At 40.8% G+C, this 144,179-nt stretch overlaps 1 protein-coding gene across 1 annotated transcript; it reads right to left on the bottom strand.

Moving 5' to 3' along the window:
• Window positions 1–50,875: 50,875 nt before the first annotated feature.
• Window positions 50,876–138,334, bottom strand: napab (N-ethylmaleimide-sensitive factor attachment protein, alpha b). The gene is made up of 11 exons (XM_060923996.1): window positions 138,129–138,334; window positions 109,964–110,043; window positions 96,770–96,886; window positions 90,134–90,180; window positions 89,586–89,663; window positions 74,688–74,743; window positions 72,321–72,405; window positions 60,570–60,674; window positions 60,390–60,458; window positions 59,846–59,896; window positions 50,876–51,500 (listed from the first exon to the last, which is right to left on the bottom strand). Exons 1-11 carry the CDS (start codon window positions 138,224–138,226, stop codon window positions 51,399–51,401), a joined length of 888 nt encoding a protein of 295 aa, XP_060779979.1. The 5' UTR covers window positions 138,227–138,334; the 3' UTR covers window positions 50,876–51,398.
• Window positions 138,335–144,179: the final 5,845 nt, after the last annotated feature.

The raw sequence follows: 144,179 nt of genomic DNA, 5'->3' as shown, positions 1-144,179 counted from the left end.
TTCCTGCAAAATGAAGTCCAAAGCAGAGAGAGAGCACTACAGCTTACAAGACCAGGTATCACACAAAGGGACATTCAGACCAATAACAGATCGCTTGGCAAAGCAGCTCCTTTCTGTGAGAACAAACCAAAGAAGTGGAGTGTACCTTCAGCAACGGCACTGCACACAGCTAGTAATGCCCCTCAGACCTGTGTGTATTGTGACAGTGAGAACCACAAACCAGAACATTGTCCAGATAAGTCTGTGTCTGCTCGCAAGGAGAAACTGAGGAAGATGGGAAGATGTTATGTTTGCCTTGGCCCAAAACACATAGCCAAATTTTGCAGAGCTAAAGGTGTTATATGTGCTCTGTGTGGTCGCAGACATCATCAGTCAGTTTGTGAGCTAAATGAAGCTAAGACAGACACTAGCAATAACAATACAGAGACTGTTGTATCATCGGTGTCCAGTACAGTAAAACTGAAAGCTGACATCCGGAACACAGTGTTGCTCCAAACTGTGAAGGCATGGGCAGGTGGTCCAGCAGGGAGAAAGATCGTGCGCTGCCTGTTAGACGGAGGGAGTCAGAGAAGCTTCATTCGTGAGGATGTGGCAAAGGCACTAAGATTACCAGTGGTAAGACAGGAGACACTAAATCTACATACCTTTGGATCCACCACACCTGCAACAGTACAGCGCAACGTCGTGAAGGTGTGGATGGAAAATGTGTGGGATTCACAGCAAAGAATCGAGATTGAAGCTGTGGAAACCCCCCAAGTGTGCAGTGCTGTGATAAAGGTCCCTGGCAAACCCTTACAAGAAGAGATGGAGAGAAAGGGTCTACAACTAGCTGATTTCTCACTAGATGGCTGTGATGATCCAGAACTCTCAGTGTTAATAGGCGGAGACTTCTACTGGAAAGTTGTGTCAGGCAAGGTCCAGAGATTGACTAATTCATTAGTGGCCATAGAGAGCAGCTTTGGGTGGGCTTTGCAAGGACCAGTATCAACATCCAGTGTAACTGATGCGACCTGTATGCACATCAGTCTAGAAGAGGACACTCAGATTGTGAAACAGTTGCATGCCTTTTGGGAGGTGGAGTCTCTGGGCATTGTCCACGAGAAAGCTAGGAGCCCAGAAGAAGCAGAGGCACTCCAGAACTTTGAACAGACAGTAACACATAACAATGGCCGCTACCAAGTGGAGTTACCATGGCGACCTGATAAACCAGATCTCCCAGACAACTTCAGGGTCGCAAAGGGAAGGTTTGAAGGCCTCAAGAGGAGACTAAAGACGGACACAACCCTGTACACAAGGTACAGCGATGTCATTAAAGATTACCTGCAGCAAGGCATCTGTGAGGATGTACCAGCTAACACTTTAAAACAAGAAAATCCAGAGTCTGTAAAATATTACATGCCACATCATGCTGTTCTTCGAGAAGATAAGATAACTATTAAACTGAGGGTGGTTTTTGATGCATCATCACATGAAGATGGTAGCCCCTCACTCAATGACTGTTTACTGACTGGGCCAAATCTCAACCCTAATCTACTAGATGTGCTGATCAAGTTCAGACTTCACCAGATAGCCTTTACTGCTGATATTACCAAGGCCTTCTTGCAGATAGCTTTAGCAGAGAAAGATAAAGATGCTGTGAGGTTCCTGTGGCTGCAGGGGCCCCCAACCAAAGACAGTGAAAATGATCTGCGCATCTTGAGAATGAGCAGAGTAGTATTTGGAGTGTCACCCAGCCCTTTCTTGTTAGCTGCAACAATCAGAAAACATATCAAGCAGTATGAAACAGAGCAGCCCAAGACAGTGGAGGCGCTGAGGGAGTGCCTTTATGTAGATGATTTCATTGCCAGCGCAAGTAATGTGGATGAAGCACTTTCAGTCACTACAAAGGCAAAAGAGATTCTGTCCCATGCTGGCATGAACCTATGCAAATGGATAACTAATTCACCAGAACTGAGAGCTAAGTGGACAGAAAGTGGAATGGAGCACACAACAGAAACAGCCACTTGTGGAAATGTACTGAAGGTGTTGGGACTAGTATGGAGATCAGAGAAGGATGACTTTGTGTTTGACCTAAAGGGACTCTGTCATTATGAAAGGCAAGGAAAACACAAAGAGAAATGTACTACAGACATCAGCTCATGTCTTTGACCCAATCGGGTTTCTCACCCCCTTCACCATCAGAGCCAAGTGCCTGTTCCAGGAACTGTGGGAGAGGGGAGTTGGTTGGGATGATCAGCTGCCTTCAGACCTGGCTGAAAAATGGGACCGGTGGTGTGCAGAGTTGCCACAGCTCCACCAGCTGGACATACCAAGATGGTACCAAATAGACATTAACCCAGACTCACAGACTGTCAAGCTACACGTTTTCTGTGATGCCAGCGAAAGGGCGTACAGTGCTGTTGCCTATTTGCAAGGAGAGAACAAAGAAAAGGAGATTGTGACAAGTTTTGTGGCATCCAAGTCAAAGGTAGCCCCCTTAAAGAAAATGACATTACCACGCTTGGAACTTATGGGAGCACTGATTGGAGCAAGGCTAGGTAATAATCTTCTCAAGCCACTCAACATGAAAATAAATCAGTTAAACATGTGGACAGACTCAATGATTGTTCTTCACTGGATACGCAGCACAACACAAAGGTGGAAGCCGTTTGTGGCCAACAGAGTGGCTGAGATACAAGGTCTCACAAATCCTGAACTGTGGTCTCACTGCAATGGCAAAAACAATCCTGCTGACTTGCCCACCAGAGGGCAGAGTGTAGAGAACCTCCTGCAAAGCCAGTTATGGTGGAGTGGACCCATCTCACTGTCATCTGCAGAAGAAGTAGAAAGCATTGAGGACTGCATTGCAGATGAGGTAAGCAGGGAGCTTATGTCTAAGTTTCAGACAGTAGTACAGCTTAGCACCGTTGAGCAGGCTGAGCCATTGTTAGACCTAGGAAAATACAGCAGGTTGAAAACAGTACTGAGAATAACTGCATGGGTGCAAAGGTTCATAACTAATGCCCGCTCCTCTCCAAGAACTCAAGGAGAGTTAACTACTGAGGAGCTCACTGCAGCAGAAGTGTACTGGGTAAAAGTGACACAAAACCAGAGTTTCAGTCAAGAAATCTGTCAGCTGAAGTCTGGAAGAGATATCAAGAAAGACTCAAAAATCAGAGACTTGAAGCCGTTTTTTGATGAAAATGGCCTTGTTAGTGTGGGAGGCAGGCTACAGCACACTGATTTCAGCTTCAGGGAGCAGCACCCATGGGTGCTGCCTGCAAATCACAAATTCTCTGAGTTGCTAGCTCAGGACTGTCATGAGAGAGTGATGCACTCTGGGATTAAAGACACTCTGGTGCAAATGAGGGAAAGATACTGGGTTTTGAGGGGGAGACAGCTGGTCAAGCAAGTGGTAGCACATTGTCACATCTGCAGGAGACTTAAGCTTAAGCCAGTGCAGCAAGTTACAGCTCCATTACCAAGAGACAGAGTCACAGAGTCCCCACCCTTTGAAGTAACTGGGGTAGATTTTGCAGGGCCGCTCTATGTTAAATGTAGTGGTCAGCCTAAGAAGGCATACATTGCACTATTTACTTGTGCTGTTACCAGAGCAGTGCATTTAGAGCTAGTTTCAGATCAGACTACTGAAAACTTTCTGTTAGCCTTAAGAAGATTTATTGCAAGGCGAGGGCTGTGTAAAGTTATTTACTCAGACAATGCTAAAATGTTCAAAAGAGCAGACCAAGACCTGAAGGAGCTGTGGAGGTCATTCAGAAAATCAGAGCTCACTGACTTTTTCACGGACAAGGGGATCACCTGGAAGTTTATTGTGGAGAGAGCTGCTTGGTGGGGCGGCTTCTGGGAAAGACTTGTGAGATCTGTAAAAACATGTTTGAAGAGGGTCCTAGGGAAAGCTTCACTCACCTTTGAGGAGCTGACAACCATGCTTGCAGAGGTAGAGGCTGTGCTGAATTCCCGGCCTCTCTCCTATGTCCATAATGACGCATCAGAGCCCCAGCCGCTTTCACCCTCACATTTCCTGGTTGGGAAAAGACTCACCTCTCTGCCACCACAGACTATGATATCTTCATCTAAGGCAACTAATGTAAGCAGAGAGGACATGGGCAAGAGATGGAGGTACCGGCAGAGGCTGTTAACCAGCCTTTGGAACAGCTGGCGGAAGGACTACTTGATGGACTTAAAATCAGCTCACCAGTGTGACACACCCACACCCACCACGCTGAAGGTGGGAGATGTCATACTGATTGGAGAGGACAATATGCCCAGGCAAACCTGGAAAATGGGCAGGATTGTTGAGTTGTTTTCAGGCAGAGATGGACTTGTTCATTCCTGCACTGTTCGTACATCTACAGGCAGTCTGTTGCGGAGACCTATTCAGTTGATATATCCATTAGAGATAAGTTAAGTAATAAGTGAATCGATATGAACACCTGTTCATCGGGCGGGAGGATGTTCTAAATTATTGAGGCTAATATTAGACAAGCAGTCATTATATTTTGTTGTAGAAATTATGTAAATGAATGTTAGTTAAATTTTGATTGATTTGTTTTATTTACGTGAACAGGAAGTGCTTTTATTTTGAAGCCCGATTTAAGGAAATGCTTGTGTGCATTGACGTTTTTTTTTTTAAGAAATGAATCTCCGAAGAAAAAGATGCCGATGTGGGTTTGTTTGTATTGCCCAATTATATTTTTCCTCTTTGTAATGCTGCAGCATTGTGTTCAGTAAAAGTTCACAAAGACAATTACGTCGTGTTCATTAATTGAAGCTTCCGTGACACTACAGTTAGTAGCCTACGATAGTAGCAGCGGAATAAAAAAAAAAAAACGTTTCCGATAGCTTGATTCCGGTATAGGCCTGCTGCATGTTGAGGAAATTTAGGTCACACCTCCCACGGAATATTGATGGGTATTTCGCACACTATTTATAACCTTCACATTAAAAGTTATATATTTTGTTTTGATGCCTGTTTGTTTCCCAAATATATATGTGTGTGTGTGTGTGTGTGTGTGTGTGTGTCTTAATGGGTGAATAAAAGGCATCGAGTTAAATATTATTGTAGAAAGGGGCTTTATGAAGTTCAGTCCACTTACTTGCATTGGTTTACGGGGAAGATTTGCCACATCAAATATGGCGGACACTCTGACGTATCCCAGCAACAGGGCCACCAGCTCAATGCGGTGTTTGTTTATATGTCTATGTGGTAGATATTTGTGTGATGATTTGGGTTCTTAGTTTATTGACTTTAAGTTGGACCTACTCGGCATTGCTGGTATGGTAGCTTATGGTCACGCATTAAGGGGGTGTGGAGTTGGTGGACAGAAAAGATGTAGGCAGTGAGTGTAATTTTAACCCTTGTAATGTAATATCTATGTTGGATATGAAAATACTGCATTTTGTTTTCATAAGGGAAGTCATGCTAGGAGTAACAAAGACAGTTTTTTTCAGTTGAGATTTTTTTTTTTGTGGAAAGTTGATGGTTTGATGGACTACTGGCTGTGTGAACAACTGACTATATGTACCTGTGTGTGTGTGTGAGTGACTGTGTAACTGACTCAGTGTGTCAGTAACTGAGTAACTGTGTGACTTGAGTTACTATGTGCATTTTAGTTCCAGTCAATGGTGTCAGGGTGTTGGTAAATGCACTGTATTCATTTTGTACATTAATAAACTACAAATTACACTCAAAATGACATCTTCTGTGTGCTTAATACATAGCTACTTAAACATGATTGTAAATTGAAAGTATTGTTTATAAGTTTATTTATTTAAGAAGGATCAATGTGTATTAATTAACATGTAAATGCACTAGAAATAATCACTGACTAGTTTTCTTTCATCTGTAGTCCCTGGAATTTTAATGTTGAAAGAAAGAAAGGTGTGTATGTATATATAACAAAAAGACAAAAATAATTAGAAGTCATGACATGGCCAAGAACACAAGACAAGAACAGGTGCAACACCATGTAAGAATAAATAATAATAATAACAATAATGCATAATTTAAACACATAAGATAAAAAACAGATATACAGCACACAATCGCTAACATTAATCGTGAGTGCTCGTGCATATTTGTGTGTGTAGTAGTAGGAACCATTGACCCCCCTGAAATAGTCCTGGCCACCCCCTTGCCCCCCCAAGGAAAAAAGTCTAGTTCCGCCACTGCTCCCTTTATACTCCATCCCTGCAACAAACACGCACAAATTGACATCAGGTGTAATGACCTAGCCACTTACCTTCCCCAACCCCGCCCTCCATTCAGACTGCTGCTTGGCCACGCCCCCGCTGACACAACCACATCCGCAAATTTAGGCATCTTAAAATGTTTGTATTAATGCCAAATAAAATATTCAGCACAAATTATATATGAGGGACATAAATTTATAATTTATAAATTTTATTTTAAACACGTTTTTAGTTAGCGGGACTGCAGCTTATCACCGCCCGCACCCGCATTGTGCACTCCCCCTCCCACCCGCGCCCGCAATGAGCTTTCAAAATTTGTCCCGCGCCGCACTGCTTTGCGGCGGGTCCCGTGGGTCCTTCAACTCCCGCGGGAGTGCAGGGCTCTACTCCCAACCACTACAATTCTAAGATTCCATCTTCTTTTGGAGGCATCAAATGTCATATTTTTTTAAGAAGAGAGTTGTTTTCCTTCTTGCAATTTGCAACAGAGAGAATTCACGTCTTCTATTACAGTTTCTACCTGACTGCTTTAAAAATATAGCTTCAAAAGCATCTACAAATGTTTACTGGAGGTTTGCTGTTATTTACAGTGTCTTCCACTAACTGTAGTCTCAGTCATGTTTCCTCTTGCATTTTCTATATTCACTTCAGTGGTGCGAGCAGGGCGGCACGGTGGTGTAGTGGTTAGCGCTGTCGCCTCACAGCAAGAAGGTCCTGGGTTCAAGCCCAGCAGCTGATGGGGGCCTTTCTGTGTGGAGTTTGCATGTTCTCCCCGTGTCCGCATGGATTTCCTCTGGGTGCTCCAGTTTCCCCCACAGTCCAAAGACATGCAGGTTAGGTTAATTGGTGGCTCTAAATTGACCGTAGGTGTGAGTGTGAATGGTTGTTTGTCTCTGTGTTAGCCCTGCAATGACCTGGCAACTTGTCCAGGGTGTATCCCGCCTCTCGCCCATAGTCAGCTGAGATAAGCTCCAGCTTGCCTGTCACCCTGTACAGGATAAGCGGCTACAGATAATGGATGGATGGATGGATGGATGGTGCGAGCAGAGCAAACATCTGCTGAACATAGGAGTCTTCTTTGGTTTTTATACTTTTTTGTCAGACGTGGTTCTGAAGTTACAGGTCTTCCTCAAACTGCCTTTCCAAAGACCTTCTGATATACATGTAGTTGTGTATGACAGCATGAATAATTTCTTTGCTCTCCATTGTCATGTCAGTGGACTTTCTGTAACCTTATGTATATTTAGGCAGAACAAACTAGATGCTAAAAGCAAGGGCCACTTAGCACAAATGTTAGCTGAACTAAGTTTTCCACTAACACACGAAAGAAACAAAGACTAAGGTTATGGGCAATTCCATGTAAATGTCAACCTCACCATGCAAAAATAAAGCAACATGTAATACATCAAAACCACTTCCAGAGATATCACCTAGTCCTGTATTTTACAGATGTGAATAAGTTGAACCAATTTGTAACCAACCTAATGTGTCACTGTCAGTCTTTCTTCCTTATAATGTAAAACCCAAGCTAAAATCAACTATGATCATGTACAATTCTATATTATTGCCACAAGCCACAGAAATGTATGCTAAAATCCACAAAACAGCAAAACAATAGAAATCCTAAATATTATTTAAGAACTTTGATAGTTTTAGCTGATATTTAGAGAGTTTTTCAAAGGGTTATGGTGGTTAAATTGCTGATTTTCTAAACATATGCCATGTCCATTTCAGACGCGTCACATCCATAACGGAATTTCGTCACATCCATAACGATGACTTTTCCTTCCGAAACTCTGCATGAAATACAAAATATTTTAAACAAAGATTTTTTTAATATTCACCTTGGACCCCTCTATCAAATGGATATCTCCATTTCGACATTAGGTTTACAATTTCACAGAGTTTGATAAAAATGTACAGTCACCCAAGAAAAGTGATACTTTTTCTGTCACGTCCATAACGCATCTTTTATTGGCGTTTTCTGGCATGCCCTAGATGTACTATGGGAATTGTTCTTGTTCTATCACTTCTCCAGTATGGTACAGCCTTAAAATATGCAACACCTGTTTAAATACTGGGAGACAATAAAACATGCACTGGGTCATTTGTTGCCATTTTGAGTTCAAGTGTCACGTCCATAATGCTGGAATTGCTCTTTTATATACTGCAGACAAAACTCAACATCCACTTTTGTCAATTGATATCAACCTCATGCACAAAATAGAAGTTTATCCCAAGATTTCTGTGGAGCAAAATCATGTTACTTACATGCATCTTGGTCCACCCTGCAAGAAAACAAAAAAGCATAAATATCACTTCAGGAAATAGATTTTGATGTGACTAGGTAAGTTAGTACTCATCACTTCTCTTTACACCCAAAACTACAGATTGGTAAAGAAACCTCACACAGGTTTCTGTTGTGTCAAAATGACTCATAACAGGTTATTTAAAATGGTATTGGGTTACTGAAGAGAAAATAAAATGTATAAAGTGATAAATTAAAAAAAAAATCTTCTGGTACTCCTGTAAACATACACACAGGTGGCACTTCAATACAACACTACTCCAGAACTCTAGTTTTAAAAAATGATTGAAATATAATCTCAAAACATTTCTTGAAATTAATTCTGAGACAGTGTCTTCACCCCAAATAGTTTGGGGAAACAACGAAATGCTTTATAAGGGGGGAATCCATGTCATTCACATCCCATTTAAAGGTACCTAGATAATATAGAATCATACAACTAGAAGGGGAGATACAGACGCTAGAATCTGACCAAAAACATAAATTCTCTGACTAGACCCACTCAACTCTTTTGGCTCTAAAATTTGAATTAAACAATCTGCTTAAGTCTAAAGCTGAATTTGTAATCCACCAAACCAGAGTAACATACTATAGTCAGACTGAAAGCTCAAATAGAATATTAGCAGCCAAATTAAAGCAAAATGAATCATTTTCTACTATTAATACAATTCAGACCCCATCAGGAACTGTTACTTATTACCCAGATGTAGCAAAATATACTTTTAGATCATTTTATTCTCATCTCTACACAGCTGAATCCAGTCCCAGTTTGACTGCCCTCAAATCATATCTGTCAGAGCTCAATGTACCTTCACTGACCAATGCTGATGCAGAATAATTGAACTACCAATTACTCTCTTACAATTTAAAGAAGCCCCTAATTCAATGCAAAAAGCGAAATCTGCAGGTCTTGATGGCCTGCCCCTGGAGCTGTTCTTTGAACTGTGGGATATTATTGGGCCACTCATTTTAGACTTGATAAATTTTGCTTGAGACACAGGGTCTTTTTGTTGTGACCAAAATACATTGCTTACAACCCCGATTCCAAAAAAGTTGGGACAAAGTACAAATTGTAAATAAAAACGGAATGAAATGATGTGGAAGTTTCAAAATTCCATATTTTATTCAGAATAGAACATGGATTACATATCAAATGTTTAAACTGAGAAAATGTATCATTTAAAGAGAAAAATTAGGTGATTTTAAATTTCATGACAACACATCTCAAAAAAGTTGGGACAAGGCCATGTTTATCACTGTGAGACATTCCCTTTTCTCTTTACAACAGTCTGTAAACGTCTGGAGACTGAGGAGACAAGTTGCTCAAGTTTAGGGATAGGAATGTTAACCCATTCTTGTCTAATGTAGGATTCTAGTTGCTCAACTGTCTTGGGTCTTTTTTGTCGTATCTTCCGTTTTATGATGCACCAAATGTTTTCTATGGGTGAAAGATCTGGACTGCAGGCTGGCCAGTTCAGTACCCGGACCTTTCTTCTACGCAGCCATGATGCTGTAATTGATGCAGTATGTGGTTTGGCATTGTCATGTTGGAAAATGCAAGGTCTTCCCTGAAAGAAACGTCGTCTGGATGGGAGCATATGTTGCTCTAGAACCTGGATATACCTTTCAGCATTGATGGTGTCTTTCCAGATGTGTAAGCTACTCATGTCACACGCACTAATGCAACCCCATACCATCAGAGATGCAGGCTTCTGAACTGAGCACTGATAACAACTTTGGTCGTCCTTCTCCTCTTTAGTCCAAATGACACGGCGTCCCTGATTTCCATAAAGAACTTCAAATTTTGATTCGTCTGACCACAGAACAGTTTTCCACTTTGCCACAGTCCATTTTAAATGAGCCTTGGCCCAGAGAAGACGTCTGCGCTTCTGGATCATGTTTAGATACGTCTTCTTCTTTGAACTATAGAGTTTTAGCTGGCAACAGCAGATGGCACGGTGAATTGTGTTCACAGATAATGTTCTCTGGAAATATTCCTGAGCCCATTTTGTGATTTCCAATACGGAAGCATGCCTGTATGTGATGCAGTGCCATCTAAGGGCCCGAAGATCACGGGCAGCCAGTATGGTTTTCCGGTCTTGACCCTTACGCATAGAGATTCTTCCAGATTCTCTGAATCTTTTGATGATATTATGCACTGTAGATGATGATATGTTCAAACTCTTTGCAATTTTACACTGTCAAACTACTTTCTGATATTGCTCCACTATTTGTCGGCACAGAATTAGGGGATTGGTGATCCTCTTCCCATCTTTACTTCTGAGAGCCGCTGCCACTCCAAGATGCTCTTTTTATGCCCAGTCATGTTAATGACCTATTGCCAATTGACCTAATGAGTTGCAATTTGGTCCTCCAGCTGTTCCTTTTTTGTACTTTTAACTTTTCCAGCCTCTTATTGCCCCGTCCCAACTTTTTTGAGATGTGTTGCTGTCATGAAATTTCAAATGAGCCAATATTTGGCATGAAATTTCAAAATGTCTCACTTTCGACATTTAATATGTTGTCTATGTTCTACTGTGAATACAATATCAGTTTTTGAGATTTGTAAATTATTGCATTCCATTTTTATTTACAATTTGTAGTTTGTCCCAACTTTTTTGGAATCGGGGTTGTATATTGGTACTGTTTAAGAAAGATAAACCTCCTCCAAGATGTGGCAGCAAAGGCCAATATCTCTTATTACAACAGAACTAAAGCTTTTTGCTAAAGTTTTAGTTAGAAGACTAGAGCAGCATGTTGGCAAGCTAATTCATCACAACCAAACAGGTTTTTTTTAAAGGGGAGACTGGCGTCGGACAATATCAGACAGCTTTTCCATATTATGCATGCATCTGAATCAGCTGAGCACTCAGTGGCTGTGTTCAGTTTGGATGTGCAAAAAGCCTTCGATAGGGTGGTTTGGGAATACCTCTCAGTGGTTCTGGAGGAATTTGAATTTGGAAGAAATTTAGTATAAATGGTTACAGGGTTTACCCTAGAAAAACTGGAAAGACTAGTAGTCCCTGGAGTGCAGCAAGGTGCAAAGAGCATGCTGGTGAAGGCAGCATGTAAGCTAGAGGGGTCAGGGGAAAAAAGATTTTGCAGCACAAGGTCTCATGTCTGATCCACTTTCTGTTGGTGACCCTCGGCCACAGCTGAGGAAGCATACTTTGCATTTTCTCTGCAGAAATGCAGTCTAGTTCCAGCTTGTGCTTTCTTTTCACATTATTGTGGCACTTACAGTGCTCAGCGTAAATGAGTACACCCCCTTTGAAAAGTAACATTTTAAACAATATCTCATTGAACACAAACAATTTTCCAAACTGTTGACAAGACAAAGTTTAATATAACATCTGTTTAACATAATGTGAAAGTAAGGTTAATAATATAACTTAGATTACACATTTTTTTTTCAGTTTTACTCAAATTAGGGTGGTGCAAAAATGAGTACACCTCACAACAAAAACTACTACATCTAGTACTTTGTATGGCCTCCATGATTTTTAATGACAGCACCACATCTTCTAAGCATGGAATGAACAAGTTGGCGACATTTTGCAACATCAGTCTTTTTCCATTCTTCAACAATGACCTCTTGTAGTGACTGGATGCTGGATGGAGAGTGATGCTCAACTTGTCTCTTCAGAATTCCCCAAAGAAAATAATTTCTTTACACCACAAAGGTGAAGGCTACAAGATGATCAGCAAAGCTTTACTTATCAGTCAGAATACTGTAGCAAAAGTGGTACAAAAATTTAAGGAAGATGGAACTGCAACCATCTCACAGAGACGTCCAGGTCATCCATGAAAGTTAACACCTCGACAGGAGCGTCTTCTGATGAGAAGGGTTGAAGAAAATCGGCATGCAAGTTCACTGCAGTTATCTAAAGAAGTAGAAAGCCAAACTGGGGTGACTATTTCCCGTGACACAATACGGCGTACACTGCAGAGGAATGGCATGCATGGACGCCGTCCACGAAAGAAGCCTCTCCTAAAGCCCAGGCACAAAAAAGCCCGCCTAGAGTTTGCCAGGGCCCATGCTGACAAAGATAAAGACTACTGGGACTCTATACTCTGGAGTGATGAAACCAAGATAAATGTTTTTGGAACTGATGGTTTCAAAACTGTATGGCATCGCAAAGGTGAGGAATACAAAGAAAAATGCCTGGTGCCTACAGTGAAACATGGTGGTGGCAGTGTCCTTATGTGAGGCTGCAGGAGTGCTGCTGGTGTCGGGGAGCTGCATTTCATTGATGGCATCATGAATTCACAGATATATTGCTCTATACTGAAAGAGAAGATGCTACCATCACTCCGTGCCCTTGGTCTTCGCGCACTTTTCCAACATGACTAAATACACATCTAAGGCCACTGTTGGATTTCTGAAGAACAACAGGGTGAAAGTGATTCAGTGGCCAAGTATATGTCTCCTGATCTGAACCCAATCGAACACCTATGGGGAATTCTGAAGAGACAAGTTGAGCATCACTCTCCATCCAGCATCAAATCACTAAAAGAGGTCATTGCTGAAGAATGGAAAAAGATTGATGTTGCAAAATGTCGCCAACTTGTTCATTCCATGCCTAGAAGACTTGGTGCTGTCATTAAAAATCATGGAGGCTATACAAAGTACTAGATGTAGTAGTTTTTGTTGTGGGGTGTACTCATTTTTGCACCACCCTAATTTGAGTAAAACTGAAAAATGTGTAATCTAAGTTATATTATTAACCTTACTTTTTCCCGTTATAAGTTAAACAGATGTTATATTAAATTTTGTCTTATCAACATTTTGGAAATTGTTTGTGTTCATTGAGATATTGTTTAAAATGTTACTTTTCAAAGGGGTTGTACTCATTTACGCTGAGCACTGTATATGCTACACAATGAGGCTTATTTAAAAACTGATAAATTTGGTAAAATACTTGTAAAACTAGCAAAACTATGATGTAAACAGAGAATATAAACAGCTGAGTTGCTCCAAGTGACCACTACTTGACGTCATTGCATATGTCAAGACCATCTGGCATTTTAAAGAAAATTTGTTTTTCTCAAACATTATTTGGTCTCTGAAAATGAAAGTTTGATTTCTGAAACCTGCGACTACTTTTACTTAAAATAAGTTTGAGAATAAATCCGCTGAAGGATCCCTTTAAACTTTGTAATCATTCCCCAGTCTGGTTTAACTATAATTTACGACAGGACACTGGCCCACATTTCAATGATACGATAAGTGGTCCTCTGGAGGAATCCATAGTCTTCAAAATATCTCATCTCATCATCTCTAGCCACTTTATCCTGTTCTACAGGGTCGCAGGCAAGCTGGAGCCTATCCCAGCTGACTACGGGCGAAAGGCGGGGTACACCCTGGACAAGTCGCCAGGTCATCACAGGGCTGACACATAGACACAGACAACCATTCACACTCACATTCACACCTACGGTCACTTTAGAGTCGCCAGTTAACCTAACCTGCATGTCTTTGGACTGTGGGGGAAACTGGAGCACCTGGAGGAAACCCATGTGGACACGGGGAGAACATGCAAACTCCACACAGAAAGGCCCTCGCTGGCCACGGGGCTCGAACCCGGACCTTCTTGCCGTGAGGCGACAGTGCTAACCACTACACCACCGTGCTGCCATCTTCAAAATATGTATGACAGAAATAGACTAGTTCCATTTCAAAAGCTTAATGAGATATATTCTCTTACTGTATTCTCTTGGTTCCTCTACCTTCAACTGAAATCAGCAATTCGTGCCCATGGAATCCCCTGGGACTTGCCTCTAATCTCTCATCCATTAAGCACTTGGATTGAGCTGAGAACATCCTCTGCTGGTCTAGTATCCAACACTTAGAATCATCGGGCCACAAAAAATGGCAAAACTCTTGGGGTGATTGAGTCCTGGAATTGTAACTTAGAGGGACAGGACATTGAACTTGACTGGGACAATATTTGGGCCAATATATTTATTTTGTCAAAAAAAAAAAACAGCACATCAACTCATACACTATAAGTTTGTGCACAAATACAAGCACTTTAAAATGAAGATTACAAACAGCCCAAACTGTACTAAATGTCCCCAGAATACTTTCAGCACATACCTTCACGTGTTTTGGGAATGCACTCCAGTTTCTGATTTCTGGAGTAAAGTGGCCAAGTACAGTGTCCTCTTGCAAAAGTATTCATCTCCCTTGGTGTTTCTCCTGTTTTGTCGCAGTACAAGCTGGAATTAAAACTGATTTTTTGGGGGGTTAGCACCATATGATTTACACAACATGCATACCACTTTAAAGGTGAAAATTGTTTTATTGTGACACAAACAATAATGAAGATGAACCCCCCCCCCCCCCCCCCCCCCCCCGAAATCTGGAGTATGCATAGATATTCACCCCCAAAGTCAATTCTTTGTAGAACCACCTTTTGCTGCAATTACAGCTACAAGTCTCTTGGGTTATGTCTCGATTAGCCTAAAATCCATTTAAATTCCAGCTTGTAATGCAACAAAACAGGACAAATGCCAAGAGGGATGAATACTTTTGCAAGACTCTGTAGCTGGAAGAAATTCTGAAATTTCCAATTCCTAAACACCCTACTTTGTTACTGTTTAATGACAATTCTGTCCTGAGGGATAACACCAGGTTAATCCTTAGGAAGATCATATTTGCAGGTTTAACTGCTGCCAAGAAGACGTTAATACACTTAAGGTTTTCTCCTGAGCCTCCATGAATTAGAGAATGGCTGAATTGTTTCAAGGATATTGCCCTTAAAGAAAGATCATTGACTGTAATTCATACAGTGGTGCTTGAAAGTTTGTGAACCCTTTAGAATTTTCTATATTTCTGCATAAAGATGACCTAAAACATCTTCAGATTTTCACACAAGGCCTGAAAGTAGATAAAGAGAACCCAATTAAACAAATGAGACAAAATATTATACTTGGTCATTTATTTATTGTGGAAAATGATCCAATATTACATATCTGTGAGTGGCTAAAGTATGTGAACCTCTAGGATTAGCAGTTAATTTGAAGGTGAAATTAGAGTCAGGTGTTTTCAATCAATGGGATGACAATCAGGTGTGAGTGGGCACCCTGTTTTATTTAAAGAACAGGGATCTATCAAAGTCTGATCTTCACAACACGTTTGTGGAAGTGTATCATGGCACGGAAAGGAGATTTCTGAGGACTTCAGAAAAAGCGTTGTTGATGCTCATCAGGCTGGAAAAGGTTACAAAACCATCTCTAAAGAGTTTGGACTCCACCAAACCACAGTCAGACAGATTGTGTACAAATGGAGGGAATTCAAGACCATTGTTACCCTCCCCAGGAGTGGTCGACCAACAAAGATCACTCCAAGAGCAAGGCGTGTAATAGTCGGCAAGGTCACAAAGGACCCCAGGGTAACTTCTAAGCAACTGAAGGCCTCTCTCACATTGGCTAATGTTAATGTTCACGAGTCCACCATCAGGAGAACACTGAACAACAATGGTGTGCATGGCAGGGTTGCAAGGAGAAAGTCACTGCTCTCCAAAAAGAACATTGCTGCTCATCTGCAGTTTGCTAAAGATCACGTGGACAAGCCAGAAGGCTATTGGAAAAATGTTTTGTGGATGGATGAGACCAAAATAGAACTTTTTGGTTTAAATGAGAAGCGTTATGTTTGGAGAAAGGAAAACACTGCATTCCAGCATAAGAACCTTTTCCTATCTGTGAAACATGGTGGTGGTAGTATCATGGTTTGGGCCTGTTTTGCTGCATCTGGGCCAGGACGGCTTGCCATCATTGATGGAACAATGGATTCTGAATTATACCAGTGAATTCTAAAGGAAAATGTCAGGACATCTGTCCATGAACTGAATCTCAAATGAAGGTGGGTCATGCAGCAAGAAAACGACCTTAAGCACACAAGTCGTTCTACCAAAGAATGGTTAAAGAAGAATAAAGTTAATGTTTTGGAATGGCCAAGTCAAAGTCCTGACCTTAATCCAATCGAAATGTTGTGGAAGGACTTGAAGTGAGCAGTTCATGTGAGGAAACCCTCCAACATCCCAGAGTTGAAGCTGTTCTGTATGGGGGAATGGGCTAAAATTCCTCCAAGCCGGTGTGCAGGACTGATCAACAGTTACCGAAAACGTTTAATTGCAGTTATTGCTGCACAAGGGGGTCACACCAGATACTGAAAGCAAAGGTTCACATACTTTTGCCACTCACAGATATGTAATATTGGATCATTTTCCTCATTAAATAAATGACCAAGTATAATATTTTTGTCTCATTTGTTTAACTGGGTTCTCTTAATCTACTTTTAGGACTTGTGTGAAAATCTGATGATGTTTTAGGTCATCTTTATGCAGAAATATAGAAAATTCTAAAGGGTTCACAAACTTTCAAGCACCACTGTAAAGCCCAGGCATCCTCTGTAGAGGCTGGGATAGCCTCATTGGTTCTCTATCAGACCCACAGCTTCTTGCATAACTATATCTTTGATAAAGGAGACTGATCCTGTAAGAAAATCTACACACTGCCCATTTTTCTTACATGCTAAGCTTATCTTAGGTAAGGTATAGTTGTTGTTTTGCTTCCACTTTTTTGGGTATGCGTACTTAGTGTTATTTTTACTAATTGTACTTTTATTTCTATGTTCTGTCCACTTTTCATTTTGCAAGGCAATGGTAATATGTATGTAATTTCTGTGACAAAAGATAATAAAAAGGGTGAACACACACACACACACACACACACACACACACACACACCCCTTCTGGTAACCTTTGGTAAACTGTGACAGTTAAAGTGCCAGCCTAACAAAAATTACATCATAAAATCCTGGGTTTTGTGTGTGTGATATGCTCAAAAAGGTTGTAAAGTTCACTGATAAATAAATAGTTTTGCGTTCGGGTTTCTGTCGGTGGGGGGTTTATAGCATCAATGTAGCTGACTTTATGTTAGGACTGTTAATGTTATAGTCATGTTGTCTGTTGTTGCCCAAATGAGGATGGGTTCCCTTTTGAGTCTGGTTCCTCTCGAGGTTTCTTCCTCATGTCGTCTGAGGGAGTTTTTCCTTGCCACCATCACCACAGGCTTGCTCATTGGGGATAGATTAGGGATAAAATTAACTCATATTTTAAGTCGTTCAAATTCTGTAAAGCTGCTTTGCGACAATGTTTATTGTTAAAAGCGCTATACAAATAAACTTGACTTGACTGATAAATAAAAAATTGGTTCAAAAAAATATAGAGATTTTTAACATCTAAATTCTGTTCCAAAAATCACTAAAAGCTTGTCCACCATTATTAGATCGCAGCGATTCACAGGTAAGTGGTGCTGCATGTGTGATGTCATATGCGCCACTGCCTTCTTTTGTGTCCACACTGACTCTATACTATTCTCTGCAATGGCGTGCGTTCTTGATACTGATTCTTTTGAAAAAGACATGAAAGCTCGTCAAATTCATCCTCAATCTTTGGTTGGTTGTCTGAGGACGATTTAGAACCTATAGTCATGGAGAAAGAGGCGGACAAATACGCAAGCTAAGTCACTCAGGAAGAAGAAGAGCAACAACTGCTTGAGCCGTTTTCTGGAACCCAGGAAGTTAATACATAGTACAAATTATAGTTTGCTTTTTATTTTTATTACTGATTTGGTGTTCAACATTCACAGTTATGATAAAGCAGTGTCTCTATGTAATTGTCATCTTTGTAACCTCACTTGGCAGGCACAAGGCTAAATAATGTCAGTAATTAGGCACTTTCACTTTCAGTACTGGAGATAGCAGGAGCGGATGGCACATTGTGCCATATGCATTGTATGCTTCAAGCACGCAGCAGCCAGGAATGTGTTAGGATTCACCTCTAAAGCCAAGTTGCTCATAAAACTACAACCTTTTCTGGTTCTAACAGTATCAACTAGGACCATGTAGACCCTTTCTATTTTGTGCTACAAAATTAAGTAATGGTGTGTGTGTGTGTGGGGGGGGGGGTGTCAGCACGCAGTTGTCGTTATTAATTTTTACTAAAATCACTGTATCTCTGCAACCATAAAGGATTTAATGAAGATGAAGGCGCAATCAGGATGAAGGCGCAAGATGAAGGCGCAATCAGGGCACCTATATAAAAACTCTGAAAACACACAATCACTGTGAAGTATTGCGCTACTTTACGTACACATTATCAAGCCTTATCTCCTGTTTTCCTGATTTTTTTTTTTGTGCGCACGCTTCCGTCTTTGCTTGTTGCTAATCTGTTTATGTCTTTTGCTTGTTTACTGTTTTTGAACTCTTTTCGCCGATTTGGATTGTTTGCTTGTTGTCACCTTTATAAATAAAACTCTCTTCTGCACATACATCCATCTCCAACCCTTCCCTGACACTTACGGTGTCCCTTTACATATGTACTCTAGTCGAACACACAAAAATTTAAAACAATTTTTACTTGAATAACACCCCACGGTGTTCAACTTATGCCCCCAGAAATTGATTAATCAACAACATTAATTCTGTGTGTCATTGTTGTTTAGATATTGTACATTTTTCAAACATTACACTACATTACAGTTATTTAGCAGATTTTTTTTATTCAAAGTGACTAACAATAAGTGCATGTAGCCGTGAGAATCCAAGAGCAACCAGTGCTGAAGTACTAGTGTAAACAAATAGCCTACAAATACCATCCAATATCTGGAATGATTGGGGTAGTTAAGTTGTTGAAGAAGCTTGGACAAATACATAGACAAGGAATTATTGAAGTATGGTATGTTTATTGTTTCCAAAGTTTGACAGCATTTGCATCTGCACCTAGCTTTTGCTTCTGGAACTTATACAAGAGACATTACGGTACAGTAGGCTGGTAGAGTTCTATTAGACCAGAGCTAGGTGCTGATGGTTAATATGGTTATAGTTATGGTATTTGACAGACGCTTTTGTCCAAAGCAACCTACAATATATAAACACATCATTATTAGTAAACCAATGCAATCGCTTTACTCTGGCAGCCTGTTTTCCAGATGATAGCTGCTGCATGACTGCAGGATTTCCCTTTTTTTTTTCCTCTGGCTGATTCAATCTCAGCCTTTAAGCAAACAAACTCACCCTCTCTTTTACACATCATTTTGCCTGTTTTATTCCTGTCGATAATTGTATGCTTCTGTACTTTTGTAATTCTGGAGCTCCTCGCCATCAACATCCTCACTAAGAATAAAATAACTAACAATGTCAACATCGCTGACGTCGAGCCACAACTTCATGTCATCTATGCAGTCCGTAAGGGTAGACAGATGGGGCACGTCAGAAAATCGGACCCGTATAACCATATTTTAGTCATCTTTGATCTTAGCTACCTAGCAGTTAGCGTTAGCTACAAATGTTAACGCAGTGACATGGAAGAACGATCCCAGCTTCTGCTATGACGCAGCAATGAATCACGGGAAAGGTCAGAGTTTGGGAAAGTTGTGTGCTGTGTCCTAAATCACTCACTCATTCACTACTCCCTACTCACTATCTAGCCCCCTATCTATATAGGGGGCTGCAAAAGCAGGTATACAGTAATGAAAAACAAAACTTTGGCACAAAATGTTATTTTATTGATTTTACAAACGTATCAATAATAAACTTTAATCCTTCAAATATTCGAACTGTTTGCCCCCGGCATTCACACACTCCACTAGTCGAGTATGGACACCCATGCACACACTGGCACAAAGGTCTTTATCAGCATCAATTTCCTGGCAAGCCTCCCATATGAACTGAATCATGGTATCAACAGAACATGGATTGCATGCGAAAACCCTATCTTTTACACATCCCCAGAAAAAGAAGTCCATAGGGATGAGATCCGGCGAATGTGGTGGCCAGTCAACGGCTCCCTGATGTCCAATCCACCTGTTGGGAAATTCATTGTCAAGTAGCACATGCACATTGAGTGCGAAGTGTGGTGGTGCCCTATCCTGCTGAAAGTAGAAGTCATCCTGCTGCTACTGTTTGCATATCATCCTTACTGGATATCTACTTTTGCAGCCCCCTGTATAGTGAACTTATTGGTAAAATGAAGGAAAAAAAAAACACTTTCGGATGCTATGCCACTGCACTGTTATTTACATCATTACTGTTGCACAATTAAAATGTGCCAGATCAGTTGGCTGGTAGGTTTTCAAAATAATAAATACATGCATGTATTTTTGTGATAAACATTATATTGAGCATATTTCCCCACATTAATAAATACGAAGTAGAGCGGCAGCTACAATTATCGACACCTGAACCATCTTTTGGCCATTGCAAAAGTAGAAAAGACTTTCAATATGTAAATTGTGCATGAATAATTGCTCAAACTTCCACTGGGAAAAAAAAAAAAAGAGTTGATTCCTGATTACTTCAGCCTGGCACACACGGACGACTTCTCATCGCAAGCGTATTGCGATTTTTGGATGCAAGTTTCCCCTCTCGGTTAGCTGTGTGCGCGCGTTATCTGTGACCAGTGGGTGATTTAGGGAGGTGGGTGCAGGTCACATGGAAATCACATGACTACTTCGCAGGCGGGGATTGGCTTAGCCTTTGGAGGCGATCGCTTCGTTATCGCAAAGACACACACGGCGATATCTCTGCAACAAGTTAGTGACTGGTGATTTGTCACAGAATATCAAGAATGGTTGATACTTGTGATCTGTCGCAAGCGAAAAAAAATAAAAATAGCCGTTGCAAATATCCGCACACAAAGCAATTTTTTGCTTGCATTAAAAAGTTGCACAACCAAGCGATGGAAAATTGCTTACCATAACAAACCAGACGCTCACGGATTATGAATGAACTCAAGGTTTTAATGAGTACAAATGAAAAAGACAATGTACAACAGCCAGGCCAGGTCAATACCGAGAGATCCAAAACAGCAACGAGGGCTAGACAAATCGTGGTCGGAAAACAGGCAAGGATCAAGAAACCGGGAAGCAAGAGAAACAAGCAAACAAACAAGGGCTAGGCAAAATGGGAGAAAACCGGAAGGCAAAAAGGGTCATACACAGGAATACAATCAGAATAGTAACACTCAGTAGGCTCACGAAATGTGGAGGCAATACTGTGCAAGGACCAAAACAAAGGGGTATAAATACAAACAGAAACAAAAAGGTACAGGTGATGGTAATTAGAACTCAGGGGAGCCACTCCTAGGAAGTGGCTCCGGGTTGGGTGATGGAGTACACATGGTAGTGACTGGTGTGTGAGTGGGATTGTGGGAAGTGGAGTCCTGAGTGTTCGGTGAGCCCAGGAGCATGACTGTACTACCCCCCCCCCCCCCCCCCCCCCCGCAAGGAGTCCAAGGAGGCCAAGGGACCACAACGACCACCACCCACGCTGCCGGGAACACTCCTGAGCGAGCCATCAGAACTGCCGCGGTGCTGAACAGAGGGCTGTTGCCACGGATGACCTCTGGGACTACTGCTGTGCAGACTGCTGGGAGGGCTGTACCCATGGTGCCTGGGACAGCCCCTAGGCCAAGGTGCGGGCTTCTCTGGATGATGCTGATGGAACTCCTTCACCAACCCTGGATCCAGGATATCTCATGCGGGAACCCAGCTACACTCCTCAGACCCATAACCCTCCCAGTCCACAAGGTACTGCAGAGTCCCTCCTCTCCTTTTGGAGTCCAGCAACTGCCAGACAGCATACACCAGGCTACCTTTTACATACACTGGAGGTGGGGGCGTGACATTGGGTGTGGCCTCGTCCAATGGACCTGAGACAACAGGTTTCAAGAGAGATACATGAAAGGAGTTAGAAACACTGTAATACACAGGCAGATCTAATTTGTAAGTAACTTCATTAATTCACTGGAGAATTTTAAACAGACCTATGTATTTGGGTAATAATTTTCTACCTCCCTCAGGAAGCCTGAAGTCCCAGGGTGACAGCCACACTCGGTCCCCAGGGAGGTAGGTAGGTGTGTCACCTCTATGATGATCTACCAGCCTCTTGTGTCAGTGGAGGATGTTCTTGATCCGCTGGTGGGTCGGTTCTCAGACCTGCTCGCTCCGTTGCATCCAACTGTCAACAGCTGGGTTGTCAGAGGGCGTGGCAGACCATGGCATTAAAGGGGGTTGGTAACCCAGCATACATTGAAAGGGTGTGAGACCTATTGCAGAGCTAATTAACAAGTTTTGGGCCATTTTGGCCCAGGGCAAGTAGTTGGACCAGTCAGCTTGATTTTCATGACAGTACAGTCTCAAAAACTTTCCCAGTTTTTGGTTTACCCTTTCACATTGACCATTAGACTGGGAATGGTAACCGGAGTTGAGACTGATGTTAACTCCCAGTCTCTCAAAGAAAGCTGACCATGCATGTGAGGTGAATTGAAGCCCTCGATCAGACACTATATCTTCTGGAATACCAAATATACGGAACACATAGTTAAAAAGGGTTTCAGCTGTCTGAAAGGCGGTAGGTAGGCTAACAAAGGGAATAGATCCAACTCCTCGTGAGAACCTATCAACAATGGTCAGAATGACCATGTAGTTCTGTGAGGGGAGCAAGTCAGTAACAAAGTTTACCGCTAAATGTGACCATGGACAAGAAGGGACAGGCAAGGGCATGAGTTTACCAGCAGGGAGAGTTTTGGGTGTTTTGCATTTTGAACAGGTAGTGCATGAGGAGACAAACCTATGGATATCAGATAGCATATTTTCCCACCAACATCTGCCAGACAATAACTGGTGTATATGTGTCTCTCCCGGGTGGCCAGAAGACAAAGAGGAGTGGGCCCATGTAATTAACTTGTCCCTGCATTGAGTGGGTACATATTTACTTCTTACAGGGCAAGATTCAGGGGCAAGAGTGACATAGTTCTTGGTCGATCTCTTCATCTATTTCCCATCTAATGGGGGCGACCACAGCTGACAGCGGTAGTACATTAACTACCTCAGGGGAGGATTTGGGACTGGGATATATATGAGACAGGGCATCTGCTTGATAAGAGATGGAAAAATCAAATCAGGAAAAGAATAGAGACCACCGAGCCTGATGGGGATTGAGCCGTTTAGCTGACTATAAATATTCAAGGTTTTTATTATCTGTTAACACGAGGAAGGGATGCATAGCTCCCTCTAGCCAATGGTGCCATTCTTCAAAAGCTAGTTTCATGGCCAGCAGTTCTCTATCTCTGATACTGTAATTACGTTCGGCAGGGGTCAGTTTATGGGAGTAGAAGGCTATCGGATGTAATTTGCAGGGGTCACCTACATGCTGGGACAGCACAGCTCCAGTGCCTACCTCAGAGGCATCCACCTCCACCATGAAAGGCTGAGTGGGATCAGGATGCTTCAGAATGGGGGAAGAGGTAAAGGCTACCTTGAAGGATTCAAATGCATCCTGCACCCGGGGATTCCATGAGAGTTTTTGGCATTTCCTTTCACTAAGGTGGTAAGAGGAACTGCTAGACTACTGAAATTGCGAATGAAATGACGGTAGAAATTAGCAAACTGAAGAAATCACTGGAGCTCCTTTATGGAAGTAGGGACGAGCCAATTCGTTACAACTTCTATTTTCTTATTGTCCATAATGACACCCTCCAGACTGATGATGTAGCCTAGGAAAGAAGTAGAAGGGTGATGAAATTCACACTTCTCCCCTTTAACATACAGCTGGTTCTCAAGCAGACGCGTAAGGACAGAACGGACATGACGAATATGGGTTTCGAGATTAGGGGAGTAAATCAAAATGTCATTGATGTTGGCAATAACATTTGCCAAGCATATCCCTGAGGACTTCATTTGCAAATGCTTGAAATATGGACGGGGCATTACGCAACCCGAAGGGCATTAGTAAATACTCATAGTGGCCCCTAGTGATAAGAAATGCTGTTTTCCATTCGTCACCTTCCTTTAGACAGACTAAATTGTATGCACTTCTTAAGTTGAATTTTGTAAATATAAACATTCCACAAAGTTGTTCTAGTGCTACAGGGACTAAAGGCAGCGGGTAAGAATAGGGTTTAGTGATCGGATTTAACCCACGATAGTCAATGCAGGGCCAAAGTCTTCCATCTTTCTTGTTGACGAAAAAGAACCCTGCAGCTGCAGGAGAAGTAGAAGGATGGATGAAACCATGTTATAAAGCCTCCTGAATATACTCCCCCATAGCTCTCTCCTCCACCTGAGTGAGTGGATAAATCCTAGACTTAGGTGGAATAGCATCATCTATTAACTCAATGGAAGTGTCATATTCTCTGTGAGGGGGAAGTTTGGTAGCACTTTTCTTACTAAATACTTCTAACAAGTCACTGTATTCGTGGGGCATGGAAACTATGACATTGGCACTGGGGCTTTCTATAGTCATTGATGATACCAAAACTGTGGGAAGCGCTAGACAATGGTCACAGCAGTAACTGGACCTCGAGAGTATTTCTTTATCGGACCAGGATATGACAGGGTTATGTAGTGGAAATTCATTATGTCTGACTATTTAAGTATTTTTAAGTTCGTTTCTTAGACAAGGATTTTAAGATCGTTACCTTGTTAACAGTTTCAGCGTGAATCTTCTGCCTTCCTCAGAACTGTCACCAGATGTCAGGTGGTGACGTGCCTTATCAGCTGATTTTACAGGAGGCGTGAACTACCTGTCAAATTGGGCGGGATGTTCACGCCTCCATAACGTAAAATCAGCTGATAAGGCACGTCACCACCTGACATCTGGTGACAGTTCTGAGGAAGGCGGAAGATTCACGCTGAAACTATTAACAAGGTAACGATCTTAAAATCCTTGTCTAAGAAATGAACTTAAAAATACTATGACAGGGTTATGTTTTCTAAGCCAGGGCAAACCTAAAATAATAGCATACTCAAGAATTCAATAAAAAAACCAAATCTCTTCAGAATGTAAAGCACTGACAGTCATATAAGTGGGTTTCATGACCTAATTAACAAGTCCTTCTCCCACAGGATCCCCATCAACAGTAGTCAATCTCAGCAGCTCTTCCAGTGGCTCCACAGGAATCTGGAGTTGCTCTCCCAGCTCAGCGTGGATAAAGTCCCCTTCAGCTCCAGAATCAGTTAATGCTGAGAACACAAAGACAGACTGAGGGCAGTTAACTGTCACTGGTAGGAGGAAGGACTTGGAGACCAACCCCTTAGTGGGTGCACTCACCACATTAGTGAGTGGAGCAGGCTCCACATGCTTTCCCAGGGTTGGTGCTGAAGTACTGTGTCAGCGGATTTGACAGTTACGTAGAATGTGACCCGCAGTTCCGCAATAGAGACACAGTCAATCATGGAGGTGTCGTTGCTTCTCCTCCGCAGACAAATGGAATGAGTCACACTGCATGGGTTCTAGGGATTCTGGAACCTCATGAGTCCGGGTCAGAGGTAGATATGGGCGGCGAGGAGTCAGTGCAGCAGCTGGAACCGTAGGGGATTTACAAAGACCTCTCCCATGCTTCAGTTGGTCTGGGCGAATGGCTAATGAAATCAGCTTCTCTAGTGAAAGACCGTCATCCTTACACACCATTTCCGCTAGTATGTCAGAGTTCAATCTGTTGCAAAATGTCACTAGTAAAGCCGGCTCATTCCAACCACTCCCAGCAGCAAAAGTGCAAAATTCCAAAGCATAGTCAGAAACTGAGCAATTATCCTGATATAAACGGGTGAGTAATTCCCCTTGAGAGTGGCCCTCATTGATGTGATTGAAAACTGCTTTAAATTCTTTAACGACATTGTTGTAAGTGTTGGACTGGACTATGGGCCAAACTGCAGTAGCCTAATCTAAGGCCTTGTCTGTAAGGCGAGAAATAATAAAAGAAATACGAGGCTTGTCAGAGCTCGGAGGGGAATTTGCAAAAAATATCGAACATTGTAACAAAAACCCTTTACGTTGATTAGGTGAGCCATCAAATTTATCCAATTTACTGACAACAAACGAACTGATATCAGCTGTGGAGGGAGCAGCTTGGTTAGTAATCATAGGAGCGCTGGAGAAGCTGAGTCGTTGGAGTTGAGTGGTGATTTCTTTCATGCTTTCAACTATCTGCATCAACTGTTTTTGCTGCTCACCTTGCTGCTGCACAAGATTCTGGATGGACTGAGTCACAGTGTTGAAATGCTGGTGATGTTGTTCAAGCATCTGTCCTTGGCTGCTAAGCGCCACCTGTAGCTCCGTGTAATCCGCTGTCTGCATGATGGCACAGTATTCTGTAACACGGCTGTAACAAACCAGACACTCGCAGATTATGAATGAACTCAAGGTTTTAATGAGCACAAATGAAAAAGACAATGTACAACAGCCAGGCCAGGTCAATACCGAGAGATCCAAAACAGTAACGAGGGCTAGATAAATCGTGGTCGGAAAACAGGCGAGGATCGAGAAACCGGGAAGCAAGAGAAACGAGCAAACAAACACAAGGGCTAGGCAAAATGGGAGAAAACTGGAAGGCAAAAAGGGTCATACACAGAAATACAATCAGAATAGTAATGCTCAGTAGGCTCACGAAATGTGGAGGCAATACTGTGCGAGGAACAAAACAAACAAAGGGGTATAAATACAAACAGAAACAAAAAGGTACAGGTGATGGTAATTAGAACTCAGGGGAGCCACTCCTAGGAAGTTGCTCCGGGTTGGCTGATGGAGTACACATGGTAGTGACTGGCGTGTGAGGGGGATTGTGGGAAGTGGAGTCCTGAGTGTTAGGTGAGCCTGGGAGTGTGACAGTTTACCAATAAATGTCAACAGGTAATTGACATTGTAACTGAAAATCCAGGTCAAAGGTTGCATGTCATGGGGCGTCGTGGCTCCGGTGGATAAGGTGCCATACCATAAATCCAGGGACCTGGGTTCGATTCTGACCCGAGGTCATTTCCCAATCCCTCTCCTGCTCATTTCCTGTCTCTACACTGTCCTATCCAATAATGGTGGAAAAAGCCCAAAAAAATCTTAAAAAAAAAGGTTGCATGCCATTCCTCGAACCAAAATGTCAACTAATATTGTAATATATGGTAGATATTTACAACAAACTAAAAGAAAAAATTTCTGAATGGAATAGAAAAATCTGAATATTTCAAGCATTCAATTTTATATGCTAGGAATTTAATTCTGGTCTACTTCTATTTATTGCAATTGGATTCCAAATACTCTATAAACATTCCATTCTGTTATGAATCAGAAAAAAATTATTATAAATCACAGCACTTTTATTTTTTTAAAGTACTTCATCTACTTCAACAGTGTTACACAAAGATCGATACATAACAGTTGTAAATGTCACTTAATTCCACAGGGTGTTGATAATAGTGGACACCGGTGAAAGTGATCACTATTATCGACACCTCACGTGACTTCTCAAATGCACATTTAGATACAAAATGGCGACTGTCAAATGAAAGAGTAAGAAACAAAGTAGGTTTCGACATGGATATCATGAAATATTGGTGAATTTAACAAGTAAAAACATGTCCATTATCTTTCCACCATGCTTACCTGCGATGATAACGTCTGGGTTTTTCTCAAATTGCTGGTCGTGATAAAAAAAATCCTCACCTTTTGTAAAATTGTTTTTATTGGTAAATCTGGAAAGGTGTCAATAATTATGGACTGTCAATAATTGTAGCCGCTGCTCTACTTTGTGTCTGCTGCATCTTTCAGTTCTCTTAAATCAAGGCTGAATACTTTCTTCTTTGCCGCTGCCTTTTATGAAATCAAATTTAAGGCTTTTGATTAATTCAGTCGCTCTGCACTATAACTTTTATGCTTGTATTTTATCTGGCTTATTCTATTTTAGCTTATTTTCTATTCTCTTCCTATTTTAATTGTACTTGAATGTCTGTTTATAATGTGTTCCTTGCTCCATCCATTTACCTCCAACACACTACAATATTATTGCTATTTTTGTGCCACAACTTATAAATTTGCCTCGTACCTGCTGTCATAAGGAAAAACAAACTACTGCTCTACTCAATGTAAAATATTTAACGGTCCTTATGAAACAGCTTTCACAGCTCTGTGAAAATGTGTGACTGCAATGTATGATGGTATCTATTGCATGGTTAGTGACCATCGGTTGTACACTACTTTTCACGATGCATTGTGGGATACTATGAGTCCACTATATAGGGTGTAATAATTCTCACTGTACATTTGGACAGCACTACAAAATGGCAAACTCACTATATAGTCCACTATATAGTGAGTAGTGAATGATTTTGGGCACAGCAGTGGATATTGTGGAGTGATCTGAAAACTCACGAATGGCTTTTGAATTTTGCACTTTAGAACAAAACTTTTACTAGAATTCACGAACTTAGAGTTCAGGAAAGGAAAGCAAAGAAAGGTACTCCAAGGAAGGAACATTTTATTTAATTTTTATTGGTTTTTTTTTTCCATACTTCTCAAATCATAGTTGCCCTTTGGGTGACCAAACCTCAACTTTTAGTGGCCCTGGTCAGTTTTTAGCCACCACTGGTGACCGTGCGACCACCAAGTTTCAACCATGCTATTATGTATAAATAAAGGCCATGTCAGTTTTTCCATTATGAGAATTTGCAGTGGTACATTTGATAAATGAAATGGGAGCCCTGTCATTACTTTAGAGACTTGGGGGGGAAAACTCATTATTTTCAATTGGAGACTAACTTTGGACCATGGCAGTTGCCATTTTTTGAGTGGGGGTCAATGCAACTCATTAATTTACTCTGATTTAAATGAAGGACAATGCAATGATATTTCTCAAACTGGTTTACTTTATATGTTTTATTTATAAAAGGTCAAAATGAGTAAAATAAACCAAGTAAACTATTACACCAATATGAGTATGTCAGGTGTGGCAAGCTGAGGTGAAGTGAGGACCCAAGAGCAGACTCAGGAAACAGGCAGTGTAAAGAGAAGATGTCTTTAATTAAGTAGATGGCAGAAAGGCAAAGGTACAGTAGGGCTCAGGCAAAATTCGGTAGTCAAAAAACAGGCCAGGAGGTCAAAAACACAGGAGCAGGTAGACACGATCAGGGACAAAAAACAGGACAGAAAAGTCTTCACAAAAACTGATGAACACAAGGACAAGGGAAATCCAGGCAGAGGGAATCAAGATGATACAATACCAATGAGCTGTAGCGAGGTGAGGAAAGTCTACAAGAGACAGTCTGGCAAATGGAATAGCTCCAAACAGTTCTTAAAAAGCCCTGGTTGATGGGAGAGGAATGGTAGCAGGTGTGGGATTGCTGCTTCAGGAAATGGCCTTCAGCAAGGCAGGACTGAATTCCTGTGCTGGATCCGGCCTGGAGCCGGCGTGGAAGTCCCACAATCTAAGGCAGCATGGATGGACTGGACTGGACTGTGACAGTACCCCCCCTTCAACAGGTGCCTCCAGGCACCTTAGAAAGTGCCTCAGGGTATTGTTGGTGGAAGTCCGTGATGAGGGTTGGATCCATGATGAAACTGGCAGGAACCCAGCTCCTCTCCTCAGGACCATACCCCTCCCAAATCAACCAGGTACTGGAGTCCTCTGCTTTGGCATCATACCTTCAGCAACTTCCTGACAGTGAAGACCTCACCACCATCTATGAACCTGAGAGGAGGAGGGGGTTTGGAGGGTGGGGACAAGGAACTACAGACAAGGGATTTGACTTGGGAGACATGGAAAGTTGGGTGAATACGACGCATGGTTATGGGCAGAGACAGTCTTACAGAGCAGGGATTAATTACCTTGGAGACAGGGAAAGGTCCTATAAACCTGGTAGCCAATTTGTGGGAGACCGTCTTGAGGGGCAAGTGGCGAGTGGAGAGCATTACCGCTGCCCCACCCGATGGATGGGCGAGCAGTGTTTGTCGGCTTGCTATTTAAACATTGACAGAACGTAGGAGCTTTTTCCTGGTCAATGCCCATGTTCTCCTGCAGCAGCACACAAACATCTGGGCAGAGGGCATGGCAACTTCTTCTTCTTGGATGGGGAAGAGTGGTGGCTGGTAACCCAGAGAGCACTGGAAGGGGGAAAGATCTGTAGCAGAGGTGGGTAAGGAGTTGTGAGCATACTCTATCCAAGGAAGGGTCTTGCTCCAGGAGGCAGCATCCTTGGACACCATGCACCTGAGAGCCACTTCCAGCTCCTGGTTGGCCTGGTCCATCTGTCCATTGATCTGAGGGTGAAAACCTGAAGACAGACTGCGAGAAGCACCAATGAGTTTACAGAAAGCCTTCCAGAATTGGGCAGAGAACTGGGGTCCACGGTCTGATACGATGTCTGAGGGGAGTCCGTGTAGATGGAAAACATGGAGTATCAGCAATTCGGTGGTCTCCTTGGTGGTGGGAAGCTTGGGCAGAGGGATAAAATGAACAGCCTTAGAAAAACAGTGAACAACAGTCAGGATACAAGTATTGCCACCTGAATTGGGGAGTCATGTGACGAAATCCAGGGCTATGTGTGACCAGGGCCGGTGGGGAACAGGAAGGGGTCTCAGCAAGCCGGCAGGGGGTCTGTTGCCAGTCTTGTTCCTGGTGCAGATGTCACAAGCTGCCACAAACCTCTGGATGTCCTCCTTGATGGATGGCCACCAAAAACATTGTCAGATGGGTGCCAAAGTCTGGGCTGCTCCTGGGTGGCATGCCATTCTGGAACTATGACCCCACTGCAATGCCTGTGCCCACACAGGAACAGGAACAAAAAGATGGTTAGGAGGTGCATTACTGGGCCCTGGGTCCTGCTCATGGGCCTTCTGGACCACGGTTTCCACCTCTAACAAAGTGGCCCTCACCAGACACCGTGGAGGAAGGATGGTCTCAGGGGAGGTTGAGTCCTCCTGGAGGGGAGAAAACATTCAGGACAAGGCATCAGGCTTACCATTCTTACAGCCTGGGCGGAAGGAAAGTGTGAACTTGAAGCGAGAAAAGAAGAGCCTATCAGGCCTGACGAGAATTGAGGCGCTTGGCAGTCCTGGGGTATTCGAGGTTCTTGTGATCTGTCCATACGATGAAGGGAAGGTCTGACCCCTCCAACCAATGTCTCCATTCTTCCAAGGCCAGTTTAACAGCCAACAGTTCCCTATTGCCAATGTCATAGTTTCTCTCAGAGGGGGAAAGCCGACAAGAGAAGAAGGAGCAAGGATGAAGCTTGTTGTCACTAGCCGATCTTTGGGACAATATGGCCCCCACCCCTGACTCTGAAGCATCGACCTCAACCACAAACTGCCTGGACGAATCTGGAATGATGAGTATCAGTGCTGACATGAACCTTCATTTGAGTTCAGAGAATGCCTTCTCAGCCCCTTCCTCCCAGCTGAAAGGGACCTTGGTGGAAGTTAGAACCATGAGGGGCCCAACCACCATATTAAAGTTCCTGATGAACTTTTAAAAAATTCACAAACCCAAGAAACCGCTGGAGTTCTCGCTAAGAGGACGGGGTGGGCCAGTCAGCAACTGCCTTGAGTTTCAGGGGGTCCATCTGAATCTGTGCGGGGGAGATAATGAAACCCAGAAAGGAGACAGAACTTCTATGGAACTCGCATTTCTTGGCCTTAACAAAGAGTTTATTTTCCAGGAATCGCTGAAGGATTTGCCTGATGTGGATGCGGTGTTCATCAAGGGAGCGGGAAAAAAAAAAAAAATCAATATATCGTCCAGATAAACAAAAACATTAAGGTAGTCCCTCAGGACATTGTTAACGAGGGCCTGGAAAACCGTGGGAGTGTTAGTCAGGCCGAATGGAATCATGAGATATTCGTAGTGGCCCGTGGGGGTGTTAAACGCCGTCTTCCATTCGTCCCCTTCCCTGATCCTCACGAGGTGGTAAGCATTATGGCAGGTCTAGCTTGGTGAAAATCTGGGCTCCCTGGAGTGACTTAAATGCCATAGACATGAGAGGTAGGAGGTAATGGTTCTTGATGGTGATGTCATTTAGCCCACAGTAATCAATGCAAGGACACAAGGATTTGTCCTTCTCCACAAAAAATAATCCTGCCCCTGCAGGAGAAGAGGAGGGACAAAATTTCAGCTGCTAAGGACTCGGTGATGTATTTATCCATGGCTTGCCTTTCAGAAGGGGAGAGAGAGTAAAGTCGCCCCTTAGGTGGTGCAATCCCAGGGAGAAGGTCAGGATATTCACCAATGGTGGGCTGGAGCAGCTTGGTGTGAGGGAGGGCAGATCTCAGGCATGATGATAAACAGAACTGACTCCATCCTAAAATGGTGTTGTTAGTCCAGTTGACATGGGGGTTATGTAGAGTTAGCTAGGGCAGACCAAGAACTATGGGCACATGGGGATTACTCATGACAAAAAACTGGATGGATTCAGAGTGGTTGCCAGAAATTCTTAAGGTAACCAGGGCTGTTCTATGGGTGATGGTGGTTCAGACCAGTACCGTTAAGGGTCAGGACAGTGAGGGACAGGTTCAGGGCCAGTAGTGGAATCCCCAGGCAGTTGGCGGTGGTCGAGCAGATCAGGTTTCTGTCAGCCCTTGAATCAATGAGTGCCTGGAGGTCATGGGGCTGATTGCCATGGATGATGACCACTGGGAGTAGCGGTCAATCGGTAGGGGGCTGATTCTGGACATTGCCCACCAGGGCCCCTAAACTCACTGGTGGGCTCTTCCTTTTAAAGGGCAAGATTGGCAGAAATGTCCCAGCTGTCCGCAATAAAAACATGCCCTCATATTCTGACAGTGCTGTCATTCCTCAGGTGAGATGTGGACTCAGTCTACCTGCATTGGCTCAGCGGAAAGAATGGGAGGCTGAGGGGGATCAAGACTAGTCCGAGTTCTCTCTTTCACCCACTGTCTGATCTGAGAGTCAATACGACTGGCGAGGTCCATGAGACTGGGGAGATCAGGTGACAGTTCTTGTGAGACCAGCTCATCCTTGACGGAGTCTGACAGCCTGTTCAAAAATGTGTCAAACAAGGCACTCTCATTCCAGCCACAAGATGCCGCCAAAGTGCGAAACTCAATCACATAGTCAAAAGCAGACCGGGCACCCTGCCACAGCCCCATGATTTCTCTTGCTGCCTCTCTGCCAGACAGAGAGCGATCAAAGGTTCGCCTCATCTCCTCTGTGAAATCCTTAAAGCTGGTGCAGTATGGTGCATTGGCATCCCACATAACTGTTCCCCATTCCTTAGCTTTGCCAGTGAGGAGAGTGATGGTGTAGGCCACTCGGGAATGCTCTGTAGGGAAGGCCAGTGGTTGAAGCTCAAAGGTTAGCAAGCATTGAGATAAAAATGATCTGCAGGTACCTGGTTCTCCGTCGTATGGCTGTGGGGCAGGAAGTCTCGGCTCTCTGAAGAGGGCTGGAGCAGGGGCTGGTGGAGCAGTAGGTGGAGGGGGTTGTGTAGGAGCAGACATTGCCTGAAGCTGTTGTAGCTGAGTGGCAAGAAGATTGAGAGTGTCAGAGATGGTGACAAAGTTTTGATTCACCTGTTGGATGTCCTGTTGGTGGGTCCCAAGGAGAGCTCCCGGTTTCTGCACCGCTGCTCTTCGCTGGGCAAAATCTGCTGGGTCCATGTTGGCCAGACTGTGCTGTCAGGTGTGGTGAGCTGAGGTGAAGTGAGGACCCAAGAACAGACTCAGAAAACAGGCAGTGTAAAGAGAAGACTTCTTTAATGAAGTAGATGGCAGAAAGACAAAGGTACAGTAGGGCTCAGGCAAAAATTGGTAGTCAAAAAACAGGCCAGGAGGTCAAAAACAGAGGAGCAGGTAGACACAATCAGGGACAAAAAACAGGACAGAAATTTTTCACAAAAACTGATGAACACAGGGACAAGGGAAATCCAGGCAGAGGGAATCAAGAAGATACAATACCAATGAGCTGTAGCAAGGCAAGGAAAGTCTACAAGAGACAGTCTGGCAAATGGAGTAGCTCCAAACAGTTCTTAAAAAGCCCTGGCTGATGGGAGAGAAGTGGTAGCAGGTGTGGGAGTGCTGCTTCAGGAAATGGCCTTCAGCAAGGCAGGACTGAATTCCTGTCCTGGATTCAGCCTGGAGCCGGCATGGAAGTCCCATAATCTAAGGCATGGATGGACTGGACCGGACTGTGACAGAGTAACATGGGTAAAAACATTTATAGTTGCTTATCATAATCTTTCAAATGGTCCAGGATTGCTGTGTGATCTTTTAATACCTGATGCATCTCGCTAATTGCGTTGAACGAAAGTCAGACCATATGTCTTAGGAAGTTTAATAATTTTTAAAAGGGACTGCTGAACAGCCTTAATTACATAGAACTTATATTTGTATTCTGGGATCTGGTATTTTTCTTGATGTCAAACACCTGTTTATTAATCATGGTGACTGTGCCGCCTAACTTGACCACAGGCCAAAGTTTGATTTATTATCAGTCAGGCAAAAGATGTTGGTGTGAGGGTGGTTCAATTTGGAATTCCATCTTCCAACACTGCCAACCAATATCAATGTAGGGCCAGCGTACACTTGCTGTCTGGGACTGCTTTGTTGATGAGCCCAAATCCTTTAAGACATTATAAATACCAAACACCACTCACTCAAATGAGCACAATATGTATATTCACAACATACATCCACATTCCCTTTTTTTGTAGTTTTATTTTGAATCATGACATTGATGTCTATATTGTCTAAAGATACACATGAACATTAAACAGTACAAACAGTAATATTTGTTTGCCAATACCTCAGAAAGTGGGCTGGGTATTTTTTTTGTGGATTTGGTAGGAAATATTCAGAAAATGTACAAAATTTAGCCACCTTTATAAGGAAGTGAATATCAGGGAGTTGAACCCCATTCCAAATAAAGGTCACAGCCATGTTTGTGTGTTTAGAACATGTTTATCATGTTGTTAAGCCACTATCTATTATAGAAGGCTATCATATTCCTTAGAAGCACATAAAATTTTGTGACATTTTGTCCAGAGAGGGTGCTATAAATGAAACCACTTCAGCTAAAAATTTGAAATTGTGTCTGGTTGTACTTGGCCACTTTGCTGGTGAACCACTTCAAATTCCACCATTGTATGCAACTTTTACAGTGCTACTTGGATTATTGCCACTCACAGAGAGAGGGAAAACACAGGTTGTTAGGTATGCCCGTTGTCACCTAATGGGTAAAAACTGTATACATTTTGCACTGAGTGCAAGTGGGGACTTCGGCAAGACTAACTATGACAGCATAACTAAAACGGAGAGCCAGAAGGTAACACAGACATGAGGGAGCCCTGGGACATAAAGCAACCAGCCACTACACCATCAACAAACCTAAGTGAACGTGCGAGGGGGGGCATCCATACATCCCAGTTTACCAGAACACTATGCCTGAGGACCAGATCTACTCCTTTACCTTGGAAAGCTGTTCCATAACTGTGGGGCTTTGTAAGAAAAGGCTCTGTCCCTGATGTAGCCTTCACTATATGAGGTACCAACAGATAGCCTGCACCTTTTGATCTAAGTAGGCGTAACGGATCATGAAGGGCCAGAAGTTTGCTCAGGCACTGTAGCGGGAGACCATTCAGTGCTTTATGGGTCAATATTAGTATTTTATAATCAATGCAAAATTTGATTGTGAGCCAGTGCAGTGTGGATAAGACAGGGGTGATGTGGTCATATCTTCTAGCTCTAGTAAAGACTCTTGCTGCTGTATTTTGAACTAACTGGAGATTGTTTATGCACTTATTGGAACATCCAGACAGTAAGGCATTACAATAATCCAACCTGGAGGTAACAAAAGCATGAACCATTTTTTCTGCATCATGTAGTGACATATTTCTTATCTTAGCAAGATTTCTGAGATGAAAGAAGGCTATCCTTGCAATTTTATTGATATGCGTTTCAAACAAAAGACTGGAGTCAATCATAACCCCAAGGTCTTTTACTGCTGCATGTGAAGAAACAGAAAAGCCATCCAAAGTTACTGTGTAATCAGAAAACTTACTTCTAGCTGCACGTGGTCCAAGTACAAGTACTTTTGTCAGAGTTAAGTAGAAGAAGGTTAATAATCATCCAATGTCTAATGTCCTTTACACATTCCTCAATTTTATTAAGCTGGTGTCTCTCATCTGGCTTTGCTGAAACATACAACTGTGTGTCAGCAGCATAACAGCAGAAGCTAATGCCATGTTTACAAATATATGAGGCCAGTAGTAGGTCATTTACTACTTTAAATCCTCTGGGGTCTGAGGTTATTTTCTGGCATGCTAATGATTTTGGCATGCTCTGAGGTTGTCGATTTCAACAAATCTAAGCAATATTTTCAAAGTCATATGACTTTTTTGTATTCAGCACAATTTCAGATATGATAATATCTATGTAGCAGGGCCTTCTCCAAAGCGTGGATACGTCGCGCTCCACCACGCTGTGCGACATCAGCGCCATGCTGTCACTTGCACACCAAAAAAAAAAAATCAATACCATAAATTGAACAATGCAGAGTACTTTCTGAACCTAAATATCTCCTATTCCCCTCTAAAAGTGAATAATAACTATAGAAATAGGAAGGTATTGTAATATATAGGTCTAGACTGTCCTGGTACTCAACCCAGAAGTGAAAATAAAGGGTTTTGCTGTGTGCACTGACTGCCATTTGCAACCATACATAAAACCATGTTCTTGGCACTGGTCGCTAGTCTGTTCCTGGCATCCTCTCATTCTCATTATCTCTAGACGCTTTATCCTGTTCTACAGGGTCGCAGGCAAGCTGGAGCCTATCCCAGCTGACTACGAGTGAAAGGCGGGGTACACTCTGGACAAATCGCCAGGTCATCACAGGACTGATACATAGACACAGACAACCATTCACACTCACACCTACGGTCAATTTAGAGTCACCAGTTAACCTAACCTGCATGTCTTTGGACTGTGGGGGAAACCAGAGTACCCAGAGGAAACCCACACGGACATGGGGAGAATATGCAAACTCCACACAGAAAGGCCCTTGCCGGCCACGGGGCTTGGACCCAGACCTTCTTGCTGTGAGGCGACAGCGCTAACCACTACACCACTGTGCCGCATCCTGGAATCAGAAAATGAAGAGGCATGCTATATTGTTCAATATTGTGCATTTTTTGTTGTGCAATAAAATTAAATATTTCTCTGAATCGACCGTTTCCAGTGTTTTCATTTCAAATCTAATTTAATAATGTTGAATTGTGCCTAAATCAGCCCTAGATGCCACCAGAATGTACTATTTGAAGTCTCTAATTTCATAATTTTCCAGGGGAGCATACCTCCGACCCCTCTAGCAGCTGGCCCTCCAGGCCAGGCCAGCCCTTACAAGCTGGGCTCCACATCAGCAGCACCGCTCTGATATTTTTTTCTGTGGAAAGCCCTGTGTAGTTTGTATGTGATGATTGTACTTAAAAAAAAAAACAGATAAATAAAGATATTGTAAAAAACAGTTTTAGATCTGTGTTGGAATGTGTGAAAAGCATTACCTTACCCATTGTGATGAACCATTTTGGTCACTTGAGGTGATTCTGTTAAGTCTTAGGAATGTATCAAGCACAAAAACTTACATCAGCTCCATTGATTTGGGCAATTAAATGGCCATAAAAAAATGTATGTCCAATTATTTTGGTATAAAGAGTTGGCAGTGGGAGGGGTAATCACTCTTCTTATTGAACCTGCAAAAGGGGCTTTTCACAGGTCAGTACAGGTAAATACCCCTCACCCGGACCCCCTGCCCATGCACACACTAATGCCTTTTACAAAGAGACAATAGCCGGGGGAAAAAAAAACTTATCTTGTGGCATTTATTTGAATATCTAAACAGTATTTTTGAACATGTGCAGAAATGTCTTTTGTACCACTTTTCAAAACAGTTTCTGGTCCAATACTATAACACACACCAATTATGTACTTTAATTCTCTAATACTATAACACATACATATACTATGTATTCTAATACTTGTACGAGAATACATAGAGGATATTATATGGTGACATGAAGATATGAAGTTTATCTTTGAGTGGTGAATGGATATATCACAGCAGCATATTCAGTAAAAAAACAAAGAAAAGAGAGCAAACAACTGAAGGCCTCTGCATGCTCTTGCAACAAGGCTTTCGCAGATAGCTTTTCGCAGACAGTTGTAATTTATTGTTGAGCGGGGAGTATAGGCGTGCGCGATGTTATTCACCGGCACAACGCAAGGGGGCGCGAAGTCGCTAGGAGTAGTTGGTGGGTGTGGTTAGTGGAGTGTTTATCCTCCGGTTACTTATAATGACTAGAACTTTTTTTTTATAATGACTAGAACTGGAGTCGTATAGATGTACGTACTTCCTCAATCAACCGCTCTTCATGCTGCTCCATCTTCGCTCGTGTTTTTAAAAATGCCGGTTGTGAAAACAAACCAAACCGGGAAAGTAGGGAAGCGGAAGTGTGTGTACAGTGGATGTAGAGTGGACCAATCAGAGCCCTTTTGTCTGCTGCGCTGTCTGCGAGGCTTCTGCGGTGGTCACAATTTTTGGGAGGTGCGCGCAGAGCATCTGCGAAGGTGGGGGGGGCTACGCAGACACTGTCTGCGACGCTATCTGTGAGGACTGGGTTGTCAGCATAAATTGGCCTTGACGGTGCACGTTTTATTTACTCAAGAAGTATGCAAAGATTATGCACTGCACCACATGCATATCAACCGATATGCTCATAAGAAATATTTACACTGACTCAAGTTGATCTTCGGCTGGATCGAGTCGAAGTTCAAAATGACACTGCTCATTATCAGTGTTGCCGTCCTCAAGATCCAATGAACTGCTGAAATTGTCATTGCTGTCCTGAATCATCCGAAGTGCCTCCTGAGTATCAAATCGGTGTGCCATCTTACAACAAGTTTTACCTCCAAACAGGTAGCCTAAACTGTGGTTGACACATTTTATCTTGTTCATGGTGGGTGTTCCCACCGCGAAAGAGAAACCAATCAATACCAAAAGAGTGAAAGTAATTATCATGTCATTATCATGTGAATAATCTTTTGTGAATCCCTAAGTGGGCACTCAGCACTCTGACTCCGGTGTGACTGAGTAAGGTGACAAACGTTTTATGTTTCATCTAATTTAGGTAATTTAAAAAATATGATATTATTTGTAAGTGGGCACATAGGAAAGTGGAAAGTATAAAGTCAAGTCAGGTCAAGTTTATATGTATAGCGCTTTTAACAATAAACATTGTCGCAAAGCAGCTTTACACAATTTGAACAACTTAAAACATGAGCTCATTTTATCCCTAATCTATCCCCAATGAGCAAGCCTGTGGCGACGGTGGCAAGGAAAAACTCCCTCAGATGACATGAGGAAGAAACCTTGAGAGGAACCAGACTCAAAAGGGAACTCATCCTCATTTGGGCAACAACAGACAGCATGACTATAACATTAACAGTTTTAACATGAAGTCAGTTTCGTTGATGTTATAAACTCTTCGTTGATGGAAACTTGAGTGCAAAACTGTTCATGACAACTGCAGTCCTAAAGTTACCAAGTCAACTGTAGTCCTCAGCCATAAAAGCATTACTGTAAGAGTCCAGAGCATCCTCCAAGTGTGACTTTCAACTGTCCTCATGGGGCCGTCCTCCACAGGAGCAATGTGATGAGACTCCAGCCAGACACAGGGCACCAGGATGGATCAGGCAGGTCCGAGGAGCAGAAGAGGTCAGCATCTCGATCCCAGGACCAACATGTAACTCAGAGGGACAAATTTGGGGGGAGGGGGGAAAGAGAGAGGGAGAGAAAACACAGGTTGTTAGGTATGCCCGATGTCACCTGAATAAGTAGGAACAGTATACATATTGCACTGAGTACAAGCAGGGACTCTGGCAACTAACTATGACAGCATAACTAAAAGGGGAGAGCCAGAAGGTAACAAAAGCATGAGGGAGCCCCAGGACATAAAGCAGCCAGCCACTACACCGTCAACAAACTCGAGTGAGTGAGCGAGTGGGGACTGACAGCATCCATACATCCCAGTTTACCAAAACACTCCATGTCTGAGGACCCTTCAGATCTACACCTTTACCTCATAAACACCATTAACAAAAGGCTTTACTAAACAGATATGTTTTCAGCCTAGACTTAAACACTGAGACTGTGTCTGATTAAAGTGTCTGTCAATATGTTTATCATGCTTGTATGATAAAAACTTGAAGATATTAATCTAAATACATGACCTACTCATTTTAATCCTGCCGAGCTTTACTGGTGAAGCTCTTGACCCCAGAGGGTAACTAGTGCTGTCTCATTACTATGATGAGGTCTAAATCCTGACTGATACATTTCATGGATGTTATTCCTATGTAGATATGAGCATGACTGTGGTATCACAGCTTTTTCTAAGATCTGGGAGATAAAGGGGAGGTTTGAAATTGGCCTATAATTGGACAGCTGACAGGGGTTGAGGTCAGGTTTTTTAATCAGGGGTTTGATAACTACTAGTTTAAAGGATTTTGGCACATAACCAATTCTAAGGGAAGAACTGATTATTTTTTAGAAGAGATTTGATTACTTCTGGTCTTCTCTGTTTGAAGAGCCATGTTGGTAAGGGAGCTAGTCCACAAGTTGAAGATTTTGATGTGGAAATTAGTGAAGTTAGTTCAATTTCTCTAAGGGGAGTAAAACATTCTAATTATTGACCTGATACAGTTATATTGTTGACTCAATTAAATTCTCTGACCTTAAAGGGATAGTTCGGGATTTTTGACATGAATCTGTATGGCATCCCCATCAATAGTGTCGTGCAAACACACTGACTTACCCCTGACAGCATCCTGTGAGTCCAGTTCTTGTCCAGTTTTGGTCCAGACGAAAGTAGTCCGGCAAGTTTGTTGGGGTCACGAAAGTAAAACGTTTTTCGTCTCAAAACAGTATGTGTTCAAAAGAGTGATATATTTGCATCACAAAACCGTTGCCAAATAAAAAGTCAGACCTCGAAATCGCTTGGCACTATTTTCTCTCCCTTCTTATCACTGCGCGCTGCCGCCAGGTGACAGCGAAACGCAGACCCACTAAGCTGGTGGGAGACCAAGGCTGCACTCTATCCACGGCTTACACACGTGATGGCACGGAGGATGTGTATAGTGGCAGCATCTGTCCCCCCAGAGAGGATCTTTTCAAAAGCAGGACAGATTATAACTGAGAGGAGAAATAGAATCAGAATTAACTAGTTAATTGCAGCAATTAAAGGAATAGGTAGGAAAAGGAAGGCACAAAGACACCGCGCAGCGCCTGAAAACAGGTTTTCAGGCGCTGCGCACCCGTTTTCAGGCACTGCGCGGTGTCTTTGCGCCTGCAGCGGTGCTTTGCCTGTGCTGTGGCTGAAAATAGTTCCAGATATAAATTGGTCTAGTAAATCCCTTCGTGTTAATTTGTATTGATATGTGTACTCGATGTGAATGTACAAGTCATGAGAAATAATTATAAAAAAATCTTGAGTTATTTAATTCACTTTTGCAATGACAATGCTAGCTGGACACGCCGGATTACAGCGACTACGCTAAGCTAAGCTAAGCTAACCTGGGCGTTTATAGATCAGGACAATGGCTGAGTCGGCTACAAAACTCTTTGGCTCACTCATCCAACTCTAGGGACTGCAGGGACTGACTCAATTTCATCTGGGGGTGGCGTATTCCTTTAAATCAAAAATAAAATCTCAGGAGCCGTTTGGGAGCCGAAAGAGCCGGCTCCTTATAGTAAGAAGAGCCAAAAGAGCCGGCTCCCGAAAAAGAGCCGAAATTCCCATCACTAGTAAACAATGAATGAAACAGCCGTGGCTGTCACCTGGCGGCAGCGCGCAGTGATAAGAAGGGAGAGAAAATAGTGCCAAGCGATTTCGAGGTCTGACTTTTTATTTGGCAACGGTTTTGTGATGCAAATATATCACTCTTTTGAACACATACTGTTTTGAGACAAAAAACGTTTTACTTTCGTGACCCCAACAAACTTGCCGGACTACTTTCGTCTGGACCAAAACTGGACAAGAACTGGACTCACAGGATGCTGTCAGGGGTAAGTCAGTGTGTTTGCACGACACTATTGATGGGGATGCCATACAGATTCATGTCAAAAATCCCAAACTATCCTTTTAAATTAGTAGTTTGAATTTTTTGTTTGATATTTTTAATTTTGCCATTGAAAAAAATTATGACGTCATTGCCACTACATATTGCAGGTGTGCATGCTTCTATGGTGGTCTTGTTCCTCATTAATTTTGTCACAGCATTAAATAAGAATTTAGGATTTTTTAAAATCTTCTATTAGGGTGGAGAGATGTGTTGATCAAACAGCAATAAGAGCTTTTCTATACTTCAAGAGGCTCTTTTTCCATGCAAATTGGAATATTGGAATACTACCAATTTTGTTTGCCTTTTACCTTCTAATTTTCAAGTGGTCTGTTTTAAGGTGTGTGTGTGTGTGTGTGTGTATATATATATATATATATATATATATATATATATATATATATATATATATACCACCCATTTGGCCTGCTGTAAAGCTGCGATCTTCTCCATCAGAGAGCTAACCAATAGACACTTATCACCAATGACTGAGGAAGAATGACTAAACCTCCTGCACTCAACACACTGAACAAGCTGAATGTTTTCCATGATAAATGGTTTAGGTACCTTCATTGAAGATCTGTTGATATAAAGGCAGATCTGATGTGGATGGCCTCTGATTGCTGTCTGCACAGGAAGGGGGGAAAAAACTCGCAGTCTTTGGCATTTTCTGAAAAAAAATTAAAATGCAGAAGAAAGGAAATTTGAAAAATACAAGAAATTGAAAATGATAGTGGAAAATTAATTATAGAAAAAATGAAAAAGATGGTAGCTTAAACACAAACACTGAAAAAAAAGACTCAAGGCAAACAATTTGAAAACAGGAATTACCAATGTTCTACCAGATCCTACTGGACAAAAGACAGTGGATTACCACCTTGATTATACCATCTGGAAGTTTTAAATTGTTTTAAACATCTTCCTTTTGGGATTTCCAGTGCACCTCAGATCTTCCAAAGAAAGTTGGCAGAAACACTGAAAGGGCTGCAGGAAGTTGAAGTCTTCATGAATGATATTATTCTCCACAGCAGGGCTATGACAGAGCATGATCAGCGGTTGTTTAGAGCCATGGAGCGACTAGAGACTGCATGCCTGAAGCTGAACACACAGAAGTGCATGCTAAGGTAGGGGGAGCCACACTTCCTGGGCCAGGTAATCAACAAAGATGGTATGCGACCCAATCTTGCCAAGGTATCTGCAATCAATAAGCTCAGCCAACCCATGAACGTCCAAGAGCTAAAGAAAGCAGTGGGCATGTTAAATTACTACAGTGGGTGTGGTAAATATGTTTCCAACTTAGCCACAGTGGGCCAGGCACTGTATGAACTGCTAAAGTCAGCATGGTTCAGCATAGCAGGCAACCTTTACGCAAATTAAAGAACTAACATCAACTACCTTGGGGTACTTTGATGTACACAAGCCAACAGGTGTTTCAGCGGATACGCGTAGCTACAGGATTAGTAGTGTGTTGTTATAACTCCATGGCAAGGACTGGAGACTAGTGGCATACTGTTCCACACAGCTGAGTGACCCTGAAACAAGGTATGCTCAGATATAAAGAGAATGCCTGGAAAGCGTATGGGCATGTGTGAGGTTTGAGAAGTACCTCTACAGTCTACCTGCATTCAAAGTGATTACACACACACACACACACACACACACTGCACCTAGTTGCAGGAGTTACTTGGTCTTATTCAAAAAGATAACCATAATTGTAAAACAGCCATCATATTAGTATGCAGCATTGGAGGTCACATTCAGATGATTAACGAACACAGTTAGCAGCTAAGTAGATATAAGCAAGTAAAAGTTTGTATCTACAGTACATGGCCAAAGTACATGAATACCTGACCATCACAATCATACGTGGGCATTCCCCAACCTGTTGCCAAAGTTGAAAGCACACAGTTGTCTAGAATGTCTTTGCCTAGCCCAAACCAATTCCAGCATGTCAATGCCCCTATGCACAAAGTGAGGTCCAGATAGACAAGGCTTGAGTGGAAGAACTCAAGTGGTCTGCACACAGCCCTGATCTTAAATCCACTGAACAACTTTGAGATAAATTGGAACATCAGCTGTGCACCAGACCTTCTTGTCCAACATCATTAATGCGCCTATCCTCAGTGCTTTCCTGTAGATTTTAGAACATGGCTGTGGGAATTTCTGAATAGTGTCTTTCATAGTGGTTGAATGGGTAGACATTCCAAAAGCCACGTTCCAAAATCTAAAGGAAAGCCTTCCCAGTTGAGTGGAGGTTTTTACAGTAGGAAGGAGGGCTGTTGGGAGTTTGGGTAGATGGGTGGAGAGACCAATTTTGGAATGGGATGTTCAAGAAGAACATGTGGATGTGATAGTCAGAGAAACTTTTGGCCACATAGTATCCTGTTTTTGCACCTGTGTTCTTTGATAATAAGTCTTTATTTGGAACTGCATGAGGCTTGAGAATTTACCTTCTACTGAAGCTAACTTTAGCATAATATAGTGCACAATATGTCAACACTATCTTATACTAAAGTTAAAGCTGCAGCACTGCAGCTCCTTTTCCAAACCAGCTTTTCAGGCATCATACAATGTGCTGTTACCACAACCCTGTATCCATTATAGACTGGTACCAAAATCCAGAATTGTGACACCCAAAGGCATTTTTGAGACAAAGTTGGCAAACAGTCTTATTTTGTCAATTTGGGTGTGCCGAATTCAAATCTGCAATATGCCGAGCTCTATCTGACCTCTGTTGACCTCTAGAGGTCATTGAACTTTGAGCCTGTAAACGTCTCAGCTGAACCCAGTTTCTCAGCTTTCTAAGGGATGAAATGTACTAAAATGATTAATGAAGTTAGCAAATGGCCTTGTTTGTTAAATGTTTGGGTGCTGAATTCATTTTTCATTTGTAAAACGACATATGACCTCTGATAACCTCAAGGTCATTAAACTTGGCCTATAGGCCTATGCATTTCACGGCATTTTCAAACTGACTTTACTCCCCAAAAAGAATATGAACAGACAAAAAACAAATAGAAAGGAACAAATACAACATTAAATGCCAGTCCATGTACATGTGACTTACTTTTCACAATGAGAATGCCTAGGCGATCACCTTACATAACATTGCATTACATTTAGCGGTTATTGTTTATACAAAGCTACTGAAAAAAGGACAGATTCAGCAGCATACAAAATGTGGGGGCATACAGGGTATACAGGTTAATCAGGGTTAGTATATATGAGAGTTTTTTCTTTGTTGTTTGTTTTTTGTTTTGTTTTAAACGGGGTAAAGCCTTTACAAAAAACAAACAACAAAGAAAAAAACTCTCATATATACTAACCCTGATTAACCTGTATAACCTCTCATATATACACATTTTGTATTTCCGGTTTCCCCCACAGTCCAAAGACATGCAGGTTAGGTTAACTGGTGACTCTGAATTGACCGTAGGTGTGAATGTGAGTTGTGTCTATGTTGTGTGAATGGTTGTCTGTGTCTATGTGTCGGCCCTGTGATGACCTGGCGACTTGTCCAGGGTGTACCCCGCCTTTCGCCCGTAGTCAGCTGGGATAGGCTCCAGCTTGCCTGCGACCCTGTAGAACAGGATAAAGCAGCTAGAGATAATGAGATGAGATGAGACTTGGTAACAGGGATTCAAAGGTGAAGTGAATATGTCTCCGAGGTCCTCTAGTGGTTGGCTGCTGTACAGTTTTAATCCCACCCCTTCTCATGTTAGCACTGACAGAACCAAGTGGAGAATAAAAGAATGCCTCTCCATTCAGATTGGTAAATTACTGCAGGTGTCAGAGTAAGATGAAAATAATGGAGGGCAGCAATTTTTCATCAAAATTAGGCTGAGTTGGGTGTAAATTTTGACTGCTGTTTACCAGTATATTTTCAGTTGGTACCATACATTAGCTACTTAAACTTACAAGACTGATTAAAATGATGGATAATGTCAGTTACCCAGCAAATGGTAGCTCAGTCACAAGTCAAAGCTATAAAATCTTTTTCTGACAATGGTAAAATCAGTAGAGCAGCTAAAATTATATGACCAATTTGGCATTTTATATGTTCATTCATAATACTGTTCTTGCATTTTTTAATTACCCAATGCACAATTTTAAGTTGCATTGATATGAGATATGATTTGATATTAGAGGATATGAGATTATATATGTATGTATGCATATACAGTGCCTTGCAAAAGTATTCATCCCCCTTGGTGTTTGTCCTATTTTGCTGCATTACAAGCTGGAATTAAAATGGATTTTTGGGGGGTGAGCACCATTTGATTTACACAACATGCCTACCACTTTAAAGGTGCACTTTTTTTATTTTTATTGTGACACAAACAATAATTAAGATGAAAAAAAAACAGAAATCTGGAGTGTGCATAAGTATTCACCCCCTTTCATAAGAAACCCCTAAATAAGAGCTGGCCCAACCAATTCACTTCATAAGTCACATAATAAGTTGATTAAGATCCACCTGTGTGCAATCAAAGTGTCACATGATCTGTCATATGATGTCTGTATAAATCAACCTGTTCTGGAAGGGCCCAGACTCTGCAACACTACTAAGCAAGCAACATGAAAACCAAGGAGCACTCCAAACAGGTCAGAGGCAAAGTTGTGGAGAAGTATAGATCAGGGTTGGGTCATAAAAAATATCCCAAACTTTGAATATCCCAGGGAGCACCATTAAATCCATTATAGCAAAATGGAAAGAATATGGCACCACTACAAACCTGACAAGAGAAGGCCACCCACCAAAACTCACAGACCAGGCAAGGAGGGCATTAATCAGAGATGCAACAAAGATGCCAACGATAACACTGAGGGAGCTGCAAAGATCCACAGTGGAGATGGGAGTATCTGTCCATAGGACCACTTTAAGCCACACATTCCACAGAGTGGCCAGAAAAAAAGTCATTGCTTAAAAAAACAGGTTTGGAGTTTGCCCAACAGCATGTGGTACACTCCCAAAACACATGGAAGAAGATTCTCTGGTTAAATGAGACCAAAATTGAACTTTTTGGCCATCATGGGAAATGCCATGTGTGGCGCAAACCCTGAGAACACCATCCCTACAATGAAGCATGGTGGTGGCAGCATCATGCTGCGGGATGTTTTTCATCTGCAGGGACAGGAAAGCTAGTCAGGACTGAAGATGGATGGCACTAAATATAGGGCAATTCTGGAGGAAAACCTGTTTGAGTCAGCCAGAGGCTTGAGACTGGGATGAAGGTTCACGGTCTAGCAGGACAATGACCCTAAACATACTGCTAAAGCTACACTGGAATGGTTTAAAGGGAAACATTTAAATGTCTTGGAATGGCCTCATTAAAGCCCAGACCTCAATCAAACTGAGAATCTGTGGCATAACTTGAAGATTGCTGTACACCAATGCAACCCATCTAACTTGAAGGAGTTGGAGCAGTTCTGCCTTGAGGAATGGGCAAAAGTCCCAGTGGCTAGATGTGCTAAGCTAAGAGAAACATACCCCAAGAAACTTGTAGCTGTATTTGTAGCAAAAGATGGCTCTATAAAGTATTTACTTTTTTTTTGGGGGGGGGGGGGGGGGGGGGCTACTTATGCACACACCAGATTTGTTTTTTCATCTTCATTATTGTTTGTGTCACAATAAGAAAACAATGTGCACCTTTAAAGTGGTAGGTATGTTGTGTAAATCAAAATGGTGCTAACCCCCACAAAAACCATTTTAATTCCAGCTTGTTATGCAACAAAAAAAAGGACAGACACCAAGGGGGATGAATACTTTTGCAAGGCACTATATATATGTGTATGATATGGCATATGAGACATGAGGAGATGATGTATGATATATGAGATGTATATTTAACAATTATTCCACGAAATGGAGTCAGATATGCACTGACAGCCGACAAGGCGCGTAGCGCCAAGTTGGCTATAAGCCATAGACAACGAAATTTTGTGGAATATACCATATAGTATATGGTCATTGATTTCAAGCCAAACAAAACACAAAAAGGAAACTCTATACTGGGAGATAATATCCATATTTTGATATGTTTGAGTTCACTTGTTTGTACCTGTATACTGTGTATAGATTCTATTAAAAAAAAAAATGTCCCTGGGTGCTTCCATCTTACTCTCTCCGACGATGAAATATTGTGCATCAAGTACAAATTGTGATGCCACCTATACCCTACAAGACTTATCGAAGCTATTGGAGCTTCTAAACTGTAAACAACCCTAAAGATGCCCAACTGTCAAGTGTTTGAGTGTAAAAATGATGGCCAACTGTCAAGTGTTTGAGTGTTTCACTCTGAAGCAGTGAAAACGCATGTGCGCACAGAGAGAGAAAGAAAGGTGACGCCTGGTGATTTTTCTTTAGAATTAGAAACCTTTATTTGATAGCTCTGTGTAATTAAGGTAAACAGCATTCTCGGGTGCCGTTAAAGTCATGGCTGGATATCAAATGTCAGTGCAAATGGTTATGGCCAGGAAACCCAATTTTTTAGCAAAATTATAACTTCTAAAATGGATAAATTATAGTTAAAAAGTTTTTTTTTTTTAATTTAAACACGCAGAGGGCACATCAGAGCACTTGCTGTGATCGGCAAACAGTGTTTATTTATGGGCTTTGTTTGTTTGTGGGCAGAACCTTTTCTTACAAAGCCCCATAGTTATGGAACACCCTTTCAAGTAGTGTTCAGGACTCAGACACAGTCTCAGTGTTTAAGTATAGGCTGAAAACATTTGTTCAGTCAAACTTTTTGTTAATAACTTTTATTAGGGGCGGCACGGTGGTGTAGTGGTTAGCGCCGTCGCCTCACAGCAAGAAGGTCCTGGGTTCGAGCCCCGGGGCCGGCGAGGGCCTTTCTGTGTGGAGTTTGCATGTTCTCCCCGTGTCCGCGTGGGTTTCCTCCGGGTGCTCCGGTTTCCCCCACAGTCCAAAGACATGCAGGTTAGGTTAACTGGTGACTCTAAATTGACCGTAGGTGTGAATGTGAGTGTGAATGGTTGTTTGTGTCTATGTGTCAGCCCTGTGATGACCTGGCGACTTGTCCAGGGTGTACCCCGCCTTTCGCCCGTAGTCAGCTGGGCTAGGCTGCAGCTTGCCTGCGACCCTGTAGAAGGATAAAGCGGCTAGAGATAATGAGATGAGATGAGCTTTTATTAGATAAAGGAGTAGATCTGGAGGGTCCTTAGACATAGTGTTTTGGTAAACTGGGTTGTATGGATGCTGTCACCCCTCCCCCCACTCACTGGCGTTTGACGACGGTGTACTGGCTGGCTAATTTATGTCCCAGGGCGCCCTCATGTCTGCGTTACCTTCTGGCTCTCCCCTTTTAGTTATGCTATCATAGTTAGTCCCTGCTTGCACTCGGTACAAAATGTATCCTGTTCTTCCTCTTTAGCTGACACTGGGCATACCTAACAACCAGTGCCCCCTCCAATCTCTTCCCTCTGTCTGTCCGTCTCAGAGTTACATGTCTATCCTGAGACACTAAGTGATGCTGACGAGTTCTGCTCCTTGGCCTCACCTGATCCATCCTGATGCTCTACATCTGGCTGGAGTCTCATCTCATCACTCCTGTGGAGGACGGCCCCCACATGGACAGTCGAAAGTCGCACTTGGAAGATGGCTCTGGACACTTACAGTAATACATTTATGTTGACTTGCTAACTTTAAGGCTACGTTTACATTAGACCGTATCTGTCTCGTTTTCTTCGCAGATGCACTGTCCGTTTACATTAAACCGCCTGGAAACGGGAATCCGCCAGCGTCCACGTATTCAATCCAGATCGTGTCAGACTGCAGTTGTCATGAACAGTTTGGCACTCAAGTTTCCATTAGTGAACAGTTTAACTTCAACAAAACAGACTTCATATTAAAACTATAATGATTGCCCTGGTTTCACAGTTATACTTTGTGACTATATAGGCCACAGGTATAGAAGTGAGTTATTTATAAATCATGCTATCTGTTATCACCCAAATGAGGATGGGCTCCCTTTTGAGTCTGGTTCCTCTTGAGGTTCTTCTTTAGATCAGCTGAGGGAGTTTTTCCTTGCCCATGTCACCACAGGCTTGCTCATTAGGAATAAAGTTAGCTCATGTTTAATTAAGTCTTTAATTTTCTGTAAAGTTGCTTTGCGACAGTGTCTGTTGTAAAAAGCGCTCTACAAATAAATTTGACTTTAACCTCAGTGCAAATCCCCAGCAAAGAAAAGACAAAACTGAACAGAAATGTGGACTGGTCAGTTAAAATCAGGGCTGTAAAACCACTGTACTAATCAGCTTCAAAAGCTTCTTCCTGCACATGAACCAAGATCCCTCTTTGCAGGCTCCATCACAATTTATCTTACAACCTGCATATCATTTCAGTAATAAACCATTCTCCATGGCTAGGGCAGAATGCACACTTGATAAATAAGAACTCAACATTATAAAAATTTTGAACATCAAATTATATGTTTTAATATGCAATGAACAATTTTTAAAAGTGTATAGTTCAATAATATTTAATTTAATCAATTTTAGAAAATATAAAACAAGGAAAGAAAAAAACTGGATATCGATACAAGGAAGCTCAATGAATTATGTGGTAAAAGGTTATTGCAGTGAAATTACAGTGGCATCACTGATGCAAACAACACTAGTGAATATAAAAAAAAAAAGCATAAACTGGTGGAAAAAGGCAGTATGTGCATAGTAATAGAAGTAGGCACAAAGCATGAATCCACAGCATCTATTGTCCTTAAGCAAAGAGTGCCCATTGTATTGCAGTTGGTTGTGCTCTTTGAACCTCTGCTTGTCTAAACAAGCCATTTCTTACTGTTCTTTAGTTCTTAAATGTAGCCTATTACCCATGTCTGAGTTGCAAAGATATTGGGGGGGGGGGGGGGGGGGGGGGGAACAGGTGGTCAGCGTACAAGAATAGCAGTAGAGTTGGGGCAAAGAATAACATCAACGAAGGTCACTCTCGTCCTCTTGTATAGTTTTCTTGATGCGCAGCAAGATAGTGGTGAGCCACTGATCCAGTCGTGAGATGAGATCATACTCCTTCACCTAAAAAGAGCAGTCAGTGGAAAAGAAATAAAGAGGAAAAACAAGATATAATCGGGACATTATTTTCTGTAATTAATTGTCACTGCATACACAATACACATGCTGTACATTTGGTTTAATTTGTAGTTGTTTTAAATAATTCAGCTTTCAATAAGCCAGAGTTATGTATGGAGTTAGGCTTTTGTGATCTTGATTCTTTCCTGATTGTGCTTTTCTATTTTTAAAATATCATGATAAATATGATTTTAAATCACCTAGAACCACTAGTCTAAAGAGTGTAAAATTAGCATTTCCACCATTTCAGGTTTATGTTGAGCAAGGGAGTGTAGTAATATAAGCAGCTTTGCAGTCATGAACTGTGGCAAATCACAAATACTCAGCTGGCTGGTGGAATTTAAGACGATTCTGCAGTACAGGGTTACAGGAGTGGATTTTCATTCCTGTCCCATCCCAAATATTAAAAAAAAAAAATTATATATATTTATTTATCTCTAGCCACTTTATCCTGTTCTGCAGGGTCGCAGGCAAGCTGGAGCCTATCCCAGCTGACTACGGGCGAAAGGCGGGGTACACCCTGGACAAGTCGCCAGGTCATCACAGGGCTGACACATAGACACAGACAACCATTCACACTCACACCTACGGTCAATTTAGGCCAAGTTTACATTAGACCGTATGTGTCTCGTTTTCTTCGCGGATGCACTGTCCGTTTACATTAAAACGCCTGGAAACGCCGGGAAACGGGAATCCGCCAGGGTCCACGTATTCAATCTAGATCGTGTCTGGTCCGGTGCTGTGTAAACATTGAGAATACGCGGATATGCTGTGCTGAGCTCTAGCTGGCGTCGTCATTGGACAACGTCACTGTGACATCCACCTTCCTGATTCGCTGGCATTGGTCATGTGACGCGACTGCTGAAAAACGGCGCGGACTTCCGCCTTGCATCACCTTTCATTAAAGAGTATAAAAGTATGAAAATACTGCAAATACTGATGCAAATACTGCCCATTGTGTAGTTATGATTGTCTTTAGGCTTGCCATCCTTCCACTTGCAAGTGGTAAGTGACGCGCATGCCCGATATGCACTGAGATCACACACACACACACAGCGGCTCAGTCCCGAATCACTGCTCGTGCACTTCACTTGCACGCTCTGTGAGCTGCGCAGGGCCGGAGTGCGCACCCTCCAGAGGGCACTCGCTGTTCAGGGCGGAGTGATTTGAAGCGCAGGCTGCCTGCGGAGCTGAGCGTATCCGTGTATTGGCGTTGCTGTGTGCACGCGAATCATTTTAAACACGTTAATCTGATGATCCACTGATACGGTCTAATGTAAACCCCACCTTAGAGTCACCAGTTAACCTAACCTGCATGTCTTTGGACTGTGGGGGAAACCGGAGCACCCAGAGGAAACCCACACATGCCCCTTTTCCACCAAAGCAGTTCCAGGGCTGGTTTGGGGCCAGTGCTTAGTTTGGAACCGGGTTTTCTGTTTCCACTGACAAAGAACTGGCTCTGGGGCCAGAAAAACCGGTTCCAGGCTAGCACCAACTCTCTGCTGGGCCAGAGGAAAGAACCGCTTACGTCAGCGGGGGGGCGGAGTTGTTAAGACCAACAACAATAACAAGACCGCGAAAGATCATTTTTAAGCGACGAGAAGCAACAGTTGTACAAACACGAAGTCATCCATTATTATTGTTGTTGTTGCTGCTGCTTCTTCCGTGTTGTTTTTGCTTCGATATTCGTGCCAAGGTTTATGCAAACGTAGTGACGTAACTGACGTATACAGCGACGTAATGACGTGGCTTCCCTTAGCACCGCGAGCTATGGAAAAGCAAACTGGTTCTCAGCTGGCTCGCAAGTTGAACGAGTTGTGAACCAGCACCAACCCCGGAACTGATTTGGTGGAAAAGGGGTAACAGAGAACATGCAAACTCTGCACAGAAAGGCCCTCGCCGGCCACGGGGCTCAAACCCGGACCTTCTTGCTGTGAGGCGATAGCGCCAACCACTACATGCCGCACATATTATATATATAAATATATTAAAAAAAAGTGTGTGAGGGAGAGAGAGGTGTTTCAAATTTGATATTCTGGGATATTTACATCTCAAATATCACCAATTTGTTTTTGATTAATGGGTCAGTTGTAATTTTTAAAAATGTATTAAATACAAAACATTTGAAAACTTTCTTTGCAGCATTTTAAAAAAATCAACAGTACTACAGCACTCTTTCTTAACTAGGCTTAATTAAATAACAGATCAACTACAATAAATTAAACACATTAGATAATCTGTCACAGTATGAGAATATTATCAAGTACTCATGACAATTATGAGACACTCAAACTAATACAAGGTGACTGACTATATTATGTACATATTTTGCTCACTGGGGCAGCACGGTGGTGTAATGGTTAGCACAGTCACCTCACAGCAAGAAAGTCCTAAGTTTGAACCCAGCAAACGAAGGCCTTTCTGTGTGGAGTTTGCATGTTCTCCCCGTGTCTGTGTGGGTTTCCCCCACAGTCCAAAAGACATGCAGGTTAGGCTAATTAGTGGCTCTAAATTGACTGTAGGTGTGAATGTGAATGGTTATTTGTCTGCCCTGCAATGACCTGGTGACTTGTCCAGGGTGTACCCTGCCTCTCGCCCATAGTCAGCTGGGATAGGCTCCAGCTTGCCCATGACCCTGCACAGGATAAGCGGTTATGGATAATGGATGAATTTTACTCACTGCTTTTTTAAAAAAAAAAAAAAAAATCACTGAAAACACTTTTTGCAACCGTGTCTCTTATCCGTATTTCAGGAAATACATTTGCTCAAATACCAGACATACATTCAGAATAATGGCAAAATAAATATCTGCAGTGCAAGGTCTCATGTCTGATCCAGTTTCTGTCAGTGACACTGTTCCAGCTGAACAAGCACACTTTGCATTTTCTCTGCAGAAATGCAGTCTAGTTCCAGTTTGTACTTTCTTTTTAGCATCACTGTGGCATTTATATGCTACACAATGAGGCATACTTATTTAAAAACTGATCAATTCTGTAAAATACTTGTAAAATTCGCAAAACTACGATGTAAACCGAGAATATAAACAGCTGAGTTGCTCCAAGTGACCACTATGTCATTGCATACGTCAAGCCTAACTGGCATTTTAAAGAAAATTCATTTTTCTCGAACACCAAGTCTCCGAAAATGAAAGTTTTATTTTTGCCATCTGCGACTACTTTTACTTAAAATAAAGTTTGAGAATAAATCCACTGGAGGATCCCTTTAAGGATATTCAGAACTATGAAATAGCATATGGAACGTATGTGGAATAATGTGGTAAACAAAAGGTGTTAAACATTTCATATTTTAGATTCTTCAAAGTATCCACCATTTACCTTGACAGCTTTGCACCCTACTGGCATTATCTTAACCAGCTTCATGAAGTAGTCACCTGGAATACTTTTCAATGAATAGGTGTGCCTTATCAAAAAAGTCATTTAGTGGAATTTCTTGCCTTCTTAATCTGAGACCATCAAACGAATAAAAATGCAGTAAATATTCACATTCCACAACTGTAGTAATCCATATGATCAAACAACTGCTCAATTAGGCCAAGAGAAATGACAGTCCATTATTACTTTAAGGCATGAAGTGTCTTAATAAAAATAAAGAAAGGGCATTGAATTAGTTGTATCCAAACTTTTGACTGGTGCTGTATATTACATACATATGAAGTTGGAACAGTATGTAGAAACTGAAATTCAAACTTAAAACAAAACTTAAAACAATGATTTATAAATAATCTTTGACCTGTATTGCACTCAGAACAATGCAACTGCACATTATTTGATGTTTAAGTGCAAGAATTTTATTGGGTTCCCCCCCCCCCAAAATAAACATTTTTCAACTTGGATTCTTGCAACACACTTCAAAAAAAAGTTAGGACAATAAACCATTTACCACTTTATAACGTTGTCATTCCTTCTCAACACTTAAAAGATGTTTAGGGACTGAATACATAAAGTGATTAAGTATTTAAAGTGTTTTGTCCCATTCATCCTGCAAACAGGTCTTAAGGTGTGCAACAGTATGGAGTCGTTTTTGTCTGTTTTCCTTTCAAAATTTGCCACATATTCTCTATTGGGGACAAAGGGGATCGACACCCTCTACAGAAGCATGGCTGTGGAATAAATATATGTGTAGAATGTGGTTTTTCATTATATTGTTGAAATATCCCTGGAAAAGATGTCATCTTGAAGACAGCTTATGTTGCTCCAAAATCTCAAATGTACTTTTCTGCATTAAAGCTGCCATCACAGAAGTGCAAGTGACCTTTGCTAAGGGAACCGGCAACTTCATACCATGACGGACCCTGACATTAACAGTCTGGATGGTCTTTTTGTCTTTGGTCTGGAATGGCTGAAATAATATGGCGGCGTGCACAGATGCTGCGGCTATGAACCCTGGTTAAACAGTAACCCCAATGAGGCAGGGACAATTTCATTCGTCAACATCATACCTTGCATTCTACTGGTTGATGAATTTTGAGAGAATTGTTTCAGCAAAACCCGAGAGAGAGCGCAGAAATCTGTGAGCAGAAGATCTGCAAGTGCACAAAGCAGTCTAAGGCCCTGTCCACACGGCAACGGATTCAGGTGAATCTGATAAAATTGTTTATCGTTTCAGCCTGGCGTCCACACGGCACCGGCGTTTTGGGTGCCCCAAAACGAAATCTTTTGAGAACGGGTTCCAGAGTGAAAAAAAAATCTGGCAACGGCGCTGTTGCGAAGTCGTCTGGATGAGTAGAACGGATTTGTTTACGATGACGTCACAACCACATGACTGTCAGTGCTTCACGCCGGGTAGAAGTGTAACGAACTCGATGCGAGTTGTCAACAAATCCTATAACTTGGTTAACACCGCCCGTGCGCTTTCCAAAAACAAAAACAATCCCGCCAGCAAAAATAGGGAAAAAAAAGGAGCGATCTCACCTCTTCAGATGTTGGTTTAAGTCCGACAATACATTCCTCAAAAAGGGCGTAGAAGAACAAAGTAATCCATTAACGTGTAGCATTCAATTTATTCCGGACCATTAAAGGATTCTGGAGGATATCAGAATGTTGGCGTACCGGCTTCCATCTACCCCCATTCATTCCTCTTTCCGCATCTTTCGTTTTACACTACTGATTAATTTAAAAAAAAAAAAACTTTATGTGGCTAATGCTACAGAAGAAGGGGTTTATGCACATGCGTCTACTTCTATTGTTCTGGTGTCTCCGATGGGACCGTCTTACAGTGCACGTAGAGGTGTGGCATGTGTATTGCATCGTTTTCAGCAAGCGCTGCATTGCCATATGAACCTGATATTTTACTGATCCATTGCCCATGTGGACGCGATATTAAAAAAAAAAAAAAAAAAAAAAAAAAAAATCTCGTTGCCGTTGTCGTGTGGATGTAGCCTAAATGCGAGCAGTGGCTATTTGAGAAAGAGGGCAGGTTTTTGAGGAGGAGCAGAGCAAATTTGCATGTGAGCAGTAGCTATTTCGGGGGAGGGACATTGAAACTCTGAACAATTTAATAAAAATACTGCTCTCAAATTGAAAGCCCACGTGCTTGATTAAAGATAGGAATAAAACTCCATATATGTGTGTATGTATGTTATACAATCATTCTTCCCCAGAAAAATAACAGTTAAAAGAAAAATCACTGAAAGCCCAATATTCCCATGATGACATTCATGTCGGTGTATGTAAACTGACAAATATATAGTGATGGAAAAAACTTAAGAGACCACTTTTCATGGTGACCACCATTAAAAGTAGTCTCTTAATTTTTTCCATACTAGTATACAGTGAAACCTCATGTTACGACCACTTCAAAATTATGACTGCCTCAAAATTACGAACAGTTTTTCATGGTCCCGATTGCTTGCTTATACATTTCATTGGTCGTGGCCTTCAATAATGCGACCACCTCAATATTGCGTATTACGACCATTAATTTCGGTCCCACCCGTTGAAAATCAATGTAATTAAACCTCGAAAATACTGGCGCCCCCCCGTGGTGTCAAAACACGGGGCACAAGAGCTTTCACGACATCCGGTTTACGTCATGCCGCAAAATTTTTTACGTCATGCTGCAAAATTAAGATCGACTTGTACGACAATGAGTAGAAAACGTAATGAGTTGTCTTTGAAAGAAAAAAAAATTGATCTGATTAACGAAAGTGCAGGTAAAAGTCAGCGTCAGCTAGCAGAAAAGTTTGGAATTGGCAAAACGCAGGTAATCTATGCAACGAGGTGTGAAGTGAGCTTTAGTAGATCGGTTTAAATAGAAAAAGTTCAAGTTGTTAAAAGTGTCATAAGGCCACACCAATTTAATTAGTTGGTTCTCTGATTTTTTTCAGGAAAAATATGAAGCGAGCGGGCGAAATTAAAAAAAAAAAAAAAGAAAAAAAAAATGCTCTGATGGTAAAATTAGAGGTGGAAATAGACCAAACAATACAGGCAAACCAGTAAACAGAATTTCAACATGCCCGTCAAAGATTTTACGCTTCTGTTCGCTGAATATCCTAACAAATCACAAACATAGGCTTTGTAGGATTCCCCTCCACAGGCATGTTTCTTCCACAAGTCTTTATCTAAAGTGAAGGGGGCGATTTGATTGGTTTTCGGCATCACGTGACCTCACGTCACGTGACCTTTTCTGTTGGCGGGAGTTTGATTTCGATTTTTTTTCTTCATTTTGCATTTTTTTTCAAGCGGCGATTCCGAGAACCAACTAATTAAATTGGTGTGGCCTAATTATGAAAGAGTATTTCAGAACGAGATTTCAATTTCTTGTTTCAATGACTTGTGTAAGTTTGCTGTATGGTTTACATTTAAAAATGGTATGGTTTTAATTATGATTAATTCTATTACAAGTTTATTAAAAGTTTAAATGAAAACTTATATTGTTTTTTACATGTTGTATTGCATGTATTTGTACTTGCTAGACACACAAACCACACACATGCTATACTTTTGTTTAAATTTAGCTTGTTGATTTAATCATTTATCAATGAAATACAATAAACTAGTTCATAAATTTATTACATTTAATACAACAGTATTAAGAACATCATGCATGCACGTTGCTATGCAACAGCTCAGCAACTGTCAGTACATCTTGCCAGTACATCTTCACTGTATTCCTACCAATTTTATTTTTTTAAAAATCACAGCTGCCTATGAATATATAGTTTCTGTTCATGCTTATAAGAACACAGTCAAAAGACATTACATGTAAACCTGAAGTGTATATTGCCATGGAAATTTCCTTGTCTCAGATAACTGCAATGATAAATGAGTGAAATGCTTAAACAAAAGGCTTCTTTATTTCCCTGCTCCTGTGCGTTCATGAAACCGGGTAGCCTCTCATACCAACCAAAGTACACGTCCGAGAGCTACAGGGATTGGTTTGATTACGTGAGTTTTTATAGAAACAAAAAGTCAATCATCGATTACTTCAAAAAGGCATCTACACTACCACTGGTTACATTCCAAGCACGATTCATCATATAAAACACGACTGGCTATTGTCTTCATCGTCACTCAGCACATTTGTTGAGATGTTCCACAAGAACATGGCCCATCTTTATGAGCTGTGGTTCCTCGTTTCTGTTCCTTATTAGGCTCATGTAGACAACTGCCAGAACTTTAGTAAAAGCAAAATTGACACATAAGAAAATGGCCACAGTTGTCTCACTTACTGCCCCGATCTGATTAGTATGGGAAGAGGAAATGGTTACAAAAGAAAGTCTACAGTGCAAATAAAATCACTAGTGTAAGCATAATCTCCATCTCCACAATATATGCACAGGAGAAAAAAATAAACTGTTGAAATACATATTTATCCCTACATAGTCTCATTTTTGTGAAGGATTCTAATAACACTTGAGTTGGAGTTGTACAATAAAGAATCATCATAGTCACTGTCAAACCCAATCCAGGCAAACCATGTTTGGTTGATGTTGTCAGAATTGCAGCAGTAGGGTGGCCGATTGCTTTCTGCGTGCGCACACAGTCCCCATGGGCAATTTAGAGTAGCCAGTTAACCTCACTGAATGTCTTTGAACTGTGAGGGAAACCGGAGCACCCAGAGGAAACCCACACAGACACAGGGAAAACATGTAAACTCCACACCGAAAGGCCCTTGTCGGCCACTGGGCACGAACCCAGAACCTTTTTGCTGTGACGCGACAGTGCTAACCACTACACCACCATGCTGCCCACACTTAAGAATAATTAACCCTTAACAGCTACTCATGCAAGCTACAGGTTTTATAAAATGTGGTCAAAAGTCTGACTTACCGAGTCAGTATACATGTCAACATTCTGTTCCTCATATGCATCTAAAAGTTTCTGTGAGAGTAAGAGGAAGTCCAAGTTACTATTGACAGCAAAGATTCTGTACTTTCCTTTGCAAAAGTATAACTTATATTCCACCTACTTTTATACCCCCCATCTTAACTGCGTCATGCATTATCAAGGCCCAAACTTAGAAATTAGAAAGAAATCCAGATTTATACAAATGGTAGGGACCTAGCTGGCTAAAGTTAGCTAGTTTGCAAAAAGACAAAAATCAGATCAGATAAAATACACACAGCACATAGATTTAATAATAATCAAATCAATCAATACATATCTAAACTAGGTAATAAAAATGCACACAGCAGAAGCAACCAGGGATGTGACTTTTGTTCTCCACAGAATCTTGTAGTTAGCTTGCTTGCTAAAACTTTAGCGGATTACCTCACTGCCATCTTTTTCATTTACCATCTTTATTTAAAGAAATTCAAAACATCTTAGTCTCCAGCATATTAATATTAAAAGATTTGAATAACAGAAATGTCACCTTGACCAGTTTGCATTCACGCGAGTCTGAAAAGGCAGGAAACATTTCCTCATACTTCTGCAAAGCCAGCTATTGGGGAATAGAGCAAAAGAGAATCAGGAATAAAAAATAAAGATAAATGATAAAATATAAGAAATTTTTATTTATTTATTCAAAAAACATTAGGCTTTAGTACGCAACCTTGGCATTAAGCATATCAACACAGAAGTGGCAGAGACACGCCTTAAAGAAATATTCCTTAGCACTGTATTTCAATAGTGTGCTGTCCATTGCTTGTGTTCCAACCTATCAGTGCGTGCGCGCGCACACGCACACACACGCACACACACACAGGGGAGAGAAACAAGGTGTGAGAAGCAACACATCAAAAGTAGTTTTACAGAGAAAACAGCTTTAATTTACAAATTGAAAAATAAAAAATTTAAAAAACCCTAATTTAGAATGCCAAATACCTGGTATTTACTCTATATTATTTTTTATGCTTTAATCCCTTCTATGCCCTTGGACAAGTCACGCAAGTCATGAAATCTTTTACCGCTGTGCCTTATGATGGAAGAATGTTTTAGGCATTGACTGTAATTCATATGTGTCACTGTGAAGTAAAAGTAATGTGCCATGTAAGGTACATAAAAGGAGGTGTTTATGACGAGTAGCGTACATCATAAGGCACAGTGGTAAAAAATTTCATGACGTACGTGACTCGTCCAAGGGCATTGAAGGGGTTAAGCTGACAAATGTAGGATTTTGCAGAAGAACGTTCCATAAAGTGGATTGTGCTGCACTCTACTCCATCATGCAGATTAAGCTCATAGCTGTGGATTGCTATGTGATGGTGAGAATTTAAGGCTGACCTCAGCATCACCACGTCCACATAGTATGTGCACATCAAAGTGGCTGTCAGTTACCGAGTAACAAATCAGAGCAAAAGCTCTAAATTGTTCCACTGTAATCTCACATAGTTGCTGTGTAGGATTTTTACCCTAGGCTCCACACCAGCTTTGAGGCCAACAGAGGCTGGCCTCAAAAGGTCAGAGGCATGTGACCCCATAGGAATGGTAACTAGGGCACCATGACGGGGGGCACACTTCAGTGCTTCGTTCAGCTGAGTTAATTGTTATTGATCAGTATGGGAAGGTTTTGCTGCATTTTTGGATATGTAAATCATTTTGAATGAAACAGTATTTTATTTATTTTTTTTTTAAATTTACCAAAAGTAATTCATTAGCTTGGGGGGCCGCATTCAGCGAGACTCGGTGTCGAAAGGAGGTCAAAAACCCTATGGTATGCTTACTTCATTTCCACAAAAGGTAGGAATTAAAATAAATAAATAAATAAAAAAAAATTCACAGCTGCAGCGAGGTGCTCATTCTTGTACAGTGACGTGAACATGAGCCTCAACACAGCAGCCCTGCACAGCCTAACCTAAACCGGGACTTAAAGTGCATTTACATTCAGGGATCCTTTGGAGCGCGTTGTGCGTGTGCTTGGGACCCAGTCATTATGGGAAACACCCAATGGTGATTTGAGCGCAATCAGCACGCTGTTTTCACAGAGACTTTGTGAAGTCTTTTGTCAGGTATGTTACTATAGATGGGTTTAAGTGCAGGAAGACTGTTTATTAGCAGGTGTGATATTTACAAAAACAAAACACAAACCAAAAGCAGTCTCAATCACTAGAAACAAAAATGAAACTGTTTATATGAAAATGATAATACTTCACAAAGCACCCATGTCCTTATATGCACATGCAGACGACACTCAAATCATCAGGTGTTTCCCATAACGACTGGGTCCCAAGTGCATGCACAATGCACTCCGAAGGATCCCTGAATGTAAATGCACCAAGTCCCAGTGAAGCAAATTGATAAGGCTGTACAGAGCTGCTGTGTTGAGGCTCATGTTCACTTCACTGTATAAGAAGGAGCAATGCGCTGCAGTTGTTAAATAATGTATATAATTTTTATTCTTACCTTCATGGGCACAAAGTGAGCATACCATAGGGTTTTTGACCTCTCCTTTCGACACAGAGTTCTGCTGAATGTCCCCCCCCGCCCATTTTCCCCTTCTACGTTAAGGAATTTCTCTAGTTTTCCTCCGATGATGAATTACTTTTGGTAAATTAAAAAAAAAAAAGATTTTTGTTCAAAATGATCTGTCCATCCAAAAACGCAGCAAAACCTTCCCATATTGATCAATAATAACTAACTCGTCTGAATGAAGCACTGAAGCATGCCCCCATCATGGCAGCATAGTTACCGTTGCTATGGGGTCATGTGACGCTGCAAAGCCTCGATAGATGTGGACTAGCACCCTAACTCAAGCTAGCTAGTTAGCTAAAATACAGTGTGGACAAGAAAACTACACTGAAAACTAAAATGTATGTACACACCTGACCATCATACCTATATAAGCTTATTAGACATTCCAAAACCATGGGCATTAATATGGAGCGAGAAAAAGCTTGTCATATATACATTACAGCACAGTGATTTTTCTTCCTTCACATATTTCAGCTTTTTAGAAAGTTGGACTGCAGGGCCAATCATGATACAGTGCCCCTGTAGCAGTAAACCAGAGCCTCAACCGTTGCGCTGCCCCAAATAACTCCATGGAACACACACGTGGTTCAGGGGACCACCCTGAAGTTAAAATGACTGAAGCAAGAGATACCAATGAGTAATTCACACATTGGCATCCTTCATGTGGTGAAGCCATTGGAATGGAGTGTGATTAGAACAAAGAGTTAAAGGGCATCTCAGCAGGTAGTAGTCATGGCCTAAAGGTTAGAAAAGCTGCTTTGGGTTTGCTTTGGTCACCAGGTTGATTCCCTGGACAGGCAGGAATGACTGAAGTGCCCTTGAGCAAGGCACCTAACCAGACTGCTCTGGGTATGTTGTATGTCATTCTGGAGAAGAGCGTCTGCTAAATGCCATTAATATAACATAACATCGGACAGTGAGGATGATGTAGCATCAGTGAGGCTGATGTACAGCGTGGCGTGTTCTTCCCCCTTCATCACCTAAGACAAAATGGCCCCCAGCCCTTTGGACATCACCAGTCCACTGACTGACCTCGCTAAAAAGGGGACACCAGATCCGGTCCAATGGACAGAGCCATGTGAACAGACTTTTGTTCAGGTAAAAACAGTTGTGTGGGGGCCTCCTGTTGTATTCCCCTGATTTTTCTCTTCCTTTTGTTTTTTTACAGACTGATGTGTCAGACAGAGGGCTGGAGGCTATTTTGTCCCAGGAGATGGAGGGAGGAGCACCTGGTGCTGCACATCAGCCATAAACTCTCCATGTTAGAATCAAAGTACAACACCATAGAAAAGGATTTTCTGGCCATCAAGTGGCCAGTCCTCGCTCTCCAGTAGTACCTGCTCAGACGTCCATTCACCCTCTGTTCTGACCACGCCCCGCTCCAGTCGCTCCACCACATGAAGGATGCCGACACGTAGATAGCTCATTGGTATCTGGCCCTTCACCCCTTTAAATTCGAGGTGGTCCACAGGCCAGGGGCACAGATGGTGGTGGCAGATTACCTCTCCCACTGGGGAGATGTGTCAGCTGCAGGCAGGATGGTTCCCCAGCCTGAGTCGGGTGGTGGGGGTATGTGGCAGCGAGGGTGTGGTCAAGTGTTGGCTGTGAACGGTGAGGAGTCAGGTGGAACCAGCAGGTAACACAACGAGGTACACCCATGTCTAATTACTGGCTATTAATGTGTCTCTGTGTCTTTCAAACAGCCAGGCATGAGAGAATGCTCTGTCCCCCAGCGCATGTGGTGTGTGTGGTTTAATAGTCACTAAATAGTGTCGCTTAAAATAAATTAAAAATCTGCCCCAACCTGAATTGCAGCATGTGGCTCCATTCCTCATTGTCCACCATCAAAGTTGTTACAATAACTTTGATGGAATCTTAATATTTTATATTATTCCAGTAGATATGGTCCAATTTTATTTTAGACTTTGAGCACCGTCAAAGTCTAAAGTAAAACTGGACCACATTATCTACTGGAATAATATAAAATATTAAGATTTCATCAAAGTTATTGTAACAACTTTGATGGTGTACAATGAGGAATGGAGCCACACGCTGCAATTCAGGTTGGGGTGGATTTTTTTTTTAAATATATTATTCAAAAAAAGTAGGGGATATTGGATTTACAAGTAGAATGAAATGCAGATCATGAAGTCAGGAAGGAAACAAATGACAGAAAAACATTAAGGAAACATTTGTCAATTTATTCGAAACCCTGTGTACAGTCAGTAAAGGACAGATTCTCCAGAATAAGGGTCAACACAAACACAGGGTCACACAGCAAATTTACCACCATTTTGAAACCGAGTCAGTAGCGGGTAAAACCCCTTCGGTTGGCTAGACAAGCTCGAATTCGGTGTGGCATACTCCTAACGAGACGTCCCAGGTCATTTTGGGGAATGTTATTCCATTCCTGTTGCAATGCTGCAGCAAGTTCTTGGACATTGGCAGGAGGTTGTTGACGTTGGCGTAGCCGCTGTCCAAGCATGTCCCAGACATGCTCGATGGGGGAAAGGTCCAGACTGAGTGCTGGCCATGGTAATCTGGTGATATTCTGCTGCTGGAGGTAATCTGTAACGATCCTGGCCCTATGACATCTGGCATTGTCATCTTGGAAAATGAAACGGCGGCCATAACGACGTGCAAACGGCACAACATGGGGTGCCAAGATGTTGTCCCAGTAGTACTGCCCTGTGACACGTCCAGCAACAACATGCAAGTCTGTTCTGCCGGCAGCAGTGATGCCTCCCCACACCATTACAGAGCCACCCCCATACGGATCATGTCTAATGACGTTAACGTCATGGAAACGTTCGTTACGTCGGCGCCAAACCCTCCTGCGTCTGTCCAGGAAGTCCACAGTGAACCTCGACTCATCTGAAAACATTACGTGCTTCCATCGGCGATTATCCCAGCGTTGATGACGACGACACCATTGGAGTCTGGCCCTAATGTGACGATCCCTCAAACAGGGAATGACACGAGGACATCGGGCGTAAGTGAAATCTGTGCAGTCGATTCCTGATGGTCTGGCCACTCACTACCAAGCCAGTATCCCTTCGAAGTTGAGACCTTATCTGATTTGCTGTTACCATACGATTTCTCAAGGCAATAGTGCGGATGAATCTGTCCTGAGCCTGAGTTGTTGCCCTTGGTCGACCGGATCGTGGTCTATCCTGAACAGACCCTGTAGCACGATGTCTGGACCATAATCTGCTGATGACAGACTGGGAAACATTCAATGCTCTTGCCACAACGACCTGTCTTGTGCCAACCTGTAGCATGCCAAGGGCACATAACCTCTCATCCTGTGTTAGACGGCGCATGGTCTCTGTTTAATTAACGACTTCAGCCACTGATAATCTGATGCTTTCTCTTCAAAATCTTCCTTTGGAGTGGCTCTAACCTTCCAATTCAGAGTCATGCAAATTTGTGGCATGACCCCCTTGATCATCAGTAGCATCCCGTGCTGATCATGAGAGTATCATTGATGTGTTTGGGTGATGAATTTCTTTGGAAATGCTTCCTCAGTAAGGAACTATACCACATGCTTTCGTATCCCTTTGTATATGTGAAAATTTGGATCTCAAAATAAAATATCCCCTACTTTTTTTGAATAGTATATAATCCAGCCACTGGGGGTGCATAAGCGTACTCTTGGTGCCGGTCCCAAGCCCAGATAAATTGGAAAGGGTTGCGTCAAGAAGGGCATCCGGCGTAAAACTGTGCCAAATCTAACATGCAGAATGAAAAGAGAAATACCATACCGGATCGGTCGGGGCCCGGGTTAACAACAACCGCCTCTGGTACTGTTGGTCAACAGGGTGCTGGTGGAAAGTGTGCTACTGTTGCGCCAAAACGGAGAAGGAGAGAGCGTGAAAGATGGAAGGGAAGGAGCTGAGAATTGAGGGTAGGAACACAATGTGGGAACATTGGCAGAGCGAGAGAGTTAGCAGGTATGATGGAAAAAAAGGAAGTTGGACATTGTGTGTGCAGGAGACGAGGTGGAAAGGAAGCAAGGCCAAGAACATTGGCGATGGATGCAAGTTGTTTTATTATGGAGTCAATGGAAAGAGAAATGGTGTTAGTATTGTTTTGAGGGGAGAGTTGGTCAACAGTGTGTCAGATAAGAGTGATAGGCATGAAGTTGGAGATTCAAGGAGTGGTAATCAATGTTGTGTGCGCATACGCCCCACAGGTTGGATGTGAGAATGAAGAGTCTTTCTGGGAAAAGATGGATGAAGTGGTAGAAAGTATACTGAGGGAGGACAGCCTGCTGATAGGAGCAGATTTCAACAGACATGTTGGCAAGGGAAACAGAGGAGAGGAGGATGTGATGGGCAGATATGGTGCAAGAGAGAGAAATGTGGAAGGGCAAATGGTGGTTGATTTTTCAAAGAGGATGAATTTGGCAATAGTCAATACATACTTCGAGAAGAAAGAGCAGCACAGGGTGATGTTTAAGAGTGGAGGAAGATCTACACAGGTGGACTACATACTCTGCAGAAGGGGTAACCTGAAGGAGATTGGAGACTGTAAAGTGATGGCAGGGGAGAGAGTGTAGCTAGACAACATCAAGTGGTCGTGTGCAGGATGAGCTTGAAAGAGAAAAAGAGGAAGCGTGAAATAGTGGAGCCGAAGATTAAGTGGTGGAAACTAAAAGAGGCTGAACATCAGAAGGAGTTTAGGGAAGAAATAAGACAAGTATTGAGTGGTCATGGAAGTCTGCCAGAAGACTGGAATACTACTGCTGTACTAGTAAGAGAGGCAGCAAGGAAGGTGCTAGGGTGGTCATCGGGAAGGAGGAAGGAAGACAAGGAGACATGGTGGTGGAACAAAGAAGAAGTGCAGGAAATTATAAAAGAAGAGGCTAGCAAAGAAGAATTGGGACGATCAGAGAGATGAGGAAAGCAGGCGGTTATACAGAGAGATGAGACAGAAGGCAAAAACAGTAGTAGCGAAGGCGAAAGCAGATGCATACCAGGAGTTGTACGAAAGACTGGAGACCAAAGGAGGAGAGAAAGACCTGTACAGACTAGCTAGGCAGAGAAACAGGGAAGTGAGGGATGTACAGCAGGTAAGAGTGATGAAAGATGTAAATGGAAATGTGCTGACAGTGTATTAAGAAGGTGGAAAGAGTACTTTGAGGATTTATTAAATGAGGAGAATCCAAAAGAGAAAAGGTCAGATTCATTGGAGACAACAAATCAGGAAGCAGAGTTGGTTAGTAAGGATGAGGTGAGGGCAGCCATGAAAAAAAATGAAGACTGGGAAAGCAGTTGGACCAGATGGTATCCTGATCGAGGCTTGGAGATGTTTGAGTGAGACAGCTGTGGAGTTCCTAACGAGATTGTTTAATAAGATCTTAGAGAATGAGAAAATGCCAAATGAACGGACAGCGTGCTACTCCCAATATACAAGAATAAGGGAAATGTACAGAGCTGCAGTAATTACAGAGGAATAAAATTGATGAGCCACACCATGAAGTTATGGGAAAGGGTATTGGAGGCGAGATTGAGAAGAGAGGTAGCAATCTGTGAACAGCAGTATGGGTTTATGCCAAGGAAGAGCACGTCGGATGCAATTTTTGCTTTAAGAATGTTAACGGAGAAGTACAGAGAAGGCCAGAGAAAGCTACATTGTGTGTTTGTAGACCTGGAGAAGGCATATGATAGAGTGCCGAGAGATGAGTCATGGTATTGTATGAGAAAGGAGTGGAGTGAATGAGAAGTATATTAGAGTGGTGCAAGACATGTATGAGAACAGTGAAACAGCAGTGAGGTGTGCAGTTGGAACAACTGAATGGTTCAAGGTGAAGATGGGACTCCATCAAGGATCTGCTTTGAGTCCTTTTTTGTTTGCCAGTGATGGATAGCTTGACAGATGAAGTGAGGCAAGAGTCACCATGGAACATGATGTTTGCAGATGATATTGTGATGTGGTGAAAGTAGAAAGGAGGTCAAGTTGGGTTTGGAGAGATGGAGGTATGCATTGGAACGAAGAGGAATGAAGGTGAGCAGTAGCAAAACAGAATACATGTGCATCAATGAAAATGGGGATGAGAGTGTAGTGAAGATGCAAGGAGTAGACGTAAAGAAAGTTGATGAATTCAAATACCTGGGGTCAACTGTGCAGGAAAATGGGGGTTGCGATAGTGAGGTGAGAGAGTGCAGGCAGGGTGAAGCAGTTGGAGAAGGATTTCGGGAGTTATTTGTAATAGGAAAGTCCCAGCAAAAGCAGGGTTCCCACAGTTTTTCAGGCTTCTTTTTTAATGACTTTTAAGGACCAATTTTCATTTTTTAAGGACCCAATGACCAAAACTGAATATCACTGGTGTGAAATTGCCTATTGTAACAATCACTTGCTTGTTTTCCCACACTTCGTCTGCTTGTTTTCTTTATGACTCTTAAAGGACTTTTCTTGACCAAATCTTGCAACAAGTGCAGCAATTCCTGATATGTCTGATATTTAAAACAATTTTAAGAAAACCTCAACAGTGGGCGAGGAAATGGTTAGTGGCTAAAAATAAAAAATATAAAGAACATTCCATTTAGAGTAAAATTTATTTCACAAGATTTTCATTTTGTTCAGGAACAATTAAAACAAAGTATTAAATTGACATAGGGTGGCCCAGAACCCCCCCTTGCTATTCTTGTTATGGAATAAATTTTCTAATGAGTCTGCATGTTTCTATACATGTTATAGCTTAAAACATAAGAACTTCAAAGCATATCTCAAGGTTAAAGACACAATCCATAGTCATGTGGCAGCTGACCTTTCTGGGCCACCCATGATGCCTTAGCCACATATAACACAATACAATTACAAATAAAAAACATCCAGCTGCAGTACATCATTATCTTTGCGCAGTGGCATCTTTCATGAGACCTTGCATAATATGCATACTGTTTTACTAAATTTGACTAATTTTCCATTTAATATTCAGAATTAAATTCTTTGTTTCAGTGAGATATCCCACAGAAAAAGGCACCAACAGCAGGGAAACCACACAGAGTTATGAAGGCTGAACTATTCATCTACAGAACAAACAGGCATACCTTTTAATGTTTTACTAATGGATCAAACTTTTAACAGAAATGTCCTTCTTGCAAACCCGGCAGCGAGCAGACGTTGTACAACCCGGGACTTTCTCAAGCCAATCACGAAATTCTGGCTTATCAAGCCAGGACAACTGAAAATAACAATGTCCTGGCATCTTTGCATATGAAAGATTCGGGTCGATGACCTCGTTGAATAGCGATGTAGACAGATTGAAATTCGTATGTTTTGTTAATCCATGTTTCCATTAATACGCATCAATGGCGGGCGACCGAGCTGATACGAAGTAGTCACGTGACCCTGTTCGGGACTGATCCCGAACAGCGCCACGTGGTTCCGGGCTATTCTCAAAAGCAGACACCAGGGGTCGCCACTATACACTTTGTTCAGCCCCTGACCGCTAGTGCAGTTCGCCTGTGAAACAGGGTCGTTTGCGCGAATCGGGGCAGCAGGAACAGCGTTTTCGGAAATTAAAAATATGTTATTAGAAGGGAGACGAAAAAAAACCCTGATTTTTAAGGACTTTTATTGACGAACAGATTTTCATCAATTTTATGGATAATTAAGTACTTAATTTTACAAATTCATTTTTTTTAGGACTTTTTGGACTTTAAGGACCTGTACGAACACTGAAAAGTGAAAGGTAAGATGTACAAGACAGTCGTGAGACCAGCTGTGACGTATGGATTGGAGACCATACCTTTAACGAAGAGACCGGAGGCAAAGTTAGAGGTGGCAGAGTTGAGGACGTTAAGGTTTGCGATAGGAGTGACAAGGTTGGACAGGATAAGGAACGAGCACATCAGAGGGATAGCACATGTGGAGAGCTTGGGAATTAAGCTAGGAGAGATGAGAGTGAGATGGTATGGGCACATCCTGAGAAGAGATGCAGAGCATGTGGGAAGGAGAATGTTGAGGATGGAGCTGCCAGGCAAACAAAAACGAGGAAGGCCAAAGAGGAGATACATGGATGTGGTGAGAGAGGACATGAAAGTGTCAGGTGTGGTAGAGAAGGATGCAGAAGACAGGGAGCAATGGAGATGAAAGATCCGCTGTGGCGACCCCTAATCGGGAGCAGCCAAAAGAAGAGAAAAAAAAAATTATATAAAAAACAAACAAACTCGCTGCTAGTTGAGCCAAGCATTAGGTCTAATAAAATATATCATGTCCAAAGCCCATATCCAGATATCCGCAGTTGCGATGACGTCACGTAAAAGCAACCACGATGTCGTGACCTTTTCGTTCTGTTCACTTTTGCCTTGTTTGTTAAAACAATCTAACAGATTTGTCAAGGCAATCAGAAAAAATTCAAGTAGGAACCCTGCGTCCTGGAATGCATTAAAATTCTGAACATGGAGGGGTTTTTTTTTGGCATTTTTGTGTGTAAAAAATGCACGATTTCTGTGTTAAGGCAATCCTTGGTAGGCCTAAATTGTAAGTGTCATGGCAACATGTCACTAACCATATCAACAAATTAAGCATAGCAGGGCCACTATGCTTGGATGCTTTTGGGGGGAAAACCCTGATGTACGTGTACACACATCCCAGAGGTTGCATTAGACAGACAGACAGACAGACAGACAAACAGACTCGCTGTCTGCATATTTTTCATTTTTAAAATGCGCTTGTTCGTTCATTGGAGAACTGAAGAGGCAAGCTTGCCCCAAAAAAAGGTTGTTGTTTTTTTTTTGCTTTGGCTTGTGCTTTTCAGCCAATTTATTGTTCCTACAGACAAACACATGCACAATGCTGTGAAACTCCGCTGTCTCACAGCTCTCATCTTTCTCCTCTTTATCCTTTCTTGCCACTCAATGCAACACACTGATCCTTACCACCTTACCATTCGCCTTTCCTGGCTTCAACCCAAACATTAGAATGGGGGGGGGGGGGGCATGACCTCAGTGACTTCAACAGTGGCATGGGTGTTGGTGCCACATGGGCTAATTTGAGTATGACAAACTGCTCATCACCTGGGATTTTCACACATACAAAGCAGTCTCCAGAGTTTAGATAGTGTGAGAACCGAAAACCAAAAACCAGATCAGAGGGTCTGCAGGTTGAAACACCATATTGATGAGAGCTTCGGACAGAATGATCAAACTGGTCTGAGCTGACAAAGTCTATAAATAAGCACTCTTTACAACCGTGGTGACCAGAAAAGCATTTCAGAATGAACACCACATCAAACCTTGAGGTGGACAGGCAATAACAGCAGATGATCACATTAGGTTCCACTCCTGTCACAGCCAAGAACAAGAATCTGAGGCCATCATGGGTACAGCTGAAGACTGGAAAAAGACCAGGTGATTCTCCCCCCCCACATCTTCAACTGGACAGTTGAAGTGCATCTGTCCCACACATATGCTGGCTTCTCTGAGCTTGGCAAAAACCTTTCCACTGGACAACAGAGGTTTGATCTGTCCATTCAAATCGAGAGGCAAAAAAATTTGGTGTTTACAGTCAGTGATGGTCAAGTACTCCAATTCTTTGAAATGCTGGCTACAGATGCTCATCTTGGTGAACAGCACAGCCATTTCTTTCTCAAAAGCAAAGCAGTGGGAAATGACAAAGCTTTCAGAATAATGTCTACATTTAGGTACACTGCAATGATGGAGAGTTATAGTTGCGAGCACTGTTCAGTATCTCAGCTTAAGTTTTGAAAGGCTACGACATACAGTTCTGGATTCACAAATAGGGAAATGCAGTGTGATTTTCTGCTCATAAAGCACTGCGAAGAACAGAAAACTAAACAGATTTGAAGTTCTACATCTGTGGCAGAAGAAAAAAAAAAACCTTGCAAACCTAGATTTGTCATCTTAGCCAGATGTATACTCACCTGTTCATATATCTCAATGGCTTTTGGGTACTGCTCCAGCTGGGCTGAATAAGCAGCGACTTTAAGCAGACACTTGTTAGCTGCGCTGTAGTGAGATGACAATTACTGATAGCATAATTTGCACTCTTTAATAAAACAGACAGACAATCATGACAATCACATGATCAGCACCCCAGACAGAATCCTAAATCATGTCTTTTTTTTTTTTAAATTACATTTTAATGAGCAGAGTCTTGGTGTACTTCACAATCATTTGCTGGAGGCAAAGTGAAGGTCTTCATCTCGGTTATTATCCACCAAGCCTGAGGTGGATTGTTTTAGTATAAATACACAGTTGAATTTAAAAAAAAAAAAATATATTTAAAAAAAAAAAATCCAAACTTCAGAGCGGCATGCAAAAGTAAAGCACGCTGATTTGCGCCATGCATGCAAACTTGAGACGTATCTATGCCGACTCGCATAAAATACTTTGTTTTGAAATCGATAAAATACAACCCCGATTCCAAAAAAGTTGGGACAAAGTACAAATTGTAAATAAAAACGGAATGCAATAATTTACAAATCTCAAAAACTGATATTGTATTCACAATAGAACATAGACAACATATCAAATGTCGAAAGTGAGACATTTTGAAATTTCCTGCCAAATATTGGCTCATTTGACATTTCATGACAGCAACACATCTCAAAAAAGTTGGGACGGGGCAATAAGAGGCTGGAAAAGTTAAAGGTACAAAAAAGGAACAGCTGGAGGACCAAACTGCAACTCATTAGGTCAACTGGCAATAGGTCATTAACATGACTGGGTATAAAAAGAGCATCTTAGAGTGGCAGCGGCTCTCAGAAGTAAAGATGGGAAGAGGATCACCAAGCCCCCTAATTCTGCACCGATAAATAGTGGAGCAATATCATAAAGGAGTTCAAACATAACATCTACAGTGCATAATATCATCAAAAGATTCAGAGAATATGGAAGAATCTGTGTGTAAGGGTCAAGGCCGGAAAACCATACTGGGTGCCCGTGATCTTCGGGCCCTTAGACGGCACTGCATCACATACAGGCATGCTTCTGTATTGGAAATCACAAAATGGGCTCAGGAATATTTCCAGAGAACATTATCTGTGAACACAATTCACCGTGCCATCCGCTGTTGCCAGCTAAAAGTCTATAGTTCAAAGAAGAAGCCGTATCTAAACATGATCCAGAAGCGCAGACGTCTTCTCTGGGCCAAGGCTCATTTAAAATGGACTGTGGCAAAGTGGAAAACTGTTCTGTGGTCAGACGAATCAAAGTTTGAAGTTCTTTATGGAAATCAGGTACGCCGTGTCATTCGGACTAAAGAGGAGAAGGACGACCCAAGTTGTTATCAGCGCTCAGTTCAGAGGCCTGCATCTCTGATGGTATGGGGTTGCATTAGTGCGTGTGGCATGGGCAGCTTACACATCTGGAAAGACACCATCAATGCTGAAAGGTACATCCAGGTTCTAGAACAACATATGCTCCCATCCAGACGACGTCTCTTTCAGGGAAGACCTTGCATTTTCCAACATGACAATGCCAAACCACATACTGCATCAATTACAGCATCATGGCTGCGTAGAAGGGTCCGGGTACTAAACTCGCCAGCCTGCAGTCCAGATCTTTCACCCATAGAAAATATTTGGCGCATCATAAAACGGAAGATACGACAAAAAAGACCTAAGACAGTTGAGCAACTAGAATCCTACGTTAGACAAGAATGGGTTAACATTCCTATCCCTAAACTTGAGCAACTTGTCTCCTCAGTCCCCAGACATTTACAGACTGTTGTAAAGAGAAAAGGGGATGTCTCACAGTGGTAAACATGGCCTGGTCCCAACTTTGAGATGTGGTGTTGTCATGAAATTAAAAAAAAAAAAAAATCACCTAATTTTTCTCATTTTAAACATTTGATGTGTCATCTATGTTCTATTCTGAATAAAATATGGAATTTTGAAACTTCCACATCATTGCATTCCGTTTTTACTTACAATTTGTACTTTGTCCCAATTTTTTTGGAATTGGGGTTGTAAATCACAATTCCACCTTACCTTTGAATAGTTTTAAACCAAGCTTCATAGCATGTTTAGCGTTTTTCAGAACAGCATTTTCTTTCATAATTTGCAATTCTTCCTCACTTATGGTGACAAAGTGATTGGCTGCCATTTTGCCGTATCGTTCGAGGTGATTATTGAGAAATGGTCCGAATTTCTTGACCAACCAGCGTGTGTGATTTTCTATCAAATCCCCTGTATATTTATACTAAATACAAATAAGCGTCTGTATAATGCTAAGCCTTATATATGGCTCAGCAATAAATAGTGAGTCCCAAACGAGTGTGCACTAACCTTGTGGACTCCTCTCCTTTGTAGTAATCAGCTGCTTGCTCATAGTGTGCTATAGCCTGAAAAAAATAACTAAATGTTAACTGATGTTTGTAAACATATGTGAACGCTGGTGAAAGTTGCTCAGTTGTTTCTGGGTTGTTTTTTTTTGGCATTTACAACTGACACTTAAAGCAACATTCTGCAAGAATTGACATTTTTGCTCCTGGGCTCCCCCGGTTGTTGGAGCGTAATTCACTTTTATTCCACAGTCTTAAAGGAGAACTGAAGGCAAATTTATCATCAAAATTCTATTTCTCATTTTATAAAATGTAGGAATGCATTTCTGACAGCCATTTTGTCACTACTACAGCAAGTTATGAGTGTTTGAAATATGCTACGTAATATATCAGTCCATATGTCAAAGCAATGGCTGTAAACGAAAATCGCTAAGACCTGTGCGAGACACTGTAGGATGGAAGTAAAACATACAGCGGAAATCAAAGTGACCAACATCTGCCAATATTGTCAAAAGACGCACGTGCCCTCCTTCCAATGCTGACGTAATCAAACCGGAAGTTTTCCGTGTCCGAAATTGCTCCCTACTCACTATATAGAGCACTATATAGTGTGGACGCCATTTTGTAGTGCTGTTCGACACCTTAGTGAGGATTATGTGGGAAATACGCTCAGTATAATATGTATATATCACAAAAATATATATGTATTTATTATTTTGAAAACCCACCAGCCGCCTGATCTGGCACGTTTTAATTGTGTGACAGTAATGACGTAAACACCAGCAAGTCCTTATCCTGTCGTCTTTCCAACTCTTCTCTACTCCACGTTGGTTTGAAGTCGTATGGAATAATCTCCAGGTCACGTACGTGAGGGAGGCGGCTGTATGTGCAGAAGTATACAGTTTAATAAAGTGCAGAGAAATAAATAAATTTTAAGGCAAACAATCCAAAACAGCAGGCAAATACAGGCAAAAGGGTCCGTTGAGGCGTAAACAGTACATCAAGGGCTAAGCGAGGACAAGAACGAGAAACAGGCACAAGGATCGTGAAACAGGAAATCAAGACAACGGGTAGAAAGGCTCAGTAATGTGTACATGCGTATCATAATACTTCGCGATGCAAATGCATCAGCAGTCCTTAAAAAAGGCAAACACAGTTCCTTAATTAAGCTCAGGTATGCCTTGTTCACGGCGTAGTCCACTTAGCACTAGGGTTGGGCAGTATTACGGTAAGAAGGTATCCCGAGGTACCCAAAAGTACCAACGGTATCGGTCTCATTACCGTCATTTTAAAAAAATACATAATATCTAAATAAATATGGAGTACATGAGGTCATAATATAAAATAATAAATTGAAGATCATCCCGAATAACTGTGTGATCGTATTTTCACTAATTCTATCAATTTCCTAAAGAAGTTCTCATCGCGTGCAGAGTTGTTTATGTCGTTACCATGGCAACCCTGCGTGACATTTGGAGTCTGACAGAAAGCTTCGCAAGAGACTGAGACTGCGGTTGAAAGATGGCAAGTCAAGATAACGAGTTAGTGGCAAAAAAAAAAAAAAAAAAAAAACATCGGCAGTGTGGCAGTATTTTGGTTTCAAACCAAATGAAAAGGGAGAGCCAGCAAACACAGATGAAGCTGTGTGTAAAGTATGTAAGAAGACGGTCACGGCGCGAGAGGGGAACACCTCCAATCTGAGTGTTTTGAGTAGGTTACATGAGTAACAACAAGGTAAAATAATATAACGTATGACATTTGGGATGTGGGTAATAAACGTTTGAAATGTCATCTACTGAAGAAACGGAAGAAAACATCGTAGCGTAAACTGTTAGGTTTCTGGTGGGAATTAGCAATGCGCTTGCTATCTTTGTTGGGTGTGTTAAACCGTATGGATTTAAGTGGAATAATTGTAAGGAGTTATGTGATCAAGACAACGTTTTAAGCAAGGTAAGGCCATTTGATTATTAATTTCCCCGCCATGGCATGACGTGGGCCCATATGATTTTGCCTTGTGCAGCTATCACGCATTTGAATTAGGTTCGCCTCATTTGCGCTGAAGAATATGGTTTATCGCGCAGTCTAAACGGACTTGGGTGTTGGTTGATTTCTTTTTCTTTTCTTTTTTTTTTTATTTCCCATGCTTGAAAGGGTATGATCCTGCTCATCGTGTACTTTTTTTTGATGGAGTAGGTGAAATAGTGCTGCAAATGGCGTTTCAACGCAGACATGTGTAAACGACAGTTGAATGCTATTTTCAAGATGAAGGAAGAGTTGCGTGATCCTTTGAAATCTCTCTTAATCCATTCATCAATGCACAAAATTCGCTTTGCTGCTTAATCCATACCACAATGCACACAATTCGCTATGCTGCTTTTAAATAGTACATTTGAGGCATAGGCGCAGGTCTGGACAAGGTCCGCCGGTATAGGCGCACGTTACACAGTAGGCCGAAACAAAATATTTTTTTCTCGGTAATACCGTATACCCCGGGAAAACACAGAGACAGTTTAAAGGTATCAAAATTTGGATACCGCCCAACCCTACTTAGCACGCACACAACCCGAGGCGCGCCTTCAGGTGCACGTGCCACAGCACACAGGACTGACACTCCATCACTGATGAAGCTGGCAAATCTCAAAATGAATTTAAATTGGAATGATATGGCAATCTGGCTGCTGTGTAAACAGTTTTCAAAATGGCGGCGCTGACACTTCACATTTGAAGTCTCGTGCAAGTCTCGTGAAGATCGCACGGGGGTCATTCCGTGTGAAATCATCAGATTTTCCAAAATCTTCCCAGGTCACCGACTCAGATTCTCATGATTTTTTTTTTAACAAGTACCCACATACTGTATGTCTGATGAACACATGCAAAATATTTCTGCTTAATTTCAAGTAGTTTTTTAGATATAATATTTTTAAATCAGGGTACCCACAATCCTATTTTACACTCGCGAACGCATTTTGAGCTTTTTTTTATTTTTAAAAGGCATTATCTCAGCTAAAAATGCAGATATAAAGCTCAAATTTGGAATAGACCCTAGTTGGGCACCCCAGATACAGCACTAAATTTCAAAAATGGGATACAGAGCTAATTTTTCATTCTGTAGCATCACAAAAATGGCAGTTTGTCCATTCTCGCAAAAAATTACAAAATTTCAAAGAGCTGTACTAAAGAAGGGATTCAATGGATAATCTTCATGTTGTAGAATACACATATCTGGGGTACTAGTTATGTGTGTAAAACATTGTGGTCATAACTTGAAGGGTTTTTGAATTATTGACTCTTGAAAATCGAACATGATCGCAGAATGTCAAAAATAGGCCTCCAGTCTCTTTATGATTTGACCATGTGGGCAAGTGCTCAGCCACTTCATAATTTTTTTTGTGGAGAGCATATTGATATACCAACTTTGTGTCAAAATTTTTTTTTATCTAGCTCAAATGCCTTCATAGTGAAAAAAATTTGCAAAGTAGGGTACCATAACATGGCGCGAACCAATTTTGAACCTGTATTTGCATTTTCAGAAAGCAATATATCAGCTCTGAATGGAAGCATAAAGCTCAAATTTGGTATTTACAATATTTGGCACCCCAAAATAATGGATCAACTTTGAAAGACAGATTACTGAGCTTATTTTTTTCTTTCATTGCATCATAAAGTTAGCAATTCAGTCATCGCAATATTCAATTGATATTATAGAAACAATATGCCTGGTAAAAAGGGTTTTTATTCTACAATTAGCATAAAATAAACATTAATAACCATCATCAGATTTACTTTGTATAATTACAAAAAACAGCAGAAATACCAAGTTTTTAACAGTACTTAAAATTCTTCAGCTTCAAATCCATATCCAAAGCACTGATCTATATCTCTCTCTCTCATTATATATATTTCTATACCAATATATGTATTACACACACACAAACACACACACGCGTACATCATGTGTCTAATGGGAAGATTTTTCCAAGAATTTCACAGTAGTTTTCAACTTTTGAATTTCAGGAAAATATCTTTAACTTTTTTTTTAAGTCTGTTTCAGCAAGCTTATATCGCCTGCCACTAGCGTCAGCTATCAGTGGTGCTTCTACGGGGCACATAATATGCTAGAATGGCACCCAGCACTCATCCTTTTGGTTTTCTGGAGGCCAAGAAAATTTGTTTCCTCTGTCTGCTTTCATAAAGTTAACATAAACATCCTGTTCATCATCATTCCTTTGCATGATGTTTCCTATAACTGGCAACAACCACGCAGTCTTGTATATGTCTTCTTATGACATTCTTGTTCTAACTTTTTTCCAATACTGCATTCTTTCAATTCAATACTTCCTGATTCTTCCTCCATAATTATTTGTTAATCAGAACTGCATAAGCTGTAATTAATTACTCCAAACAAAGCAATACATACACTCCTCACCGATACAATATATACACTGGCAAGTGAACAGGTGACTCCAATTTCTTTATGTGCAGCAGCTGATTACATCAGCAGCCACATTTAAAACAATGAGCAGTGACTCTTGATATCAGATCTATTTTTAAACTGCAGTGACTCATGATCAGCTTGTCTAAAATTGTTATAACAATTCCCTTGCCCTATTAATGCCTCTAATGAAATGAACAGATTAAGAAAAATACATTGTCTTGTTTTAGCTACTGAACTAAGCACTATTAATATAATACTAGACCATGGGTGTCAAACTCTGGCATGCGGGCCAAATTTGGCCTGCAGTGTAATTATATTTGGTCCGCGAGGCAATCCCAAATGACTATTCGTTGGATTTGTGTATACAGCGCATTCACCGCTAATACTACAAATCCCATAATGCTCTGCTGTTGTTTTGGCGCGTCAATCAGGACAGGACCCAGAAACGCAGTAGGACGTCCAAACGTTCAACAACAAATGGACAGTTGCCATAGCGACTTCACGCTACAACTTTCACCATGCTACATCACAGACATGTACGCTGCAGTGAGGGCTTTTAAAACTAAACTGTACCTGTGGGAGAATCAGATGCTGCAAGGAAACCTTGGCCATTTTCCCTGCTGCCAAACCATAAAAACACAGATCTCTACCGCCGTGTTCCCATGCGCACAGTTTACTGAAAAGCTCCGTGCACTTGGCGCTGAGTTTAGCCGGCGATTTGCCAACTTTGATGTCCGGAAATGGAGGTTTGAACTGCTCAGTAATCCCTTCACAGTTGATGTGGAAAACGCACCAACCAACCTCCAAATGGAGCTGATTGAACTCCAGTGTAATGGCACGCTGAAGTCAAAGTATGATGCTGTGGGCGCCGCACAGTTTCCACAGTTCATCCCTGACCCAATGCCTCAGCTCCGCACCCAAGCTGCTCAGATGCTCTCCATGTTCGGCAGCACTTATCTATGTGAGCAACTTTTCTCCTCAATGAAGATGACCAAAACATCTCACAGGAGACGTCTGACTGATGAACACCTTCGCTCGATACTGAGGATTTCCTCAGCTCGGAGCCTGAGCCCAGACATTGATGAACTAGCATCCAAGAAGAGATGCCAGGTATCTGGCTTGGGCACATCAGATTAGATCAGTGTGTAGCAAACTGAGCAATAATTAACCTTTTTTCTTTATGCACTTTTTCTTGCTACTCCAAGGCATGGGCTTGAATAGTTGATTGATTTATTATTGTTGTTTTATTTTTAAAGTTATTAGCCTGTGGAAAAAGTTTATTTTGATATTTAAATCAGAAGGCTGCAAATAGAAAAGAGGCATACGATTTTTATTTAAATTTCATTTAATAAATTAATGCCATTGATGTTTTTTTTTTTATTTGAAATTCGATTTAGCATGTCTGTACTATTGTTATATATTGTATAGTAATAAGCGTTGCTTGTTCCATATTCAATGTTAAAGCAAAACTTGTTTGGGTCCATATTAAAAAGGCTCATTTGTTCAATGTTGGCCCGCGACTTTGTTCAAGTTTTAAATTTTGGCCCACTGTGTATTTGAGTTTGACACCCCTGTACTAGACTAAGTATACGCTTTACTGCACCATGCAAGATTTCACCTGCTTTGAGAGAGAAACCCCCATCCTGATAAATATATTTTACTTAGAGAAAGTAAATTCTGAAATATCAAAATTATCTCTCAATTTACTCTCGGAGTACAGCTCTTCAAAACTTTGTAACAAAATTGTGTTGATGACTGAATTGCTAACTTTATGATGCCATGAAAGAAAAAATAAGCTCAGTAATCTGTCTTTCAAAGTTGATCCATTATTTTGGGGTGCCAAATATTGTAAATACCAAATTTGAGCTTTATGCTTCCATGCAGAGCTGATATATTGCTTTCTGAAAATGCAAATACAGGTTCAAAATTGGCTCGCGCCATGTTACGGTACCCTACTTTGCAAATTTTTTTCACTATGAAGGCATTTGAGCTAGATAAAAAAAAATTTTGACACAAAGTTGGTATATCAATATGCTCTCCACAAAAAAAAATTATGAAGTGGCTGAGCACTTGCCCACATGGTCAAATCAAAGAGACTGGAGGCCTATTTTTGACATTCTACGATCATGTTCGATTTTCAAGAGTCAATAATTCAAAAACCCTTCAAGTTATGACCACAATGTTTTACACACATAACTAGTACCCCAGATATGTGTATTCTACAACATGAAGATTATCCATTGAATCCCTTCTTTAGTACAGCTCTTTGAAATTTTGTAATTTTTTGCGAGAATGGACAAACTGCCATTTTTGTGATGCTACAGAATGAAAAATTAGCTCTGTATCCCATTTTTGAAATTTAGTGCTGTATCTGGGGTGCCCAACTAGGGTCTATTCCAAATTTGAGCTTTATATCTGCATTTTTAGCTGAGATAATGCCTTTTAAAAATGAAAAAAAGCTCAAAATGCATTCGTGGGTGAAAAATAGGATTGTGGGTACCCTGATTTAAAAATATTATATCTAAAAAGCTACTTGAAATTAAGCAGAAATATTTTGTATGTGTTCAGACATATGTAGGTACTTGCAAAAAAAAAAAATCATGAGAATCCGAGTCGGTGACCTGGAAGGCACCTGATGATTTCACACGGAATGACCCACGGATAAGTGACGTCTGCTGTGGACCATACGAACTACATTCAACACGGCTAAAAACTGAAAAGGCTGATAAGTGTAATATAATACCAATACAAGCCACGATATAAGGTGAATAAAATCGAGAACGTAATTGAATAACATGTTAATTAAGAAATAAAGCAAGTTTAAAAATGACTTCAGTTCCCCTTTAAATGCAAATCGAACTTTGAGCTCCCCTCACAGACAGATATACACATGCATTTGTTTACAAGTTGAAGGATACAGAATCGGCAAAAGCCAAAGAACCATGCCAACTCAAGGTAGAGTAATATTGCAGGATTTTGAATGAATGAATTTGAATGAATTTATTTTATTTCGAACATGTATAAAAATGTATGTAACTATTTGTACATACAAAAGAAAGAAAATGAAAAAAGTGACAAAAAAAAAGAATAAATAAAATAACCAAGAGCTAATACATTACAATACACCGCGCATTGTTCGAAAAAGGAGTGAAGTACAATACTTTTTTTTTTTAATTTCCCACCCCTTTTTAACTACCCCGAAACCCAAACTACATTAATACACCTATAAAAATATATACCATATATACACTTCATAAATATCTATATAAATATATAATTACAAAAATAAATATCTACTACATACCTATCCCTGTAAATATGAAGATATCTATCCCCATAAATAAATATATACCATATACTAAGTTAGTTCTAATATAACAAATCAACCCTATTCTATTTATCCCTCATCATCCTCCATTAACATACTTCCTCTTCAATATACTTAAAATTTTTTTTGTACCTTTTTTTAAACAGATTTATATTTGCACTTTGTTTTATTTCTGTCTCCAGTCTGTTCCATCAAGTCACCCCACAGCTCGATACGCACATGTTTTTCATATTTGTTCGAATCTTTGGTTTTTTAAAATTTAGGTCTCCCCTTAGATTATATCCCCCCTCTCTCTCACTAAACATTCCTTGTATATTTTTTGGCAATAGATTATTTCTTGCTTTGTACATTATTTGTGCTGTTCTGAATTTGACCAGATCCATACATTTCAACACGTGTGATTTTATGAATAGTGAGTTTGTGTGATCTCTGTATCCTGTTTTGTTTATTGTCCTTATTGCTCTTTTCTGTATTGTACATATCGGCTGCAGAGTGGTTTTGTAGTGTTTCCCCAGACTTCGACACAATAAGTCAGATATGGCAAAAATAATGAGTAATATAGAGTATGCAAAGATTTACTATCAAGAATATATTTTGTTTTCCACAGAATTGCTGAGCACTTTGCCAGTTTTGCTCGTACATATCCTACATGAGGTTTCCAGCAGACTTTAGGATCCAAAATCACACCAAGAAATTTAATTTCCTGTACCATTTCTATCTTAGTATTGTCTATTATCGATTCTACATTACAATCTATTTTGTGTCTCCCAAACAACATAATCTTTGTTTTGCTTAGATTTAATGATAATTTATTTTTGTCAACCCATAGTTTTAGTTTATTTATTTCAGTTGTGATTATCTCTAAAGTCTGCTGCAAATTCTCACCGGAACAAAAAATATTGGTGTCATCTGCAAACAAAAATTTCAGTACTTGCGAAATTGTACATATGTCATTGATCTATAATATGAATAATTTCGGACCCAATATTGACCCCTGTGGTACCCCGCATGTAATGTTCATGAATTCAGATTTATGGTCACCTATCTGCACAAACTGTTGCCTGTTTCTTAGATAGCTCGACAGCCAACTCCACCCAACTCCCCTAACACCACACTTTTCTAGTTTACTTAATAATATACTATGATCAATAGTATCGAATGCTTTTTTTAGGTCCACAAATACTCCAATTGCTATTTTTTTTTTATTGTCTATACATTTTGTGATTTCCTCTATTAGTTCCATTAGTGCCATCGATGTTGATCTGTCCGTTCTGAATCCATATTGACTGTCTGTAAGGAGGTTGTGTTTTTCAATGAATTTGTCCAATCTATCTGAAAAAAGTTTTTCGAGTATTTTGGAGAATTGAGGGAGTAAAGAAACAGGCCTGTAGTTTCTGAAATGGTGTCTATCTCCAGTTTTAAACAATGGTATCACTTTTGCAATTTTCATTTTGTCTGGAAATGTACCTAATTGAAAAGATAAATTGCAGATGTGGGTGAGTGGTTCCACAATTCCCTCAATAACTGTCTTTACTGTTAACATGTCTATATCATTCCAGTCTGCAGAAGTTTTGTTTTTACATTTTATTACAATTTGGATAATTTCTTCATCAGTTGCAGTTAGAAAAATTGTACTTGGATTTACTTGGATTACAGCATAATTTTATTTATTGTGACATCAGAAATGAACACTAAGATAAAACAGAAATGACATTTGTTTTACTAAAATACTGTGCTTGCATTTTCAGGCCATATCCATTGTTTGCTAAGCATCTGAACGTGGAGTATGTGTCTTATCAAATAAAAGGTTGCTGGCAACATAGCATATTGCACACAGCATACATTGGGCAGTGCAATTTACTCCAAGCTAGCAGAGAATGCAAAGTTACAAGCTTTCAAGGTTTATTTGGCATGAGATTGACAAAGTTTTAGCAGGAGATGAATTTACGGATTTGCATGCTAGCCTGAGATGGGACTGAGATTAGATGACTTGTCATCCCGGAAAAACTACAAATCTCTGTGAGACAGGGATAACCACTGATAAGGTCACAGCCTAGGTCACAATCTTTCATAAAATAACACTGGCAGGGATGTGTACACTGCTGTCGGCTCGTCATCGTTTTCTCACTGAAGCTGATATTTTTAGGTAAAATTTGGACATAATGTTGCTTTAAGCCCAGTAAAACTATTGGTGCCTTTCATTTCTGGCCATTTAAAAATGACTCGCTGCCTCTTCCATGTACAATGGCAAACACTTACGTACGTTTTATCCCATTAAAAAAAAAAAAGGACATTTTAGCTATTTGAAGAAAGCGGCACACCTTGTTTCCAAATTGGTGGCGACTGTGATGGCAGTGCAGTACTGCAGAAATCACTCACTTTTTATTGAGTCAATGTTACGTGGGAAGCACTGCAGCATGCCACGATGGCTCTGCAACACCATATTTTACACCTGATGTGACTTGTGTACATCAAGTACACAGGGGGTGGAGCATTAATTTGTGTTTTCTTGTCGCAGTTTATTCCAAATATTTGTCATGACTGCCAGATTACTATAAACATTCATTCCCCCTGTGCATGAGTTATATAAAAAGTTCATTAATCCAACAGGATTTTCACTCCTATAGTCAGCCATGAAGCCATGGCCTAATGGTTAGAGAAACTGCTTTGGGACCAAAAGGTTGCTGGTTTGATTCCCTGGACCAGCAGGACTGGGTGAAGTGCCCTTGAGCAAGGCACCTAACCCCCAATTGCTCCAGCAAAAGTTGTGGCGTGCCTTGTGTCTGATTAGCCAAAGAAAAACCAATGATGTGGTTATCAGTTTGGGCAGGGAACCCGGCCATAATGAATAAATGAATGACAGTCAGTCAGTCAGTCAGTCAGTCAGTCAGTCAGTCAGTCAGACAGACAGGTGGGCACTCAGGACCAATTCTAGACTTATTTGGGGGTGGAGCTCAATCACAAGTTTGTGTTCACAGAGAAGAATTCACAATTGTGTGTCACTTTTGTGCACACAGCTTTACAAAATGGTTGGTACTATGCTCATACTTTTTCACCCATTGTGTAGGAATACCTGGGGGGGGGGGGGGAGTGTACAGTAGTACTTGAAAGTTTATGAAACCTTTTAAAATAAAACAAAACAAAAAAAAACAAAACGAACATAACCCAAAACATCATTAGATTTTCACACAAGTCGTAAGGGTAGATAGATAAACCCAATTAAACAACCAAGACAAAGATATTATACTTGATCATTTATTTATTGAAGAAAATGATCCAATATTACATACACTATATTGCCAAAAGTATTCGCTCACCTGCCTTGACTCACATACGAGTTTAAGTGACATCCCATTCCTAATCCACAGCGTTCAATATGACGTCGGTCCACCCTTTGCAGCTAGAACAGCTTCAACTCTTCTGGGAAGGCTGTGCACAAGGTTTAGGAGTGTGTTTATGGGAATTTTTGACCATTCTTCCAGAAGCGCATTTGTGAGGTCACACACTGATGTTGGACGAGAAGGCCTGGCTCTCAGTCTCCGCTCTAATTCATCCCAAAGGTGTTCTATCCGGTTGAGGTCAGGACTCTGTGCAGGCCAGTCAAGTTCATCCACACCAGACTCTGTCATCCATGTTTTTATGGACCTTGCTTTGTGCACTGGTGCACAGTCATGTTGGAAGAGGAAGGGGCCAGCTCCAAACTGTAAAAACAGTCTGCATGCCTAGGTGCTTGATTTTATACACTTGTGGCCATGGAAGTGATTGGAACACCTGATTCCAATAATTTGGATGGGTGAGCAAATACTTTTGGCAATATAGTGCATCTGTAGTGGCAAAAGTATGTGAAATTCTAGGATTAACAGTTAATTTCAAAGACATGCGGTTAGGTTAATATGGGATGACCTTAGGCTGAGGTGCCCTTGAGCGAGGCATCCAACTCCCAACTGCTCCCTGGGTGCTGTTAGCATGGCTGCCCATTGCTCTGGGTATATATGTGTGCGCGCACGCTCATTGCTCACGTGTGTGTTCACTGCTTCGGATGGGTTAAATGCAGAGAGGAATTTCACAAGCGTGTGATGAATAAAGTTCTTCTTCTTAATTTGAAAGTGAAATTAGAGTCCGGTGCTTTCAGTCAGTGATGACAATCAGGTGTGAGTGGGCACCCTATAGAACAGGGATCTATCAAAGTCTGCTCTTCACAACACGTTTGGGAAGTGCATCATGGCCTGAACAAAGATTTCCAAGGATCTCAAAGAGCTGCCAACGTAACCTTTTTCAATCTGATGAGCAAAACCATCTCCAATATTACATATCTCTAAATGGCAAAAGTATGTGAAGCTTTGCTTTCAGACCCCCTTGTGCAGCAATATTTGCAACTAAAAGGTTTCCAGTAACTGTTAAAATCAGTCCTGCACATCGGCTTGGAGAAATCGTGGCCCAGTTGAAGAACAGCTTCAACTCTAGGATGTTGGTGGGTTTCCTCATATGAACTGCTTGCACAAAATTTCTATTGGATTAAGGTGAGGACTTTGACCTAGCCATTCCAAAACATTAAAATGTTCTTTAACCATTCTTTGGGAGAACAACTTGTGATATTAGGGTCATTATCTTGCGGCATGACCCACTTTCTCTTTCAGTTGTTCTGACATTTTCTACTAGAATCCTCTGGTATAATTCAGCATTTGTTGTTCCATCAATGATGACAAGCCGTCCTGGCCCAAACCATGATACTACCATGTTTCACAGATGAGATAAGGTTCTTTTACTGGAATGCAGTGCTTTCCTTTCTCCAAACATAGCGTTTCTCATTTAAACCAAAAAGTTCTATTTTGGTCTCATCCGTCCACAAAATTTTTCCAGTAGCCTTCTGGCTTGTCCATGTGTGCTTTAGCAAACTGTGGACGGGCAAAAGTTTTTCTGGATGGCACTGGCTTTCTCCTTGCAACCCTGCCATGCAGAGTGTTCTTCTGATGGTGGACTTGAACATTAACCAATGTGAAAGCCTTTAGTTGCATAGGTGTTACCCTGGGTTCTTTTGTAACCTCATGGACTATTACACACCTTTTTCTTGGAGTGATCTTTGTTGGTTGACCGCTCTTGGAGACGGCAACAATATTCTTGAATGTCTGACTGTGGATTGGTGGAGCCCAAACTTTTTAGAGATTGTTCTGTAACCTTTGCCAGCCTGGTGAGCATCAACAGCTCTTTCTCAGAGGTGCTCAGAAATCTGCTTCATTCATGCCATGATATACTTCCACAAATATGTTGTGAAGATCAAGCTTTAATAGATCCCTGTTCTTTAAATAAAACAGGCTGCCCACTCACACCTGATTGTCATCCCTTTGATTAAAAACACCCAACTAATTTCACCTTCAAATAAACTACTAAGCCTAGAGGTTTACATACTTTTGCCATTACAGATATGTAATACGGAATCATTTCCCTGAATAAATAAAATGACCATGTCTAATATTTTTGTCTCATTTGTTAGAGTTCTCTTTATCTACTTTTAGGACTTGTGTGAAAATCTGATAATGTTTGGTCATATTTATGAAGACCTACAGAAAATTCACAAACTTTTTTCACAAACTTTCAAGCACCACTGTATAAGCGCCATATTTTTAGCCATACAGGTCAGTATGGGATGTGCATTTATCACAATGCTCTCGATGCAAGCACACTCACCACTCAGCTAATTACACAGCTCTAGTCCTATGAAAATCTGACTTTATATATATCAAATCAATCAATAGCCATGAAGACTAATTACCATAAAATTAAGTATGAAAACCTAAATCAAATAATCTATGCCATTTGTAATATCTACTCTGTCTCACTCAAAATATCTGTAAAAATATGTATAAAATATAGACCACCCCTGGGTCCTCTCACTACCGTTAAAGTGTATTATTAGGGTGTATTCAGACCAGGATAGTTCGATAGTTCACTTGCTTTGGTCCGAGCCAAATGTTTTTTTTTATTTTTCATTTTGGTGCGGTTCGCTTTCACACTGTACATTTTAGTAAGCAGACCAAAATCTGTCAACAAAGCCACGCGCCCTGAGATCGTTCAGCTATTGGTCAGAGACGACATGCGCACAAAGCGTTAAGTTCAAAAGTAGTCATGGAGGCTTTCCGTGCTGTTATTCTTTTTAATGTCATCAAAGCTATATGTTTTTTCCAGTTTTTACTGTTTTCACAATCGTGCGATTACTATGCTGTTGTACAAGTAATTTATCAACGACGACTTCAAAGGGCAAGGCAGCTACGGAGGATAGCGCTGATGAGCACACATCATGTTGTGACAGTTCTGGCTCTTCACGCAAGATGAAGGAGGTATGTGTCGGGATATTCGCCTTATCCATCGTAATAGATGAATTTCTTTTTTGCGTCGCTAGTACCACCACTTTTTGAAAGAATGTCCCTGATTTTAATGTAGGTCTAACGGAGTTTCTTCCGACATTGTTCTGGGGAGCGCGTGAACCCCTTCTCCTTCATTTTCTCACTGAATACAGCAAACACGTCGGCATTTTTGTGTTCTCTCCAAAAGCTCAGATATGTGGACATCTGCCCATATATCCACAAGGGTACGCGTTTCTTCCTCGGCCCACGTTTGCCCCCTACTCTTTTTTGTACTCTGTAGTCTAGCCTACCACTGGTCTGAATGACTGAACGACTGTTGTAAGGTTCCCTTGACAACCGAAACAGTGTTTGCACTTTGCGGTGGAGTGTCAAGACTCTGTTTCCCATAATGCTCAACAAACGATGGAAGCTCCCGAGGTACAAAAAAGCAAAACTGTCGGATTAGGTCCGGTCTGCTTTCACACCTCCAAAAGGTCCGCACCAGAGTTCCTTTGGTCCGGACCGAGTCCGACCTTGCAGCTCGGTCTCGGTCCGCTTGTTTGGTCCGGACCAGAGTTCGGTGGTTTGTATTCAGACCAACCCAAAAGATCCGGACCAAGGGAAATTTGGTTCGTTTGGTCCGGACCAAACAACGTAGGTGTGAATACGCCCTTAGATCTGTCGGAAACGGATCAAATGCCCTATGGATTAGCCCCTACAGTTGCTAGCATAACAATTCATACAGATCAGTCTTATGACCAGAACACACAAAGCTCCTACTGAAGCAGAACATCTTACCTTATCAATGTCGACTAGCTCGGATTCATAGATCTCTGCAATGCTCACATGATGCTTTGCTGCAATTGTGAAACGACCCTACAATACAAGAAATATTTCTGAATAAAACAAAATGTTTTAAGATGTTTTGTTGACAAAGAAACCTGGTTATATCTTTTTTGGTGAAACCAACATAGTCCAAAAACAGAATGTCCTCTGGTGGTGAATCAACTACATGTTATAAATATATATTACATTGTACAATGTGTCATTTGTAATCTTTTTCTAATCACCACATCAGCTAAATGTCTTAAAGAGTCAAAATGATCAAACACGTTGAAAAGCAACTCTCCTCATTTCAATTTCTTATTGAACACTGATGAGCTCTGTCAGCTAACTCAAAATCTAGTTACAAGAACAATTCTTCTGTTGACTCCAGACCATAGGGTAAAAAATATTTGATCGCTATTTCTTAGCAACAACTCTCTAAAAAACAAAAAATAATTCAGTTATGTTCAAAAAGAAACAAAATGAAATTTTAGTTGTGTTAAAGTTGAGTGAAGACTCACCATATCTGTATAAATCTCGATTGCCCTAATCAGGCAATTTATGGCTTCTGTAGAGACAAAGTGGCAAATGAGTTACAGATGAACATCTATTTAAGAGAACATGAGTATTTATTTACAAATGTCTTCAGGCACCTTTAAGAAGTACAAAAATATTTCCATATTTCTGCAAACGATGTTCACATTTGGTTTTAATTCTCAAGTCTGTGTCAATCAATTATGGGCTTGTTTTGGTACTTTTTTTTTTTAAACCTCAGGTACTTTTCTACCTCAGTTCTGCTGTGCAAACATTTTTAGAAATGTTTACATCTGTGTTTTCTGATGTCTATTTAATGTTAATTTACTTTTGCTTAACAAGTTGCATGAAGACCTCCATTTTAAGCTGCTCACATACACAAGAAGTCATCTTTTTGTGAGTTCTAGTCACTTGTATTTGCTTCCTTCAATCTGTCCATCTAAAAATCATTGTTTTCTCTGCAAACACGTAAATACATTGCCATTTTAAGACTTGAAACAGAAAAAAGGGCTCAAACTAATCCCGTTATTCAATGCCCAACCTCAAAATCACTTACATATTACACATACACCATCTACATCAGGTCACTGATAATTAACCTCAAACCAATGTTTTTAGGTGGACCAGAATTCAAACATGAGCTTTACATGGGGCCAAATTTATCAATCATTACAAACGACTTGGGGGTGTAGTGACATACTCCAGTCATGATTTGATTCCATTCATGATACTGTGTTCATTAAAAGGACTCCATTTTATTTCTGTACAATATTGCAAAACAATGTGCATTTTTATCTATAAAAAATACATCTAAAATTTCTAGAGGTTTAATAACATTTAAAAAAAAAAAAAAATGTACTACAACAGTCATGATATCCCAAAAATAAAAACACACTGAACTCTTTCAAGAATTTGACGAAATAAACGAAGTCTCTAGCCAAGGGTAAATTATCAAATGAAATATAATGAGCTTCACAGAAGCATATGAAGGCCGATTTATACTTCTGCGCCAAAGCATATTTGCGTTGTGAAGCAAACATGGGGATCATGCGTAAACATAGCACACAGATGTGCTAGTGCGCAATCCTCCCACATCTAACTACGCATTGCACGTCTCGGTGCTGGGTGTCAGGTGAATGAGGATTGGTTAGTAGACAGGCGTGTCTGTTACATAGAAACTGTGTGATGAGATGTGACATTTCTTCTGAGGGTTTAATCAAATTCAGGTTGAGATTCTTCAAAGTACATCTGAAGTGCAAACAAAATGCTAAACAATAAAGCGCAAACAATAAAATGCCCCTCGTTGCATCCAGTACTTTCCATCTTCTATAGGTGAGCTCGTGCTCCAAAACTGCTTGCTGAAATTAATCTGTTAACTCTCTCTCACACTCACACACGTGATAACATTATTGTATAGTGGCTTTATTTACAGAAAACTAATCCGATTGTGCTAATAAAAAAATCTATTACATAAATAAACTATTAATCTATCATCTATGCAAAGCTATACACTAAGGGAATACTTTATTAGAAACACTATACAAATGGTCAGTGACTGTTTTCCTGCTTTTCTCCAATTTTGGGATGTGTGGTTTTCGTTGCTTGTATGATTTGCTAATGCTTGGACCTAACGTTCTGCTGACTGGTGCGGATCCCAATGACCCCTCGAAATTAAAGCCACTAGTTCCATTTTAAAGTTTCCCCCCTCTGCTGGACAATGCTAACTGCTCACCGGCTCTGCTTTCTGCGAGTCCGCTCCCTGGTTGCCTTTCTCCTCCTTGACTCGGTCGGCAGGTTGAGTTTCCACTCTTTTAATAACTGTCAGTTTAAGGCCTGATGGGTTCGCTTTCCTACCTCATTTACAAAATAGGTGTTGGGCTAACATGGCTTGCTATGACAGCTGTGTGGTTGGCTTGGGGATGCAACTTACAAGATTGAGAAACTGCTGAAACTGAGAAATTGTTTTTGGAAAAAAAAAAAAAAGATATGCTCATTTTGAATTTGATGTCAGCAACAGGTTTCAGAAGAGTTGGGATGGGGCAACAAAAGTCATATAGTGCTTTAAAAAAAAAAAAAATTTAAAAAAAATAAAATATTGGTGAACTGGCAATAGGTCAGTAACATGATTGGGTATAAAAAAAGCATCCCAGAGAGGCCAAGTCTCTCAGAAGTAAAGATGGGGAGGGGTTCACCGCTCTGAAAAACTACATGGGCAAACAGCGCAACAATTTAAGAATAAGAATCTGGAGGAATCTCTGTATGCAATAGACAAGGCTGAAAACTGATATTGGACACTGGTGATCTTCAGGCCTTCAGGCGACACTACATTAAAAACAGACACGTGTCTGTAGTGGAAATCACTGTATGTGCTCAGGAACACTTCACATTGTATGTGCTCAAGAACTTTTCACATCGTCTGTGAAAACAGTTCATTACTGCATCCACAAATGAAAGTTAAAACCATATATAAAACAACATCCAGAAACACCGCCACATTCTCTGGGCCCGAGCTCTTTTACGATGGACTGAGATGAAGTAGAAAATTATCCCGAGATCTGACAAATCAAAATTAGAATTTTTTTTTCGAAATCATGGACATCACATCCTCCAGGCTAAAGGAGAGAGGGATCATCCAGCTTGTCATCAGTGCACAGTTTAAAAGCCAGAATCTGTGATGGTATGAAGGTGCATTAGTGCACAGGAAGCTTGTACATCTGGGAAGGCATCATTAATGCTGAATGATATATACACATTTCAGAGCAATATGCTGCCATCCAGACAAAATCTTTTTCAGGGAAGGCCTTCCTTCTTTCAGCAAGACAACGCCAAACTGCTTTCTGCACATGTTAAAACTGCATGGCTCCATAGTAAGAGAGTCCGGGTGCTAAACTGGCCTGCCTGCAGTTCAGACCTGTCTCCCATTTAAAACACTTGGCGCATTATGAAGTGCAAAATATGAACTTCTCCTGCAAAAAGGAGACCCCAAACTGTTGATCAACTGAAATTGTACATCAGGCAAGAACGGGACAACATTTCTCTTTCAAACCGACAGCAATTGATCTCCTCAGTTCCCAAACATTTACAGTGTGTTGTTAAAAGTAAAGGTGCTCCAACACCATGGTAAACATGCCCCGTCCCAACTTTTTTGAAACATGTTACTGATAAATTCAAAATGAGCATTTTTTTTCCAAAAAAACAGTTTCAACATTTGATATGTTGTACTTTATACTATTTTCAAAGAAATATAGGGTTTCCATGATTTGCAAATTATCACACTGTTTTTATTTACAGTTTACACAGCATCCCAACTTTTTTTTGGAATTGTTTTTTTTTTTTTTATATAACCATTCCCTCACTAATGAAGATCAACACACTTTTCCCCTCATATGGTTTGTGTCATTTTAGCTTTCCCTTGTTGATGGTGTTAGTATTTTTATGCATATATAAATCACATCATAATTACAGTAAACAAGTAAATACAGTGAAAACACTGAGACTGCTTATACTGAAAAGTTTTCTGCCAAATCACAGGCCTATTTAAAACATGTATTATTCTAACTCCTGCACCTGCATTTATCATCATATGCTGTAATGAGCTAGCCAAGGCCAGTTTGTATCAAGTAATATTCACTCTGAATCAAGCAGTTGTTCATTCGGAATCATGCAATTCATGTACTGGAGTGTTTTGCACACTGCTGTAATACATTTTATCAAGTGTTGCAAGTCATTCTGAATTGTGTATTGTTCAAATATTGTGGTAGTTTGCACCTGCAGCCTGTATGAATCTTTATCTTATGCTGATTTGGCTCCAGTCATTTTGAATCATGTATTGTACACTCTGAATAGTGGGTTGTTCATTTATCATATGTTCTGACTCTTTCTGAACTGAGCATTCATGGACTGGAAAATTTGGCCTGGCTGATACAAAATACGAGGAGGCGTGGGATTTACTGCCCAGTAGGAAATGTATGATGTGACATTTTAACCAAATGAGATTATTTGCATATGCTTATTTGAAACTATATAGAATGAGAACTTTGATTTTGAGTCTGAGCACTCTGCAGACTGATTCCGCTTTTGTTATCGATTTCATTAAAGTCTAACTTTTCTGCAAACTCTGACCTTGGAGTATTCTTGCTTGAGAGTTTCCACAACAAAGGATGACTAAGGGAATTTGGCTTCTGTGTTACCTCATATTTGTACCCCAGTTAATCAGGAAGTCATGGATTACAGCTTGAAGGTTCCTACACACTCCAACTCAAAAATGAACAGTTTAAGTGGGAAACATGCTTCAATTACATCGTGTTCACGATCATTTCCAGGAATGCCAATAATAGTGGCAACATTTTTGTTGGAAATAATTATTTCTTGAGGGAACTGTTTTCCTTGGAATACATTTTTAATTTAAAAAAGGTTGGATTTTTCTCATTTCTTCAGCATGAGATGAAGCTACTTCACCAAAAAGGTGGATTTCTCCCCCCAACCCTTTTTACTAATCTTTACAAAGGGTGCCAATAATCATGGAGGACACGGTATATAATTATAGCAGCCACCTCACTTTACTTGATCGTGGTACAGAGTCATCATCCAACAGGTATGCTTTGTACCTTCTTTTCAGCATTATTAAAACAAATTTAATACGCCTAGCAAACTGAATTCTCTCTCTCCCTTTACCTGAATAATTGTATCAGAATTTGGTGGGGGGAGGGGCAAAGGGAAAGGGGGAAAAAATTGTCTTTACTATTGGAAGTACTGAATTTAGAACAGTGCAGAACAGTGCACTAAATAACTTCATCTAGCACTTTACAATGAACACCTGTACACCAACTCGTACAAAACAGCCACTTCATGTGGCAGCAGCACAGTGTAAAAAATTATGCAGATACAAGCCATGAGCTTCAGTTAATGTCAAATATCAGAATAAAAAAACAAATGAAAGTTAACCTAATTTGCAAAACAGCTTTACCTCATATTTTTGCCTTTTTAAATAGTGCTTTCAATGAAAAGTTTGTTTAATGCATGTTTTTCAAGCACTTATTTACTTCATGTCATTCATGCATACACTCAAACTCGCATTGCTCAAACTGAATAAATTCTATTTGAAGCAAAGCAGGTCAAAAATGGTTTTTAGACAACAGGCTAAAAGGTGTCTAGACTGTTGTAAGGGTTTTTATATTGTTCCTAATATAAACACCAAACAACAATGGATTTGAGCTGTGATTTAGTGTACCATGACTACATGTTAACATAATGTAATATTATTAGTATACTGACATACTCAAAGGGGAGTACGACCCAGGTGAAAAATAAATAAACGCACTTTTTCCAATGCACTTTGAGAGAACTGAAAGCACAGTGAGTGAATGAGTAAAATCTCACATCTGTAGCCGCTTTATCCTGTTCTACAGGGTCGCAGGCAAGCTGGAGCCCATCCCAGCTGACTACGGGCGAAAGTCGGGGTACACCCTGGACAAGTCGCCAGGTCATCACAGGGCTGACACAGACAACCATTCACACTGATATTCACACCTATGGTCAATTTAGAGTCACCAGTTAACCTAACCTGCATGTCTTTGGACTGTGGGGGAAACTGGAGCACCCGGAGGAAACCCACGCGGACACGGGGAGAACATGCAAACTCCGCACAGAAAGGCCCTCGCCAGCCACGGGGCTTGAACCCGGACCTTCTTGCTGTGAGGTGACAGCGCTAACCACTACACCACCGTGCCGCCCTGAATGAGTAAAATATACAATATAAATAACTTTTTGAACAACATGATGACTTGGTGTTTCCTTGTCTGTAAAAACTTTGTTTTTACCTAATCTAGCTCAGGTGAAAAAGAAATATACCTCAAGTTGTGTTTTTTGTTTCCAATGCACTCTTCACCTTTTAAATGTACCAAGTACATATAAAATGTGTTATTTTGGAACAACATGAAATATATTAAGAGTTCTCTGAGAAATGGTTAAACCCAATTTTAAGCTACTTGCAGTATATTTTCAGAAATTTAGTTGTGTTAGAACTGAACATAAGAACCTTTTTTGTGTAATGTATTTGTTAAATTTCATTTTAAATATATTTCAAATATGTGAAGTTTATTTTAGCAATCTACTGATGGGGGAAAAAACAAACATTCCTGAAATTGTGCAGAATTATAGGTTTACAAGGGTGAGTTATCACCATCAACAGAGATGGAATTCACTCTCGGCATTTAAACATGACCCTCATTATCATCTCTTCATGCCACAGCTCCAATTTCCCCCCCCCCCACTCACTTCTGTTAACTAAATTTGTTAAGTCTTTTAATTCAGCCATTTAAACATTTTAAAAAACTTTGTGCATTGTCATCTGTACAGTGTGTCCAAGTGCTCTTTGTTTTGATGTGACAACACAGGAACAGCACAGATAGTTGGAAAGCCACTATTACCAACCACATAGATTAGGATCATGTCCATTTCACTGGTTTCAGATGTCAAGACACTGGCAGGAGGGAAAAAAAAATTGGCTGTTTTTTTCTAGAATTCAGCCAGAGTATACACCCAACAGGTTATTACAGGCCAGCATACAATCAGTTGTTTGGTATTCACATTAATAAAAAGATAAAAACATAAGTAGAACAAACCTTGAGGATCAGCTTTTTTAAAGGCATTGCCAGCATCAATGAAGTTGGTTGCTGCATCATGTTTGCTCTGTATCTGCAGGTGAAGGAGTGCTGCCTGACAGAAGGCATTTCCTGCAGCTGAAAACCCCCCCCCAAAAAAAAAGTGATACTATAATGATCAATCTACATTTATGGGAAAAAGCAAGTACACACCTTCACGTCTATTTTTTTTTATTCATCAGAGGCTAAATAACAATTGTGATAACTTCAGTTGACAGCCCCCCACGACATACTCATTTTTTCCCCCTAAAAAAGGAAAATCAGTCAGAAACCAATTGGGGGAAAAAAGGAAATCAACAGTCAGAAACCAATTGGGGGAAAAAGTATACCCTTTCCTACTTCCACAATCATTGAAAGTAATTAGCTAAATTGGTGCTACTAATGGATTGCAAACAATGTGAGACACTGGTGCGTGTGTGTATGTATAATTTTATTTAATTAGACACACACACACACACACACACACACACACACACACACACAATTCCAAAAAAGTTGGGACAAAGTACAAATTGTACATAAAGGAATGCAATAATTTACAAATCTCAAAAACTGATATTGTATTCACAATAGAACATAGACAACATATCAAATGTCGAAAGTGAGACATTTTGAAATTTCATGCCAAATATTGGCTCATTTGAAATTTCATGACAGCAACACATCTCAAAAAAGTTGGGACAGGGGCAATAAGAGGCTGGAAAAGTTAAAGGTACAAAAAAGGAACAGCTGGAGGACCAAATTGCAACTCATTAGGTCAATTGGCAATAGGTCATTAACATGACTGGGTATAAAAAGAGCATCTTGGAGTGGCAGCGGCTCTCAGAAGTAAAGATGGGAAGAGGATCACCAATCCCCCTAATTCTGCACCAACAAATAGTGGAGCAATATCAGAAAGGAGTTCGACAGTGTAAAATTGCAAAGAGTGTGAACATATCATCATCTACAGTGCACATCATCAAAAGATTCAGAGAATCTGGAAGAATCTCTGTGCGTAAGGGTCAAGGCCTGAAAATCATACTGGGTGCCCATGATCTTCGGGCCCTTAGACGGCACTGCATCACATACAGGCATGCTTCTGTATTGGAAATCACAAAATGGGCTCAGGAATATTTCCAGAGAACATTATCTGTGAACACAATTCACTGTGCCATCCGCTGTTGCCAGCTAAAACTCCATAGTTCAAAGAAGAAGCCGTATCTAAACATGATCCAGAAGCGCAAACGTCTTCTCTGGGCCAAGGCTCATTTAAAATGGACTGTGGCAAAGTGGAAAACTGTTCTGTGGTCAGACAAATCAAAATTTGAAGTTCTTTATGGAAATCAGGGACGCCGTGTCATTCGGACTAAAGAGGAGAAGGACGACCCAAGTTGTTATGAGCGCTCAGTTCAGAAGCCTGCATCTCTGATGGTATGGGGTTGCATTAGTGCATGTGGCATGGGCAGCTTACACATCTGGAAAGACACCATCAATGCTGAAAGGTATATCCAGGTTCTAGAGCAACATATGCTCCCATCCAGACGACGTCTCTTTCAGGGAAGACCTTGCATTTTCCAACATGACAAGGCCAAACCACATACTGCATCAATTACAGCATCATGGCTGCGTAGAAGAAGGGTCCGGGTACTGAACTGGCCAGCCTGCAGTCCAGATCTTTCACCCATAGAAAACATTTGGCGCATCATAAAACGGAAGATACGACAAAAAAGACCCAAGACAGTTGCGCAACTAGAATCCTACATTAGACAAGAATGGGTTAACATTCCTATCCCTAAACTTGAGCAACTTGTCTCCTCAGTCCCCAAACGTTTACAGACTGTTGTAAAGAGAAAAGGGGATGTATCACAGCGGTAAACATGGCCTTGTCCCAACTTTGAGATTTGTTGTCATGAAATTTAAAATCACCTAATTTCTCTCTTTAAATGATACATTTTCTCAGTTTAAACATTTGATATGTCATCTATGTTCTATTCTGAATAAAATATGGAATTTTGAAACTTCCATATCATTGCATTCCATTTTTATTTACAATTTGTACTTTGTCCCAACTTTTTTTTGGAATCGGGGTTGTGCGCATGCATACATACACACACACACACACACACTGGTGCTTGAAAGTTTGTGAACCCTTTGGAATTTTCTATATTTCTGCATAAATATGACCTAAAAACACCATTAGATTTTCACACAAGTCCTAAAAGTAGATAAAGAGAACCCACTTCAACAAATGAGACAAAAATATTATACTTGGTCATTTATTTACTGAGGAAAATGATCCAATATTACATATCTGAGAGTGGCTAAAGTATGTGAACCTCTAGAATTAGCAGTTAATTTGAAGGTGAAATTAGAGTCAGTTGTTTTCAAATCAATGGGATGACAAGCAGGTGCGAGTGGGCACCATGTTTTATTTCAAGAACAGGGATCTATCAAAGTCTGATCTTTCACAACATGTTTGTGGAAGTGCATCATGGCACGAACAAAGGAGATTTCTGAGGACCTCAGAAAAAGCATTGCTAATGCTCATCAGGCTGGAAAAGGTTACAAAACCATCTCTCAAGAGTTTGGACTCCACCAGTCAGATTGTGTACAAATGGAGGAAATTCAAGACCATTGTTACCCTCCCCAGGAGCAGTGTTGGGCACATTACTTTCAAAAAGTAATTAGTTATAGTTACTAGTTACTTTTCCCAAAAAGTAACTGAGTTAGTAACGGAGTTACTTTGTCATAAAAGTAACTAATTACCAGGGAAATTAATTATTCCGTTACATTTTGTGTCCCCCCCCCCCCCCCCCCCAAAAAAAAATTCAATTAGTGTAATCATAATAAAAGTAAATGTTAAATGTGTTTAATGACTGAAATGGACACTTAACAGAACCAGTTAGTAACGTTATCTACACTACATTAATATTTTTGTGGGACAATGTGAGATAAGAGTGGAGATAAGTAGTGCAGTAGGCGGAGGCTACCTACGTATGTTGTCCAAAGCGACTCTGATTGGCTGACTATGCCGTTGTCTCGCGTCTCCCCACCCCACACTAAAGCAGAGTAAAGAAAGGCTGAACGAGCAGCATGCCAGATGAAAACAGCTTTAATAAAGTAACGCAGAGCATTTTATTGTAAGTAACGGGAACGGCGTTATAACGATGTAAAAAGTAATTAGTTAGATTACTCGTTACTAAAAAAAGTAACGCCGTTAGTAACGCCGTTTATTTCTAACGCCGTTATTACCATCACTGCCCAGGAGTGGTCGACCAACATGGATCACTCCAAGAGCAAGGCGTGTAGTCGTCAGCGAGGTCACAAAAGACCCCAGGGTAACTTCTAAGCAACTGAAGGCCTTGCTCACATTAACCAATGTTCATGAGTCCACCATCAGGAGAACACTGAACAACAATGGTGTGCATGGCAAGGTTGCAAGGAGAAAGCCACTGCTCTCCAAAAAGAACATTGCTGCTCGTCTGCAGTTTGCTAAAAAGACACGTGGACAAGCCAGAAGGCTATTGGAAAAATGTATTGTGGATGGATGAGACCAAAATAGAACTTTTTGGTTTAAATGAGAAGCGTTATGTTTGGAGAAAGGAAAACACTGCATTCCAGCATGAGAACCTTATCCCATCTGTGAAACCTGGTGGTGGTGGTATCATGGTTTGGGCCTGTTTTGCTGCATCTGGGCCAGGACGACTTGCCATCATTGATGGAACAATGAATTCTGAATTATACCAGCAAATTCTAAAGGAAAATGTCAGGACATCTGTCCATGAACTAAATCTCAAGAGAAGGTGTGTCATGCAGCAAGACAACGACCCTAAACACACAAGTCGTTCTACCAAAGAATGGTTAAAGAAGAATAAAAGTTCATGTTTTGGAATAGCCAAGTCAAAGTCCTGATCTTAATCCAAACGAAATGTTGTGGAAGGACCTGAAGTGAGCAGTTCATGTGAGGAAACCCACCAACATCCCAGAGTTGAAGCTGTTCTGTACAGTGGAATGGGCTAGAATTCCTCCAAGCCGGTGTGCAGGACTGATCAACAGTTACCGGAAATGTTTAGTTGCAGTTATTGGTGTACAAGGGGTTCACACCAGAAACTGAAAGCAAAGGTTCACATACTTTTGCCACTCACAGATATGTAACACTGGCTCATTTTCCTCAATAAATAAAATGACCAAGTATAATATTTTTGTCTCATTTGTTTAACTGGGTTCTCTTTATCTACTTTTAGGACTTGTGTGAAAATCTGATGTTTTAGGTCATATTTATGCAGAAATATAGAAAATTCTAAAGGGTTCACCAACTTTCAAGCACCACTGTATATACACATTTTATATATTATATGCATACACAAAAGCTGAGGGTGGCTATTTTGGTCTTTTCCCAAACCCTATCAAAGTGGCTATACCTCCCAACAATTTGCATTTGTCAAACACTATGGCAGCAGAGAGAAGTTACCAGCTGTCGTTAATCATGATCACTAACAGGAAGTTTCAAGATTCAAGAGAACTGTCAATACATCCATATACAAGTATACAATGCACTGAAATATCATTTTCCCTCAGGCTCCCCATGGTGCACTAATACAGAAGAGAGATTACAAAATAGGTTGGATAGATAAATAAAATAGCACCATCTAAGACGGCATTTAATTGTCTAAAACATAACTATCCAAGTACAAACAACAAATGACAAGACAAAGAGGCACTGTGCATGCAAAGGGTCATTTAAGTGCAAAAAATACAAAAGAGAATGCAGTTCAGTTTGAAGAGTTCAGGTTTTACCAGGATATTACAACAAGACAAGATGAGTGCAAAGTGAGCATTGTGCACGTATGTACAAATGGGTAGTGTAGTGCAAATGGTTTAGAAATGGATGAGAAAACTGTAATTTCAGTTTGAACCATCAGTTCTTCAAGGGTAACCGTGATATGAGGACTGACTGCCTGGGGGAAGAAGCTGTTGCAGCATGAGGCAGTGACAGTTGGGATGCTCAGATTAGAGGTCTGCGCGTGTCGGATTTTTCAGTCCCGCTCCCGCCCGCACCCGCATTGTGCAGTCCCACTCCCGCCCGCAAAGAATTATGATTTTCAGTCCCGTTCCCACCCGCGCCCACAAAGAATTATGATTTTCAGTCCCGCTCCCGCCTGCCATATTTTGTCCCGCTCCCGCCCGCAAATAACGCATGATGCAGACGTTCGCGTTATTTCTCAGGAAAGTTCTTGTCTTGACACAGCGTGATGGTGCCCCGCCCCCTACTTTGAGTGGATTTGAGCATAAATATCTACAGCTCACGTTCACGTTTGTTATTATTTACCTTGTTTCTGAATTCAGCATGTAGTGTCTCTAGTAATAATAATTAGTGCTGTCAAGCGATTAAAATATTTAATAGCGAATCGCACATTTTTGTCACATGAGAAACCATTGTAATTCTCTCATCAGCATAAAGTGAATGGGCTTGCTTTGTACCAATGTTCTTGTTTTTTTTTTTTTTTATTGCAAAGCAGAGCTAGCAAGAGAACCATGAGTGAACAACTCTAATCAGAGAGACAGGTTACACAGTGACGGTAGGCTTGACTCAATGCTATCCCAGAAATCCTTCCTGTAATATGCAAATTTGGCCGCCTCTGATTGGACAGCCAAATTTGCATATTACAGGAAGAATTTCTGGGATAGCATTGAGTCAAGCCTACCGTCACTGTGTAACCTGTCTCTCTGATTAGAGTTGTAGACTAACTCAAGCAGTAAAATCACTTCACTCATGGCTCTCTTGCTAGCTGGGTGTGAACGGCGAGTCAGAGTGATCAAAGGATTTCCCGTTAGGGTGATCAATGGCAAATTTAAGATGCCATTCGTCACTCAATCTGGCAATCTGACTCTCTCTGCAAATTTAGGCATCTTAAAATGTTTTTATTAATGCCAAATAAAATATCCAGCACAAATTATATATGATAGACAAATTAATAATTTATAAATTTTATTTCAAACACGTTTTTAGTTAGCGGGACTGCAGCTTATCACCACTCCTGCCTGCGCCGCATATGTGCACTTCCGGTCCCGCCCGCAATGAGCTTTCAAAATTTGTCCCGCGCCGCACTGCTTTGCGGCGGGTCCCGCGAGTCCCGCGGGACTCCCGCGGGAGTGCAGGGCTCTAGCTCAGATACCGTCTGCCAGATGGCAGGACAGAGAACAGTGCATGTGATGGGTGGGACTTGTTCTCTCCTATGCTGTTGGCACGGTGGACAATGTGCTTCTTGTAGAGTTGGGAGATGGGTGGAAGAGAGACCCCAATGATTCCTGCTGCTGTCCTCACCATCCACTGCAGGGACTTTCGTTCAGCCATGTTGCAGCTCCCCAACCAGACAGTGATGCAACAGCAAAGAACACCCAATGGTCCCTTGGTCGAAGGATATGAGGGACGGGAGGAGGGAATCTGGCCTTCAGCTTTCACACAAAATGTAGAAGCTGTTGAGCTTTCTTGGTGATGGCAGTGGTGTTCAGGGTGCAGGAGAGGTTGTCTTCCATGTGTATTCCCAGGAACTTCACACTGCTGATTGTTTCAACAGTAAAGCCATTGATGTGCAGTGGGGAGTGAGCAGCAGGATTCTGCCTGAAGTCAACAACCATCTCTTTAGTCTTCTAAACATTAGGAGTCAAGTTGTTGTCCTGACACCATTCCGCCAGGTGTTTGACCTCTGGTCTGTATGCAGACTCATCATTGCTGCTGAGGAGACCCACTACTGGGTCTGAAAACTTGATGTAATCTGTCTGAAAACTTGATGTAATCTGAGCTGTGTTGGGCAGCACAGTTATGCTTTGGCAGAATAATCAGCAGTAGACTGAGCATACAGTCCTGGGGCGCACCTGTGCTTTGTCTGAGGACCCCGGAGGTGTTGTATCCTATAGAGACCAACTGGGGCCCGTCAGGACGTCAAGGATCCAACTATAAAGCAAGGTGTTCATGCCAGAGTTCTGCCTGTGGCAGTTGTGTTTTCAGGTGCCTCAATATCAGCCTCTCAAAGCACTTCATGATGACGGACTTGGGTACTACAGGCTGATGGCCATCGAGACAGGACATGGTAGACTTCATTGGCACCAGGATGATTGTGGTTTGGAAGCATGCAGGTACCTCAGCTATACTCAGGGATATGTTAAAGATATTTGAAGATGTCTGCAAGCTGATCAGCACGTTCCCTGAGCACTCAGCCAGGCATGTTGTCAGGGTCTGCTGTGTTCAATGGATTCACTCTGCAGAGTCTTCCTGATGTCAGCAGCAGAAAGATGGTGTACCTGGTCTTTTGATGGTGGTGGGTGTTACCCTCATTGCTGGTTCCATAGTGTGTCCCAAAACATGCCAAGAAGTCATTCAGCACATTTGGAAGGGAAGGTTCACTGCTGCAGGCCTAACATGTTGGCTTGTAGTCTGTGAGTGTTTGAATGCCCTGCCACAGGCACAGAGTGTCGTTCCAGTCCATGAAGTGACTGGTCATCTCTGCATATGCACACTTTGCCTCTTTGATAGCCCATGACAACCAAAGTGTAAGCGCCTCTGTCTTTGAATTTGAAGGCAGAATCCTTGATTTTCACCAGGGTGTGTAGTTCTGCCGAGAACTAGGGTTTATGGTTTGCCCAGGAAATAACAGTTTTGTAGAGAGTGACATCCTCCATACACCTGGAGGAGTATATTGCCTCAGTGACTGGCAACATTAGTTGCCAGTCACTGAGGCAGTATACTCCTCCAGGTCCACTGAAAAATGTTCACTGGTGGCAGCTTCCACCAATGAACATGTTCCAGTCTGTACAGTCAACACAGTCTTGTGGTGCAGTTCAGAGGACTTGGCAAGTTAAGATATTTTTGAATTTTCAGCACTACTGAATTAATAATCCAAGTGGGTGTATGTATAATTTTGAGCCTGTCTGTATAATTTTGACCGTGCTGATTTCAGGAAACCAAAAATAAATCAAATCTTTTTGCACCAAACTCACTTTTTTTTTTATTAAAGGTGTTGTACAATCCTTCTTCCCCAGAAAAAGAACAGTTCAAAGAAAATCACTGAAAGCCCAATATTGCCATGACATTCATGTCCCTAAGTGCATGTAAACTTCTGACCTCCAACCATTCATCCACACACACAGTCAGGACCATAAGTATTTGGACAACAGTATTATTTTAATTTTGCCTCTGTGCACTATCACAGTGAATTTGAAATGAAGCCATCAGGATGTGCTTGAAGTATAAACTTTTCGCTTTAATTCAAGGGTTTTAACAAAAATAATGCTTTGTTTGGGAATTACAGCCATTTTTACATTATCCCTCCATTTTTACAGACTCAAAAGCAATTAGACAAACTAACAATTATAAATATAAGAATCGTTTTTAATAATTGAATGCAATTCCTTTGCAGTCAAAGATCGCCTGACGTCTAGAACTCATTGACAACTAATGGGCTTCCTCCCTTGAGATGTTTGCCAGGCCTTTTGTACAGCTGCCTTCAGTTGCTGCTTGTTTGTGGGTCTTTCCTCCTTCAGTTTTGTCTTCAGTAAGTGAAAATCATGCTCAAGTAGGTTGACTGACTCAGCCATTTAAAAGGTGTACATAATGCCTCTAAACCCCCACTTTTTTTCCTTGTACAAAGCAACAATCATTATGTTGATTGACCATGTGTTTTCGAACCATAGCTGATCCAAAAGGTCATAAATTGATGGAAAGATCAAGATGATTAGCCAATTTTCACGGAATCTGCCGAGACTCATCCGGAAGATCCCGAAGGGGTGTATGACATCACACATGTAACAATCCATGTATCAATTTTGTTCATGTGCGCAGCAGTGGTTAGACCAGTCTCGATATGGAATCACATTTTGGAGAGAATTCTGACAGTGATTGGGATTCTTATATGTCGGATGAAAAGGCAGAAGATTATCAAGGATATTCCGGAGTAAACGGTTATCTTTTCAAGCCCCCAAGACAAGAAACTACTAGTTCATGACAGTCTTCCTCTGTAGCGTGTGAGATGGAGAAAGATGTGAAGAATGTGGTGGTTACCTTTTATCATGTTTTCCTGAACAAAACTAAAACATTAGAGTCTCGTAATATTGCAATCTGAGAGCACTGAACACGTTTCAGTTAATAATTGATTGCGCGCGTGCATTTTTCTTCCTGTTAAAGTGCATCAGATAGGATAAAATTGGATGTCACAAGCGTGTAAACATTGCTCATAATCCTGCATCTGGTGCAATGTGTGAGATAATGGGGGAAATCGACAAACTGTCCAAATGTCAGATCAGTGTTTTGCTCCAATAATTCCCATGTGGTCGTTCTGGTGGTGGTGAACACTTGATGAATCAGATTTATTAGTAGTAGATGAGACAATCTGCCTGCTTCGTTTGCACAAACCTCACCCACTGTCGCTTTAGATTGTGTTTTTTTTTTTTCTTGGAAATTCGTAAACTGAATGTCCTGTTGTATATGAATTTGAACATCCAAACACAACTTGGTGCTTTCCCATCGTTATTTCTGTAAGATTCCAACAACAATATCCAATCTCTGAGTAAACAAGCATGAAATCAGATGAACCAAAATGACCCAGATAACCGGGGTTCCACGTGTGACATCATGCGAAATTTGCCCTGAGGCAAGGCTGCCTTCTTCCAGGATCCAGATGCCGTGATTTATCAATAGTTTTGTGCTTGATAAAATAATTTTTTTTTTTTTCACGGTCCGATTTCCATCAAATCGTGTACTCTGATTGGCTTGCGAGCAGTCCGGAATCCTACTATCCGGACCCCGGTTACGGACTTTTGGTAACTCGCTCGTTCACAACAAACATGGTAGCAATTTTTTGTCAATATTTATTTTCACATTTCTCAGTATAATAGCATTAATTTTACAGCATGGATAGCGATAACGACAGTGTTCACAGCGAAAGCGAGTTTTACTACCCTGATGAAGACGAAATAAAACAAAACATTTCAGGAGAAAGCCGAAAACATCTAACTGCTGCCAACGCCGAGCAAATCCAGCAGTTTATTGAGGAGCAAAGGGCAGAAAATACAACAAAAAAGATGACCTACGACCTCAATGTCTTTGGGAAGTTCTGTCGAAACTCAAATGAAGGTCGAAAGGGGGAAGACATACCTGGCAAAGAACTAAACATGTTGCTGTGCAACTTTTTCCATGTCCGCAACAAAGAAAAATGGTGATGTGTATGAGCCGTCCTCGCTCACGTCTTTCCAGAAAAGTATCCAGCCCTATCTGAAATACGGTTTCCCTTTCGGGCGCTCTCATTTTCTGTTAGAACTTGGTAAAGAAAAAAATATAATTTTTTTTTACCAGCTTAAGGTCGGTCCGTATCGTGAAATACCGTGACCTTGGCCTTGAAAATACTGACCTCGGCCCAGAGGCCTCGGTCAGTATTTTCAAGACCTCGGTCACGGCATTTCATGATACGGACCTCCCAGCTGGTAAATAATATTTATTTTCCCCCCTACTTTATTAATTCATTTTTGGTTGTTACTAATGTATATTAATTAAAAAAAAACATTACAAAAAGGCATTATATACACTTTAAAAACACGCCATTTCTTGCCTGAAGAAGCTCTTGGGTTGCTTTCGTGCTATATTTTGGGTCATTATACAACCTCGATTCCAAAAAAGTTGGGACAAAGTACAAATTGTAAATAAAAACGGAATGCAATGATGTGGAAGATTCAAAATTCCATATTTTATTCAGAATTGAACATAGATGACATATCAAATGTTTAAACTGAGAAAATGTATCATTTAAAGAGAAAAATTAGGTGATTTTAAATTTCATGACAACACCACATCTCAAAAAAGTTGGGACAAGGCCATGTTTACCACTGTGAGATATCCCCTTTTCTCTTTACAATAGTCTGTAAACGTCTGGGGACTGAGGAGACAAGTTGCTCAAGTTTAGGGATAGGAATGTTAACCCATTCTTGTCTAATGTAGGATTCTAGTTGCTCAACTGTCTTAGGTCTTTTTTGTCGTATCTTTTGTTTTATGATGCGCCAAATGTTTTCTATGGGTGAAAGATCTGGACTGCAGGCTGGCCAGTTCAGTACCCGGACCCTTCTTCTACACAGCCATGATGCTGTAATTGATGCAGTATGTGGTTTGGCCTTGTCATGTTGGAAAATGCAAGGTCTTCCCTGAAAGAGACATCGTCTGGATGGGAGCATATGCTGCTCTAGAACCTGGATATACCTTTCAGCATTGATGGTGTCTTTCCAGATGTGTAAGCTGCCCATGCCACACGCACTAATGCAACCCCATACCATCAGAGATGCAGGCTTCTGAACTGAGCGCTGATAACAACTTGGGTCATCCTTCTCCTCTTTAGTCCGAATGACATGGCGTACCTGATTTCCATAAAGAACTTCAAATTTTGATTCGTCTGACCACAGAACAGTTTTCCACTTTGCCACAGTCCATTTTAAATGAGCCTTGGCCCAGAGAAGACGTCTGCGCTTCTGGATCGTGTTTAGATATGGCTTCTTCTTTGAACTATAGAGTTTTAGCTGGTAATGGCAGATGGCACAGTGAATTGTGTTCACAGATAATGTTCTCTGGAAATATTCCTGAGCCCATTTTGTGATTTCCAATACAGAAGCATGCCTGTATGTGATGCAGTGCTGTCTAAGGGCCCGAAGATCACGGGCATCCAGTATGGTTTTCTGGCCTTGACCCTTACGCACAGAGATTCTTCCAGATTCTCTGAATCTTTTGATATTATGCACTGTAGATGATGATATGTTCAAACGCTTTGCAATTTTACACTGTCGAACTCCTTTCTGATATTGCTCCACTATTTGTCGGTGCAGAATTAGGGGGATTGGTGATCCTCTTCCCATCTTTACTTCTGAGAGCCGCTGCCACTCCAAGATGCTCTTTTTATAACCAGTCATGTTAATGACCTATTGCCAATTGACCTAATGAGTTGCAATTTGGTCCTCCAGCTGTTCCTTTTTTGTACCTTTAACTTTTCCAGCCTCTTATTGCCCCGTCCCAACTTTTTTGAGATGTGTTGCTGTCAGGAAATTTCAAATGAGCCAATATTTGGCATGAAATTTCAAAATGTCTCACTTTCGACATTTGATATGTTGTCTATGTTCTATTGTGAAAACAATATCAGTTTTTGAGATTTGTAAATTATTGCATTCCGTTTTTATTTACAATTTGTACTTTGTCCCAGCTTTTTTGTAATCGGGGTTGTACATGTGATATGCCATTCTATCAGTTCTGCAGGATTTGACCGAATCTGAACAGATAGTACAGCTGTATAGACTTCAGAATTCATCCTGCTACTTATATCACCAGTGACATCAAACACCCGTGACCCAGTTCCATTGGCACCCATACACACCCATGTCCACCAGAGCTTTCTCTAAACTTCTCTTTCTACCGTTCTGGTACAAGCTAATCTTCACTAGAAAGCCTGCCCAGTTCTGAAACAAGATTCTGTGGACATAAGAAAAAGTCTATCCTGGTCTCTCTGTTCGAGTTTTACCAGTGGTTGGTATTTTGAGGTATACCCTCTGTATTTACATTCATGAAGGTGTCTGGATTGTAGGGGTTTTTCTTTCCATGTTTGTTGTCTTCCAGGCCTTTCGGTTTTTCCTGAGCTCACAAGTGCATTTGGCCATTCCTAAATTTTCTGTCATCTCTCTGATACATCAGTTTTGTACTTTCAGCCCAATTATGACATCCTTAACTTTCAACACCTCTTTGCACTGCATTTTGAGAGCTACCAAACAAATTCAAAATTTGGAATCAACGCCAGACCTTTTTTCTTTCCTTGTCATGAAATAATGAGAAAAGAGGCCATAATTGCTGATGAAACTGTTCATCAGTCAATTGCTCAATTACTTCTGAGCCTGTGAAAATAGAGAAACTAAGTAAAAAGTGACCAATTCTTAATGTGAAATTTTTGATAGATATATTACAATCACATCTTGATCGCATCATTTCAAATCAGTTGTGGTGGTGATCAGAGGCAAAATTGGGAAAATTGTGTTACTGTCCAAATACTAATGGACCCGACTATAATCCTCTTGCTAAAGAAAATTCAAACAAACTGTGCTACAAAGCCAAGCAAGTTAAATTATTTGCATACGAATGTGGTCAGTTTTAGCCATTACCACTCCAGTTCTTTGCCATCTTGAACATGTTGGCTGCTCTCCCATACATGTCACATGCTTCCTCCATCTTTGAAGAACCCCTGAGGAAACAAAAAGCAGATCATTAACTCACAGCATGGTGATTTCATAGTTTCCTCATTAGCCATTTACTCAGAGGGTGAAGGAGCTAATAATATCGATCATTGTTACGAAAGGTAGGTTACAGGGCGGATATTTTCATAATCAAAAACAGGATTGGACAATGCAGTGTTCACAAGTGCTGAAAATAGATGTTTAGTACGTCAGAGAAAGCTATAACTTGTGTAACTAGGGAGATGTATGGCACTGTTTAAAGGGGAACTGAAGGCAAATTTATCAAAATTCTCATTTTATTAAATATAGGAATGCATTTTGATCGCTATTTTGTCACTGCTATAGCAAGTTATGAGTGTTTGAAATATGCCATGTAATACATTAGTCCATACGTCAAAGCAATGGCCATAAACGAGATTCACTGAGACCTGTGTGAGACTTTGTAGGACAGAAGTAAAACATACAGCGGAAATCAAACACTGTCCTAAATCGCTCACTTGTTCACAACTCCCTACTCTATATAGGGAATTACTATACAGAAGACTATAGTGAGCTCATTGGTAAAACGAAAACGCTTTCGGACACTAGTCCGTCATGCTGGTATTTACATCATTACTGTCGCACAATTAAAACATGCCAGATCAGTCAGCTGGTGGGTTTTCAAAATAAACAAAACATGCATGCATTTTTGTGATAAATACATATTATACTGAGTGTATTTCCCACATTAATCAATGCAAAGTACCTGCATCTTTCAGTTCTTTTAAATCAAGGCTGAATACTTTCTTCTTTGCCGCTGCCTTTTATTAAATCAAATTTGAGACTTTTAATTTGATTTCTTTCAGCGCGACCGCAATGCATGATGTGATATTGCTTTGGTTAGTGACCATCGGTTGTACACTACTTTTCGTGATGCGTTGTTGGACACTGAGTGCACTATATAGGGTGTAAATAATCCTCACTAAGGTTTCGGACAGCACTACAACATGGCGTCCTCACTATATAGTGAGTAGTGAGCGATTTCAGACACAGGGAAAGTGACCAACATTGTCAAAAGATGTGCATGCCCTCTTTCGAATGCTGATGTAATCAAGCTGGAAGTTTTGTTTGTTTTGACAGCAATCAGGAAAGTATGAAAAAAAGTAGGCAGTAATCATCATTTAAACTTGTTTTTGTGCAATATTTCATTTGGAAAACAGTTTCCAAAATGGTGGCGCTGACACTTGACGTTTCGAAGTCTTGTCCAAGTCGCGTGAAGATCGCGCGGATAAGCGACGCCTGCCGTGGACCAAATGAACTACATTCAACATGGCTAAAAACCGAATAGGCCGATAAGTATACTATTTCACTGTAATTAGTTGCCAATACGAGTCGCAATATAAAAGGTTTCTAAAACGTAATTGAACAACACATTAAGAAATAAAGCAAGTTTAAAAATGACTTCAGGTTTCCCTTTACGTAATTGTTAAATGTTTGTGCAACATTGTAACATGTGCTAACTAACCAGCTCACTGTCGAAGCAAGGAAATTAAAGGGGCCGACACCCTTTCCAGAATCCAATTTATTGTTTTTGTTTTGAAAGCACACAACAGCTACTCCGCTAGTTTTCTGTGCATCAAAACGTCTGCAAAAATTCACCGCCAGTGATCCCTTCAAGATCCATCTGGAATTTTTTCCTTCATCTACATGTCATGTCATACATTAATTTTTTTTAAACAGAACATGCCCGATTTTCTTTCCTTTGTGGTTACCTGCAAGACAGCCAAAGCTGGTGCTGGTCCATTACGATGGAATAACAAACAGAATGCATTGTGCAGAAGTTAAAATAACCACTTTGACAAAATCTCTCCAATTTCACATTACAATTTGTGATCTATGGCTGAGGAGATCACTGGATTATTTTTTAAAAAACAGTGGAATATTCATGGATGCAAAATGTGGTGATTCGCTACTTAGCACAGAGGCTTCTGAGAAGGGTGATTCAGCCACTTTAGCATCCTGTGGAAATACCTTACACTACTGGTTTTCGGGTTTAGACCAGGGGTATTCAAACTCGCCCTCTCCCTGGACCATATCAGTATTTAGGAGGCCCTGAATGGCCATAAACATGCGCACGCACACAGAATAAATATATATCATGTAACGATATACTGTGCGACGATCATATTACAAATTTATGATGCTGCGTCATCTTATTTTTTCCCCCAACAGTAACTGCATTGTTGAGACAGCAAAGGGCACAATAACATGCAATAGCAGGAACAGGTGTGACTTCATCCTAGGTGAAAGAAACAGCTCTAATGGAAAAGAGCTGTTCTGCAACCAACCATACAAATAGATTCACGAGAAATCTGAGCACTCTTTACAGACTGCCAAAAACTAAACAGAACAGAAGAAAAATGTAGGTAGAGGTAACATGTCCATAAAAGTTTATTTAAAAAAAGGCCCCATTTGTTAACATTTTTAATAAAGGCGTTTTCCCCTCCATTCTTCTCTGTCTCCACCTTTTCTCGACTTCTACATGGGGTCGGCGTTTCTGACAAGTCTCCTCCACTCACTCCTATGCTGCAATTCTTCCCCTGTGAGTCCTTTTCTTCTTAGATCTTCCCTCACACTGTCCATCCATCTTCTTTTTGGTCTTCCACGATTTCGTGCTCCCTGCACTTCCATCTCCATCACCCTCCTTCCAATGTGCTCCTCCTCCCTTCTCATTACATGAGGCCATCCTTAAAAAAAAAATCCGTTTCCTGTCCACCGGGTGAGCAAAAAAATTCAGTAGGGAGGGAGGGATTTTTTTTTATTTTATTAATTTTTTTAAATGGATGGATAAGAAATCGCAATGCTGTGTTTGCTTTTTCTTTCAGTACTTTATTACAAAAGCAGACACATTTAATAAAATGACAGTTTAATCAACTGAAACTTGTACAAAAACTTTAAGTTAGCATTTTAAATGCTGACTGCAACATTCGCAAAACTTTTACAAAAGGTACTTAAAATGTCCGACACACGGACTTTTTGTAGTTCTAAATCGACCGTTAGGCCTAGTTCGGATGAAATTACACTATTAAAATGATCACTGAATGATTTGTTTTTCTGAATCTTTACTATTTTGTTGTTCGCTAGAATACCATTTTGCGATTTCACACTTAAGCAAATGTTTGAAAACTCCGGATCTCCTTCCTTCATGGTGGCTGCCATTTTTTTGTGCCGCATGGCGCATGCGCAGAGCTGATTCAACAGGGCTTTCCACAAGCGCCGGCTGCCGGCCATACAGCCGACTACACAATTAAGTCCAGCCGGCTACTTTAATGACTATTATTTTTGTAGCCCACAGGCTCTAAATATTAATTTTCGATTTTAATAAAATTAAATGTTTATCTAACGGACTGACAATGTCAAACTGAACCGCACTCATTTAAGTTGTGATTCGCGCTGCTTGTACCGATAATAACCACAAATTCCCCGCTGACTTCGTTGATCAAGGGAAAGTAACTCATCTGCGGCCCCGACATGCGGTGTGTGCGCGCGCACTCGGCGGAGGCAGTAGTGTGTCGGGGCCGTCGGAGGGAAAAGAAGCAGAGATAACGCTTATTTTGTCTCTGGTAAACCAGTCTTCTCTCGTTCAATTACGTGCTGGCATCAAAAGACACCGTTGGTTGTAAATGAAACCAAACTGAATCGTTGGAGTGTATTTTCATACACAAATGGAGAAATGTTCGCTGAGTGTTTGTGTAGCCACCACTGCAGACCATCGTCGTTGTTAATTCATAGCATGCTCAGCTGCGTGAATGTGTCATGCACCGAAAATAAGAGATTTACAAGCCAGGAACGCCTCATGATGCAATACGCAAGAAAAGAAAGATGATTTACTGCCATTTTACTTTGTATTTGAGTAAAGTGAATAAATAAATGGTCTGTGGAAAATACATTTAATCCTGGGAACTGCGTGCACAGGAGTTTATTATTAGTGATGCAGTGCGATGCATTGCAAACTATCGACTCCCATATAGGGAGCAAAGCACAGCAAACTCTTGTTCTTACGTTTTTCATCTTCTGTACAAATTTCGATTTCGAATAACCCAATAACCATACATTGCACACAGACAAACAATACATCAAAACGTGCGGCTCGATCAGACTCGCTATGCTATTACTTTGTTCAGCATTCTAAGATTTTTTAAATCACACAATTTCCCATTCATTTTCTATGGAATTAATTGAAAAAAATCGCACATTTTCAATGTTTTTCAAACATCCGCTGCTCTGGCATGCTTTCACCTAGAGACATGATTCAAACTTTAAAACGTAGACAAACTTCTCCTGTGTGGATCTGGCATTCAACTTTTTTGCTAGGTTGTATACTTTTTGATCAGTCACAGATCAAACACCATGATCAATTCTGAAGAAAATCAGGCTTTATAATGGGTGTCTATGGCGTTACACTTCAGTGGAGCTCGTTAAGTTAGAGTGTAGAGAGCTTGAAAAAGTAGCTCAAACTTTCTCATTTAAACTGTGTTTTCAGCCACAAATTTCACTCTACACACAATTTTCTCAAAAGTAGAAGCCACACTTGTCTTGATTCACACAATGTGTCTACCTGAGCGATAGGATTTACAGTTTTTGAATGAGAAGCCTGAAAGTGAGGAGAGGACAGGCGCACTGCCCCATTCACTCCCATTATAAACCTGGCTGTGCTCTGACTGCAAAATCAGAAATGTCACGTCACTTGTTTTTAACTCGCTCTATTGTCCACATTTTTTACACTAGGGACAAAAGAATTACATCAATGTGTTCATGGGAGCCTTGTAGCGCTAAATGTGAAATAATTTTGTGAATAGCTCCTTTCGTTTCCGTGTAAATCAGCGTTGTTCGAGGAGAGGGAACTCTGAGAAAAAGCGCTCTTTGCTTGTCATATTGTATCTCTTCCCTGCACCTGAGCACCGTTACCAAGGCGACGAGCTCCACTCAGGGAGCAGAGAGGGGAGGGGCTGCTCTCTTTCTCTCAAACACACACAGGCTCAGAGCATCGGAGCGTCATAGCCTGCGATACGCGCCCTGCAGCACTCTCACCATTTCACACAGGGGAATTGTTGTCTACTTATTTGTCATGGCTGGCTAGTATGAGCCTTAGTGGAAAGCCCTGGGAATGCGTAAATGTCAAGTTCGATTTTAGATTTACGAACCCGAAAAAAAAAATGCCGAAAAACCGGAGTTAAAAAAAATAATTTCACCCGCACAAATGGCACTCACCCGGCCGGTGGACCAGAAACAGAACATTTTTTAATAATGGCCTGACCATACCACTGGAGTTTCTTCTCTTGCACTTTCTTGGAAACTTCCGTCACCTTAATAGTTCCTCTTTCATTCCTGATCTTATCCATCTTCGTTACTCTACATGCCCATCTTAACATTCCCATCTCAGCCACATCCAATCTTTTCTTGCGTCTTATTTGTAGCCCATGTTTTTTCCCCCATTAATAGGTTTATATATTTTACTCCAACCTTCAGAAATGTGGCCAAATAATTCTTGCAGATTTAAAAAAAAAAAAAAGTTTTTCCACATCCTGGACATACTACACTTGGACTCCAACAACTCATGCACATACCCCTGAAATATGCCCACTTTTCAAAATTTTTTATTTTTCATATTCTTCCATTTCTTATTCTATGTACAGGTAGTCGTCGACTTGCGACTGCGTTTGGTTACGACTGACCGGTCATAAACCAATCTGGTCGTAAGTCGGCCTATGTTAAATGAACGCAAGTATATTGTGATGTGTAATGATAATCATCTTAAAGTCTCATTTTATCAACATTTTATTTCATTACCGTGGCTCATTATTTGGTTTAAAGTCAAACACTGCATACTCAGGGGTGAAAGTAACTTATTTCTTGCCGGTATATTATTTTGAGCCATAGTGCGCGCACAACGCGCACCGAAAAATACACCTAATTATTTATTATTGTCTACTTATCAAGCATTCACTAGGACTTCTTATCACTCAGTAGTACTAGTATAGTACTTTATCACACTATCACTCTCATCCACCTGTATCAGTTTTTGATCATAAATAAATTGCAAACACGTCATTTCAACAACACAATCGTTTTAATTACTTTTTTTTTAGCTGAACAGTTGAAAACCAACTTTTCATTTTGGACACAGAACAGTGTAACAGAACAGGAAAGTGAAAGTTACTTTGATTACCAGCTGCGCACGTTATAGCACGTTAAGCCGTACGCACGCTATAGCTCGCTCATTGTTTGTCCAGCCAAACACTGTACACATAATAGAAGAGGCTGGATGCAGTGTCGCCAAATTGGGCAGTTTTAAATGCATTTTGGCGGGTTTTGAACATATTTTGGGCTGGAAACCGTCAGCAGTATCTGGCAACACTGGCTGGATGCTGGGCGCTGCCGGGAGGTGGGGCGGAAACTGTCGTATGCTCAGCTGGGAAACACTTGCCAGTCATAACCAGATGGTCGTAAAGTCGATCGGTCGTAAGTCGACGACTACCTGTATACAGCTACTTTTTGTCTTTGCTAAATTCTTCTCTCTTAACTGTTCAAGCACCAATCACCAAAGCAAATTCCTTGTAAGAGCATACTTGGTGATAAACTTGATTCTGATATAACATTAAGTCTATGGCGCACAATACTGTTGATTCATTTGTCAAGGTGCGAGTTACCAGCAGCATGAGTGTATGATTTCAGAATCTGAGGCTGAAATGCACACAAACCTACGTCTGTTGCTTGTGGGCAAGTCCTGGCCATGGCTTAATTGTGTGAAATGTTATATTCGGAGGTGCGTTTATGTCAGCTGGCTTGCGAACATTATATCCACGTCCCATGAGCCAAATATCTTGCCTTGTATTTAACACAGAATGGCATTGTAACTGAGCAAGTACTATGCATGTGTGTTGCAGTAGAAGTTAGGACACCGAGCACAGACTTCCACCAAGGCCAATGCTGGGACATTAGCCGAAGTGAAACAACATTTGCCTTGCTGCGCTCCAAAATTGAATAGGTTCTTCCTTGGCCCATGCTACACTCAAGTTTCATGAAAATCAGGCCAGTAGTTTTTGCATAATCCTGCTTACAAAACAAGCCAGAACAGGGCTCAACATTAACTTTTAAACCCACTTGCCCTAGGGGTCAAGTGGGGGTTAACTTCCACTTGCCCCCAATATCATCACTTGCTCCCTATTTTGCGAGTACTATTTTTATTTATTTATTTACTTTAGAAAAAACATAGAATAGTTGTGAATTGCAACATAAAATGAAGATCACACATTGAGTTGAAGTTTGATTGATCAAGTTTATCATCAAGTTTGGTTATTGGTTACTTATTACTTGTAATGGACAATAATTTTATCCAAAATATTTTTTTCTGCCTTAGTCAATTTATTTCCATTTCACATGCATTCAGCTGTTATAAAGTTGTTTGTGTAGAACTCTCTCAGACTGTAGGTTCATTACTCAATAATGTAGAAATCATAAAACAGAAATCTATAACAAAGTTTGTATGAAGAAAATAAGGTGCCAAACCTTTAACAGTATTTTGTATGAGAATATTTATGCAACTTTGTTATATCATCCACCTCTAGGTTTAAAGAGAAAAAAGGGAAGGAAAAAAAAAAAAAAACACACACACCACACGCTACGTCATGACAGACAGGATACTGTTTGAGTTTAAAATTGTTTAGTGTGTAGGCTGTGGGTGTTTTACACAGACATGGCAACTTGTAACTGAATCAGTGCAGCCGGTCAGTCATTATTTATTTTTTTTAAACCTAGAGGTGGATGATTTTTTTTTTAAACCACACCCAGGTATATACTAGTGCATCTCAAAAAATTAGAATACCATGAAAAGTTCCTTTTTTTCATAATTTAATTCAAAAAGGTAAACCTTCATATAATCTATATTCATTACACGTAAAGTGAAATATTTAAAGCCTTTTTTGTTTTAATTTTGATTATGGCTTATAGCTCCTGAAAATCAGAAATCCCGTATCTCAAATTATTAGAATATTCCCTAAGATCAATCAAAAAAAGGATTTACAATACAGAAATGTCCAACTTCTGAAAAGTATATTAATTTATACACTCAATACTTGGTTGGAGCTCCCTTACCATGAATTACTGTATCAATGCGGTGTGGCATGGAGGTGATCAGTCTGTGGCACTGCTGAGGTGTTATTGAAGCCCAGGTTGCTTTGATAGAGGCCTTCAGCGTATCTGTATTTTTGGGTCGGGTGTTTCTCATCTTCCTCTTGACAATACCCCATAGATTCTCTATGGGGTTCAGGTCAGGCAAGTTGGCTGGCCAGTCAAACACAGTAACATCATGGTCAGCAAACCATTTGGTAGTAGTTTTGGCACTGTGGGTAGGTGCCAAGTCCTGCTGGAAAAGGAAATCAGCATCTCCAAAAAGCTCATCAGCAGATGGAACCATGATGTGCTCTAAAATCTCCTGGTAGATGGCTGTGTTGACTTTGGACTTGATAAAATACAGTGGACCAACACCAGCAGATGACATGGCATCCCAAATCATCACAGACTGTGGAAACTTCACACTGGGCTTCAAACACCTTGGATTCTGTGCCTCTCCATTCTTCCTCCAGACTCTAGAACCGTGACTTCCAAATTAAATGCAAAATGTACTTTCATCTGAAAAGAGGACTTTGGACCACTGAGCAACAGTCCATTTCTTTCTCTCCTTAGCCCAAATAAGACACTTCTGACATTGTCTCTGGCTCAGGAGTAGCTTGATATTAGGAATGTGAAAGTTGTATCCCCTTTCTTGAAGATGTCTGTTCGTGATGGGTCTTGATACACTGACACCAGCCTCAGTCCACTCCTTGTGAAGCTCTCCCAAGTTCTTGAATCAACTCTTCTTGACAATCCTCTCAAGACTGCGGCCATCCCTGTTGCTTGTGCACCTTTTCCAGCAATGACCTTTTGTGGCTTACCCTCCTTGTGGAGGGCATCAGTGATCATCTTCTGGACAACAGTCAAGTCAGCAGTCTTCCCCATGATTGTGGTTGTGTGTACTGAACTAGACGGAGAGATACACTGTGCTCATACTGTTTTACTCAAACTCGAAATGAAATATTCTAATATTTTGAGATGGGTTTTTTTATGTTTTTGTACTGTATGCCATACTGATTAAAATTAAAATAGAAAAATGCTTGAAACATTTTAGTTTATGTGTAATGAGTCTATAATGTATAACTTTCACTTTCTTAAATAACTGATGGAAAATATTGAACTTTTTCACAATATTCTAATTTTTTGAGATGCACTAGTATATATTTTGCACAGGACTGTGTTCCTCTGATAACAGAAACAAAGCTCCAGCTCTCTTTGCTCTTAATCTGTTCTGTTCTTTCAGGATTTATCACGCATGTCGCTCTTTGTTCAGTTTTTTATGCCCGAGTTGTTTGAAACCAATCTGGGTTTTGTGTGTCAAATAAGGAAGCTGCTTCACCTTTAAAAAAATCAAACACTTTCATGAAGAAACTAATGTGAGCTGGAAAATAAATTAAATAAATAAAACGAGCTTCTTAAGCAAACTCTTCCATACTCACTTCCGACTTTGTATTTAAAATGTATTTTACAAAATCATGAATTTCTCTGGAGTTTTCAGGCTGAGCTCCTCTTCGTATTCTTTAACCACTCATTTCCTTGTTGTTTTTGAAGCATTTGCTTCCATTTGTTAACATTTTTCTTGATAGCAGGGAGACTGTAATGCCTTTTATCCATTTCTCTGTTTGAACAAGCAAAAACAGCACAAAAGTTACATGCACGTGAAAGGGAAATAAGACCGATTAAGCCTTGCTTGCATGAAAGACTGTCTGACCCCATCTGTAATTATCACGTGATGAGTAAAGTCATGCACAAGGGGTCTAATAAACAGTACGCATACCATACTACAACAGCGGGGGTATATAAAATAACTTGCAAAGCAGTAAATGAAACCAAGACTAAGAAAACAGCCAAGACATAACGGCGTATACGTAGTGAGGGATGCTTTTAGGACCTGAAAAGATCAAAAAGCCTAATTTCTGTGGTACTAGTTTGTAATACATGCTCATTCCAACTTGCCCGGTCAGGCATGTCGGGGACATATCCCACTTGCCCGAATGCATGTTTCACTTGCCCTGGGCAATCGGGCAGTCCTTAATGTCAAGCCCTGCTGCTTGGCTATAGTAATTAAACCATGGCGAGCAGCACATTAATAAATAACCCTAAATTTCAGCGCACCCATCACTGAAAAGGCAAGCAATTTCAGAAATAGTATGTTCTGTCCACCCTATTTTGTTGACTATTTGGTCACTTACAGAACACGTGGAAATCCCAGCTTGAGCCTGGGCCACACCAGCTGCATTGCGTGTGCATGACAGCCATGTCGCTAAATTACTGTGGCTTGTACATGTTTGATCACACTGCCAGCATTGCTGCTGTGGCATTGCTACTGCGAGCCCCATGTCTTTCCACATTGAGTTTGCCTTTAATAATGGCCATAAGTAATTGAATGATTTTCATTTATATTTAGTTTAGACAGACAAGGACAGACAGACATGTGCAACTTAAAAAAAAAAGTTTATGTCCACGAAATATAGCCTAAGCATTGAACAACAGCAAAAGATACAGTTTTGTAATGTGAAAACATCCGTTTAGTCATATTGACATCATACCAGCAACATTCCATAAGCAAAACACCTCTCAGTATTAGTTTCAATGTCTAGATCTGGCCTATTCAAACGGCTGCCCGCGGGCCACATACGGCCCAGAAGCAACCGCCAAGTGGCCCAGCCCGTGGTCCTGCCAGAAATGCAGAGAAAAAAAATAATCAAGAAATACACATTTCACAAGCCTTCAGAAACTCCTACAGTTTTGGAGACCACCCCCCCCCATCCGAATACTCAGTATGCACTCACGTTGGTTCAGAACCTACTACCCGACCGTTACTGTCATATGTTCTATGGGTATTTGAGTTAGTAGTGAGCTTGCATCCCACATCACATCCGCCTTATTAGCTATGCAAGACACAAAAGTGGTGGTCAGCTAAGCTCACCGTTTACAAAACGTTACTATCACTGGGGTGCTTTGCTGGTTGTTAAAATGCCCTACGCTTACGTTATTTTCTGCTGACTGAATTGAACAAACCGTGAAACTGATAAGTTTGTTCCAGGTTCCCCGTGAAGTGATCGAATGAAAGAGCAAAGGATTTTACCAAAAGACAAATGTGAAAGGTGGCTCTTGAACCTTTCACTGTGATGGAAGGGAGTAGAGTTTGCAGTGATCATGAAAGGTTTGCAAATTCCTCAGATTCATTTCATTTGGATTTGCACATGACTTTTCTCGCCATTTTCCATTATTCCATAATGTTTTGAAGTTCAGGGGACACAAGTCCTCAGATGGGTTTTTGTTTACTGTTTAATCGTGACCACCATACTGGAAACAAACATATGTTTTCACTATCAGGATGTCCTAGCAATCTTTACAATATGCAGCATTTATTTCTCTCTTACTCCACCTTCTCGGTTTTAATTAAAAAAAAAAAAAAAAGTAGCATTTGCTGGAAGCGAAGGACGGTTGAGAATCAAGCGGCTGTGGTTTGTTTACACCCAATACTAAAACTTGTAGCCAGGCCTTAATGTTAACTTTTGACACCTTAAATGGCCTCAAAATTTTTTTTGCCCCCACTGAATTTCCTTTTGCCCTAAAATTTTGCTGCATTTGGGAAAGTTTTCAACTACAATACATGGTTCAAGGCAATACCGATATGCTTTCTAGGGGTATAATTTGAGTTTAGACAAAAGTAAAATTTTTTAAAAAAATATATACATTCTTAAAAACATTTCTGCAACAGAACAACAAGACAAGCCCTGAAAACATGAAACATAAATCAATATATGCAAGACTTGCGTACGGTACGAATACATAATACTTTTTTTTTTTTTAAAGAGTTTAGGACAGGGGCGGCACGGTGGTGTAGTGGTTAGCGCTGTCGCCTCACAGTAAGAAGGTCCGGATTCGAGCCCCGTGGCCGGCGAGGGCCTTTCTGTGTGGAGTTTGCATGTTCTCCCCGTGTCCGCGTGGGTTTCCTCCGGGTGCTCCGGTTTCCCCCACAGTTCAAAGACATGCAGGTTAGGTTAACTGGTGACTCTAAATTGACCGTAGGTGTGAATGTGAGTGTGAATGGTTGTCTGTGTCTATGTGTCAGCCCTGTGATGACCTGGCGACTTGTCCAGGGTGTACCCCGCCTTTCGCCCGTAGTCAGCTGGGATAGGCTCCAGCTTGCCTGCAACCCTGTAGAAGGATAAAGCGGCTAGAGATAATGAGATGAGATGAGATGAGATTAGGACACAAAACACTGTAACAATGACTAGCAATATTGAAAAGATGAATTATAAAATTAAAAACATTATAAAAACAGGAGTCGGTACGGCAGTACCGTCTCATCATTCAGTTTGTAATTGCATTGAGGAGGAAATTAAACAACCTGTCCTCCTCATCTACATCAGCTTCCTGTGCAGCCTCTGCAAATTGTGGGCGCCATTCACGCTGTCTCTCCGTCCACCATAGGTGGACTGCCCTCTCAGCGTTCTATGCATCAAGATCCTGGCCCTGTAGAGCAGGGGTTCTCAACCTTTTCTGATTTGAGGCCCACCTATTCATACTTGTACCGAGTCAGGGCCCATTTTATTAAAAAAAAAAAAAAATCTCCCCAGTTATTTTAGCTCATCTATTCTATTAGAACCTAATAATATATTGTAAAAAGTGTATTAAATGGGATGCAACATCACTCCCTGTTACAAATGTGAATTTAAATAAATGCAATAAACACAGATTTTTAGATTGTAGGTATTGTATTTAAAACTGTACGGACGTGCCAGAAGCCAAACCCCGCATGCAGGACATTCTCAGTCAAAAGGGATTAATGATCCAAAAGTGGAGTCTGGTCCATTAACACAGGAACTTACTGCCATGTTTGTGTTCAGCAAACAAGCAAGTTATTAAAACCAAGAAGTACACTCAAAAGAAGTGGATATAGGAACACTCAATGGGATAGATCCTTACATGCTAACAAAGAAGGATTTTTCCTATGAAAAAAAAAAATTACTACCTAAATTTGACATTAGTAGAATAAAGTTTGATCCTATTGTAGCCATAACTAAATACAAATACAATAGTTATGCATACTATTAACTAACTTAAATGTGAAGATAATTAACAGATAATCAACAGATTTCAAGGTCGTTTTTTCCCCCAAAAGATTCTGTATATTTTAGTCTTTTGTATTTGTACATGCATGACCCCACCAGCTCTGCTGATCAACTTATGTTTAAATAAAAGTTATTCGTTCATTATGAGTTGAAAAATTATCCATCCGTCGAGTTCCCTGCCATCTTAGACTACCTGATGCTGCAGACATTTGTTCGTGTAGAACAGATGAAAACCTGGAAGAGCACAACTTTTTATACATGGCTGGGTTAAAGATCTGGGGATCAGGACACTACAAGATAAATCCTGTATCGTTTATGCCTGGGTAAACAGGAGGTTCTGGGCTTTTTGTCCACGTCTTTGCAACGGTTGCTAGGACGCTACAAGTTTTAGTATCGGGTGTAAACACACCACAGCCGCTCGATTCTCAATCCTCCCTGCTCTTCTCTTCCAGCAGGCATCACAGATCCATATAATTACCCACAAACGTCTCTCTCGCGCTCTCTCTCTCTCTCTCTCTCTGTGTGCGCGTGTACGCACGCATGGTGAAAATCCCCGGTCACATATTTATTTATTTAGTCTTCGTATTTACAAAAAATACCTGAAATAAAACTAAGATGGGGAAGCCGCAACAGCCGAAGCCAATTACTGTGAGCCCCACAAAAAACGTTTACAAATATTAACTTAAAATATCAAATAAATGTTTCAAGTTTTTTAAAAGCAGCAGGTAATTTTCTTTATGTCGCGTGCCATATTACATCTTAAGCATATCGATTTCCATGTGCGTGGATCTTCAGGATGGTAATTCAACTGCAATGCTTGGATATAGCATTGCAGGAGTGAAGATTTGAATTTTAACAGAGTCATCTTCAGCTCACGGAGTTCTTTTGGTAGAATATTCCATATCCTTGTACTGTAGATCTTATAAGGTATGATTGTTGGTATGTTGAAGTCTGGCAAAATTGTTTGAAGGTAACTCCAGGTGAGAGTTTGTACTTCTTGTTGATCTTGCCTGTTTGATGACACTTGGTAAAACTTCAGGATCAATATTTGTCAGACCAGTAATTAGTTTGTAGAAGAACACCATGTCAAGATACTCATGCCAATAACACAATGGAAGTAGATTTGTCAATATGCTACTCAATAGGGGGATGGTAAACACCGTATGCACCACTTTAACACACACACACACACACACACACACACACACACACACAAAAAAAAAAAAAATGTGCACGCGGGCCTGAAGCAAGCCAAATCAGAATCGCTGTTACAAACCAGGAAGAAAAAAAACAAAAATGATCACAGGGAGGCAAGGATGCTGGTTAATACATCTTGTTTTTTGTAATGTACTCGCTTGAAAATCATTTTTGTGCTTAAAGAAGCCGACCATAGGTGTGCCCAAATGGGCCTAACTCGCTAAAAATATTTCTGCCTGAACGTCTTGGTTGGGCAAATCCGGCAATGCCTGGTGTTGAGGCTAGATAGCATCCAAGCAATGACCGCAACGACACGTACAAAAAACCCCAAAAACGCCTGCTTACTCTGGCATAAATGATACAGGATTTATCTTGGTTAACTTATCTAGGTTAACTGGTGACTAAATTGACCGTAGGTGTGAATGTGAGTGTGAATGGTGGTCTGTGTCTATGTGTCAGCCCTGTGATGACCTGGCGACCTGTCCAGGGTGTACCCCGCCTTTCGCCCGTAGTCAGCTGGGATAGGCTCCAGCTTGCCTGTGACCCTGTAGAACAGGATAAAGCAGCTAGAGTTAATGAGATGAGATGGTGATTGTCTCAGTTCATCTGATTATTTAATTAGTCTTTTACGTTTTATCAGTGAAAATACATGCACGTACATGTATGTTGCATAAATTATAACACCTATCCTGTTTTAATGAGAGTCAACCCACAATCAATGAAGTCAAATCAGTCTTAGTTGAGCAAGTCGGTAATGGTATTTCTTACTTTTATCATAAATTTTAATTTATATGACTTTGGTCTATAACTAAAAGGCTTCGGCCTTCAAACTGGTTCCTGCTGTGATGTCACGTGCTCAGGGCTGGCTGGCTCAGCGAGGCAGCTTGAATGCCAACTTTGCAGTCCATTTTAACTCTCAAAAATATATAATTTTTTATTCCCGTTTATGCAGCATACAAGAGTCAAGGATGGAGATACTGTCCACTCAAATTTATTTAAAAATAAAGGTTGTGTATTTCCTTTAAAAAGATTACAATGTGCAGAGGCACCACTTTGAGAAACACCAGACTTTCCACACAAACTTTCCCAGGGATCCCAGGAGAAAGCAGCAAAAGTGCAGACTTTGACTGCATCTTACAACCAGAGTTGTACTACCATGGTGCAGTCATGCACAGCCCGAGAGAGAGCTACAGCAGCTTCCCTTCATGTTTCCTGGATCTTGACAAAGAAGAAAAGGCCATTCGCAGACTCAAACTGTGAAAGACTATATGATGGTCGTCATGGATGAGGTGATAAATGATGACAAAATTAAAATGAGTACGACATCTGCTATTTAAAAAATAAAAAAAAATACCTGTCGACACTTCAAACATTCGCAGGGTTGAAATTCTTGCTACAGATGTGTTTGAAACGCTGTTAGAAGACCTTAAGTAAGCGGATGTCATGTCTATAGCAGTAAATGAGTCCACAGACAAAACCGATATTGCACAATTGTGCATATTTTGCAGGGGATTTTTTTTGTTGTTTTTTTTGTTTTGTTTTTTTAAATGGCAAATGCTTCCGAGAGGAACTGCTCGGTTTACTGCAGTGAGAATGCACAACCTGGCAAGATGGTCTGAGAAAATTTCAGCATTTTTCCAAAGACAATGGTCTGGATATGAAGTGTGTGTGCATGCTTGTGATGGATGGGGCTCCATCTAAAGCAGGAAAAGTAAGTGCTTTGGCAGCACGTTGGTCCACTGTTGTACCTCAGGTATCATCCTTACACTGCATTGTGCATCAGATGGTGGTGTGCTTAAAACTAAGCAGCGAGCTTAAAACAGTAACGGACAACATTGATGGCTACAATTAATTTTATTTGCTCCACATCAAGCCTCCAGCACCGCTTATTCCACACGCTGTCGTCAGAAATGTCTGCTGAGCATCACGACCTGCTTTTGCATGACGATGCCAGGTGGCTGTCCAAAAGAAAAGCATTGGAGTGTTTGAGATCTCGGAGAGGAGATCACAACTTTCCTCTGCAGCAGCAAGCAAGGGGGAGAAGAAAAAAAAAAGGGGGGGGCAGAAACGCACTTGAATCACATGCTGGACGACAACTTCATGGCCAATGTCTGCTTTCTGAGCAACATATTTCAACACCTCAATAAACTAAAAGTGGAACTACAAGGCAGAGACAAAACACTCATCAAACTGGAGGAACAGGTGCGCACATTCCCAGTCAAACTGGACTTTTTTGCGACTGATTTGAGCACAGGCCGAATGCTGCATTTTCTGATGCTCTGCAAAAGCATCTCACAGATTTCATTGAGAGGTTGAAAGATAACTTTGTTGGTTGACTGGACTTGCTCTGCCCACAGAGGTGATGGGTTTTGCCAGAGACCCATTCACTTTTGCAACAGAAGATGACTTAGCTGCCAGAGAAAAGGGGAAAGTCTGTTGACAATCATCCGTAACCATGGCACAGGAGCGTCACACGAACAGGCCTGCCAAGTTTTGGACTGATGTCAACGTACGTCAGTTCTATAATGTTAAGAAAGTAGCAATCATCGTGCACGGTATGTTTGGATCAACATACACGTTGTGAATCAAGCTTTTCACATATGAACTCAATAAAAAGCAGCTCTTGTTGCTCCCTGACTGACAGTACTCTTCATCAATACCTTCAGATTGCATTGACCTCTTACAAGCCAAAAGTCACTACTCTTATTCAAAACAACAACAAAAAAAAACAAAACGTCACTTCTCCCACTGGCAAAGTCAGCAGGGTAACTGTCGCCTACATATCAATAACGTGGGATGTCAATAACAGTCATGCCTAATCACACATTTGGCGATTTAAAACAAACCCATGTTCCCTCTGCAAGGGCAAATACAGCCCCAATTACATACCGTATAAGGGCGCCCAAATTACGGGTTGTCAAAAGGCCCAAAATAGAACATATGAAAATCGCCCAAATTAGAAGAAAAAATCCTGTTTCATAAGGGTGGAGAACCCAAAATATTTTTAAGTCATTGTTAAATGTCATTTTTTGGCATATATTTCAATTTGTTGTTCAGTCACTTCATAACATGAACATGAAATGCATCTAGCGATTACCGTAAACCGTGTCTGAGTCTCTGACGTCTGAATATTGTAAAACATACTTCCTTTGTTTATGTTGTGAAATTCTCAACGATTCATGATAACACGTGGCTGTCGGTTTGTGATACTGCTGATAGTATAGACTGACAAGTGGTCATCTACCAGGTCGTGGTAGACCTAAGACAACTGGTAAATCACATAAGAACAGCAGTTCATATACTCATGGAAAACACACAATCGATGGCATTATTAAGTCTACAGGTGGGGGAATGGGGAGGTTTATAAATAAGTTTTATGGTACGTATTTGTTGCTATAAAATATCTTGCACACAAATTTCTCTGTAGAAAGTGATTTAATTCTAAGAGTAATAATTTTAATTGTGTTGATGAATGACTGTTATACTAATTATACTACTGGACCTATTATTAATATATGTAAAGACATACTACAAACTATTTTATGTGGTTATATTATATCTCATCTCATTATCTCTAGCCGCTTTATCCTTCTACAGGGTCGCAGGCAAGCTGGAGCCTATCCCAGCTGACTACGGGCGAAAGGCGGGGTACACCCTGGACAAGTCGCCAGGTCATCACAGGGCTGACACATAGACACAGACAACCATTCACACTCACACCTACGGTCAATTTAGAGTCACCAGTTAACCTAACTGCATGTCTTTGGACTGTGGGGGAAACCGGAGCACCCGGAGGAAACCCACGCGGACACGGGGAGAACATGCAAACTCCACACAGAAAGGCCCTCGCCGGCCACGGGGCTCGAACCCGGACCTTCTTGCTGTGAGGCGACAGCGCTAACCACTACACCACCGTGCCGCCCCGTTATATTATATATCTGTTTTATTTTAATTGATATATTGTTGAATTGACATATTCTAGCTTTTTCGATATGTATCAATAGCTTAATTTAGACAGATACATATGTCATATTTTTTATATTTTGATTGTTCTAGATCATTGTTTCACTGTTTGATATTTTAAAGTTCTCTGCTGCCCATACTCTTGTGCAAATAGATTGATATTACATATTGTTTCCCATTTTTCATGCATATAAAAAAAAATTCATGAACTATTTTTATCGTTTTTATTTATTCAGAATGTTGGAGAAAACTTTTGACTTTTTAGATACAGCACTACTTTATACTTGCACATGATTATGTAATTTCTATTATTTTTATTGCTCGATATATTTATAATTGGTTAAAAAAATGACTAAAAATGATACGTCAAAAATTTTCGGCACACTACGCGCGAAAATGGTAAAAAAAAATTTTTAGGCTCGCTACGCTCGCCATGGTGCCCAAATTAAAAATCTGTCTTTGACCCTGCTCTGTGTGCAGTAGACGTTGTACTTGTGTATTAGTTACTGTTCTTGCATACTATGGGTTCGTGCACGGATAGCTTTAACCCTCTGGGGTCGAGAGCTTTGCCAGCGAAGCTTGGCAGGTTTAGAATGAGTAGGTCATGTATTTAGATAAAATATCTTTACAAGTTTTTAATCATACAAGCATGATAAACATAGACAAACTTTATACTTTCCTATGCGCCCACTGCCAAATAATATATTTTTTAAAATTACCTAAATTAGATGAAACATAACTTGTCACCTTACTCAAACACACCAGAGTCGGAGCGCTGAGCGCCCACTTACGCATTCATAAAAGACTATTCACATGGGAACGGCACAATAATCACTTTCACTCTTTCGGCTTCAATTGGTTTCTCTTTAGCGGTGGGAACGCCCACCGTAAACAGGATAAAATCTGTCAGCCATAGTTTAGGCTACCTGTTTGGAAGTAAAACGTGTTGCAAAATGGTATGCAGATTTTGTGTGCTTCAGATGATTCAGTAAAATCTTGAGAACTGGAACTCGAAAATCTCGAGAATCTCGAGAACAGGACAGCGATTCAGTAAAATCTCGAGAACTGTGACACTGATGAGCGGTGTCATTTTTTACTTCAACTCGATCCAGCTGAAGATCAACTTCGAGTAAGTGTAAATACTTGTATTTCTTGTGAGTACATCAGTTGATATGTGCATTGTAGTGCATGCACAGGAATATTTACAGTAATTTTTCCAGAGTTAAAAGTATCTCTCAAATACCGTATAACCTCTAATGAACACCCCCGGGGGCGTTACATTTTTAAAAAGGGGGGCGTTTATTAGGGGTAAAAAAAAAACAAAAAAAAAAAAAACAGTTGATCGAATTTTTCAAACCCTAACATAACTGCCCTACTAATTTTCCCTAACTTTCATACATTTTCTAGGTGAAAGTCGTCAAATTAAGTGTTTTTAAAAATTGATTTTTTTATTATTTGGGGCGCTTACTGGAGTGTATACGGTAATGCAGGTGTTCATTCGGCGAGGAAACAGCCCAGATATAGCTCTCGTGTCAGCTGGCTTGACATCTTTGATCTTTTCGCCGACCACTGTTACGTCACTCACTTTGCATAAAGCTGCCTTTTTGCAGAAGTCACACGCCTCCCAGATAATTTGATCTGATCATTCTGTTTCTAATCGTAAAGATGGACACACGTGTTGAAAAACACAAATCCTACACTGCGAGTTTTAAGCTAAAAGTCGTAAAAACGGCAGAGGAGAAAGGAAAGCACTTTGCTTCTAAACTCTACAAGATTGATCGTAAACGAGTCCACAAATGGTGCCAACAACAACATCGGACGATGATGACCAGGACAGCCAGGCGTTTGAAGGGTTTTCCCAGGAGGACATTGACATGGGAGAACAGGTGTTAGAAAATGTCACAGAGATTGTTTTATCAGAGTCGGAGCAGGAGGTTGACAGCAGTGATTCAGAGCAGGCATCAATGGATTGTGATAGCCCAGGACATTGAATTGGTATTCGATTTGGATACTGGACTTGGATAGAAAACCTGGGGTATGTAAAACTGTTCAGACTGTTAGTTTTTTTTTTTTTATTTTGAATTCTTTTTTTTTTTCTGAAATATGGGGGGGGGGGCGTTAATTAAGGAGGGGGCGTTCATTAAAGGTTATACGGTAGTTAATTTTGCTCTATTTTGAGTTTAGAGAGTAAAATTTGGAGTTTGAGTAAAATTACAGAGTAATTGTGTAACAGAGTTGGTTGTGGTTCTGAACTGAGTAAAATAGTACAAGAGTTCATTTCAAGACAAACTGAAGAGAGTCAAATACCAAAATAAAGTCAAATACCAGATAAATGAAGCTGCTCTAAAAAGCAGTTTTAGAACTGTGCTGGAACGTGTAAAAAAACATTACCTTACCCATTGTGACAGACCTTTTTGATCACTTGACCTGATGGGATTAAGAGTTGGCAGTGGGAGGGGTTTTCAGTCTTTTCATTGAATGGAATGGAAATTTTTCCACTTCTCATTGAATACCCCTACCACTGCCAACCCTTTATCCCAAAACAATAGGACAGAAATTTCTTGATAGTCAGTTAATTATCCAAATCAATGGAGCAGATTTAAGTTTTTGTGCTTGATACATCCCCAAGACTTAAGAGAAAGTCACTTCAAATGATCAAAATGGTTTGTCACAATGGGTAATGTTTTTTTTTTTTTACACATTCCAACAGTTCTACAACTGCTTTTTACAACAGCTTCATTAATCTGGTATTTTTTTTTTTTTTAAGAAGTGCATTCATGACGTACATACTACATAGATATTGTAGCTGAACTTGTGCTGAATACAAATAGTCATATGACTTTGAAAATACTGCTTAGATTTCCTGAAATTGAAATTTACAAAGTTTTATTTCATGGTAGTTTCAGTTTCATTTATGCACCTGGAACGTGAACTGACCAGAAAGAGGGATATTATTGTGCAAACAGTCTTGAAATCCAGACAGAGTCAGTTGTCTTTGAAGACAAGATTATCCAGTGTTTTGTTGGGAGATGAAAGCATCTCATTAGATGATTCATTCAAACTCTACTAACAGAACCATGATGTAAGCAGAGGATATAAAGAGACGAGTTGCTCCAAGTTTCCCTAACCCACGTCATCGCATACTGTATGTCACTTCCACAGGAAGCCTGTCTGGTATCTTAATAAAAAAAACATTTTTCTAGAACACTATTTGGTCTCCAAAAATGAATGTTGGACTGTTGAAATCTACTAATACTTTTACTTAACATGAGTTTAAGAGTAAATCACTGCAAGATCCCTTTAAATGCACTTTGTGATGTGCCTGGGACATACATGACCAAAATATTTATTTCGAAAGGGAAAATGTTACTGCTAATACTGTGCACTGTTTTGTTTTTATGAACTTTGAGATGTACCTAGATCAGATATGACCAAAGTGTTTATTTTAAAAATGGAAAAAAAAGTATTACGACTAGAGCGGCGGCTACAATTACCGACACCTTTTCAGATTTACCAATAAAAAAATAATAATTTTACAAAAGTGAGTTTCAGTTACTACAGTTATCACTGGTTGGTTAATCAACTGAAAGACCCCCCCCTCGCCCTTTGAGCTTGTCGTCTGATGACACAGCTCGTTACCGGAAATGGACTTTAGCACGATCAGCAATTTGAGGAAAAGCCGGATGTTATCATCACAGGTAAGCATGGTGGAAAAATCATGGACATGTTTTTACTTGTTAAAGTCACCGATAATTCATGAGATCCTTGTCAAAACCTACTTTGTTTCTTACTCTTTCATTTCACAGTCGCCATTTTGTATCTAAACAGGTGTTTGAGAAGTCACGTGAGGTGTCGATAACAGTGATCACTTTCACCAGTGTCCACCATTATCAAACACCCTGTGGAATGAAGTGACATTTACAGCGGTTACGTATCGATCTTTGTGTAACATTGTTGAAGTCGATGAAGTTCTTTAAAAAAAAAAAAAAACCCTGCTGTGATTTATAATCTTTGTTTTCTGATTCATAACAGAATGGAATGTTTATAGAGTATCTGGAATCCTATTGCAATAAATAGAATTAGACCAGAATTAAAATTCCTAGCATATAAAAAAAATTACATGCTTGAAATATTCAGCTTTTTCTATTGCATTCAGAAAATATTTTTTGCAGTTTATTGTAAATATTTACTACATATTACAATATCAGTAGACATTTTATATTTTGGCTCGAGGAATGACGTGACCTTTGACCTGGATTTTCATACAATTACAATATCAATTGCCTGATGACATTTATTGGTAAACTACAAAACTAGAAATTAATACAAAAAAACGAATGATTAACAAAATATGATCGACAAAAAACTTAGAAAGTGGAACAAAAAGATTTTCCGACACAGATTAAACATCATTTCATTTCTTTACAAACATTAAAATTACTTCCTCATTTATGTACGCACCGACATGGATATATAAAAGATATTTTGTACTAAAGTCTAAGTAAAACAAATTTGAAATAAAAGCCATGTTAACTTAATACCACATACCGATTTAAATTTAATAAATCATTCATCTGGATGTCGATAATTGTGGAACGGTGTCATGTGATCCGATACATTAAGTAATCAGGAATCAACTCATTGTTTTCCAGTGGAAGTTTGAGTAATTATTCATGCACAACTTGTGTATTGAAAGTCTTTTCTATTTTTGCAGCAGCCAAAAGATTGCAATTAAATAATATTACTGTATACTTATCAGCCTATTCGGTTTTTAGCCATATTGAATTTAGTTCGTTTGGTCCACAGCAGGCATCACTTATCCGCGCGATCTTCACAAGACTTGTGAGACTTAGAAACGTGAAATATCAGCTAGATGTCAGTGCTGCCATTTTGAAAACTGTTTTCCAAACGAAATATTACACAAAACCGAGTTTAAATGATGATTACTACCTACTTTTTTCAAACTTTCCTGATTGTTATCAAAACAAACAAAACTTCCGGCTTGATTACGTCAGCATTCGAAAGAGAAAAACAGAATAACTGTAGTATTTGAGTGTTTTCAGATAAAGCACCGCAAGGACTGTCGGATATCGAAAACCGCACATTGATATCTGCAATAATAAAAATTTGACAGCAATGAACGTGGGTCAAAATCGCGACAATTTCATGGATTTCTTTTGTCTCATTTTGTCAATGAGGAAAGTTTTACATCTTCTGTATTGTAATATAAAATGATTTCAACTTCTTGAACGCACTGTGCTAGTGTATCACACTTCATCTTTCAGTCTGAAGTACACCATTTTCTTGCAAAATATACATCTCGTTGGACCACGCATGAAATGTCTGCAGTGTGACATTTACTACTGAGATTTTCTGTCAAATTTATCAAGCTCATGATGTCAAATTGGCATTTAAATATCTAGTTTATAATGAATCTCTCATTTACAAAGTATCCAGATGGGGAAAAAAAAACCCCAAACATGTTCATAATACAGTATAACTTCCTAATACTACTGAGGAATGAGTCAAAATGGTATGTCAAAATGACAAAGATCTCCGTAGTGTCCGTAAGACCCCCTGTGTTCAGTGGTGCTTGAAAGTTTGTGAACCCTTTAGAATTCTCTATATTTCTGCATAAATATGACCGGAAACAGATTTTCACACAACTCCTAAAAGTAGATAAAGAGAACCCAGTTAAATGAGACAAAAATATTATACTTGGTCATTTATTTATTGAGGAAAATGATCCAATATTGCATATCTGTGAGTGGCAAAAGTATGTGAACCTCTAAGATTAGCAGTTAATTTGAAGGTGAAATTAGAGAGTCAGGTGTTTGTCATCCCACTGACTGAAATCAGGTGCGAGTGGGCACCCTGTTTTATTTAAAGAACAGGGATCTATCAAAGTCTGATCTTCACAACACATGTTTGTGGAAGTGTATCATGGCACAAACAAAGGAGATTTCTGAGGACCTCAGAAAAAGCGTTGTTGATGCTCATCAGGCTGGAAAAGGTTACAAAACCATCTCTAAAGAGTTTGGACTCCACCAATCCACAGTCAGACAGATTGTGTACAACTGGAGGAAATTCAAGACCATTGTTATCCTCCCCAGGAGTGGTCGACCAACAAAGATCACTCGAAGAGCAAGGAGCGTAATAGTCGGCGAGGTCACAAAGGACCCCAGGGTAATTTCTAAGCAACTGAAGGCCTCTCTCACATTGGCTAATATTAAATGTTCATGAGTCTACCATCAGAACACTGAACAACAATGGTGTGCATGGCAGGGTTGCAAGGAGAAAGCCACTGCTCTCCAAAAAAAAACAAAAAAAAAAACATTGCTGCTCGTCTGCAGTTTGCTAAAGACACGTGGACAAGCCAGAAGGCTATTGGAAAAATGTTTTGTGGATGGAAGAGACCAAAATAGAACTTTTTGGTTTAAATGAGAAGTGTTATGTTTGGAGAAAGGAAAACACTGCATTCCAGCATAAGAACCTTATCCCATCTTTGAAACATGGTGGTGGTAGTATCATGGTTTGGGCCTGTTTTGCTGCATCTGGGCCAGGATGGCTTGCCATCATGGCTTGCCATCATTGATGGAACAATGAACTCTAAATTATACCAGCGAATTCTAAAGAAAAATGTCAGGACATCTGTCCATGAACTGAATCTCAGAAGAAGGTGGGTCATGCAGCAAGACAACGACCCTAAGCACACAAGTCGTTCTACCAAAGAATGATTAAAGAAGAATAATGTTTTGGAATGGCCAAGTCAAAGTCCTGACCTTAATCCAGTCAAAATGTTGTGAAAGGACCTGAAGCAAGCAGTATGTGAAGAAACCCACCAACATCCCAGAGTTGAAGCTGTTCTGTACGGAGGAATGAGCTACAATTCTTCCAAGCCGGTGTCACAGTCTGATCGTGCGCTGGTATAAATTTACCATGCGCAGACCGATTTTTTTTCCCCCGGTCAACTTCCAGGAAGTCTAAATTTAACATTTCTTGCTGCGATTTTGTACCGAGCATTTCAACACATTTGTGGACTAATAGAATGCGAATTGTGACTACAATTGTGAGATGTGATTATCAGTAGACAAGTGGTTTGGATTGAATTTTATTAGTATGTGTAAATAAAGTTAATAAAGTTGTTCAAAACACTTTACATTCTGACTTTGTTCTTTCATATATACTTAAATCAATATTCATGAAGATAAAGTTCATCATTCCTGGCTGCTGGCTGGTCCTGATCAGCCTACTTGGTGCATAAACTGGAACTAAAACACGGGTCATTCATTCATTAAGATAAAGTGAAAATAATTTATCTGTGGATCAAGTATGAACGTAAATCCCATATCATATTGGTCTGGTAAATTCTGACTAGGCCCAATGACAGCAGTCTAATTATACCAAGTTGGTAAATTTGAGAGAATAACTAAATTATTATAATCATGAGGAGTCTTACTTAAATCAATATTCATCAAGATAAAGTGTAAATAATTCAAGTATCAGGGCTCGACATTAACAGTAGCCCGATTGCCCAGGGCAACCATTCAACAGATTCGGACAACCAGACTCTCACGAATGCTTGCCCGATTGGGCAACTACCCAAATATGTCAACTTACGTGAAAAACGATGTTTATTCATTCATATTATGATGAAATTCCATCACGATTTGCTATTGTTTGACTCGGAAAGACCGCGTCCATGTTATCATTACGGGATGTTCAACAACTAGCGGAATTCACATTTGCACATCGCGGGCTCGCAATGCAGTTTCCCATTGCTAATAATTATCGTGTAGTGCATATTCAGTGGAGTATTTATCCTCCGGTTACTTATAATGACTAGAACCGGAGTCGTATAGATGTACGTACTTCCTCACTTCTTCGATCAACCGCTCTTCGTGCTGCTCCATCTTCGCTCGTGTTTTTAAAAATGGTGGTCGTGAAAATAAACCAAACCGGGAAAGTAGGGAAGCGGAAGTGCGTGTACAGCGGATGTAGAGTGGACCAATCAGAGCCCTCTTGTCTGCGAGGCTGTCTGCAGTGGTCACAATTTTTGGGAGGTGCGCGCAGAGCATCTGCGAAAGGGGGGGGGGGCTTCGCAGACGCCATCTGTGACGCCATCTGCGAGGACTGGGTTGTCAGCATAAATTGGCCTTATGCGCCTCGCCTCATCTATACGCTCTTGCCAGTATCTGTTGGCGTTGTCAGTGACAACAAGCCACAGCACCAAGACCAGCAACACTAACTACTCCATGTCCTCCATGTCTATTGTTTACTATCCGGGTCATGAGACTACCGCTTAAAAGGTCACTGATGTCATTGTTTGCGCCGCCTAACGACACCACGTGATGTCCACCCACTTTCGCTAACTCCACCCAATGTGTCCACCCACTTCCAACCAGCACGGTTCAGCGCAGTTGTAGTCGAAATGCAACGCCAACAGCCCCACTCAGCTCGACTCAGCCACGTTGGTAGTGGAAAAGCTCCATTTATCTACTTGTGTGAATCTGATGTTGGGTCATATTTATGCAGAAATACAGAAAACTCCAAAGGGTTCACAAACTTTCAAGCACCACTGTATATAGGCATATTTACAATTGAGTACACTTTTTTTTTTTTTAAACTGAACAAACATTCTATAAATTATTGGCCAGTATCAAAGGCAAACTCTAAAAAGTCAGGGGTGGTGGCAGCAGTAGTGCTGGCGTTGTGGATAAACACAAGCATGAGAGCCGCAGCTGATGGGGCCCAAGCCGAGTGTGAAAAACAGGCGCTTGAGGACCACAATGGAAATAAGTTTATGCTTTATTGTGCCATCATCTGTAATGTCTGTTTTATTTACATGTACTTTTATTGCCAAATCAAATCTAGGCCTAGATACCGTACTGCTACAGCGAGGCTCGAACAGGCTAACCTGCATTCAGACCGCACTGCAGGTGTATACACTACTGTTCAAAAGTTTGGGGTCACCCAGACAATTTTGTGTTTTCCATGAAAAGTCACACTTTTATTTCCCACCATAAGTTGTAAAATGAATAGAAAATATAGTCAAGACATTTTTCTGGCCATTTTGAGCATTTAATCGACCCCACAAATGTGATGCTCCAGAAACTCAATGTGCTCCAAGGAAGGTCAGTTTTATAGCTTCTCTAAAGAGCTCAACTGTTTTCAGCTGTGCTAACATGATTGTACAAGGGTTTTCTAATCATCCATTAGCCTTCTGAGGCAATGAGCAAACACACTGTACCATTAGAACACTGGAGTGAGAGTTGCTGGAAATGGGCCTCTATACACCTATGGAGATATTGCACCAAAAATCAGACATTTGCAGCTAGAATAGTCATTTACCACATTAGCAATGTATAGAGTGGATTTCTGATTAGTTTAAAGTGATCTTCATTGAAAAGAACAGTGCTTTTCTTTCAAAAATAAGGACATTTCAAAGTGACCCCAAACTTTTGAACGGTAGTGTACACAGTTTTACGGTAATTCCCGTTCAGATAGTTTAAAAAACGAAAAAGGGCTACCGCTCCTCAACTTACTTTATCCAAGTCCACGGGGGCCAAATGAACCGAGGCTCCGGGCCTTGTGTTTGAGACGGGGTTTAAAATGACAGATATAGTTCACAACTCTATAGGTAACTCACAATTAGCTGATTACTAGTAGACAGGTTTTTTTTTTCATTGACTGCTCACCCAAACAACGAGCCGAAGAAAGACTGCGAGGACTTGACTTTCTTTTCGGCTTCTGCCATGAGAACCATGGCCTCTTTTTCTTTGGCTGAGTTGTCCATATTTCCTGTAAACAGTTCCCGTTGGCTCAAGAACCGCCAGTCTTCGGCCACATCAACACAAATCACCAAAATTTCTGACAGTCACCCAGGAGGCGTTCCCTTCTTCGGTTTCTGCTTCAGGGTTATTGGTGCATCACTGCCACCTACTGGTATGGAGTGTAGATCAGACTATTACTTCTAATCTTAAAGGGGAAGTGAAGTCATTTTTAAACTTGCTTTATTCTCATCTTATCTCATTATCTCTAGCCGCTTTATCCTTCTACAGGGTCGCAGGCAAGCTGGAGCCTATCCTAGCTGACTACGGGCGAAAGGCGGGGTACACCCTGGACAAGTCGCCAGGCCATCACAGGGCTGACACAGAGACACAGACAACCATTCACACTCACATTCACACCTACGGTCAATTTAGAGTCACCAGTTAACCTAACCTGCATGTCTTTGGACTGTGGGGGAAACCGTAGCACCCGGAGGAAACCCACGTGGACACGGGAAGAACATGCAAACTCTGCACAGAAAGGCCCTCGCCGGCCACGGGGCTCGAACCCGGACCTTCTTGCTGTGAGGCGACAGCGCTAACCACTACACCACCGCGCCGCCCCACTTGCTTTATTTCTTTATTATAAAGAAATAGGGACAAATTACTCAATTCTGATTGGTCAATCAAGGATGGCTTTTTTTTCCTTAACACGGGGCCGTATTTCTGAAATGCTATTGGCTAGATCGTTGCTTGGTTACGGTTACAAAAATTAGCAAATTTTGTCAACAAAATGGCTGACTCTGCAATGCCGCGTTTCGCTATATTTGATGAAGAAATGATAAACCAATTGAAAGCTGCAAGCGAAAATGAAAATACCAAAAAAAGGACAAATTTTTGGCTTTCCGTGTTTAAGAAATGGGCCGCAGAAAGACAAATACAAGTAGTCGTTGACTTACGACCTATGCGACTTACAACCGATCAACTTTACGACCGTCTGGTTATGACTGGCAAGTGTTTCCCAGCTGAGCTAGCTGAGCGTACGACAGTTTCCGCCCCAGCTCCCGGCAGCGCCTCTCGCCACGTACAAAAGTTTCCGCCCCAGCTCCAGGCACATGCGCAGTCTCTCTCATGCTCCCTCGCGCACTCCGTCATACAGTTTCCGCCCCAGCTCCAGGCACATGCGCAGTCTCTCTCACGCTCCCTTGCGCACTCCGTCATACAGTTTCCGCCCCAGCTCCAGGCACATGCGCAGTCTCTTTCGCGCTCCCTCGCGCACTCCATCATACAGTTTCCGCCCCAGCTCCTGGTTTATGAAACGAGCAAATGCTCCCGCCAGCCCGAGCGCTGCAACAGCTGATGATGACATAGACGACCCACAGCCAAGCACCAGTGATGCCAGCGGTCACTAAATTTTGTATTTTGCTATGTTTTACATTTGTATTTTGGTATGTTTCAAACTAAAATGTTTTCTATTTTTCACACCTGTATTTCGTATTTTTTGTTTTGGACATATTAAACGAATTGTACTGTACGCAGTGTAGTATGCAGTGTTTGACTTAAACCAAATAATGAGCCAAGGTAATGAAATAAGAAAATGTTGATAAAATGAGACTTTAAGATGATTACAATATCATTACACATCACAATATACTTACGTTCATTTAACATAGGCCGACTTACGACCAGATCGGTTTACGACCGGTCAGTCATAACCAAACGCAGTCGTAAGTTGATGACTACCTGTAAACGACTCTCTAGTGGCATATGAATGCTGTGAGTTAGACAAGGTGCTATCGCAGTTTTATGCAGAAGTGAGGAAAGAAAATGGGGAAAACTACGGACCAGACTCTCTTAAAGTAATGCAGGCAGCATTGGATCGGCATCTGAGACAAGAGAAATATCCGGGATCAATCCTGAAAGATGTAAATCCTCAGGCCATGTCGCCGTGTCATGATGAAAGATGCTTTAGAAACTGATTGAAACGTGCAAGATAGTCTTGCGCCCTGATTGGTTCAGAAAACGTGAATGACAAATGTTGTGAACTTGAATGGCTTCCGAAGTATGAATTTGGCCCTATATATTATAAACAAATAATCGTATGGTTCCTTATAAAATTAAGGATTAATTTCACCAGTGATTTCAAAGTTTTGAAAATTGTGATGAGGGCAATTTCAAAACTTTGAAATCACGAGTGAAATTGATTCTTAATTTTACAAGGAACCATACGATTACCTATACTTATAATTAACGTGTTATCAAGGGCGTAGGTTTGGTATTAATATTGGTGGGGACATAAACCCAATGCCAACCCCCAGTGACGCCAACTTCAGGTCAACATTAGAGGGTCACAATATTCTGCTCCGTTGTGTTCCACCAAAAGAGTATCCATCATCTCTCCAAAGTCCAGACTTTTAAAATTTGAAGTGCGTATGTACGTACTCAGTATGTGACGTTTTCAAAAGAGAGGCGGGAGTAACCAAAAATTTCTGATCAAGAAGGCAGAGGCTATTATGCTTATGACGTGAAAATGTTTTATTTGATTAAAAGGTGTCTGGGCCACGAACAATGTCCACATCACCATCGGGCTGTTGTTTACATGTACTTGGTCAAGGCTCTCTGCAGGTCTTAACTGAAGCACTTCAAATTAAGGGTTAGCGGGCTGCTAAAGTTTGCAGGCACTTCACAAGCAAAGCTAGGTGCAATATTAGCCAACATTAGCACAATTTTATATGAATTAATAATGTCTTTGTGACCTTAATGAACACCAGTTGTTGTCAGTATCAAGTCGGATTGTTGTTTACATGCCACACAAACTTAGAAAAGAGTCATATTCGTATGTTTTCTTTGTCGTTTGTACACACTGAATACGAACTGTTGTTAACTGATTCATTTTACAAGCTAATCTAATGTTACATTCCTCAAGGACAGTTTGCTAGCTAGCAGCCGGTCACTGCACTGCAACTGCACTTGCTAATTGACATGGTAGCCAAACTGGCTTGCTGTTTTTGCGACCATGCCCCCAGAGCGAATATTCATGAGCAAATTTTTCGTGGTGTTTCACCCAGTGGAAACCTACAGTAACTATTTGTGTACCGCGCACAGAGCGTGATTTTTTTTTCTTTTCTTCAGTCAAAAATATTAGTAGGGACACGTCCATAATTCTACACCTATGTGTATTATTCAATTACGTTTTCAGTTTTATTAACCTTATATCATGACTCGTATTGGCATATTATATTACACTTATCAGCCTTTTCGGTTTTTAGCCATGTTGAATGTAGTTCATATGGTCCATGGCAGGTGTCGCTTATCCACGCGATCTTCACGAGACTTGTGCAAGACTTCAAACGTGAAGTGTCAGCGCTGCCATTTTGAAAACTGTTTACACAGCAGCCAGATCGCCATCCATCCATCCATCCATTATCTGTAGCCCATCCCAGCTGACTATGGGCGAGAGGCGAGGTACAAGTCATCAGATCATCACAGGGCTGACACATAGAGACAAACAACCATTCATAATCACATTCACACCTACAGTCAATTTAGAGTCACCAGTTAGCCTAACCTGCATGTCTTTGGACTGTGGGGGGGAAACCAGAGCACCCGGAGGAAACCCACACAGACGTGGGGAGAACATGCAAACTCCACACAGAAAGGCCCTCGTCAGCCACTGGGCTCTAACCCAGAACCTTCTTGCTGTGAGGCGACAGTGCTAACCACTACACCACCGTGCCACCTGCCATATCATTCCATCTCATCTCATCTCATCTCATCTCATCTCATCTCATCTCATTATCTCTAGCCGCTTTATCCTGTTCTACAGGGTCGCAGGCAAGCTGGAGCCTATCCCAGCTGACTATGGGCGAAAGGCAGGGTACACCCTGGACAAGTCGCCAGGTCATCACAGGGCTGACACGTAGAGACAAACAACCATTCATAATCACATTCACACCTACAGTCAATTTAGAGCCACCAATTAGCCTAACCTGCATGTCTTTGGACTGTGGGGGAAACCGGAGCACCTGGAGGAAACCCACGCAGACACGGGGAGAACATTCAAACTCCACATAGAAAGGCCCCAGTCAGCCACTGGGCTCGAACCCAGAACCTTCTTGCTGTGAGGCGGCAGTGCTAACCACTACACCACCGTGCCACCCGCCATATCATTGCAATTTAGATTAATTTAGAGATTTGCCAGCTTCATCAGGCCTCGACATTAAGGACTGCCAGATCGCCTGGGGCAAGTGAAACATGCATTCGGGCAAGTGGGATATGTCCCTGACATACCCCACCAGGCAAGTTGGAATGAGCATATATTACGAACTAGCACCACAAAAATTTGTTTTTTTTTATCTTTTATTTCAGTTCCTAAAAGCATCCCTCACTATGTATCCACCATTATGTCTTGGCTGTTTTCTTAGTTTCAGTTTCATTTACTGCTTTGCAAGTTATTTTATATACCCCTGCTGTTGTAGGGTATTACACATACTGTTTATAGACTGTTTATATCATGTGATAATTACAGCTGGGGTCAGACAGACACCGTCTTTCATGCAAGCAAGGCTTAATCTGTCTTCAATATGGTTAATTTTTGCGCTGTTTTTGCTTGTTCAAACAGAGAAATAGATAAAAGGCATTACCATCTCCCCACTATCAAGAAAAAAGAGAAGCAATTGCTTCAAGAACAACGAGGAAATGATCAGTTAAAGAATACGATGAGAGGAACTCAGCCTGAAAACTCCAGAGAAATTCACTATTGTATTTAAAATGTATTTTACAAAAACAGAAAGTCGGAAGTGAGTATGGAAGAGTTTGCTTAAGAATCTTGTTTTATTTTTTTTCTGCTCGCATTCGAGTTAGCTCCTTCATGAAAGTGTTTGATTTTCTTAAAAGTGAAGCCGCTTTCTTATTCGACACAGAAAACCCAGATTGTTTTCAAACAACTCGGGCATAAAAAACTCAACAAGGAGTGACATGCATGATAAATCCTGAAAGAACAGAACAGATTAAGAGCAGAAAGAGCTGGAGCTTTGTTTCTGTTATCAGAGGAACACAGTCCTGTGCAAAATATTTATATATCTTTTTTTTTGTTGTTATATCATCCACCTCTAGGTTTATAAAAAAAACAAAACAACAACAACAACAACAACAAAAAACGCACTGCATCATGACAGACCGGCTGCATTGATTCAGGTTGTCAGGTCTGTATAAAACGCCCAAAACCTACACACTAAACAATAATTTTAAACTCAAACATTATCCTGTCTGTCATGACGCAGCACTGTTTTTTTTTAAACCTAGAGGTGGATGATGTAACAAAAAAAAAAGATATATAAATATTCTCAAACACAGTACTGTTCAAAAGTCTTGGCACCCTATTGTTTTCTTCATACAAACTTTATAGATTTCTATATTATGATTTCTACATTATCGAGTAATGAACCTACAGTCTGAGAGAGTTTACACAAACACACTGAACTTTACAACAGCTGCATACATGTGAAATGGAAATAAATTGACTAAGGCAGGAAAAAACTATTTTGGATAAAATTGTTATTGTCCGTTACAAGTAAAAGTAAAAAGTAACCAATAACCAAACTTAATAATAAACTTAATCAATAACCAAACTTCAACTCAATGTGTGATTTTCATTTTATGTTGCAATTCACAACTGTTCTATGGTTTTCCTTTAAAAAAAAGTAGTACTCGCAAAATAGGGGGAAAGTGATAATATTAGGGGGCACATGGGTTTAAAAGTTAATGTCGAGCCCTGTTCATCAGTGATGGAGATTATTCCATACAACTTCGAACCAACATGGAGTAGAGAAGAGTTGGAAAGATGACAGGATAAGGACCAGGATAATTCTAGTTCTGACGAAGCATCATCTTCAGATAGTGATGTCAGTGATAAAGAAAGCCGCGATCGGATAAACATGCAGGCTTCTTTGTGGTGCGGGATACTTTGAGTGCACTATC

This window comes from Neoarius graeffei, chromosome 6, assembly GCF_027579695.1.
Source record: "Neoarius graeffei isolate fNeoGra1 chromosome 6, fNeoGra1.pri, whole genome shotgun sequence".
Lineage (NCBI taxonomy): Eukaryota > Metazoa > Chordata > Actinopteri > Siluriformes > Ariidae > Neoarius > Neoarius graeffei.
Note: the sequence above shows the minus strand (reverse complement) of the source record. Positions and strands in the feature narration are given on the sequence as shown.

Bases quoted from the DNA above. Each gene is read 5' to 3' on its own strand.
- napab (XM_060923996.1), bottom strand. From the start codon at position 138,226: ATGGACAACTCAGCCAAAGAAAAAGAGGCCATGGTTCTCATGGCAGAA. The intron at 110,044-138,128 runs GTGAGCAGTCAA...TTGTTTCCTCAG, and splicing joins TTCTTCGGCTCGTTGTTTGG to GGGTTCTTCAAAGATGGAGG. The intron at 90,181-96,769 runs GTTTGTTCTACT...TTGTCTCTACAG, and splicing joins TAAAAAAGCTGATCCTCAAG to AAGCCATAAATTGCCTGATT.